Source organism: Lethenteron reissneri, chromosome 43 (assembly GCF_015708825.2).
Source record: "Lethenteron reissneri isolate LAM-NWPU_2019-01 chromosome 43, ASM1570882v1, whole genome shotgun sequence".
Classification (NCBI taxonomy): Eukaryota; Metazoa; Chordata; class Hyperoartia; order Petromyzontiformes; family Petromyzontidae; genus Lethenteron; species Lethenteron reissneri.
In genome coordinates, this window is record NC_083821.1 from 12,533,313 (window position 1) to 12,677,491 (window position 144,179).

The 144,179-nt window shown below is 50.7% G+C and overlaps 2 protein-coding genes across 5 annotated transcripts; one reads left to right on the forward strand and one right to left on the reverse strand.

Moving 5' to 3' along the window:
- Positions 1 to 14,263: 14,263 nt before the first annotated feature.
- On the reverse strand, positions 14,264 to 37,911 carry ADAT2 (adenosine deaminase tRNA specific 2). 4 transcript variants are annotated; one of them, XM_061569409.1, is made up of 8 exons: positions 36,717 to 37,655; positions 35,718 to 35,838; positions 34,508 to 34,618; positions 32,019 to 32,123; positions 30,750 to 30,900; positions 30,063 to 30,169; positions 28,076 to 28,148; positions 14,264 to 26,803 (listed from the first exon to the last, which is right to left on the reverse strand). In XM_061569409.1, exons 3-8 carry the CDS (start codon positions 34,565 to 34,567, stop codon positions 26,727 to 26,729), a joined length of 573 nt encoding a protein of 190 aa, XP_061425393.1. In that variant the 5' UTR covers positions 34,568 to 34,618; positions 35,718 to 35,838; positions 36,717 to 37,655; the 3' UTR covers positions 14,264 to 26,726. The 4 variants fall into 4 exon arrangements, with proteins under 4 accessions (XP_061425393.1, XP_061425392.1, XP_061425390.1 ...); XM_061569408.1 differs by lacking the exons at positions 35,718 to 35,838; positions 36,717 to 37,655 and adding an exon at positions 37,780 to 37,911; XM_061569406.1 differs by lacking the exons at positions 35,718 to 35,838; positions 36,717 to 37,655 and adding an exon at positions 37,702 to 37,874.
- A 12-nt stretch (positions 37,912 to 37,923) lies between these two features.
- On the forward strand, positions 37,924 to 107,346 carry PEX3 (peroxisomal biogenesis factor 3). The gene is made up of 12 exons (XM_061569411.1): positions 37,924 to 38,129; positions 61,016 to 61,147; positions 61,293 to 61,374; positions 62,141 to 62,184; positions 64,298 to 64,425; positions 67,357 to 67,423; positions 69,312 to 69,366; positions 76,976 to 77,123; positions 90,585 to 90,655; positions 91,013 to 91,129; positions 91,634 to 91,730; positions 106,107 to 107,346. The coding sequence occupies exons 1-12, from the start codon at positions 38,057 to 38,059 to the stop codon at positions 106,188 to 106,190; spliced, it is 1,098 nt and encodes a 365-aa protein (XP_061425395.1). The 5' UTR covers positions 37,924 to 38,056; the 3' UTR covers positions 106,191 to 107,346.
- The last annotated feature ends 36,833 nt before the right edge of the window (positions 107,347 to 144,179 follow it).

Consider the following 144,179-nt stretch of genomic DNA (forward strand, 5'->3'; position numbering starts at 1 on the left):
GAGCAAAAAAAGAAAGTGGTCGGACGAATATGTACAATATGGATTCACATGTATAACGGAACGTGATGGGAGTCAGCGTCCTAACTGCATGATTTGCAATGCCAAGTTGAGCAATTCTAGTCGAGCACCGGCAAAACTAAGGGAACACTTCTTTAAGCTGCATGGAGATGGGGAATACACAACGCTCGCTGAATTCAAGGTGAAGAGAGCCAGATTCGATGAAAAGGCTACTCTGCCTGTTCTCGGCTTTGTACCCATCAACAAACCGATCCTCACAGCATCGTACGAAGTTGCTTACCTGATCGCAAAGCAGGGCAAACCACACACCATTGGTGAAACTCATAAATTTCGATTTAAAGCTTTCGTGACTGCAGGGATTCATCTTCTTGGTTCTTTCGGTAAAGTCACGTAGAAGGGAAGTAATAAAATAATAAAAATAAAACATAATATTATTTTATTACTTCCCTTCTACGTGACTTTACCGAAAGAACCAAGAAGATGAAACTCATAAAACCAGCTGTGTTGAAGATGGCGAATATCATGCTGAAGTTAAGTTATCCCAAATTCATCTTTCAAATTACACCATCAGCGACAGAATAGAGGACATGAGCAAAGACATCTTGGCTCAAGTAGTTGCAGATCTGATTTCAAGCCCGGCAAAATTCAGCCTGCAACTCGACGAGACCACAGACGTTTCCAATCTAAGCCAGCTTGCTGTATTCGTGCGCTATGTGAAAGACGACGTGATAAAGGAAGATTTATTTTTATTTTATAAGCCTCTTACAACAACAACTAAGGCAGCCGATGTGAAGAAACTTGTGGATGACTTCTTCAAAGACAACAATCTTTCGTGGGATATGGTTTCTGCAGTTTGTTCGGACGGAGATCCAGTCATGCTGGGAAGAAAGTCTGGTTTTGGTGCGCTAGTGAAAGCCGATGCACCACACATTATTGTTACGCATTGTATTCTGCACAGGCATGCGTTGGCAACAAAAACCTTGCCTCCAAAACTGACAGAAGTATAAAAAATTGTAGTGGAATGCGTGAACTATGTGCGAAATAGTGCTCTGAGGCACCGCATCTTCAGTGAGCTGTGTAAAGAAATGGGCTCTGAATTCGAGGTACTTCTGTACCATTCCAACGTTCGGTGGTTATCCCGGGGACAGGTGCTGAATCGTGTTTTTGCCATGCGTGTGGAATTAGCCCTGTTTTTGCAAGAGCACCAACATTGCCATGCAGATTGCTTAAAAAATTCTGAGTTCATTCTCATTTTAGCGTACATGGCTGATATCTTCGCAGCTCTCAATCATCTCAATCAGCAGATGCAGGGCGGTGGAGTCAACATCATTGAAGCGGAATAAAACCTGAAGGCTTTTAAAAAAAGCTACCGTTATGGAAACGACGAACAGAGAACGATAACTTCGCAAACTTTCCCCTGCTGGACGACTATGTAAGTAAGATCGAAGATGTATCTGGAATCGGAGACATTTCTGTACCCGTGGAAGTGAAGCAAGCAATTGCCACGCACTTAGATGAGCTTGCAAAGTCTCTCGACGGATACTTCCCTACAAGAGAGTCATATCCAGCATGGGTGAGGCAGCCGTTCACGTTTAGTGTTGAGACAGCAGATGTCAATGATGAATACCTCGACGAAATCATTGAAATTCAGCAGAGCCAGGTTCAACAGCAACACTTGACACGTGTGGTCACTATTCCTCACACTACACACACTTCACTTGACACGTGTGGTTACTATGGCTCACGCTGCATGCTCACACTGCATGCTCACACTGCACTCCAGCCCCGTAACGTCCGTGGAGCCTCCAGGCCCACCCCAGCTTGGGCGTGGGTCACAACCTCTGGGTCCCGAGGGCCGGCCCTCACACGGACGTTTGGCCCCGGGTCCCAGGGTCCCGCCTCTGGGTCACACAAAGCCCCGGCCCTTACAAGGACAGCGGGACTAGGTGCCGCAGGGCCCTATCTCTTCCTCCTCCGTCTTCAGTCTTCGCTGGTCACCAACTCCCTGTGCGCCTGCGCGCACCACCTTATATAGCCCCCGCTCTCGGGAGACGGAGCGTATGCGGACCTCGACGTGAGCATCCCCCTTAGTTGACCAATCCCCGCGCGCTTGCCCCAGGATCCCATCGCTGTCAGCGCGCGTCACCAACACACACAGCCAATCACTACGCGCTGGCACACGATCCCCACTCCAGCGCGTATCACCACTACATCACCCCCTCCCACATAGCTCGCAGCCGGCCCGGCTGCTAAACAACACAACACAACAAAACCCCACCCCCCAGTGTGCCCCGTAACGCAACAACAACAATACAACGACACAACACCCGACAACAACCTATGTACAAACCGACAACCAACACAATAAAAGTCAACAACAACACACAACACCTAGACAACAAGCTATGTACAAACCGACGAACAACACAATAAAAGCAAGTCCAAGAAAAAGAACGTGTCCAGTGTCTCTGTGACTATCGATCCCCCCCCCCCTCCGCTCGCTCCTCCACCGGGATGATAGAGCGGTCGAGCGGATGAGGAATGCAGTGACGAGGCGCTCCGGCCGCATCGGTCCCTCATTCGGTTGGTCATGAAAAGTTGCGCGACTTAGCGCGAGTCCGCCTGGCTGGTCCATCGTATGGGACGGGACGCTGACGACCGTCTGGTGGCTCCGGCAGCCCTGGAAGGCGCGGATCGGGCCTGGAAGGACCGGCCGCGCCGCGGGGATCCGGCCGCCGGTGGTCGGCAGCTGTCAGTTCCGAGACACCTGGGAGCGGATCAGGCGGAGACATGTGAGGATCAGGCGGAGACATTTCCCCCCTTGGGTCGTCGGTCACGTCACATGCTCGGCCCTCACGACACAAAGGGAGGCCATATGGAGGCGAGAACGGTTTCAGTCGGGAGGGGTGGCCGTACCAACGGCGCTTTCCCCATTTTATCTGAACACACTGGGGGCGTGCAACCCGCACGACCTCCACGGGTCCCCGCCATGGCTTCAACAATTTAGGCGACGTAACCAAAGGTGCCTGAGGGCAGTGCAGCCAGGCCCTATCGCCTGGTTTCCAGTTGTGCACGGACACCTTCCGTGCATGCAAACGCTTGTTGGCAATTTGGCGAGCCCGCGAATTAAGCCGTGCGGCCTCCCGTGCCTCGGTCAGCTTATGAATGTTAAATTTAATATGTTCAGCCAATTTCGAATTCGTTCGTGGCGCGGACAGTCCCAGCTGCGTTTCCATGGGCGGGTCGGCTTCCCAACCATACATCAGATAGAATGGGGAAAATCCCGTTGCTGCATGGGGGGCCATTCTATACGCGGCGAGGACCCCCGGGACCTGCAGGTCCCAGTCAACATGTGCCTCACACACCTGCTGGCACAGCATAGAAGTCAAAGTCCTGTGGAGTCGCTCCACCATCCCGTCTGTCTGTGGGTGGTACGGGGAGGTACGCACCTTCTTAGTACCCAATAGGTCGCACACCTCTTGCAGCAATTTACTAGAATTTTTTTTCCCTTGGTCGGTCAGCAAGCGTTCGGGAGCCCCCTTGTCCAGAACGCAGCCCTGGACAAAGGCGTCCGTCACAGCCGCCGCCGACTGGTTGGCGAGTGGCCACGCCATAGGCCACCAGGTAAAGTATTCGACACCAACCAACAGGTACTTATTTCCCCTAGGTGTGACTGGAAAAGGCTCCAAAATATCGAGCGCAACGAGCTCGTTAGTGCGCGAGACCTGAATAGATTGCAGCGGTGGATTTGACGCCACGGGCGGCGGTTTTCGTCTGGCGCAATCAACACACCCCTTTAGAATATTCACCACATCACTCCCCATCCCCGGCCAATAATAGTCACGCTGAAGCAGAGCAAGCGTTTTGTTTACTCCCAAATGCAAGAGGCGTTCATGTGCGGCCAGGACAACTTTCCCCCGCACAGTGGAAGGCACCACGAGTGCGTACCGCCGGGACAAATTGTCCCATCTCATTAACAGGCCCTGCTTGAGTACCCAGGAGCCAGTTCGCTCCCGGCCCTCCTCGGGACCCCCCGCCCTGCGACGCAACGCTAGCAGGGAGCTGTCAGCCATTTGGAGACGGCCCCACTCAATCAACGACAGTGAGAGCAGCGAGTCCTCTCCCTCAGGGGTAGCGGGAACATCACCGATCGGTGCATCCGCGGTCGCGGCCAACGCCCCCATACTTTCCGCAGCTGGCGGTTTACAGCGCGCCGATCCCATTAAGCACGCACATTTGTGACAAGGCGACAATCGTGACAGGGCATCGGCGTTAGTGTGGCGCAACTCCTTACGGTATGTGGTCATGAACTGATAGTCCTGGAGGACTTCCAACCACCGTGACAATTGGCCCGAGGGTTGGGCGACCCTCAATGAATACTGAAGCGCCGCGTGGTCCGTCCGGACCGTAAAGTGACGGCCATAGAGATACGGTCTAAATTGCTTTACAAAAAAAACAATAGCCAGCAACTCGCGACGGGTGACGCAGTAGCGCTGCTCCGCCGGCGACAAAACCCTGCTACCATAGGCGACCACCCTTTCGACTCCCCCAACGACCTGTGAGAGCACCCCCCCAATGCCCGTGTTGCTAGCATCCGTGTCTAGCAAGAAGGGACTTGTAAAGTCAGGATAACGCAAGGGCGGGGCACCCACCAGGGCGTCCCGGAGGGAGCAGAACGCGGCCTCCTCCTCCGGTCCCCATCAGAACTTGACTCCTTTTGCCGTTAGAGCGTGCAAGGGTTTTGCAATGGTGGCGAAATGCTCAACGAATCGGCGGTAGTAAGAAGCAAAACCGATGAAACTGCGCACGTCCGAAACCGACGTGGGCGTTGGCCATGAACTGACACAGTTCGTCTTCGCGGGATCGGTGGAGATCCCCGAAGAATCGACAATGTGGCCCAAGTATCTCACGGACTTACGAAGAAGGTGGCATTTGGCCGGTTTAAACTTTAATTTAGCCGATCGCATCCGCAAGAACACCCATCTCAACCGCTGGAGGTGTTCCTCAAACGTTTTACTGAAAACAATGACATCGTCTAGGTAAATCAAGCAAGTATCCCATTGCAAGCCCGACAAAACCAACTCCATAAGGCGCTGAAACGTCGCGGGAGCGGAGTGAAGTCCCATGGGTAACCGGTTAAACTGGAACAGGCCCCCTGGAGTCCGAAATGCTGTCTTAGGTCTAGACTCGTCGTCGAGTGGCAGCTGCCAGAATCCCGATAATAAATCAAGAGTAGAAAAATATCGCGCACCAGACAATGCATTGAGGTACTCGTCCATTCTGGGGAGCGGATACGCGTCAGCCACGGATATTTTATTCAGGCGACGGAAATCTACGCAAAATCGCAAGGACCCGTCTTGCTTTTTAACCAGCACAATAGGTGCTCCCCAAGGACTGGAAGAAGGCGAAATAATGTCGGCCGCCAGCATATCGTTGACGGCCGACTGAACGTGTTCCTTCTCAGCCGGACTCAGCCGGAAGGGGTTTAGCCTGACCGGTGCCGCATCGCCTGTTTCAATATGGTGGCGCAACAGGTCCGTGCACCCAATGTCATATTTATGCTTACTGAACACATCAGAAAATTCTATCAGCAATGCACGCAGCGCACCCAACTGTACCGTTGACAAATCGTTCGAGTCCGCGCACAGCGAATCGACCCATTCAAGGTCCTCCCTCGATGGATTGTTCTGCGGCTTGGATCAACATGCGCAACCAGGCGCTCTTCCGCAGGGACCCATGCCGTGTGAGCTAGCACAGTGCCCTGCTGAATAACGGCTGGCCGCGAACCAGCGTTTAAAACCATCACGAACGGGTCCTTGTCAGCCCGAACCAAAGTGTGAGCCACCGACAAATCGAGACCCCCGACAGCCCTATTTGAAGGACCCAAAAGCATGCCCTGTTCCGAGGTCTCCCCAACCAATGGTTTCCTCAACCGGAGGGGAATTAACATCTGTGAACCCGGGGGCACGTGCTCGGTCTGTGTCGCCAGCGCTTGTATCGTAGCGCACGCCGTCCGAATTTCGGTAGGATTCGTCAAGAATGAAATACGGCGACCCGATGGTAGCTCAATGCAACGCTGATCGATGAGAATGGGCATTTTAGCCAAAAAATCTGTGCCCAACAGACAAGGAACCGCTAAGGAAGAAGAAACGAAAACGGGTCCCGACAATTTAATATCTCCAATGCAAATGGACGCCCTATTCTGGCCGACAATGCCCAACGAGCCCCCATTTGCCGCGTAAAATGGCACGTCCACCAGGAGCAGAGGTCGACATTGGACGGGGAGAATGTTGTAAATGAGGTCTGATATAATAGTCGCCGACGCCCCCGTGTCCACTAACACCCTGACCTCGACCCCGTCAATGAATCCCGTAACGACCGATGATCCCGCCGACGCAGCCACTATCCTGTGCCCCAACTCAGACCATTTAATGTCCCCTCGGTCCCGCACGAACCCCCCTCGCCGAACCGAATCCCCGATCCCTAACCGGCCTTCCTCCACCGCAACGCGACGGCCCATGTGTGTCGTGCATGTAGGCCGAGCATGTGAAGTGCCGCGACTTGCCGGGGGTAGTAGGGATAACTTGGGGCCTTGGTCGTCGTCCAGCTGAGGTCCCATGGCGCGCTGACGTGGAGCGCGGCAACCGGACGCCACGTGGCCCCGGAGGCCGCAGTTGTAACACGTGATGAGGGACGTCGGAGGTCTCGGTTGCTCCAGCTTGCGGGCCGATCGCAGAGGCGAACGACCCCCCGACCTCCAGTCCCCCGGTCGTTCCGCGGTAAACGCCTCCTCTCGTGGGCTGACGACTTGGGGCTCGGTGACCACCGGGCCCGGAGCTGAGGCCATGGCAGCAGTGCAGACGACCCCCTGTTTACGCTGGAGGACCTCGTGCGCCTGTATACTTGTTGCGACCCGCAAAGAAGAAATATCGACCTCGTCGGCCGTGTTGATGGGGACCCCCAGGTCCTGCGCCAACTTGAGCAGTTGCTCCAAGACCATCGCGTCCTGGCCCTCCTTGTCCATACGAGGGAACGCGGCGTCGGCAAGAGCCAACAACGCCGTGCGGTAGGCGAGCGCGGTCTCCGTGTCCGCCTTCCGTCGGGCGTAAAAGTGATGGCGACACGCCGAGGGAGGTCCGTAGACCTTGGCCATGAGACCCAGCACAGCCTTAAGCGTGGAGCAGTCCGACCTCTGTGCGGACCTGAAGGCCGCGAGCGCGTCGTCGTCCAACATGGCAGGCAGTGCCCGCAGCGCCGTAGCGTCGGATCAGGCCGACATTTCCTGATGCGCCAGAAACCTGCGCTAGAATGCGCCCCAGTCCCCGCCTTCCGCCTTGAAGGCTGACAATGTGGGAAGGCGCTGCTGGAAGATGAAGTCGTCCTCTGCCACGTGGTTCCTCTCCCCCGCACCGTCGGTCTGCAAGATGGCGGCCCCAATGGCGGGTGGCTGATGGCGGTCCGCAGCGCACGTTGATGACGTAAGCGGGCACGCTTGGAGAACCGCCGCCACGTGTTGCTTGCCGTTCCCGCCAAAAGATGTCCGCGCAGTTGAAATGGCGGGAATCGCCAAGTCATTTTGGCGGGAATCTGCGGGGCGACCCTGTTGAATGTCTGCCGACGTCCCCGCTCCTCCCGACGAGTTGATTTCTGCCAGGATGGACGCGGCGGCGAGCAGCAGCTCTGCCAGACGGGAGTGCGCCTCGCGGAGTACGGCATCGGTCCCCAGTCGCTCGTCCGGCGCCCTCGGCGGGTCCTGCGGCGTCGGCATTTCCTCGTCCTCTCCCCCCGATGCCAGCTGGCCCGAGTCGTCAAGGTTATCCTCGCGGTCAATCCCGTGAGTCCGACGGGTCTTCCTTGTATCCATGCCTGGAAGACTCTTTCACTTCTGACGCCAGTTGAAGTATTCGGAATGACGGCAGGAAACCACTTGACGGGTAGCACACTTTTTATTAAATCTTGACTTGTCACGATACAACGTGTGGTCACTATTCCTCACACTACACACACTTCACTTGACACGTGTGGTCACTATTCCTCACACTACACACACTTCACTTGACACGTGTGGTCACTATTCCTCACACTACACACACTTCACTTGACACGTGTGGTCACTACCTTTCCCACTACACACTCCACTTGACACGTGCAGTTACTATGGCTCACGCTGCATGCTCACACTGCATGCTCACACTGCACTCCAGCCCCGTAACGTCCGTGGAGCCTCCAGGCCCACCCCAGCTTGGGCGTGGGTCACAACCTCTGGGTCCCGAGGGCCGGCCCTCACACGGACGTTCGGCCCCGGGTCCCAGGGTCCCGCCTCTGGGTCACACAGAGCCCCGGCCCTTACAAGGACAGCGGGACTAGGTGCCGCAGGGCCCTATCTCTTCCTCCTCCGTCATTCAGTCTTCGCTGGTCACCAACTCCCTGTGCGCCTGTGCGCACCACCTTATATAGCCCCCGCTCTCGGGATACGGAGCGTATGCGGACCTCGACGTGAGCATCCCCCTTAGTTGACCAATCCCCGCGCGCTTGCCCCAGGATCCCATCGCTGTCAGCGCGTGTCACCGATACCCAGCCAATTACTGCCTCATAACCCCCGACCCCGCGCTGACCCCTGATCCTTCACCGTCAGCGCGCGTCACCAACACACACAGCCAATCACTACGCGCTGGCACACGATCCCCACCCCAGCGCGTATCACCACTACACCTCCAATAAGGTTAAGAACCACTGCTCTAAAGTGTAATGAAAGGCATTTTTTTGGTTCTCGTGAGATGCATGTCGTGGGCATGTATTGTTAAGTTTGAATCAAGGCAACATCATATGGGCATGATAGTTGTTACTACAGTACGTTGTATTATTAAAAAATGTAAAAAAAGGAAACCATACACAGCCATCAACGCTTATTTATTTAAGGCGATCGATCGGGTCAGGGAAAATGTGGAGTACGCGTGTAACATTGTCAACATTGGCATCATGAAACTAGAGGAGGCTGCGGCTGCACGATTACTCTGTCACCGAGGACGAACGAACGGGCTTCTACCGCATTGCAAGTCGCGATGCTATTGGACACGATGGACGTGGAGAATCATGGAGTGTACATTTGTGAAGGCAAATTGCGTAACATGGAGACTTTTCAGTTCTATTCCTCAACGATAATCGGGCCCAATGCCTCAATGAGCTCAACACGCGTTGTTGTGTTATCACTGCTACACCGAACTGTACACGTATTGTGATACGCTCACGATTTTCCTTCCAGGGACAATGTAATTTACAAACCGTATTGTTGATTAAATAAACACGCCAAATTCTAAATGCTAGGAACACATGGTATTTACGAAGCCACCTAATGAGCATCCTGCATAGGCAAGGAACCTCAGCGAGTGTCACTGCTGTATGGCAGGACGAGTGTCACCACTGTAGTGGAAGGGCGAGTGTCACCGCTGTAGATAGATAGATAGATCGTTTATTGTCATTGTCACCAGTACAACGAAATTTAAAATGCTCACCAGTCAGGGCATCATTCATAAATTTAAATTAAATAAAACAAGAAAATAAAAATAAAATTAAATGAAAGATAATCAATTTATACTATATATAAAAACAGCCCAAGTATATCCACATACCCACACAAGGTTACATTTTGTCATTGCACATCTCTATTTCACAATCAATTGTAAACACTATTACTTAATAATTAATTAGCATTATTGAGTGTGGTGATCGCTGTAGGATAAAAGCTCTGTTTGAATCTGTTTTTCCTTGTTTTGACTGATCTGAATCGTCTGCCTGATGGCAACAGCTCAAACAGTGAGTGTCCAGGGTGAGAAGAGTCCTTTATAATGCTCTGTGCTTTTTTGATGCAACGTGAACTGTGTAGTTCTTCCAGTGTGGGGAGATGGCAGCCGGCGATCTTTTGGGCTGTGTTGATGACCCTCTGGAACGCTTTCTTCTGAGCCACTGTACAGCTGGTGTACCATACACAGATGCAGTATGTAAGAATGTTCTCGATGGAAGCTCGGTAGAAGGACACCAGCAGTTTCTGTGTGATGTTATTATTCCTGAGAATTCTCAGGAAGTAAAGTCTCTGCTGGGCCTTTTTCAGAAGCTCAGTGCTGTTGGCGCTCCAGGTCAGGCCCTCCCCAATGTGGACTCCCAGGAAGCAGAAGTCTGCCACCCTCTCCACACAGTCCCCGCTGATGATTAGTGGTGGAGTGTTCGTTTTCTTTCTCCTGTAGTCTATTATGAGCTCCTTGGTCTTTGCGGTGTTAAGGAGCAGGTTGTTGCCCCTGCAGTATGCTGTCAGCCGCACCACCTCGTCCCTGTAGGCAGACTCATCCCCCCCAGAGATGAGCCCCACCACTGTGGTGTCATCAGCAAACTTCACAATGGTGTTGCTATGGTGGACGGCGGCACAGTCATGTGTGTAGAGGGAGTAGAGCAGGGGGCTCAGTACACAGCCCTGGGGGGAGCCGGTACTGAGGCTCAGGGCTGTGGATGTATGACGGCCCACTCTGTCTGCGGCCCGAGAGGAAACTATATATCCACATGCAGGTGGAATGTGGAATCCCCAGGTCGGCCAGTTTTTCCATCAGTTTGTGTGGGAGGATGGTGTTGAACGTGGAACTGTAATCCACGAAAAGCATCCGCACATATTTCCCCTGCTGCTCCAGGTGTGACAGTGCAGCATGTAGTGCTGTGGCCACGGCGTCCTCCGTGGATCGGTTCGCTCTGTAGGCAAACTGGTGGGGGTCAAGGTTTCGGAGCAAGCTTCCTATGATGTGACTCCGGACCAGTTTTTCAAAGCACTTCATCACCACTGGCGTGAGTGCTACTGGCCGGTAGTCGTTGTAGCTGGAAATATGGGTTTTTTTGGGCAGCGGGACTATGGTGGAGGACTTTAGGCAGGTTGGTACAGTGGACTGTTCCAGAGACAGGTTGAAAATCCTTGTGAAGACTCCAGCCAGCTCGTCAGCACAGTCCCTCAGCACACGTCCCGGGACGCCATCAGGTCCCGCAGCCTTCCTCGGGTTGACGGCCCGCAGCGTGCGCCTCACCTCATGCTCCTCTACTGTGAGGTTTAAGCTGCTGTGGACCGTGAGGTTTGGTGATGCTGTCCCTTGTGGTGTCACCTCAAAGCGGGCAAAGAAGAGGTTCAACTCCTCTGCCAGAGCGTTGTCACCATCAGCAGCTCCGCGGTTGGCCCTGTAGTTGGTGAGGTGCTGGACTCGCTGCCACACCTGCCTGCTGTCGTGACTGTCCAGGCGTTCCTCAATCCTCCTCCTGTAGTCTGCTTTGGCCTTGCGGATGCCTCTCTTCAGGTTAGCTCGGGCTGTACTGTAGAGAGCTTTGACTCCGGAGTTGAAGGCGATATTCCTCTCCTTCAGCAGTTGCTGGACCTCCCGGGTCATCCAGGGCTTCTGGTTGGGGTAAACCCGAATGCGTTTGTCCACAGTGACAGTGTCTATGCAGTTTTTAATGTAGCACAATACACTATATGTGAACACCTCCAGGTCCTGATGTTCGAAGACCCCCCAGTCGGTCCTATCAAAGCAGTCCTGCAGCTGCTGGGTGGCACCCTCAGGCCAGATGGCGACAGTTTTTGTGATGGTAGGAGCCGTTTTCTTGATGGGGGCGTATGCAGGGATCAAAAGCAGGGACAAATGGTCAGACTGGCCCAGGTGTGGTAGTGGTCTAGCCCTGTAGCCTAGTTTGATGTTGGTGTAGACCTTGTCCAGAATCTTAGTTACCCTAGTAGCACACTTAACATGCTGGTGGAATTTAGGGAGTGCTGCTTTTAAGTCTGCATGGTTGAAATCCCCTGCTATAATCAGCACAGCGTCAGGATACTTGCTCTGCTGAATGCTAATGCTGCCATGTAAAAGTCCAATAGCTGAGTTAGCATTAGCATCCGGTGGGATGTAAACAGCAGTTATCATGACCACAGTAAACTCTCTTGGGAGGTAAATCGGCCTACATTTAACAGTCACATACTCCAGATCTGGGGAGCAGTGGCTGTCTACAGTCACAGTGTTAGTACACCAGCTCTTATTCACGTACACACAGAGCCCCCCTCCTCTGCTCTTACCGGAGTCTACTGTTCTGTCCTGGCGCTGTGCTGTGTAGCCTGCAAGCTCAATAGCAGAGGATGGATGAATGAAGCTAGGTTTCTGTGAAAAGCAGAATGCAGCTGTCCTTCACTACGTTGCTCGCTGTAGTCTGTAGCCTCAATTCATCCATTTTGTTCGCGATGGATCTGGCGTTCGTGAGAAATAGGCTGGGTAGCGGTGGTTTGAGTGGCTGCCTCCGTAGCCTGGCTAGCGCACCGGCCCTGCAGCCTCGCCTCCGTCTTCTCTCTCCACGCCGCCTTCGCCTCCTCCCCACCGGGATGATAATCCACGGAGAGCCGGGCCTCCTCGCTAACTCCACTGGAATCTTGTGAAGGCGGAGAAACTCGCTTGTAACACTCCGATCGTAACATAGTCCGATCTTAAGGAGATCGTGCCGGCTAAAGGTGTTACTCGCCCGACAAAATGAACACAAAACAAGACATAACGCGAACATAAACAACCATACAAGGCACCGACCGGGTAGACACTGAGCTGCTGCAACTGTGTGCGCCGCCATGAGGAGTAGTAGGGCAGCACGAGTGTCACCGCTGTAGGGCAGCACGAGTGTCACCGCTGTAGGGCAGCACGAGTGTCACCGCTGTAGGGCAGCACGAGTGTCACCGCTGTAGGGCAGCACGAGTGTCACCGCTGTAGGGCAGCACGAGCGCTACCGCTGTAGGGCAGCACGAGTGTCACCGCTGTAGGGCAGCACGAGCGTTACCGCTGTAGGGCAGCACGAGCGCTACCGCTGTAGGGCAGCACGAGTGTCACCGCTGTAGGGCAGCACGAGCGTTACCGCTGTAGGGCAGCACGAGCGTCACCGCTGTAGGGCAGCACGAGCGTTACTGCTGTAGGGCAGCACGAGCGTTACCGCTGTAGGGCAGCACGAGTGTCACCGCTGTAGGGCAGCACGAGTGTCACCGCTGGCGGGCAGCACGAGTGTCACCGCTGTAGGGCAGCACGAGTGTCACCGCTGGCAGGCAGGACGAGTGTCGTGCAACCCTCGAGGGCTGTGGTGAGCACGCAGAGAGCCAGAGGGACCCTGCCGCCAACTACGAAGTGGCTCCCGTTTCATTCCTTGCACTGGGGCCTATGGCAACGATGTCACTGCTAGACAGCGCATAGCAGCATCCACTCCCTCGTGACAACCCCACAGGGGTCCCTCCTCGGCACCACCCCACAGCCGGACTTCTCATTGCTCGTTGTCGGCAGCAGCTGCTGCTTGTGGCCATGCCACTGGCCACATCCTCCTCCCTCCTCCGCCCAGCGGGTGTCCTGGCAGAGCACCCTGGTGGGCAGGGTCATCCAAGGAGAAGCGAGACGCGTTCGGACAACGAGGACCCAAATGCCATTATTGGTGCTTCAGAACTTGGCTGACGCCACGGTGGCGAGATGTTCACTACCTCCCCTGGTATACAGGACGTCGTGGGTTCGTGGGTTCGATTCCGACCCTGACGCCTGCTATATTTGGAGTTTGTATGTCTCTCTCCCCGTGGTCGCGTGAATTTTTCTTCGGGTCCTCCGGTTCTTACCCTCCACATTTAGAATCAACATGCGTTTAGAGTATTTGGCTACTGCTATAAATTTACACATAAGCCACTTTCGTTGGGACATGTGACCAGGTCGCTTCTGAAAAAGAGCTACATAGCTAAGTGGGCCTTACCTGTTAAAATAATAGAATAAATAAATTTAGGATAGGCTGACGTTACTTTCCCGATCTGTGCAGAATTTGACACTTTCACAACATTTTATTGGCTCGTCGGAAATTACGTGAAAGCATTTACTGCTAAAATCCTTGTACTGTCCTGTATCAGTGTTTGGCCCAATTAATTGTGTGAAACGGGTGGAACCAGATAGGACAGTGTGAGAGGATGCGGAGGAATCGGTTCCCCAGTGCCCCTTCCTGATTACACATTCGGGGTAATGAATGGGAAACACATTCCCGGCCCGTAAAGTGCATGGATTAGCTTGGTAAAGCATTGAAAAATGTGATATTTACTTTGCTATACATATGTAGTGACTGACTCGGAGACACTAAGAGTAGGAGGCACTCTGTTTATTAACAGACTTAACAGTTCACACTTTAGCAACTACGGTCCCCAGACAGGACAGCTGGCAGACTGCCTGACTGGCAACGTCGAGATGGTGAAGACGGTGATGGCGATGAAAACTCCAGCAGCACGACGGGATCCCACTCCAAATGACAGCCCCAAGGTCACCTCCCGGGGCCCCTCTTATACTGTACTGTCAGCGTGGCCTGGCTCCGCCCTGGCCACGCCCCCCTTTTGAAACCCACTAGCAGGTTCTTGATCTGCCCCTTCCGTACCCTTTCTCCGACATCGCTCTCTCTGGTCTATCATGCGACCGGCTGTCAATCAGGGTTGCTGTAACTGCAGATCCCCTTCCCTGCCAGCAACAAGCGCTATGCTGCCAAGTGACCGATTCTGTCACTACACATATGCTCCGTCCGCACCGCAGATTAGCACAATTGGCTACGTATGGTGCGAAAGAAGTTCAATATACATACATGCTGTAAACGAACATAAAAACACCTCGTCACAAAATTGGCTGAAAACATCATAAAATAAAAAACCCAACGCAGGACCATCCTGTAAATAAGTCCTACTACTCATCGTAGCTTTCCTGGATAAGTAAGCAAATTATTATTACTGTTATCTAACCTTGTTCGTGGACGCATTCATATTTGTTTATAGGTGGCTGGCCGCTGCTCCTACACCACCTTCATAACCTCAACACACGGCAGGATTAAAGTTAGACTTGGAAATGAGCACGAACCTGACCGTGGTTACAGCTTATTTTCGCCGCGAGAGCAGGGATGGGGGCAGTATGCGCCCGTGTGCTATGATGGGGGGGAAGGCTGACAGGAGGGGGGGGGGGTCATGCGGTCCTGCGTGTACGTTTGAATTATACATGACAGCAATAAAGCTCACCACACCACCCGCTCCTAAATCCCATTTTCACAACTCCATTCTTACGTGGCGTGTTCGCACGTAAGGCCATTGTATTTTGACGTTTGCGAAATGGAACCTAAAAATAGCAATGGGATGATGAAAAGTGCAAAAAGATGCGAGCGGCCAGTTGCGCCGCCGAAAATGAAGTCGGAAACGCGTTTAAATTCCTCCAACAGCGCGCGAACACAACTCCCTCTCTGAACGCCGTGATATGTCAGAGTATGTGCGGTTTCTTCCGTCATGTCATTATTACATCATGAGCGCGTTAGCACGAATTACAAAGGGGGAGTCGCATCACTGGAGAAACGGTTATGAACTACAAACATAACAAAGCCAAACAATTTGGAAACTTAATCAGCAACAGCAGACTATATTGAGTGATTAATATTGATGAAAATTTGCATGTGCTCCTTTTAAACATGAATGAGAGGTGTGTGCTGCAGTTATCCAGCGATTAGCACGGTTTGCTATGGACGGTGCGAAAGAAGTTCGATATACGGTCTCTGCTCAACGATTCATTGTCAGAGGTACAATTTCAATACCACCACCACCACCGTCAACACTGTCACTAATGAGGTTGCCTGAGATGGAGAGGCCCTGACTTCTGTCGTGATAGACCATCATCCTCATTCTCACCATCACTATCCATATCCTGAGTATCACTCCTACAAGCATCACTGTCATGAAAAACATGAGCAGCATCATCATCACCAATACTGAGTATAATATCATCGTCAATTCTAGGACGTTTATACAGCCACATCGTGAATCCATCTCTGGCACATCTCTTACATACACTGACAGATATAGGGAGGCACAGATGCGTGGGCCATACGGTAATGCAACTCTGACACAAAGACGCACGCAGACAGGAAGACATGGGGTACCAGGAGAACATTCCACAATCCACAACAACGCTATCCAATACCAAGCATCACCTCAAACAACTATAATATGAGAATATCCAGCTCACTGACGTATCACACCTTGTCATGGTGATTGGCTCTGCCGGTCCTGGGTTACAGCCAATTGGGGGAAGCCTGGGGGCATGGCCCTGACGTGATGGAAGGGTGACAGCTATGGAGATTGGTTCTGCTGGCTTTGACCTCAGCCAATGGGGAGATGAGTCAGGGGCGTGGTCCCGGGAGCTGATGAGGGAGCTTGGAAGATTCGACGCAGGCTAACGAGGATTGGCTGAAGCATACCACGTGACCCGGGGATTAAATAGGGGTAGAGAGGAATGACACGTGGTCAGAACGGGAACCAACGGAGGAAGGAGCCACGCGAGGGCGGGGCTCCGAGTTGCCACGTGGCAGTGCGTCTCTCTCGGTCTATCTGTCCCTTCACATTGTCTACCAGCAGCATGAAGTAGATGTAACCCAAAGTGAATAAAAGACGGATTCCAGAAGTCGTCTCAAAGATTCTTATTACATTGGTGTCAGAAGTTTCTTCTGGGACCGTTTGGACGATCTTCAAGATGTCCAAGCACCTCAGAAAGAAGAACCCACCGGACCCTCCATCGGAGGAAGAAGCTGAGATGGACGAGGACGAACTGCTGGGAGCTACGGATCCTCTGCCTCCGGCTGCTGCTCTCCTCGGCGCCGCTCATCGCCGACAGGCTGCAGAAGCGACGGCCTCAAATGCGGACAAAGGATGGCGGCTAATGGCAGAGCAGATCGAGTCACTCCGCACGATTTTGCTGAGTCTGGTGACGGCGGTCGCATCCTCAACGGCCCTGGGTCGGCCGCCGGGGTTTCAGCCGACTGCCGAGGACCAAGATTTGCAGCGGGTATCGACGTCCGCCATTGCTCCTGCCGCGCGGGGAGAGGCCTCCATCTTGGACGGGGCGGCCGTGATGGAGCTGCCGGACGCCATCTTGGGCGGGGCTGTCGCCATGCGGTCACCGGACGCCATTTTGACGGAGACGCGAGGAACGCGGGAAACGGGAATAGAGACGCTCGAGGCGTCGACCATTCACCGCGGACATCATCTTCCTCAAATTAAGGAATTTATCGCCGGGGGCGATTGGAGTGCCTTCACGTGGCGCTTCGAGTCGGCCTTTAGATCCGTTCGATGGACGGAGGCAGAGGCACTGGAGGCGCTGCCCATGCTGCTGGATGATGTCTCCCTGGCGGTCTTCCGATCCATCCCGGCGACCAAGAAGAATACGCTACGTGATGCTTTCACAGAGATGGCGGAGTTTTACGACCCGCCGACGGCGGCTACCAGAAAATTTATGTCACGTCGTCGAGGACCAGAGGAATCGCCCTTGGCCTACCGGGGGGCGCTGTTAGCGTTGGCCATGGCCGCCTACCCCGACTCGACGGCTGATCTCCTGAATCCTCTCATCCTTTCCCGAATGCTTGAGCTATCCCAGGAACTGAACATCTCGCTGCCGGTATGCGGCCACGAACCGCTCACGTCGCGATGGGTGGCGCGCTGCTTGGACGCTAAGTTCAATCTGAAGCGCTGGGATCAGATGGCGGCATGGACAGGGAACCCCAAAATAGACGGTCCACCGTTGGGATGGTCTCCACGGCGGGTCGTCCACTGCTCTGATGACTCCGGCGACGACGAGGTGATGGCTGCTGTTCCGCGCTGGGTCCCGAGACGCCGGCTGCGCGACCAGCGTGATGATACGGGTCAACCACGTGCAGGGGCCGGGACGAGCGACCGCCGGACGACGGCCACGTGCTTCAAGTGTGGCCGACGGGGCCATTTCGCTCGGGATTGCCGCTGCCGACCTCTGCCTTCTCCGCTTCCGTCGAGTCACCTTCCATCTCCTCCACCGGGCGCGGATCCACGACACCCTCGGGCGAGTCGGCACAAATCGGACACCCGGCAGGCCTTGTCACATCACCCATCCACTCGCACGCATATTTGCGCTCCGGACGGAAATTGTTGTACACCTGTGTCGATGCCACACTCTAATACGCAATGGAAAAAATTGGCCCGTAGAGTGGTAGCTGCCGCGTCAGGCTCATCGACGGTACGAGGTACCATCGATGAGATCGATGTCCGTATTTTGGTGGACACGAGCGCGTCTGCCACCATCATTTCCGATGTCATTTTTCATCTCCTGTCTATTCCCACGTCATGGATCCGACCGGTTAATGACGCGTGTGTTGCTGCTAATGGGGGTAGCATGGGTATTTTCGGGCAAGTTGATGTGCGCATTGCTATCGGTAATATTACCGCGGAGGGACCAGTGTTGATTTCTCGCTCATTGGCCGTCCCATGCCTATTAGGCACTGATTTCTTGCGCCGCATGCCAGTTAAGATACTTGTCGATCAAGGTTGCTTAGAAATGCCAGGGGGCCATAGGATGTCGTTCCTGCCTTCCCTGCTGGGCCGTTTGCCCCCGGGTAACGCAGTTAACGCCATTGTTGCTGCCACGGTAGAGGTGCTGTCGGGCTCGCAGATGCTTATTCCGCAGCGTTACCGGAAACCTTTGGATGCTGCGGATGGTGCGACGGGTGTGCTGTTATCCCCGTCGAATTCGGTGGCTAAATCTTTTTCCCTGGTAGCGGCTCAAACTATCGTTCGGCCGGGTCAGGCCCCGTTCATACAAGTGTTGAATGGGGGCCCGAACCGGGTCGTTCCGGCTGGATCGGTATTGGCTCACGCCACTACCGATTTCACCAGCTTTGAGGGTAAACCAACCACTAAAATAGCCGCTGATGATCCTCGTTATGGTCGTTCACAGGATCGATGGATCGCGGATTTGTGCGGGGAAAATACATCTTTGTTGACCACGCAAAGGAACGCTTTGCATTCATTGTTGTTACAGTATGCTGACGTTTTCAGTAAAAACGATTTGGATCTCGGCCATACCTCACTCTTGTCGCACCATATTGACACCGGTGCGGTGGGACCGATTTGTATGCACCCGCATCGCATGAGCCCTGCTGAAAGGGAACACGTGCACGGCGCGGTGGACGACATGTTGGCGGCCAAAATAATTTCGCCGTCCAACAGTCCTTGGGGCGCGCCGGTGGTGCTGGTTAAGAAAAAGGATGGTGGAACGAGGTTTTGTGTAGATTTCCGCAGATTGAATAAGATATCCATGGCAGACGCATACCCCTTGCCACGGATGGACGACTCGTTGGACGCTTTGTCAGGGGCAAATTTTTTCTCCACCCTCGACCTGTCGTCGAGGTTTTGGCAGCTTCCCCTCGATGACGCGTCCAAACCTAAAACGGCGTTCCGCACGCCACAAGGCCTCTTTGAATTTAACCGCTTACCTATGGGCTTGAATGCGGCACCGGCGACGTTCCAACGGTTGATGGAACTGGTGCTAGAGGGGCTGCAGTGGGAAACATGCATAATATATTTGGACGATATCATCGTATTTAGCCACACGTTCGAGGAACACCTCCAACGCGAGACTGTCTTTCAGAGGATGCGCTCGGCTGACCTAAAATTTAAACCGAAAAAGTGCCACCTTTTGCAACGGTCTGTCCGATACTTGGGTCACATCATCAGCTCGGACGGTGTGTCCACGGACCCACAGAAAACGGCGTGTGTCCGAGAGTGGCCCACGTCCACTTCGGTGGGTGACGTACGGCGGTTTATTGGGTTCGCATCCTACTATCGCCGTTTTGTTAAGAACTTCGCGACACTGGCTAAGCCACTGCATGTTCTGACGGGGAAAAATCAGAGATTTAAATGGGGCCCGGAAGAGGAGCGCTCTTTTCAATCTCTTCGGGATCACCTCGCCACCGCGCCAACGCTCGACTACCGGGACTTTTCTCAGCCATTCATCCTTGACACAGATGCTAGCGATATCGGCATAGGAGCCGTTTTGTCGCAATGGAAAGACGGGGTCGAGCGAGTGGTGGCATACGGCAGCAGGGTTCTGTCCCCTGCCGAAACGCGATAATGCGTGACGCGACGGGAACTGTTAGCAATAGTACATTTTGTTCGCCAGTACCAGCCGTACCTGTATGGAAGGAAATTCCTCGTGCGCACTGACCACGCGGCCTTGCAATATTCGTTGAAATTGGAACAACCATCGGGTCAATTGGCTCGGTGGTTGGAATCATTACAGGAATTTTCCTTCGAGATCACGTACCGCAAGGGTACTCGCCATGGCAACGTGGACGCTCTCTCCAGGTTGCCCTCAACTCCTCCCTGCGCCTGTCTGACGGGTACGCACCGCTGTGCAGCGCTACCTACCTCGCCCTGTCCGGTTATGGGGGCGATGTCGAACGATGAAGGCCAGGGTGTACCCGTTGACGCCGACAATACGCTGCATTTGCCGCACTCGGTGTGGCTACGCGAGCAGGAGGCCGATGCCTCTCTGGCTCCGCTGCGGAAACTGATCGGGAAACCGAGATCTCATTTTGCAGAATGGAAATGGCAGATGTTCCGGGGCCAGGCGGGACTATTGATGTGTACTGATGGATTGTATGACCGTTCACGCCTGGTCGTGCCGAAATCCCTTCGCCACGACCTGCTCCGCGCTCTGTACGCTGACAAATTGATGCACCTCGGCGTGCAGAAAATGTTGGCCGTGATGCAGCAGGATTTATTTTGGCCCGGCATGACGGCAGATGTCACTTTGTCCGGTCATGCCATGATTGTGCGAAGAGGAAACCGCCTCGGCAACATTATGTTCCACCATTGCGTTTGATTGAGGTGTCCCGTATCAATGAACTAGTTGCTCTGGACATCCTGGGCCCGTTCCCTCCATCGGCTAGGGGCAACAAATACCTTTTGGTCGACGTCGAATATTTTTCTCGATGGCCTATGGCCTGGCCTCTGCCTGACCAAACGGCCACGTCCATCACCGAGGCATTCTTTAATGGTTATGTCATGGATAAAGGAGCACCCGAAGGGCTGCTCACAGATCAGGGACGTAACTTCTCCTCAAAATTGCTCAAGGATGTTTTCACTGCGTTGGGCACAAAGAAAATCCGCACTTCCCCTTACCATCCGCAAACGGATGACATGGTGGAACGGTTTAACCTCACCCTTTCGGCCATGCTTTGTCACACGGAAAGTGAAAAACAAACCGATTGGGACTTGCGCATACCGGGCGTCCTGGCGGCATACCGCATGGTTTCGCATGCATCCACAGGATATTCACCATTTTTCCTGATGTATGGCCATGAGAATGTACCCCCGATTGATGTGCAACTGGGTACGGCGGGTAAAAAACCGTCCCCTTCCTTACCTGATCACGTACGGGACTCACTTAAATGGGTTACAGAGGCGCGAGAGGCCGCCAGATGTGCGACGGCCCGTACGCAGGCAAGGAACAAGAGGTATGCGCGTCGATCGCGAACTGACATGCCCTAGTCGGTGGGCGATCTGGCATGGCTCCATTGCCCTCAGGTGCCAATAGGCACGTCCCCTAAACTGCACAGGGTTTGGCGGGGGCCTGTGAGGCTGGTGGACATTCGTAACCCCCAGAGTGTTCGCGTCCAGTACAGAAAACGCCGTTGGTATGTCCATTCGTCGCGACTCAAACCCTACGTTGACCCGCGCGCTGGCCCCTCATCTCCACTTGTTGACCTGCCGGGGTCTGGCGTGCCGAATGTGCCACTTGCCTCGCCCGTTGATCCCCAGCGGGGCTGTGTTGTACCCCCCGCAGATGAACTGGTTTTGAGGGACGAGACCCCGGACGTCCAACGGGACCTATCCCGGATACAACCGAAACCGAACATTCTTCTTCTTCTTCTTCACGGCAAACACCTCCTGCAGATCGGACGGCGAGGCGACCATGCGCGAAAAACGAAGAGGGTCCTGCGTCACGTACGCGGTCGAAATCTCTTCCGTTTCGTTAGTTATGATTGCTTTGCGGTCTGTTACCCTGTTGTTACTGCGCTACAGGGGTGCCCTAATGTATGTTTGTTGTTAATAAGGTTGAATTCCTCGGCGCGTAGACGCCTACTCCTCCCCTTTACCTTGTTAATGTGTCTCAGACGCCCTAATAATTATTTAAATTGGATTCGGCTTGTCACCCTTTTCCCAGCCGAGACGGCTGACTTTTTACACCGGGGGGGGGGGGGGGGGTGATGTATATGAGAATATCCGGCTCACTGACGTATCACACCTTGTCATGGTGATTGGCTCTGCCGGTCCTGGTTTACAGCCAATGGGGGGAAGCCTGGGGGCATGGCCCTGACGTGATGGAAGGGTGACAGCTATGGAGATTGGTTCTGCTGGCTTTGGCCTCAGCCAATGGGGAGATGAGTCAGGGGTGTGGTCCCGGGAGCTGACGAGGGAGCCTGGAAGATTCGACGCAGGCTAACGAGGATTGGCTGAAGCGTACCACGTGACCCGGGGATTAAATAGGGGTAGAGAGGAATGACACGTGGTCAGAACGGAAACCAACGGAGGAAGGAGCCACGCGAGAGCGGGGCTCCGAGTTGCCACGTGGCAGTGCGTCTCTCTCGGTCTATCTGTCCCTTCACGTTGTCTACCAGCAGCGTGAAGTAGATGTAACCCAAAGTGAATAAAAGACGTATCCAGAAGTCGTCTCAAAGAGTCTTATTACACAACGAAGAAAGTCCACGCATATGCACGGATACTGTAACATTCCCTGTCGTGCTTTCCAACGCGAATTGTCCTCAGGAGGTATTCAATGAGCAGTGACGACGCTACCTCCAATACCTTTCCCAACCTTACGTTTAGGGCAACCCTTTGATTAGTCTTGGCCACCTTTATAGACTGCCTCGCTGGCCTCCCTGTGTGCTGTGAAAAAGGGTCATTGGCCCGAAACGTTGCCTATTATATCACTTTCTTTTTAAGGCCGCACTGTGATTGAAAAACATGTAAAGTTTTTTTTCAAGTCCCGAATCGTAACAAAATTATACGGTAAAATGTATTGCATATTGTGCATAGTATAAAAGTTATATCGCGTAAATGTGTCATTAAACCCCCACCACCAATTAGTAAGGTTTGTCATGTTAACAAAACATGCCAATTCATTACTAGTTCAGCACACCAGTGTGGAGAGTAAACCCACTACATTTACCATTCTGATATGACGTTTCACCGGTAATTACATCCAGCCTCATCAGGCGGCAGCCAGAGTTGTGGAGAAATCCTCCTGTTTCTGTCTTAAATAGAGGGATACATGTGATGTGGTCACTTGTAAGTCAATCAGGTGCGAAGAGAAAGGGTGGTGGTAAATGGATATTGTATTATCTGTACAAGTTCTGGTGACCCCATCTTATACACGTACAGCGGGAATTGACGAATAAACGCTTTACACCTTAAGCCTTGTAATGTAAATGGGGCCCTCTGCTCGAAATTGGACTTTTAACAAAAAGCCACGAAACTTCCACAACCTCTCCAACCTGGTATGAAAACCTCGCTATGCAATGATATCGCATGTTCATACACACATATATACGAGCGGAGATGGCTGGAGTTCGGTTCACTGCCTGACATTAACACGAATGTCACCACACCCACCCCCTGTGTCCCTAGCGTATGCGCCAGGCACCCCGTGGACGGCACGTCCCTCCAGGGTGCGGTGACCCGTCCACGGCGCAGGCCGCGCTCGGTGGGGCGATTGTTGCCGATGCCCAAACCAACCCTCCGTCCGAGTTTCCGTGCCATTGATGAAGAGGCGTACAATACAGGATGGAAAGAATAAAAAAATCCCCAGCCCTTACAACAATGAGTGGTGTGCATCCTCTCGTGGACAAGTGCGGAAACATACCTCCGTAATTGACGCTGTCAACAAGTACGACACAAAAACAGGGCTGTAAACACGCCAACGCCATTGTCAGCAACAATGCATTCAAGCTGAAAAATGCATAAGACACCAGTTTAAGAGAATGGCCATTTTCGGGGCAGATGTGGGTGGGGGGCTCCACCCACATCTGCGGTTGGCTGCATTAATGCTTCTGCAAAGCAGCACCAACAAAGCAGCCACCTGAATGCCATTTGTGCAGGAAAGCCTCACTAAGTCTCAAAACCATTTACTCTACTGCCATCTGTTGCCACCTTATGGCCATGTGAATTTTGTAATTTCACAAAATCTGAGATCATCCAACTCTTGCGCCTCCAAAATGTTGGCCTACAGGTGTGAGCCAACATGCCTGCCTGCCTACAGCTTTATAAAGATCTTATCACTGTATTAATCTCTCACTTTGGCTGCGATTAAGTGGACAACACCCACTCTTCAGTAACCTGCGTGTTTTGTAAAATACTTTTTGGGTCAGACAAAGTTATGGAATTCCGACATGCATTTCGCCTATATATCTCAAATGGCCTTTTCCATCCACAGATGTGTGGGTAACAGTTAAAGTCAGTCTGTTACCCTCTTCGCGGGAGTTTCGGGTGTGAGAACGCAGAGCATATATGGGGTCCTCCTGACCCTTACCCTCCGTTCACGTATCAAACATTTTAAAACCAGGACATCTTAGGGTATTGTACCATGGGTGGGATGCAATGGCGAGAACCGCGTTCTGAGATCACTTCTAATACCTGGCCACAGAAACGTGGAACTTCTACCACTGGATCTGGAAAAGCAAGAGGGATGTGCCATTACGAATAAAGGCTGTGATAACACGTATCACATAATACAAAATAATTATAAATATCCCATGCTAAGTGACCAGATCGAATTGGAAGATGACAATCTGCCACGTGTGTATAGGGATTATATGCCGAGCTTAGCAGTGTTCATTAAGACGCTGTCTTTCCGACAGCTCTATTTCTTCACCTGAGGACGGCTGCTTGCATTGTGGCCAAAACGTCGTGAAAATTAAATTTTGTTATATTTTTATTATTTTATTATTTCCCTTCTACGTGACTTTACCGAAAAAACCAAGAAAGCTTTAAATCGAAAGGTATTTTACTCTCGCATCTCCAATTAGCAGTTAGCTACGTTCGATGCGAAAGAAGTTCAACATACATAGTCTCTCATAGTTTGTGTGAAGTTAAGAGCAAGCATCATTATTAAAAGCAATGAACACAAATGGGCAACGTTGTTTTCAAGCTTAGCGTAGGGTCTAAAACTAACCAAAAACGTGTGATTTTAAGGAGGCAATTCACTTCAAAGCTGAATTTAAAAATTCATGTTAAACGTCAAGAGACTGTACAATAACCACCAGTTAGTTGTGCCGTGTACCATTGCCACACCTACTGGCAGATAGCGCGCGTCACAGGAGATGCCCAAACACGGCTTTGCCATGCGCCAGCCAAGCGACTCTCGAACCCGTGCTGTGGCTTGTCACGTGGGCTTTCATCAGAAAATAAACCACAATGAGTATACCCCTTATCTGCGTTTCTGAGAGTTTATTGTAAAAGGGTTGTATGTACAACTTAACAATTTTAACTTCTACAAATGTTATACAAGTTTACCAAATTGGCAGAGACATAAAGGTTTTTTGGTTTAGATCGTGTAAATGTGTTAAACCACCACTACGCGACACAGCCAACTCGTAAAGTTTGTCATGACAACAAAACGTGCTAATTAGTTACTTCTTCAAGACACCGGTGTGTTTAAGAGTAAACCCACAACCACTTACAATTTGAGTACGACGTTTCGCTGGTGATTATAACCAGCCTCATCAGGCGATTTACCAGAATTGTGAAGTCTTCCTGTTTCGGTCTTAAATAAAGGTGGTGTCATCATTGTGAGCCGATGAGGCGCGAAAACGAGAGGGGGGTTAATGTAGTCATATAACTTCGGTGCTGAAGTAACTAATTGGCATGTTTTAAGCTTGATTTGAAGCTTTCGTAACTGCAGGAATCCATACTCTTTGGTTATTTTGGTAAAGTCACGTAGGTAGAAAAATAACAGATCACGAAGTTTCGATCGCAACACAAGCAATCGTCATCAGGTGGGACAACCACAACAAGAAAAAAACTGGCATGTTTTGTCTACGGGACAAACCTTACTAAACCTTACTAAACCTTACTAGTTGGCTGTCAGGTGGTGGTGGTTTAACGACACATTTATATGAAAGCGATTTAACCCAAAAAACCTTTATTATGGATATTAGTCACGGAACCCGAAGTGTTAAATTTACATATGATAAATTAGGATTTTTTTCTGCACAAAAGTAGATGGAAGAGTATCAATTTCACAAACGGTCACATAATTGTGAATTACTGCAGTGGGATACTTGTGGTTGAGCATCACAGCTCAGATAATAATTTCAACGTATAATATGCCGCACAGTATTCACTCACTCTCGAAGGCAGAGATCTTTTTCAGAAGTGACCTGGTCACAGGTGATAGCTCAATGAAGTGGCTTATCATGTGGAAATGTATAGCAGCCATATGTTTCCAAACGTGGAGAGAAAAACAGGAGGACCTGGAGAAAAATCCACATGACCACAGGGAGAATGAGCAAAATCTAAATATAAAACAGGTGGGATCGAACCCACAACCTCCTTTATACCAGGCGAAGTAGTTACTATATCCTCAGCTTGGCACCCTAAACTCAGAATATTGCAGTTTGACACCCACGGGAAGGGAATTTCGCAATATTTGTGTGATCTACCAACCCTAGCCTCCACAGTGCTGGACTACAGGCATATGCTGTTGCCACCACCACTCGTTAAATGATGGCCATACCATAGATTGTTGTAAACCCTTTGGTCTTTAGCCGAATGAGCCATGAACATGAAATGACCACCATCTGTAGAACCATCACAGTGCCGAGAGCGAAGGAGAGGAGGCGATGTCACTGGGATGCTGGTTGCCCTTCTTGATCTTTGGATTTGGAGCTGCAACAACGACAGAGAGATCACGCCACGTTACATGGGGATGAACAGCGCAATCCTCACAGAAGCAACGCCGCCTGAGCAAGTGACACCGGGGCTTGTGGAAGTGAGCATCAACATCTCGATGACGTCACGCTACGGCGCAGCAGTATGTGGAACACATGGCGTGACACGTCATCACGGTTTCATGAGAAACCCACGAATCGCCGTACTCACAGATTGTAACTTACAACGGCCGACCAATGCTGCTGAACATGAAGCTGTGGTAATTATTTGTGAAAAATGGAAATGCAATGGGTCCCTCAGTTAATTATATTAATTGGTTCCACAAAAAACATCGCTAAGTGAAATGATCGCTAATCAAATATAGGAAATACATGTTAAAGTGCTTAATTTGTTCCAAGACAATTGTAAGTCGACCTTTTTGACCATATAAAACATAGTTTATAATATTTAAACACTCCAACACACCGGTGTGCTGTACTAGTGTAGTAGGTTCAACGAGACTTGGACGACGTAGTCGGAGGCACACTTATTTATTAAATGTTCCACTCTATACAGGCCAAGGTATACAACACTCGAAGGGGTATCGGCCCCTTCACCCGTCTAACAGGGAGATCCCACGATCTCTATCCCGGCTAGCCTACTCCCAGGTCCTCCACTACAGAGCTAGGGGAGGCTAGCTGATCCCGCTCTGGCCAAGCTGGTATCACGGCACCCTGAGTCCCCAGACCGGCTCTTACAAGAGCATCGGCTCTGGGCTCTCGGGGCCACACCACTGGCTTGCCCTGGTCGGTCCTTAGAAGGACAGCGATCCAGGGGAGTCCCAGGGCCTATCTAGCCGGTCTTCCTTCTTCACTGGTTTAAGCTAAACACTGAACCCCGAGCCCACCGGCTCACCGCCTTATATAGCAACTCCCCCCTCGAGGGGTGGGGCCGTGGGGGATCACAGCGCCGTTTCAGCCCCCCAGGCTAAACGATGCGGACGTGGATGTAAGCATCCTTCCGCGTGCGGGCATAACCACCCCTGGTGTGTTTGTTCGCCCTCCCGTAACACCTCTACACTAGTAACGAATTGGAATGTTCCGTTTACGTGAATAACCTTACTAATTGGCTGTCGGGTGGTGGCGGGTTTAACAACACATTTATATATTTACGCAATCTAACCAAAAAAAACCTGTATTATGGATAAAATTGGTCACAAAAACCTACGTGTTAAACTAGTAAGAGCAGCTTGAAATGCAGGTGTAAGGTTGGCGTAGTGGAAGCACTGACCATTGGGGTTTTGTCCTTTGTAGAAGGTTTTCAGCATGTCCACTGCCTCCTGGGAACGCACCCCTGACACACACTGCATCACACACACATTACACACCAACTCGCTTAGTTGCAAATTGCCTGTTGCTACAGTGCTTCATGTTATTATTAGTATTATTGTCCCCAATTATATTATAATCATGCTATTGAGTTATCATGAGACAAGATACATTTTTTCTTTTGAACTCTCACAGCGTGCAAGGCACCACCCCTATGTCAGGCCCCAGAAAACTGACACCCATCCCAAAAAGTGATGTCGAGGATATACTTTTGAAAAGTCACTTCACCTGGCCTCGTATCCACGAGGAGCACTGACACATGCTTGGTGAGAAGCCTGAAAATAAGTGATCGTGTCATGTGAATGAAACTGACTGCTTTGTTTTCAGAAATGGAAGAAAACCAAAAGTGAAAAAAACTATTTCAAATGAATGGGTTTTCTGTGCAGTCACTGGTGACCCTACTGTGACCAGCAACACACTGCACTTGATAGCCTGGTTTAACGGGAGGGCAGCTGCCTGGATTTGAACCCAGGATCTGAGTGGTGCTAGCTCAGCCCTCTGACACCACATGGGCCACTTAATATTTTCCTGCATTTTAAATATCAATATTTAAAATGTATTGCACATCACATATGGGACATGACAACATTTACAAAGCACACATCATAACTCTTCCTTAAAAATATATACTGAAGCAGATGATTAGTGCTGGATACAATTGCATTTGCAAATGTGATTTATAACTTTTATCCTTATCCATTTATCAAAAGTTAAATTTTTATGTGGAATTTTATTGAGGGACTGTGTTGCCTGGGACTGTTTTACTGTCGTTTTGCTGCCTTGCTCAAGCTTGGGAATTAGTGTACTTATGCAATTTGAACCATGCCCAGGAGGCGCTCATGACTCCACTCTGAGGAAACGACACCGTCCACCCTGGATTTTCCAATCTCAGGTAACACGTGGAGAGGAAAATGTATTGATGGCAGCGGCAACACCAGCTCCATTAGATCATACCATGCGCCTGTGCAGCCTCTTAGCAGAACAGGTCTGTTGGGTGTCCCAGCGTTGGCAAATTGTGTCGTGCTGCCCTTACATTCCATTCATCCATTAAGCCACAAACAGGCATCACCTAAAACAATTGAAAAGGCCAAGTGAAGCTTGTTGCAGTCTCAAACTTGGGCCACGAGTTGCCGTTGATCACACCACATGCATTTAATATGCTACTAAATACACCACAATGCATATCGAATTACTCCATAATAAAGAGACAAAAGATCTTATGTTATAGACATGTAACCACGCCAACGCGCACGGTGCTGCAAGCAACAGGCTTCAGAGGCCGTGGCAAAACAGCACATCAGCTGTTGAGATACACTGCATATTCATATACCGTGTACTCGACAGAGCTCACGCGAATATATATTGTTGTACATATAATTCATAGTTTATCTTTGTGTTCATTCATCCCAAGCATATATGCAGATTGTTATTTTGATTATTGTATAGTGTTATTTGGTTTGGAATTTGGATTTGTTTGATAATTTCGTGATGAAAAATAATAATCAAATTTTTGTTGTTTATTTGTTAGACATTCTATTGCAATGTTGTGAAGCTGACAACTTAAGTTTTTCACTGCACCCACTATAACATCAGCTTAACTGTTTATGCGACCAATACACTTTGATCGATTGAAAGCGATATCACAGAATGGCGCAAGAGGAGTAGACAGATCAGGGAAGAAGCACAGAATAGAACAGATCCTGGAGGCAGTGACACATTGAGGCAGCAAGGGCAGATGTTCCCCAATGGTCGCGAACACGGACACTGAAGAAGCATGCCTCTGTTATGTGACGACGAGGGCAACGTGATGGTATCATTCCACCTCCGCATTTCACCGTTCAAATGCCCTTTTCTCAGGGCTTCAGATGCACACCCTCCCTGGCTCACACCTGGAACGTTGAGCCTGTGTGGGGCAGCTCTGCTGAGTGAACGCTCATGACGGAGCCGCAGCCCCCAAAGCGCTCGTTCCGGCAGCCGCAGACCACGCGGGGCAATCCTGGGGTTTGCGGTCAAGGAGCCTGCGCAGCTGTGTTCCACTCCACGTGTTCACATTGTGCAAGGCGAGAGACCATGAGGCACCCTACGGTGCGCTTACTGCTGGAACAGCCTTACAGGAAGGAAGAAGTATAAAAAAATATCTGCATCGGCCTATTGAAAAGCCAATAGGCCGATGGGACTCAAAACATTTTTTTATATACGGAGGCATGGACAATACACAAAATACATAAATATATAATTGTTAATATAATATACGATTTTGAAATGGCCACCCTTGCGATCCTCATCTTCCCCAGACTGTCTTTAATCAGGCTTAATAGACTGATGAATTTGGCATGCTCATTTGACACCGTGTTGGTTTGCACACTGCCCCAACTACACGTGACTGGGGAGCTGCCCATAACATTGTGGAGGCCTCACCTCTTATAGCGGCGGCTGGGAGGTGGCGTGACCACGCCAACTAAACCCAATGGCGTGGCGATCGAGTGGTCGAGCATTTCGGACAGAGCTGTGATAGCCAAAGTCAGAGCGAGGCGACGGAAAGCAGAGGTGGCGCTCGGCCGGGCGACGGTGGATACGCAGGAGCCGCAGGGAGGCGGCGCACATCACGCAAGGCTCCACGGTCACGTAGAGGCTGCAGGCCTGCAGCACGCCAGCCGGGGCGAGGCCCTGGGCACGGCACCACTCCAGCGCCTCGTCCAGTGCCACCAGCTCGGCGTGACGCGTCGCCTGGCAGCAGGGTTGGGGGGGGGTAGAGTCACCACGGATCACGTAACCATCCACACCTCCACCCCACAATTTAAATTCAAGGATCCAATGTTTTTTTGTCTCGATTGTATCTGTATTGCTTTTGTGCAGTCTGTACACAGATAACAGAAAGAGGGACGTGTGGATTAGAGAACGTACGCAAGGTATGGACATCATATTGACTGCTAAGATCTAAGTGGGATTTTTCAGGACAAGTTGCGCGAAGAGATTCTGCTGGCCATTGGTCAAGTAAAATAATGGAGTGGCAGCCAAAGAAGAGATGGCAGTGATTTAATCATCTTGTGTGTGTGAGCTGGATGGAATGTTGGATTGAAAGACCATGACTGATGGCGATGGCTTGAGGAACCTTCATCCAGGAGTAGATCAATCATGGCTCATGACGAAAGTCTGCCTCATATACCGTCGTAGTTCATGGTTATTTTGATGAATGGTCTGCGAGTAAGGGGGGGGGGGGGGGGCGACAATTGCTGCGTAGAATTCCAATCGAGTAATTTGCGGCGTAATTTTCCAATTTGGAGAATGCGGATCCAGACGCCAGCACAGTGGCCAACTCTTGCGAATTACATCCAGAGGCTCATTAGCGACTACTGTGAAGCAGAGAGTGCACGGTATTATTTCCGCTATCACACACCACGATAATAATGAGGGTGGCTGCTGATTTTTAAACAAACGGCGAAGGCGCTACCGCTGGCCCACTGCGTAACTGCTCCAATTTGAAGCCTGAATCACTCCAAACGAACGTTTAAAGAAACAACTTGCATTGCACCTATAATCAGTTTTCATAGGTGAGAACACACCAGAACAGGAGAGTCTCATTTGCAAGAAACCGGGGGCACACATCTGCACTGATCATAATGGTAAAGTATGGTCGAATAACCCTCATGACCTGTGCAGACACGAGAAGGCCCTCTCATCCAGCAGTATACTGACCAAAGGAATGTGCACATGCACATATGGAAATGTGACCTGGGCGAGAGCATCATGGGTCACATTTCCATATGGTGCGAAATAAGTTCAACGTACATACGAAAGGGAATGCGTGCCAGCCGCGTGTCCGCACGTCGTCCCGCCAAGCTCACGTTTTTTGTTTCGTTGACTTGGTTGCGCCCGCGCCCTATGACACGTCCCGCGTACACCACGAGGCAGCCGACTGGCACCTCCCCCCGCGCCAGGGCCGTTTGTGCCTGCACACACACATAACCCCCACAATTACTCCAGACTGTTGGAGTAATTGCTGTTAGTGAGCCCTTATTAAAGCTGACAGGCATATGAGGGGGATAGTGGACAGCACCACACCCTAACCCTTTGTCTCCCCAGTGCTGATGTGTACATACCACACATGGTACCGATTTAAGGCCGAGCTGACCTCAGGAAGGTCCAGGAACCGTCTAGATAATCATCAGCGATGTTGGGTGTGAGCGGGAATCCAACTTAGGTAGCTGGGTTCATAGTGTCATGGATGGCCAACCAATATGGCCATCCATGGCACCGTACTTCATCTCCAGCTACGCTAATGGGTTTCCTTATAATCCTACACAGGACCAAGTCTCATGTAGCTTCTTAAGCAGACAGTTGTTCCCATAGTCCTACATGCTTGCTTAAAGATTGCAGCCTCCAGTACAGTTAGAGGACGAATGGTCTAAGGGCTGCTCCCCCCCCTCATCCCCGATCCTCCCCCTGTGAGTCACCCAACCTCCGCAACACACACCACACTCTCACACCCTCATTTGCCTCTCCCACAACACTCCTTAAAGCATCTCCCCCTCCACTAAGACTTGTCCACTTATAACGTTCACCCTCTGTGTGGGTCCCTAACTCCGTTATATGCTTTACGCCTCACATCCCCCCACATAACCCCCTCTGATTGCATGCTGTACCTTCCCGTTTTTGTTTCTGTTCAATAAAATACTTCTGGTAAAGATTACAGTACATCTCAAGCTCTTCCCTATTTTGCCAAATTTTCAATCTTAGCTGCCTGACAGTAAAACATTTGACCAAAATTGTGGGCTGCCTAGGGCAAGTGTGAGGCTTTTTAGTGAAAATACCACACTATGTGATGTCGGAACAGTTATGTTAGACAGTCTCGTCCAAAACAGCTTCACACATTCTAGCTCTGCATTATTGTTGTTGCGCGTTACAGCTAAATGGTAAGCCAGTGGTTCCCAATCTCTATAGGTCACGTGGGCCACTGTCAACCCTCAAACATCCCTCCCATGCCACCATGCACCAATACTATTTTTTTAAATGTAAAACGGCTCTAATTCATATAATCTGCAACAGTTCCGCAGACCACTTGCCACAGCGATGCTTACCACCAGAGGTTAAACAGACCACAGGTTGGGAAACACTGCAGTGTGGTATTCTGCAAGTTTCAAACCTATTTCACAAAAACCACTAACTCAACCGAGAAATCTATGTCTCTCTGTGCTACATCACACTGTGCATTGTTGGTGACCATTATAAATTAATGCATACACAAGTCATGTCAGTCTCCTGTTTCAGTCAGGCTCCACGATAAGAGATAATGACAATTTTATTTTTTACTGGTAGGAACGAAGTGAACCAGCCTACAATAGATTATATCGTCCGTCCGTCCGTCCGATTAGGTGTAGCAACATCGCCCCCTACTGCAAACACTTGGCAGGACCCTACAAAAACCTTTAGACTCAGTGACGCTTTCCTGGCTAAACAAGTGTAATATTCCCTTATAATTCCCTGAGATAGCTTTTAATTAAAACATTTTTTAATTCCCTGAGATAGCTTTTAATTAAAACATTTTTCCTGGCTAAACAAGTGTAACATTCCCTTATAATTCCCTGAGATAGCTTTTTATTAAAACATTTAAATTAAAAATTAACTCACAGCGGCCTAAAGCCTACAGCTAGGCCTAAAGCCTAGAACTAGGCCTCAAACTCTCCCTTCGTATCGTACCCCCGCGTGTGTGAAAATGAGTTAATGTTTAACAATGTTACATTCCCTGATGTTTTTAAATAGAAACATTTACATTTAAAGCTTTTACATTAATAATTAAAACATTTAAATAAAAAATTAACTCACAGCGGCCTAAAGCCTACAGCTAGGCCTAAAGCCTAGAACTAGGCCTCAAACTCTCCCTTCGTATCATCCGATTAGGTGTAGCAACATCGCCCCCTACTGCAAACACTTGGCAGGACCCTACAAAACCTTTAGACTCAGTGGGGCTTTCCTGGCTAACAAGTGTAATAATACATTATGTTTATATTCTTTGGTTATTCGTTCCTACCAGCCCACCCCGCAGGGTCCTGTTACTAAAACGTTTTAATTGTTGCATTGTTGATGGACTATACTCTGGACAGTATATTTTGTGGAAAAGATTAGCAAGGATGTTTGTATCACATTGTTTAAAAGTTATTAACATCCAATGTGTACTAAAAAGCAGGGATGACTGGCTCGGATTTGCTAACCAGCTTATCCCTCTATTCATGTTCTCAATGCAATTTGAGATGATGAACAGTGCTGAGGAATCGAGTGGACGTGTGCTGGTGGTGGTGGCTGCCGCATGCTAGTGGCCTGAACAGCAGAGGAGTACCATGTTAAACGCTTGCTGCATCCACTTGTCAGTCTCCGAGCCAGGCTCTGCAGGATTCATGGCTCAGCGATCTCTGGGTGGCTCAGTGCTGCCCTCGAATGCAGATGTTCCCTAAAGTCAAGGATAGCAACACACAATTCCCAAACTAGTGTGATTATATTATAAATACTCACATTATAAATACAGCGTGGCCCAAAAGTCAGGACACAAAGTTATTATATTTATTTGTAAATCGCATAGGGTAATTTTAGTTATTTTACCAAATCACAAGGTTATTTCATTTATTTAACAAATGTCCAAACCTCTTCCTCCTTCGTATGGCTAATATACGTTCAGAGCAAGAGCTGTAAGTTCACCACCTGACTGTGAAATGTTCAGACTGACTTTCATGAACATTAATATATGCATTTTCTTTTGAAATTAATTTAGCACTTATTTTTTTAGATTACACATGGCCTACCAGCGCTGGGCCAATTCTTCAACCACATCAATTCCATACACCCAGCCAATGAATTCACCATGGAGGTGGAAAGGGATGGCGAGTTACCATTCTTGGTTGTTTTAATAAAAAAGAGACTAGATGGCTCAATGGGACACTGTCTACAGGAAAGCCACCCATACGGATACCTACCTAAAACCTGACTCCCACCACCATCCATCCCAGAAGAATTCCCTCATCAAAACTCTACACCATAGAGCTCATTGTATTTCTGACCATCAACACCTAGTAGTGAACTGGAGCCATCTCTAGCCCCACCCACTTACCCTTGGGCTAAACCCATCTCAAAACTATATAGCATCCTGCTTCAGCAGCTCTCCCGCTATAATTTTTGTTTCACCTGATGACGATTGCTTGTGTTGCGATCGAAACGTCGTGATGATTTTTATTATTGTTCTATCTACGTGGCTTTACCGAAAGACCCAAAGAATATGAATTCCTGCAGTCACGAAAGCTTTAAGTCAAGAAATCGATATTATTATTTTATTTTCATTCACTTTCTTATTATTTTTCTTCTTCTATCTACGTTACTTTACAAAAAAAACTAAGATTATTAATAGATAAAAACAAAACAAACTTTAAGCATAAACAATAAAAAAATTCAATGACAGCGTTAAAATTAAGTCAATAATCTTGTCTTGACTTTTGGGACACCGTGCACATAATCGCACATAATCACACATCCTACACGTAGAGTGCACATCAACATACATCATCACATGGAGGTGCTCGTCTCTGATTCTGGTCCTGGCAGGAGGCCAGTACGGGGTGCCTCTCAAAGTTCAAGGTTATTGTTTTGAAGGTAACCCCTCCTGCTGCTTCATTAGCTTGCCTGTTACACCGACAAGTTGCGCCAACGAAGTTGAAAAACGCACGACAGTCAACACACACAGCCATGGCAAAGACGCATAGGAGGAATCCTGAGCAACTTGTAAATTATTGACACAGTGCAAGAACTTTCTCAGCTGTTGACTTTTTACACCAAGAATAACGAGTAGAGATCGCAGAAAACTGAAACTTCACTTTTCCATATGCATATAGTGGGCACCCTAAGGGGCCAGTCTATCCATAGAACAACCAATTCAGATTTTCTACCAGGTCGGTATTACCCCAGTAAGTGTGACGATAGTCATTATGGCAGCAAGTTAACCGGCCTCTGAATGTATCACATTAGGGTGGTTCATGGTCTACTACAGGGGATAGACAACTCATTATTTGAATAGCTGCAATGCATGTAGTGAATACGAAACGATGGGTACTTCATCAATAACATCACTAAGCGGTCCTTCAAGAGTTGCATGCGGCTTCAGAGCCGCAGGTTGCCGACTCCTGGTCTATGGTGTTCTAACATCGCAGCCACCACTCACAGTACATTTATGCTGCTGCTTCTCATCCGGCTGAATGAGGAAGAGAGGTCGATGCTAAGTGATAGCTAACAGCCGCCAGAGAATCATGAATAGCCACCTCTCTCAATGCTCGGTGCTAGCACCGTCACTACTTAACACATAACACAAGTGACTTACCATGTACGTAATCCTTTAGGTTCATATATATGCAAATTACACAGCCGTTACTGCCGAGGGCACGCACTTTGAGCACATTGCCAATGCGCTAACAACTGATCTGATGTTCCTTGAAGCAATGTCCTTTTGTGGTGGCCCAGTTCGCTATGACCCCACTCTAGGGAGTTATCATTGATAGCGGACTCACCTCTGCTACAGAAACGTGCGGTAATCAACCACCTGGGGCGCCTTCGGTGATGTGCTGCGGTGACGTCACCACGGCGCTTGTGCCAGGCTAAGTGCGCGTTAAGGCCACAGGAGGTTACGGGATAGACCCAAGTGCCATGGGTCGAGTGAGATGAACGGCAGATGCACCAACTTGCTGTGCTTTCGCCTTCCGGCGCTCCACTCGTTGTCGATGTGCTGTGATCTACTGCTCAGTGGCAGTCGCTATGCTCCAGCCTGGTCCGCAGGCTGCTCGTACATTAAACTGACAGATGCAAACTTTGAACCATCTACGGGACTTTACCGAAAGACTCAAAGAATCTGAATATTAAATAACACAACGCGCATTGTAGGCGGAACACTTGAGACCGCAGACATGCAAACTGCAACGCAGTTTACACGAGTTTACACCCACTGGTCAAATAATACCTCGACAATGACACCATTTGCGCACAACCAAGTCCCAATCTCATCCCTATCTGTAACATCCAAAATAAGCACCTCAATGGTGAGTCCCAAACATCGCACCTCCTGACTTTGACTACTCCTACACTGGCGCAACCATCAACGCAAATCAGAACACCGAGAAGCGGATGCGCAACATCTCATTCACAGTGAGATTGTCGCCATGCAAGCCAAACTATAGTAAACCCAGAGACTCAAGACTCGTAGAGCTATAGACTGTAGTGAAACCACTGTTTTCTACGCTCTTTCAACAGAGGAATAGCAAAACGACAACTGTCTTCTGAAGCCCAATCTCAGTGGCTAGCAGACCTCCACACTGGCATTGAGCAGCTCTGGAAGAACATTTTGCTGCTGTTGCTGCCATCACACGCAGGAGTGTAACAGAACGATCCACAAAGTCTCCTCGCCGCCGCACAGCAGCTCGGGATTCTTCCTCCTGAAAGGACCCGCCCCCCCCCCCGTCTACGGGGGTAGCGCTGCGGTGCCCCAGGGCCCCCACAAACCGCCGTGACAGTCGTGGGATCTCATGGAACCGGCTGCTTGTCCTGGCAACGCAGAGTAGTCGCAGCTGCGACGCTTACGACGGTGCCCTGGGACTGATGAAGCTGCACGCGGGACGCGGCGCTCGCACGGGGAGCTGGCAGGCAGCAGCGGCCGGAACTCGCGCGCGGGGCGCGATGGTCGCCATGTTGGGTAGGGGTGGTTGGCGCATGCGCAGAGCCGCTCTCCCTGAGCAACATGTCTGCCGGCACGGCGCCTTGAGCGAGTGGCGTGATCGTGAGCGCTGCGCTGCCGATCCCGTGTGGACTGCCGAGTGAGCCGGTGGGGCAGCGGAGGAGGTCCCGGGACTCGTGAGCTATGTTGGCCGCACTCGGTGGATTCTTCAAGCGGCACCGCAGGAAGCTGATTTTCACGGGCGCCGTGATCGGAGGTGAAGAGAGGGGGGAGGGGGTGAGCATGGCGGGGTGCGTGTGAGTGAGTAGAGCGGGGGCAGTAGAGCGGTCTGAGTGTGCACAGCAGTGTGAGTGAGCAGAGCGGGGTGAGTGAGTTGAGCGGGGTGAGTGAGTAGAGCGGTGTGGGTGAGTAGAGCGGTGTGAGTGAGCAGAGCGGGGTGAGTGAGCAGAGCGGGGTGAGTGAGCAGAGCGGGGTGAGTGTGCACAGCGGGGTGAGTGTGCACAGCGGGGTGAGTGTGCACAGCGGGGTGAGTTCGTAGAGCGGGGTGAGTGTGCACAGCGGGGTGAGTGAGCAGAGCGGGGTGAGTGAGTAGAGCAGTGTGAGTGAGTAGAGCGGAGTGAGTAGAGCGGGGTAAATGAGTTGAGCAGTGTGAGTGAGCAGAGCGGGGTGAGTGTGCACTGCGGGTTGAGTGTGCACAGCGGGGTGAGTGAGTAGAGCGGGGTGAGTGAGTAGAGTGGGGTGAGTGAGTAGAGCGGTGTGGGTGAGTAGAGCGGGGTGAGTGAGTAGAGCGGGGTGAGTGAGTAGAGCGGGGTGAGTGAGTAGAGCGGGGTGAGTGAGTAGAGCGGGGTGAGTTAGTAGAGCGGGGTGAGTTAGTACAGCGGGGTGAGTAGAGCGGGGTGAGTGAGTAGAGCGGTGTGAGTGAGCAGAGCGGTGTGAGTGAGCAGAGCGGGGTGAGTGAGTAGAGTTGGATGAGTGAGTTGAGTGGTGTGAGTGAGTAGAGCGGGGTGAGTGAGTAGAGCGGAGTGAGTGAGCAGAGCGGGGTGAGTGAGCAGAGCGGGGTGAGTGTGCACAGCGGGGTGAGTTAGTAGAGCGGGGTGAGTGTGCACAGCAGGGTGAGTGAGCAGAGCGGGGTGAGTGAGTAGAGCGGGGTGAGTGAGTAGAGCGGGGTGAGTGAGTAGAGCGGTGTGAGTAGAGCAGAGTGAGTGAGCAGAGCGGAGTGAGTAGAGCGGGGTGAGTGAGTAGAGCGGGGTGAGTGAGTAGAGCGGGGTGAGTGAGTAGAGCGGGGTGAGTGAGTAGAGCGGGGTGAGTTGAGCGGTGTGAGTGAGCAGAGCGGGGTGAGTGTGCAGAGTGGGATGAGTGAGTTGAGCGGGGTGAGTGAGCAAAGCGGGGTGAGTGAGCAGAGCGGGGTGAGTGAGCAGAGCGGGGTGAGTGAGCAGAGCGGGGTGAGTGAGCAGAGCGGGGTGAGTGAGCAGAGCGGGGTGAGTGAGCAGAGCGGGGTGAGTGAGCAGAGCTGGGTGAGTGAGCAGAGCGGGGTGAGTGAGCAGAGCGGGGTGAGTGTGTAGAGCGGGGTGAGTGAGCAGAGCGGGGTGAGTGTGTAGAGCGGGGTGAGTGAGTTGAGCGGGGTGAGTGAGCTGAGCGGTGTGAGTGAGCAGAGCGGTGTGAGTGAGCAGAGCGGGGTGAGTGAGCAGAGCGGGGTGAGTGAGCAGAGCGGGGTGAGTGAGCAGAGCGGGGTGAGTGAGCAGAGCGGGGTGAGTGAGCAGAGGGGGTGAGTGAGCAGAGCGGGGTGAGTGAGCAGAGCGGGGTGAGTGAGCAGAGCGGGGTGAGTGAGCAGAGCGGGGTGAGTGAGCAGAGCGGGGTGAGTGAGCAGAGCGGGGTGAGTGAGCAGAGCGGGGTGAGTGAGTAGAGCGGGGTGAGTGAGTAGAGCGGGGTGAATGAGTAGAGCGGGGTGAGTGAGCAGAGCGGGGTGAGTGTGCACAGCGGGGTGAGTTAGTAGAGCGGGGTGAGTGTGCACAGCGGGGTGAGTGAGCAGAGCAGGGTGAGTGAGTAGAGCGGGGTGAGTGAGTAGAGCGGGGTGAGTGAGTAGAGCGGGGTGAGTGAGTAGAGCGGGGTGAGTTGAGCGGTGTGAGTGAGCAGAGCGGGGTGAGTGTGCAGAGTGGGATGAGTGAGTTGAGCGGGGTGAGTTGAGCGGTGTGAGTGAGCAGAGCGGGGTGAGTGTGCAGAGTGGGATGAGTGAGTTGAGCGGGGTGAGTTGAGCGGTGTGAGTGAGCAGAGCGGGGTGAGTGAGCAGAGCGGGGTGAGTGAGCAGAGTGGGGTGAGTGAGCAGAGCGGGGTGAGTGAGCAGAGCGGGGTGAGTGAGCAGAGCGGGGTGAGTGAGCAGAGCGGGGTGAGTGAGCAGAGCGGGGTGAGTGAGCAGAGCGGGGTGAGTGAGCAGAGCGGGGTGAGTGAGCAGAGCGGGGTGAGTGAGCAGAGCGGGGTGAGTGAGCTGAGCGGTGTGAGTGAGCAGAGTGGGGTGAGTGAGCAGAGAGCGGGGTGAGTGAGCAGAGCGGGGTGAGTGAGCAGAGCGGGGTGAGTGAGCAGAGCGGGGTGAGTGAGTAGAGCGGGGTGAGTGAGTAGAGCGGGGTGAGTGAGTAGAGCGGGGTGAGTGAGTAGAGCGGGGTGAATGAGTAGAGCGGGGTGAGTGAGCAGAGCGGGGTGAGTGAGCTGAGCGGGGTGAGTGAGCTGAGCGGGGTGAGTGAGCTGAGCGGGGTGAGTGAGCTGAGCGGTGTGAGTGAGCAGAGCGGGGTGAGTGTACACAGCGGGGTGAGTGTACACAGCGGGGTGAGCGAGTCGAGGGGGGTGAGTGAGCAGAGCGGTGTGAGTGTGCACAGCAGTTTGAGCGAGCAGAGCGGGGTGAGTGAGTAGAGCGGGGTGAGTGAGTAGAGCGGGGTGAGTAGAGCAGAGTGAGTGAGCAGAGCGGGGTGAGTGAGTAGAGCGGGGTGAGTAGAGCAGAGTGAGTGAGCAGAGCGGGGTGAGTGAGCTGAGCGGTGTGAGTGAGCAGAGCGGGGTGAGTGAGTAGAGCGAGGTGAGTGAGTAGAGCGGGGTGAGTGAGCAGAGCGGGGTGAGTGTGCACAGTGGGGTGAGTGTGCACAGCGGGGTGAGTGAGTAGAGGGGGGTGAGTTAGTAGAGCAGTGTGAGTGAGTAGAGGGGGGTGAGTGAGTAGAGCAGTGTGAGTGAGTAGAGGGGGGTGAGTGAGTAGAGGGGGGTGAGTGAGTAGATCGGGTTGAGTGAGTAGAGGGGGGTGAGTGTGCACAGCGGGGTGAGTGTGCACAGCGGGGTGAGTGAGTAGAGGGGGGTGAGTGAGTAGAGCAGTGTGAGTGAGTAGAGGGGGTGAGTGAGTAGAGGGGGGTGAGTGTTTACAGCGGGGTGAGTGAGTAGAGCGGGGTGAGTGAGTAGAGCGGGGTGAGTGAGTAGAGCGGGGTGAGTGTGCACAGTGGGGTGAGTGAGCAGAGCGGGGTGAGTTAGTAGACGGGGGTGAGTGTGCACAGCGGGGTGAGTAAGCAGAGCGGGGTTGGTGTGCACAGTGGTGTGAGTGAGCTTCATAGTGATTTGAAGCTTTCGTGACTGCTGGAATCTATACTCTTTGGTTCTTTTGGTAAAGTCACGTAGGTATAAAATATATCACGACGTTTCGGGCGCAACACAAGCATCCATCATCAGGTGGGAAAGCATGGTCTGCTGCTAAGGCAGACTGTTTTAAAAGGTTTGAAATGGGTGTAGCTGAAGAGTCATAAAGAAGTGGCCGGGGCTAGTGATGTTAATGTGAGAAATTATCATGTAACTGTAAGATCGGAGAGCGCCCTCCTCGACGAAGGTACGGAAGTGGCTATGTTAATGTGAGAGATTAGCATGTTAATGTAAAATCGAAGAGTGGTGCAATCCAAAGGCATGAGTGCAACCCAAAGGGTCCAATGCAAAGGACATGTGAGCATGAGAGATTTAAGAGAGAGGCATTGAGAGAGACACACAGAGAGTCGGAAATAGCAGCTGACATAGGCAGGTAGGATGGAAACATCAGTCAGTTAAGACTTTACCTGGTTAATAACGTCCTTCCAATTGTAATAAAGGTCGTGGAAGCGACTTCTGGAATCCGGTCTTTATTTGTCTTTCTTTTACTCCTTCACGCTGATGACAGACAGCGTGAGAGGGATAGAGAGAGAGAGAGACACGCGCGGCCACGTGGCAGCCTGGACCCCGCTCCCGCTTGGCCTCACCCTCCGTTCGTTCCAGATCTGACCACGTGTTGTTCGTCTTCACCCCTATTTAATACCCGGGTCATGTGGTACCTTTCCACCAATCCTGGTTAACCTCTATGGAATCTTCTAGACTCCATCGTATGCTCCCGGGACCAGGCCCCAGAACCAATCCTCTACTTACAGATGTCACCTTCCCATTATGTCAGGGCCACGCCCCTAGACTTCCCCCCATTGGCTATGGGCCAGGACCGGCAGAGCCAATCATCGTAACGAGTTGTGATCCGTCAGCAACCCGGATATATCCTCACATTACATCACCCCCCCCCCCCACCGGTGTAAAAAGTCAGCCGTCTCGGCTGGAAAAAGAGTGACAGCCCAAATCCCTTTGAATAACATCTTAGGGCGTCCATGATGCATTAACAAAGTAAGGGAGAGTACGCGTTAACGCGCAGAGAAATTAAAACATTAAAACAACAGACATACATTAGGGCGCCCCTGTAGCGCAGTAACACCAGGGTGACAGACCGCAAGGAAAACAGTATTAGCGAAATGGGAGAGACTTCGACCGCGTACGCGACGCCGGACCCTCTCCTTTCTTCGCGCGTGGTTGCCTCGCCGACTGTTCAGCAGGAGGTGGTTGCTGTGGAGAAGAAGAAGAATTTTCGGTTTCCGTTGTGTCTGGGACAGGCCCCGTTGGAGGTGGAACGTCCGGGGTCTCGTCGTCCTTCAAAACCTGTTCGTCTGCGGGGGGTAGAACACAGCCCCACTGGGGATCAATCGGCGAGGCAAGTGGCACATTTGGCACGCCAGACCCCGGCAGTTCAACAAGTGGGGATGAAGGGCCAGCATGCGGGTCAACATAGGGCTTGAGCCGCGACGAATGGACATACCAACGACGTTGGCCGTACTGGATGCGAACACTCTGGGGATTCAGAATGTCCACCAGCCTCACAGGCCCCCGCCAAGGCTTGTGCAGTTTAGGGGACGTACCCACTGGCACCTGAGGGCAATGGAGCCATGCCATATCGCCCACCGACCAAGGCATGTCAGTTCGCGATCGACGCGCATACCTCTCGTTCCTTGCCTGCGTACGGGCCGTCGCACATCTGGCGGTCTCTCACGCCTCCGTAACCCATTTAAGCGAGTCCCGCACGTGTCAGGCAAGGAAGGGGACGGTTGTTTCCCCACTGCACCAAGTTACACATCAATCGGGGTTACATTCTCACGGCCATACATCAGGAAAAAATTAACCCGTAAAAACAAAGTTTTTCACTATAAATCCTTTATATGCGTGGCGGCTAGAGTCCTCTCGTCCTCTGGCTTGAGATGGCTGCCACCTATGGGTCAGATGAATGGCTGGCACCATTAAGCAATTGGTAATTAAATATTTTAAAACATTTCCCTAAACATTTTGGAAAAAATATTTTCACGAAAATTAATTGTCACGCACAACGAGTCTGTGTGCAAAATGTCAGCTCGATTGGATCACGGGAAGTGGGTTAAAAAACGACCGAAATATTTGCACGGTCGTAAGCAAGCAAGCACGCAAGCAAGCAAGCGAACTTAATATAAAGGATTTAAAAATGGCGAATATCCTGTGGACGCGTGCGGAACCATGCGGTATGCCGCCAGGACGCCCGGTATGTGCAAGTCCCAATCGGTTTGTTTTTCACTCACCGTGTGGCAAAGCATGGCCGAAAGGGTGCGGTTAAATCGTTCCACCATGCCATCCGTTTGCGGATGGTAAGGGGAAGTGCGGATTTTCTTTGTACCCAAGACAGAGCACACGTCTTTGAGCAATTTAGAGGAGAAGTTACGTCCTTGATCCGTGAGCAGCCCTTCAGGTGCTCCCTTATCCATGACGTACCCATTCAAGAAAGCCTCGGTGATGGATGAGGCCGTTTGGTCAGGCAGAGGCCAGCGAGAAAAGTATTTGACCCCGACCAAAAGGTATTTAATTCCCCTAGCCGATGGAGGGAACGGGCCCAGGATATCCAGAGCAACCAGCTCATTAATACGGGATACCTCGATCGATCGTAGGGGTGGGACATAATTTTGACGTGGCTGTTTCCGCTTCGCACAATCATGGCAATGACCGGATAAAGTTAGTGACATCCGCTGTTATGCCAGGCCAAAAGAAATCCTGCTGCATCGCGTCTAATGTTTTCTGCACGCCGAGGTGCATCAGCTTGTCGGCGTGCAGCGCGCGGATCAGATTGTGGCGAAGGGGCGTCGGCACAACCAGGCGTGAACGGTCCAACAACCCATCCGTACACATCAGTAATCCTGCCTGGCCCCGAAACAACTGCCATTTACATCCTGCCAAATGAGATCTCGGTTTCCCGATCAGTTCCCGCAGTGGAGCCAAAGAGGCCTCTTGCTCGCGTAGCCACACCGAGTGCGGCAAATGCAGTGTATTGTCGGCGCCAACGGGCACATCCTGGCCTTCATCGTTCGACATCGCCCCCATGACCGGACAGGGCGGGGTAGGCAGCGCCGCACAGCAGTGCGTACCCGTCAGACAGGTGCAGGGAGGAGTCGGGGACAACCTAGAGATCAACCTAGCATCCGCGTTGCCATGGCGAGTACTCTTGCGGTACGTGATATTGAAGGAAAACTCATGCAGCAATTCTAACCACCGAGCCAATTGACCGGACGGTTGTTCCAATTTCAAAGAATATTGCAAGGCAGCATGGTCAGTGCGCACGAAGAATTTCCTTCTATACAGGTACGGCCGGTACTGGCGAACAAAATGTTTGATTGCCAGCAGTTCCCGTCACATCACGCAATATCGCGTCTCGGCAGGAGACAGAACCCTGCTGCCATATGCCACCACTCGCTCGACTCTGTCTTTCCGTTGCGACAAAACGGCCCCTATGCCGATGTCGCTAGCATCCGTGTCAAGGATGAAAGGCTGGGAAAAGTCTGGGTAGTCGAGTGTCGGAGCGGTGGCCAGGCGATCCCGGAGAGATTGAAAAGAGCGCTCCTCTTCCGGGCCCCATTTAAATCTCTGATTTTTCCCCACAAGTACATGCAGCGGCTTAGCCAGCGTCGCGAAATTCTTAACAAATCGGCGATAGTAGGATGCGAACCCTATAAACCGCCGTACGTCGCCCACTGAAGTGGGCATGGGCCACTCTTGGACACACGACGTTTTCTGAAGGCCGCTGATGATGTGTCCCAAGTAGCGGACGGATCATTGCAAAAGGTGGCACTTCTTTGGTTTAAACTTTAGGTCAGCCGACCGCATCCTCTGGAAGACAGTTTCCAGTCGTTGGAGGTGTTCCTTGAAGGTGCGACTGAATACGATGATATCGTCCAAATATATGAGGCATGTTTTCCCACTGCAGGCCTGCTAGCACCAGTTCCATCAGGCGTTGGAACGTCGCCGGTGCTGCATTCAAGCCCATAGTTAGGCGGTTAAACTCAAAGAGGCCCTGTGGCGTGCGGAACGCCGATTTCGGTCTGGGGTCTGGACGCGTCATTGAGGGGAAGCTGCCAAAACCCAGACGACAGATCAAGGGTAGAGAAAAAATTTTCCCCCGACAGAGCGTCCAACGAGTCGTCCATCCGTGGCATGGGGTATGCGTCCGCCACGGATATCCTATTCAATTGGCGGAAGTCTACACAAAACCTCGTCCCGCCATCCTTTTTTTAACCAGCACCACCGGCGCGCCCCAAGGACTGTCGGACGGCGAAATTATATCGGTCGCCAACATGTCGTCCACCGCGCCACGCACGTGTTCCCTTTCTGCAGGGCTCGTGCGATGCGGGTGCATACAAATCGGTCTCACCGGTGTCGATATGGTGCGACAAGAGCGAAGTATGGCCCAGATCCAAATAATTTTTACTGAAAACGCCAGCGTACTCCGACAATAGTGAACGCAAGGTGCTCTGCTGCATGGCCGACAAGGACGTATTTTCCCCGCACAATTCTGTGATCCATCGATCGTCCGAACGATCGGATCATGGCATGCCAGCATCCATTTTGGTAGGTTGGTTGCTCTCAAAGCTGGTGAAATCGGTAGTGGCGTGAGCCAACACCGAGCCAGCCGGGACGACGACCCGGTCCGAGCCCCCATTTAACACTTGTATAAACGAGGCCTGACCAGGCCAAACGATAGTTTGAGCCGCCACTAGGGAAAAGGATTTTGCCACCGAGTTCGACGGGGACAGCAACACACCCGTCGCATCGTCCGCGGCTTCCAAGCGCTTTCGGTAACGCAGCGGAATAAGCATTTGTGAGCCTGATTGTACTTCCACCGTAACAGGAACAATCGCACTAACAGCGTTTCCTGGGGGCAAACGGCCCAGCAGGGACGGCAGGAAGGACATTCTACGGCCCCCTGGCATTTCCAAGCAACCCTGATTGACGAGTATTTTAACGGGCATCCGGTGAAGGAAATCGGTGCCCAATAAGCATGGGACGGCCAATGAGCGCGAGATCAAAACTCCGCGGTGATATTCCCTATAGCAATGCGCACATCTACTCGCCCCAAAATACCCATGCTACCCCCATTCGCAGCAACGCATGCGTCGTTAGCCGGTCGGATCCGCGATGTAGGAATGGACAGGAGATGAAAAATAACATCGGAAATGATGGTTGCAGACACGCCGGTGTCCACCAAAATACGGACATCGATCCCATCGATAGTATCCCGTACCATGATAATTACTCCATGGGAACCTCATTTGCCAGTAAAAATATGATAATTGGTTTTTTACCCTTCTATCTGGCAACAAAACTGACACCTTTTTACAAGGAGTCATGTTTGCATAGACCGCAATACCTGCAGTCATAATACAAACAAAAGACATAACTCTGATAATGTGCACTGTCCTTGAAGTTGATTGGTCCACACCCGAGACAGCTTTCCTTAGAGCCTAGTCTCACATGGGCCGTGCGCCTTTTGACAGCTTTCCTTAGACTAAGCTCTAAGGAAAGCTGTCTCGGGTGTGGACCAATCAACTTCAAGGACAGTACACATCAGAGTTATGTTTTTGTTTGCATTATGACTGCAGGTATTGTGGTCTATGTAAACATGACTCCTTGTAAAAAAGGTGTCAGTTTTGTTGCCAGATAGAAGGGTAAAAAACCAATTATCATATTTTTACTGGCAAATGAGGTTCCCATGGAGTATCCCGTACCGTCGAGGACCCCGACGCGGCCGCCACCACCCTTCGAGCCAATTTTTTACATTGTGTAACCGAGTGTGGCATCGACCCAGGTGACCCACAATTCCCTTCAGGAGTGCAAACATGGGTGCGAGTGGATGCGTGATGTGTCAAGACCTGCCGGATATCCGATATGTGCCGACTTGCCCGAGGGTGCCATGGATCCGCGTCCGGTGGAGGAGATGGAAGTCGGCCCGACGGGAGCTGAGGAGGTTGAAGTCGGCAGCAGCAATCCCGGGTGAAATGGCCTCGTCAGCCACACTTGAAACACGTGGCCGCCGCCGCCCGGCGGTCGGTCGCCCCGGGCACCAGCGAGGAACAGCTGCCATCACCTCGTCGTCGCTGGAGTCGTTGGGGCCGTGGACAACCCGACGTGGAGCCCATCCCAACAGTGGCCCGTCTATCTCACAATCCCCCGTCCATGCAGCCATGTGATCCCAGCGTTTGAGGTTGAATTTGGCGTCCAAACAGCGCGCCGCCCATCAAGACGTTAGCGGTTCGTGGCCGCACACCGGTAATGAGATATTAAGTTCCTGGGCCAACTCAATCATTTTGGAAAGGATGAGAGGATCCAGGAGATCGGCTGACGAATCGGGGTAATCGGCCATGGCAAGCGCCAACAGCGCCCCTCGGTAGGCCAAGGGCGATTTTTCCGCTCCTCGACGGCGCTGCATGAATTTCCTGGTAGCAGCCATCGGCGGCTCGTAGAACTCCGCCATTTCCGTGAAAGCGTCACGCAGCGTCTATTTCTTACTCGCTGGGATGGATCGGAAGACTGCCAAGGAGACGTCGTCCAACAGCGTGGGCAGAGCCTCCAGCGCCTCTGCCTCCGTCCATCGCACCAACCGAAAGGCTGACTCGAACCGCCATGTGAACGCGCTCTAGTCGCCCCCGGCGACAAATTCTTTAATTTGAGGAAGGCGATGGCCGTGGTGAATATCTGAGGCCTCGGGCGTCTCAGATCCCGCTCCCTGCGCAGCACGCTGCTCCGTCAAGATGGCATCCGACGGCTGCGTGACAGCAGCCCCGCCCAAGATGGCGTCCGGCGGCCGCATGGCAGCAGCCCCGCCCAAGATGGCGTCCGGCGGCACCCCGTGGCAGCAGCCCCGCCCAAGATGGAAGCCTCCCCCTCTGCGGCAGGAGTAATGGCGGACGGCGTTTCCCACTGAAGATCTTGGTCATTGGCCCTTGGGTGAGTTTTACGCGGCCGACCGAGGGCCACAACTCAGTTTGTAGACATCAGGGTATTACATGTCAGGAATCACATCCTTTACAGATGGGATTAAATCACGGATTTTGTGTACTGTGTTGAAATGAACCTGGATCTTGTGTTTAAGATTTTGGAAATATTTTTGGTAACCCCTGCTATGTACAGTAAAATTATGGTTTTGGTTGGATCCTCTGAAGGTTGTCTCCGCATGGCTGGGGAGACAGCTTTGCGGATTGTACAGTCCAAGTATCCGTTTATTCTGAGGGCTTGGTGTACGTGCTCCAACTTACTGGCTAGGTGGTGCTGGTCGGAGATGCAACGGGCCCTATGGTGTAGTGTTTTGATGAGGGAATTCTTCTGGGCTGGATTGTGGTGAGAGTCAGGCTTTAGATAAACTGGCCCGATTTCTTTCTGAGACCCTGCTTCCTTTCACGGGAAATTCCACCTCAGCTGTACTTAACTCAACTCACTTGGTTTCTCTAATCAAGGACATCTCGCTGTCTCTAGATGATTTGCTTGTCAGTTTTGATGTAGTCTCTCTTTTCAGCAATGTACCTGTATCTGCGTTTGGCTGTTTGTCGGGGCCAGAGTAGTGGCATCCAAGAGACCCTTGAATATCGCGGTGATTACGTTCTTGGAAAGGGCCGCGAATGCCAAAAAGGCAATATTCAATGTTGTTAAGCCTTACCTAAGTAATGGGATTACTTACACACACAACAAGCAAAGATTATACAAATAAGCAAAAACCTAAATAATTAAAATATAAACCACCTGTATTTTCTTGGTTCTTTCGGTAAAGTCACGTAGAAGGGAAGTAATAAAAGAATAAAAATAAAACATAATAAAATTATTCTCACGACGTTTCGGCCACAACGCAAGCCGTCCTCAGGTGAAAACCAGGTCCGTCGAGGCGACAGAGTCTGAATGAAACAGCACACGAGCTTGGAGCATATATATATAAGCTGGGTGCCTAGACAAAGGAATTTGCATATCAAGAGTAATTTAGCATATTTATGGGAAATGCAGGAATGTGATTAGTACTACATATGCATGTGCATTATGCAGGATTAACAGCATCAAAGGGAGCTGCAGTTGCTGCTGCTGCAGTTGCTGCTGCAGTTGCTGCTGCTGCAGTTGCTGCTGCAGTTGCTGCTGCTGCTGCAGTTGCTACTGCTGCTGCAGTTTCTGCTGCTGCAGTATTACATACTTCACCTGGAATGGAACTTTTTACAAGCAAACTGAGGGCACCCCAATGGGCTCCCCCCTATCTCCGGTTGTAGCCAACATCTTTATGGAGAAATTTGAGACTGACGCCATCAAGACTGCCACTCTACGCCCGACCTTATGGAAAAGGTACGTAGATGACACTTTTGTCATCTGGCCACATGGCCGGCCTGCTCTAGACCAATTTCTCGACCACATCAATTCCATACACCCAGCCATCAGATTCACCATGGAAGTCGAAAAAGATGGCAAGCTACCCTTTTTGGATGTCCTAATTAAAAGGAGACCTGATGGTTCAATGAGCCACTCTGTCTACAGGAAAGCCACCCATACGGATGCTTACCTAAAACCGGATTCCCACCACCATCCATCCCAGAAGAATTCCCTCATCAAGACTCTATACCAGGGGTCCTCAAACTACGGCCCGCGGGCCACATGCGGCCCGCCGAGGACATTTATCCGGCCCGCCGGGTGTTTTTTCCGCCGCTGCCTGTCTGTTACTTTTTTTCTGCATGAGAAGGACGGTCATTGGTGGAAGAGTAAGAGGGGGCGGAGTTCCCCCCAATCAGACTGCATTGATGGGCAGTGCAGTCTGTATGTCTCTGTGTGGGCAAAGTTATTGCTGGTATATTGTTTTTGTAGCGCTATATATATATTGGTATTTTACTAATAGCAATTTTGACTCCCTAGGAAACAATGATGTCAAGAAAGAGAAAAATTTACTCGGAGTGTAGGATATTCAAAGAACAGTGGACATATGATTACTTTTTCATGCAGTACAAGGAAAGAGCTGTGTGTCTGATATGCCAGAATATAGTGTCTGTGTTCAAAGAATAGAATTTACGGCGACACTATAAAACTCAACATAAAGATAAATATGATTGTTTGGTCGGAGAAGTGAGAAAAGATAAAATATTAAAACTGAAAAATACATTAACAACTCAGCAAAATACTTTTGTGAAGCAGAAGCAGCTAAATATTTCATCACTGCGAGCAAATTTTCAAGTTGCCAAGCTAATAGCGTGCACTGGCAGACCATTCGTGGAGCGAGAATTTGTTAAAGAATGCCTTCTTTCTGTTGCCAAAGAGATGTGTCCAGAGAAGGCCGATTTATTTAGTACAGTGAGTCTTTCAGGACCTACAATTACACGGAGGATTGAAGAAATGGGAGACAATTTGCATCAGCATTTGCAAAACTCCACAAAAAAACTTTCCTATTTTTCGTTGGCACTCGACGAAAGCAATGATGTTCGTGATTCTGCACAACTTCTAATTTTTATTCGTGGGACGAATTACTATTTCGAAGTCACAGAAGAGCTTGCTGCACTGCAAAGCATCAAAGGAACAACTACAGGAGAGGATATCTATGAAAAGGTTTGCCAAACTGTGAATGGTTTGGAGCGGAACTGGGCTAAACTAGCCAGTGTGACAACTGATGGTGCTCCTAGCATGGTGGGGTCTAAGAAAGGAGTAATTGCTAGCATTAACCAAGAGATGGACAAACATAACCATTCTCATCCAATAGCCATACACTGCATCATCTACCAACAAGCGCTGTGTAATAAATCACTGAAGTGGGACTCTGTTATGAAAATTGTGGTATCTTGTGTTAACTTCATTAGAGCTCATGCACTAAACCACAGACAATTTCAGGAATTTCTGTCTGAGCTAAATGTTGACTATGAATATGTTCTGTACCACACAGAAGTCCATTGGCTGAGTCGAGGGAGAGTTTTGAAACGTTTCTATGACTTACTTCCACAGATTACAGCTTTTCTGCTTTCAAAAACAAAGAAGTACTAGAGCTCAATGATGCAGAATGGAAATGGCACCTTGCCTTTCTGACAGATGTAACAGAGCTACTCAACAGTTTCAATGTGCAACTTCAAGGAAAGGGGAAGCTCATCTGTGATATGCAATCACACATGTCAAAGCATTTGAAGTAAAATTAGGCCTCCTCATCAAACAAGTGAAGGAGGAAAACTTCTGCCATCTCCCCACAACTCAAAATCTGTTAGCAGAAAAACCATTGGTTGCATTCCCAAATAAAACATGTGTGGATTCATTGGAAAAATTGCAAAAGGAGTTCCAATTTAGATTTAAAGAGCTTCATCTCCATGAACAGGACATACAGCTTTTCCGTAACCCATTTTCTATTGACATTGAAAATGTGGATACAATTTACTAAATGGAACTGGCTGAACTGCAGAATTGTGACTCTCTGAAAGACGCATTCAAGTCAAGCAGCCTTCATAATTTTTATGCATCTCTCCCCTCTGAGACATATCCTCATCTCAGGAACCATACACTCAAAATGGCAACCATCTTTGGCAGCACTTATGTCTGTGAACAGACTTGTACCAGAATGAAACATTTGAAATCTCCAACCAGATCTAGACTAACGGATACACACTTGCATCACTTGTTACGACTAGCAGTGACAAATATGGAACCGGACATTGACCATCTCATTAGCCAAAAGCAGGCCCATAGTTCCCATTGAAATACTGGAAAGTTTGTTGATTAAACTTTACTTGTTCTTCATTTTAAATATTATATTTGTTCCCGTTTAGTTTATTCACTTCAAAATAAGATATATGCAGTGTGCATAGGAATTTGTTCATAGTTTTTTTTAACTATAGTCCGGCCCTCCAACGGTCTGAGGGACAGTGAACTGAACCCCTGTTTAAAAAGTTTGAGGACCCCTGCTCTATACCATAGAGCCCAATGCATTTCCGACCAGGAACACATTGGCAGTGAACTCAAACACGTACGCCAAGCTCTTAACGCTAATGGTTACTCCGACTACACAATCCGCAAAGCCATCACTCCAACCATCAAGAAGGACCCTGTTGAGGAGCCTCTCAAGACCATCACCTTACCCTACATTGCTGGGGTCACAAAAAAGATCTCCAAAATCCTGATTAAACACAAGATCCAGGTCCGATTCAACACAGTACATAAAATCCGTGATCTGGTCCCATCTGTAAAAGATGTTGTTCCAGACATACAGTACCCTGGCGTCTACAAACTAAGTTGCCTCTGTGGTAGCAGTTACATTGGAGAAACTAAACGACATGTCTCGGACCGCATCCGTGAACATAAAGCAGACCTGAAACACGGTAGGACAAACACCTCAGCCGTGGCAGATCACTGTTACAATTCAGTGGGCTCACATGACATTGACTTCTCCAAGACAGAGGTTCTCTGCAAGCCATCTGGCTATCATGAGAGATTCGTTCATGAGGCGATCCACATATACAAACACAGAGACAATTTCAACCGAGAAGATGGATTCTGGCTTAGCAATCATTGGAAGGACGTAATAAACCATTTCGGATCTTAACTGATTGTGTTCACGTTTACGGTGACTTTCAGACCGCGTTCCACTCACTGGCATGGTGCAGTGTGCAGAGTAATGTATGGTGTCGTAATTGTATAGTAAATATATAGCAGTGTGATACACATTAGGGTGGGTAGAATAATACATAGTGTTATATTAAAATGGATAAGGCAGAAACTGCAGCAGCAGCAGCAACTGCAGCAGCAGCAACTGCAGCAGCAGCAGCAGCAACTGCAGCAGCAGAAACTGCAGCAGCAGCAACTGCAGCAGCAGCAACTGCAGCAGCAGCAGCAACTGCAGCTCCCTTTGATGCTGTTAATCCTGCATAATGCACATGCATATGTAGTACTAATCACATTCCTGCATTTTCCATAAATATGCTAAATTCCTCTTGATATGCAAATTCCTTTGTCTAGGCGCCCAGCTTATATATATGCTCCAAGCTCGTGTGCTGTTTCATTCAGACTTTGTCGCCTCGACGGACCTGGTTTTCACCTGCTTGCGTTGTGGCCGAAACGTCGTGAGAATAATTTTATTATGTTTTATTTTTATTATTTTATTACTTCCCTTCTACGTGACTTTACCGAAAGAACCAAGAAGATGAATCCCTGCAGTCACGAAAGCTTTAAATCGAAATTTAAACCACCTGTACTTACCGATGATGATGATGATGACGCAAAGCGGTTGTTTTACAACATGGTAGTTGGGTCCTCCTCAAGAACATCCTGGAAGGAAGGGGACCCCACGGCTTGTGGATTGTCAGGTGATGAGGACTGGTTGTGGTGGTGGGAGTAATCGTAACAGTGATGTTGTCGACACTTAAAGAAGCTAGTAATGGTAGAATGTTTTTTGCAGGTCCCTGTAGGTCTTTTTATAAGGCACCATAGCAGCCTCTTATGCCCTTTTAAACTTAATGAATCTTTCCATGAATGTGTAGTGGGTTCAAGGAGAGTAGAGACAGCTTGTAGAGACTGCACGTTTATTCCAATAACAACAGTAATGATCCCTAACACAAAGGGGTAGCGGCCCGTCCACCCGATACCTGGGGATGTATAGCCTCCGGGCTAGCGTGCCCTATCAACTGGGGCTACGGACTCTCAGCCATCCGGCTAAGGGGTCCTAGGGGAGGCTACCTGACCCGACCCAGCCAAGGTCCTCGGTTCCCGACCACTGGCCCACTCGGTCCCGGCCCTTAGAAGGACGTCGGGTCCCGGGGGTTCCCAGGGTCCGACCACTGGCCCACTCAGTCCCGGCCCTTAGAAGGACGTCGGGTCCGGGGGTTCCCAGGGTCTTAGTCTAAGCGAGTCTTCAGTCTTCAGCTTGACGATGCCTGCCGGACCCGTCCAGAGGTCTGGCTTTTATACCCGTTTCAGGGTCTCTCCGCCCCTAGCCACGCCTTCCTTCTGGAACTCTCTAGGGGGCTCTGGAATATCCCTCCAGCCCCTCTCTTGGGGTCTGGGGAGCCTTATTTGCCTAACGGGCTGACTCATCTTACCCATTCAGTATACCACCCGCTATTGACACGTGCCTGCTACTAGAGGTAAGGATGAAATATGGAAATGTACACAGTGCCCAACCATGCTACTACAAATGCATCAATAAAAAAATGTCAGCCATGGCCTGACTCATCTGCAGCACCTATGCCGGCATCTTCGCGGTTGGTGGTTTCGGCACCGTCACATCTTCCTCGTCATCCTCATTACCACTCTCACATATGAGCATATCCAACTCGTCCTTTGTTAATTCGTATTGGTGGGATTGAAGGAGTTCCTCATTTGCCTGGATGTCAACCAAGCCTTCATCCCCAACGGCATGTGCTAGCTTCACGGAAGTCAATACACAGCTTCATTCCATTACCTCCAACACACCTTCCAAGTCGTAGACTTAACCTCTTTTCTATGCAGTCAGTTTTTTCAGTTTTCAGTTGCATTTATTTGGTATAGTCCTGTGAGCCATTCGGCTCTTGAATCGGGTGCAACCGCAACAAACAAAAACATGAACAAGAAAACATATTAAAGTGACTATGCGCAAACAGAAAAATCCAGGAAAAAACTGCAAAGTCTTCCAGAAAAAAAGCACCGTACACCAACGCTGTGCAAAAATCCCAGTGGGATGCAAGTCAAACAACAACAACCACAAGACATTTTTCGATTTAAAGCTTTCGTGACTCCAGTGTTTCATCTTCTTGGTTCTTTCGGTAAAGTCACGTAGAAGGGAAGTAATAAAATAATAAAAATAAAACATAATAAAACAATTCTCACGACGTTTTGGCCATAACGCAAGCAGCCATCCTCAGGTGAAAACCAGGTCTGTTGAGGCGACAGCGTCTGAATGAAACAGCACACGTGCTTGGAGCATATATATATTCTTAGGTTTTTTCGGTAAAGTCATGTAGGTAAAACATTCAAATTAATAAAAGTAAAATAAAATAAAAATCACAACGTTTCGGAGGCAACACAAGCTTCCGTTTTCAGGAGGAACCATCACAGCCACGACAGCTGTATCAAGTAAAGAAAAAAATGTTTTACCTACGTGACTTTACCGTAAAAACCTAAGAATATGAATCCTTGCAGTCACGAAAGCTTCAAATCTAGAAGCATATATACAAGCTGGGTTGGAAGGGGGGAAAAAGAGCGCCTTGACAAAGGAATATGTATATCAAGAGGCATTTAGCATATTTATGGGAAATGCAGGTATGTGATTAGTACTACTCATGCCCGGGCATTATGCAAGATTAGCAGCATCAAAGGGAAGGTATATGGGAAATGCAGGTATGTGATTAGTACTTCTTATGCCCGTGTATTATGCAGGATTACCAACATCAAAGGGAGGGGATATGGGAAATGCAGGTATGTGAATAGTACTACTTATGCCCGTGCATTATGCAGGATTAGCAGCATCAAAGGGAGGGGATAGGGGTAGCATTAATAAAGGGAAGGAGTGTTAATAGTATGTAGCTGCAGTAACTAAAACCACGTAAACAACTAAAGTATAAACTACATAGTATCATCAGTATGCTAAATATACTCTACAATAAGCTGAGTTACTAACAGTAAGTAATACATTACAATTCTACGTCGTAAAAAATATATAATATGCTTCCATCTAAACTTTATTCTCTTACATCACACGAGTCTACACCGTACTATATACTGCCATAGACAAACCCAACATTAAATTATATACTGTATTGCTATAAACCACCCGGCCGGGTACGGGTACCCGTTTGCGACCCTGGTGCGGCCGGGTACGGGTAGGCCGTGAGTCACTGGGAGTAACCGTTTGTCACTCATTTCCCAACGTCTTGTCTCTTCTCACAATTCAAGTTCCTAGAATCAACCCACCCGCGCCTGCAACATGGCTTCATCCTAGATGTCGCAATCGGGTACCCGATACCCTACCTGATACCCGGTTACCCGTACCCGGCCGGGTATCGGGTAGGGTACGGGTAGGGTAGGGTACCCGTACCCGGCTGGGTACGGGTACCCGTTTGCAACCCTGGTGCGGCCGGGTACGGGTAAGGAATCAAAACCCGTTTGCGACCTCTGCCTACTATGCACACCATGCTATACACACAATATCATACACACCATACTATAGACACCATACTATAGACAAAATACCATACACACTACCATACACACCATGCTATACACACACTACCATACACAATACCATATACAATAGCATACACACAATAGCATACACAATACCATCCACACCATGCTATACACGCACTACCATACACAATGCCATACACACCATGCTAACCACATTAACGTACACACAATACCCGAAACACACTACAATACACATGGTATACACACAATACCATACACATTATGGTATACACACAATACCATAGACACCATGCTATACACACCGTGCTATACACACAATACCATACACACTACCATACACACCGTACTTTACACACAATACCATACACACAATACTATACACACCGTACTTTACACACAATACCATACACACAATACCATACACACCGTACTTTACACACAATACCATACACACCATGCTATACACACGATACCATACACACAATACCATACACACAGTGTTGTGTGTTTGGTATTGTTTGTGTACCATGCTATGTAGGCTATTGTGTGTGTACCATGGTGTGTATAGTCTGGTGTTTACAGTATTGTGTGTATGGCATTGGGTGTTTGCTGTTGTGTGCATAGCATGGTGTATATGCTATTGTGTCTATAGCATGGTGTGTATGGTATTGTGTGCGTGGTTATGTGTGTATAGCATGGTGTGTATCGTATTGTGCAGTTTTAATGCGGTTTTAGGAAAGGGCGGTCCTGGACAGATGCCATATTTTCTGTCCGTCTGCTACAGCTGAGGTGTAGGAAATTCCAACAAGACCTACATATCTGCTTTATTGACCTGGTCAAGGCCTATGATACCATCAGAATGCCTGCCCTCTGAGTTGTTCTGCGTGCTTTCAGAGTCCCTCACCCTCTGCTCATGATCATTAAGGACCTTCATGATGGTGAGCAGGCCCGGGTAAAACTACGTGGCTGGGAGTCGGAGCCATTCCCTGTACACCTTGGGGTGCGACAGGGATGTCCTCTGGCTCCCACATTATTTTACATCTATTTTTACCACGTAGTTCGTGAAGCCTTCAATAGCTGTACTGGAGGAATTTCTATCTGGTACAGATACAATGGGAGGCTGATCGATGCCCGGGTGCGGTCAAGGGATGGCTCCCTATTGCTCAACCATGTTACGTATGTCGATGATCTGGTAATTGCTGCTCACTCAGACGAGGAGTTGGAGGCGCTGCTGCTGAACCTGGAGCTTGCCACTAAGCGGTGGGATCTTGCCATCCGCCCCACCAAAACTTAGCACCTGCCTGGGTATTTTGTACCATCGGACACTCCATCCCCACAACTCCCAATTGCTGATGGGGCAGTTGTGGAGAGAGTGGAGAGTTGCCCATACCTGGGCAGTGTGCTCATGACCGGCTCCGGTTTAACAGCAGAGGTCTCACTCCGAATCAGTAAAGCGGCATTGTCTTTTCGTCGGTTGCGTAATGCTGTGTGGAAGCTGCCTAGTATGTCGCTCCGCACGAAGCTTCAGGTCTTCTTGGCCACAGTCATTCCCTCCTTTCTCTACTCTCTACGCTTGCGAAACGTGGACCCCCCCTAATGGAACATCTTCACCAGTTAGAAACATTTCGGCTGGCCTGCCTACGATCCATCCTGGGTCTAACCAGGCTGGATTGTGTGAAGAGATCACAAATCCTTTAAAGATGTGGACAAAGTCTCATCGGTGAGCTCATCCGGCAGGCAAGGCTGCGTTGGCTGGGCCATGTAGCCCGCATGCCCAGCCACCGCATGCCTAAACAGCTTTTATTCGGCCGGATAGTGGGGGCTAAACGGACGCGGAACGGTCTAGAGAAGAGATGGAGTGATGTGGTACAGGAGGATGTGGAGCTGAGTGGACTTGCCGATGACTGCTACCAGTGCTGTCAAGATTGTCCTCTGTGGAGGAGGCTCGTGATGGACACTACTGGCCAGTTGGATGCAGTCGTCCTCCAACAGCGGAGGGCGGAGGAGCGACTCTCACAACAATGAGCGGAGCGCCGGGTAGCTAAAGCACAGCAAGTTGGCACAGTAGGGGGCACAGGTGGTGCATCAGCCAGTCGTCTCAGTCAGTCGACCTGTCGCATCTGGGTCTGCCCTGTCACATCCTGCCAGCAGGCGTTCGACACTTCACGTGGCCTCAAGGTGCACATAGCCTGCCACAAGCGTCGTGGTGACGTCACCGCCACTTAGTGCCGAATGGCGGTTGTTGTTCTTGTATGGTATTGTGTGACATTTTTTACACTTTTCATTATTTTTCTCTCTACGTGACTTTACCGAAAGGAACAATGAATGTACATTAATAATGTTTGTGTGCAGACAAATATTTTTTCTATTCCTTGCTTTTTTCGCTCAACTCATGTACACAAACCTGGTATTTTAATAATCACCTTGCAAATATTCACATATTTTCGTTTGTGTGCTCACAACTAATAATTTATTAATAACTTGCTCTGCGTTGATATATTTGTAATTGCGTCAAATCACATTGATAGAAACCTATTTTCAAAATAATCACCTGGCAAATATTACAATCATAATGTTTGTGTGCGGACAAATAATATTCTGTTCTTTGCTTCTTCTGCTAAACTCATGTACATTGTAAGTCGATGTGTGTGTCTTTTTCGCCCGGGCAACGCTGGGTACTTACCGCTAGTTTAAAATAAGTAGGAATTTTAAATACAAGGTTTTTCGATGCCAATATATCTTTTGACTTGATGAATGAAGCAATTGGTTATACATTCAGTAAATATTGCTGCAGTCACCTACGCTTCCCAATTGGATCGCTAGAATACCGGGAGCTAATTGTAGTTCTTTCCTTTGAGGGCACAAGGGTTACGCAATCTGTAAATCATCATGGACTTTGTGAAGCAGTCTCCTGCGGGGTTGCCACATGGCAGGAGCGTGATGTGGTCCTTGGCCACCTTATAACCCAGAGCAGGTTTTCTTGTTTGGATAGGAAGGTAGGGATCACATCCTCTTTCCAAAGTAATCCCGTTTCATCTGCATTAAAGACCTGCTCAGGTCGATATCCTTTCTCGATTTACTTTTTCAATTCCACCGGGTGATGATTTGCCGATGCTGCTTTGCCTGCGAACTCGACGTTATGATGGCCGTTACGCCGTTTGAAAAATTTAAACCAGCCTTTGCTGGCTCAACTGGGGGGCAGGCTTGGCTGAACTGCCGGATTAATTGTGCGTGTTTCTTGAAGAGCTGCATTGCTTTTGCACGTGTCACAGGGGCCACTCAATGATACTTGTTTTTTTGCCTTTCAATCCAAATAGTTAATGCCTTTTCCATGCATTCTATAGTCACAAGATTGCAATGCCACTTTAACACTTTGAGGAGCACTTGCCTTGACACTTATGAATATTCTTTTCACAGTTTTCAATATACTGCACAGTTGATTCGTTTTCTTCTGTAATGGCGGCCCACAGATGCCGCACTTTCTCCTCTAGCTAACCTATCTAACCACTCTATTTGTTCACTTAAGGTCATGACTGCCTTTTAGCAACACTATTACTCTTATCCGCTGGTTTATGCTTAGGACCCATAGTTACTGGTACAAAAAACTGCCTCGCATTCCTCTCCCGCCCCGCACCATGGTGTCAGCCACGCCATCACCAGCTCCTTGAGTGATATTTTACTAAAGTGTACAGCGTACCCGCGAAACGCTAAAACTAACCTCCGCAATAATAAAATTGGTGTACAAAGAGGTTCCCCACGATAAGTCCAAACCACGAACGATAAACCCACGATATTCAAGGGTCTCCTGTATATATTTTTTCTCTTGCAGTTGCCCAACTCAACACAGGCCTGAGTAAAGTTCTTAATTTGTTTTTACCATCATTCAGTCTGACTGGAGGGTTGGGAGGGGGGTGGGGCAGGGGTTTGCAGCAGCAGGAGCTGAGCCCACAGTGTCGCAAGCTGCTCATGGAGTGGTGGGGCCAGACCCAAGCTGGGCTGGAATGGCCCAGGGCCATTGCAGGGCTACTCAGCCAGTTTTCCACTCGTTATGGGAATACATAAACAGGCGTGATATTGTCCATGCCATCTCGTATATGGCAATAGGTGCCTGTTTGTTATTATATATTATATTTAACCAGGAGGTGAAACAAACCGATTGAGGCACATGAAACAGCTTTGCTTCTTTTTCAAGGTGACCTCTGTTTAACAACACCTGCTGACACCACTTGCTCTGAAAGCCTGTAAATGCAAACACTTGTCTGTCCGCATGTAACTCTTGTGTGGCTAGGCATAGGTCGGTGAGTTTCGGCCGAGCTGTGCTGTGTGTGTGTGTGCGTCGGTGTGCGCGCATGGGGTCCGCACGTTCCACGTGTCTAGGTGTTCTGGTGCTGGCACGGGTGGCTCGCCGCAAGCTCTTGGAGCTGCAGGAGCGCGAGGCAGATGCGTACATCACTCACGCTCGCCGCGTGCACCACTTCGAGAGCAACCAGCGCACGTGCAACATGACAGGTGAGCAGAGCTTACAGAGCCACACCACATCTCGTGTGTTGGAGAGACTGGGATGTGCAACCTAGGAACGGACCTTCGAGACCAGAGCTCCTTGCCTTTTGGGCCACATCTTCGTGTAATGGCAGTGGACGTGTGATCTGTGCAGTGCTGTCTATGCTGCCCACGCTGCGAGACAACATCACGAAGCAGCTGGACTGTGAGAGCCTGACGGCTGCCCTGCGCGCCAGGCAAGCTGCCCCCACCACAGTCACTAATGTGCATGAGATTCTCTCTGCCCGGCTGAGAGCCGGGCGTAGCGGTGTTGTGAGCTTGTCGTCCACCTCTTGAGAAGAAAGGATTGTTGGGTCATGTAAATGTGTGATGCCCACACACCCATTGTGTTTAGAGGTAACCAGGTGATGACAGTGCAGGATGGGAGTTCATGAAGATGTCTGTATACAGACTGTTTGTTATCCATTGGCATGGGTTTTCTCCGGGTACTTTAGTTTCCTTCCATACGCAGACACTCCCAAATACAGAAGTGGCTCAAATATGCCAGTGCTAGACCCTCATGTGGAAATGTCTTGAGACTCGGTGAGACTTTCCCAAGTAAATTAAGCACAAGCACAAATTATTATTATTGCCATACTTTAAAAGAGGGCAGCAAATCATTTTCTTGAAAGTCTTACAAATATGCAACACTTTTTTGAACATAGCAATCTTCATAAGAGTGAGAATTCGCTTAGCCTGAGCCCTGTAGCGTGCATGAGAGCGGCATGCAAGTGACAGTGAGTGCAGTGTGGTGAGCGTGATGTGGACTGCGCAGAACAGTGAGTGTGTGGGGCTTTGAATGGTCGACTTTGTAGGATTGTGTATAGCGGTGTCGTGCAAGTGGCGTAAACTTTGTGATTGGTGGTCGTGTATGGTGAATGATGGTGCGGTTTTGTGAAGTATGTTGTTCAGGTGATGATGATGAGTGTGTAACATGGAGTGCTACTGTTGCTGTGCCCCAAGACCTGCAAACAAGCTGGAAATATGGGAAGATCTTAAAATTCTGAGTGAGTATTTCAATATAATACTTAGCTCTTCTGATGTAATATTCACTGCATTGTGCTGTTCACTCCTATCAGTAAATGCAAGGGGTTGATAAATTTAAAACAGAGGGTGATTATTATCCTGCGCATATGACTGAATTACCTATTCTTATCGGATCTCAGAAGCTCAGCAGATTTGAGCCTGGAAAGTGCTTTGTTGGGTGACCACTATGTACAAACAGATTGCCACAGGGCTTGCAAGGCTGTATAGTGGGGAGTAGATGGCAGTGCAGCAAAATTAATTGTACTGTATATGCTCCCATGTCTATGCTTCCCTCCTGCAACCTACACTCCGCAGTGAGGTGAAGTATGGTCTAACAACACTGAAAGCCCCCACAGGCTTTGGGGAGTCCCTCATCAGGAGTGAATTAGCATTTACAGTATAATGTAGAGTAAGCCCTCTGTATCCTGTGAGGGTTACGAATGTAGAATTCTCAAAATGCAGACACCTTGTTTCAATGGGAAAAAATGGGGTTAAGTTGCTGGTATGAGTGAAAATAGGGAGGACATGTTTAATAACAATAACTACAATAAATAAATAATACATTATAAATAACTGTATTTGTTTTACCTTTGATGATGATAATTTGCTGACTATGAAGGTAGTGGTAATGGTGAGGAAAACAGGAGGATTGACTCATCGGGATATGCAGGTGCTTGATAACAACGCTGCACAGTTATCATTTTAGCACTCTGAGCACTAGCTACAACTTTCCCTGATTGCATTTACATTATTTTTAATGGACCTCACAGTGGACTCGTTTATACCAAAATGTATAAATGAGTCGACTGTAAGTACGTATAAAGTAAAAATGCACAATAGCTAGTTTAGAGTGAGATTACTGTGAGACTGAGGACTAAGCGGGCAGCCGAGGGGGCATGCCTAATCTTCCCAGACAATTTCCAATGTAGTAACATTCTGTGTACAACTTCCCGGTGTCGGTGGTCTTTAGGCACTCCATACACTCACGAATACGGGAGTCTGGCGTATCGTGAATAAGAAATTAGTATACACCTCATAACTCGCGATTAGGCACAACTCGCTAATCAAGAACTCGCGCATAGCGAGGGTTTGCTGGATTTTCAATTAGCAGTGGACCAAGCCACAAGGCCGCATTACAACCAAGAGCTCCTCCAGTCATTACTGGAGAGGTTCAACGCTCTGCAAATATGTTAATGACGAAAGAAATCCGGTCGCAACAGAAAAGTTTAGTGCAAGCTGGAAACACGTATATTTAACAACACACTGGGTGCAGCATCGCATGTATACGAGCTCTCAGCCTTATCCAGACCACCAGCTCAAATGAACTGAATCTGTGGTAATTTTGTGGTTTATACCACAAATTCAAATAGATGATAAAATATGACTATGCAAACTTCTTTGTTTTATATATATATAAAAAACTCCTTGAGTTGGTGGTGTATACGACCAAAGAACCACGCATTCAGTTCCTATGAGCTGATGCTCTTTCTAAGGCTGAGAGCTTCTGTATGTGCGATGCTGTACACTTCTGTGTGTAATTAAAACCACCTTTTCCTTCCAGCAATGCGGTAATGGTATAAACAGCAGTGAGTATTCATTCGTCCAAAAGTTTTGGGTAGCCTATTGAGACTCTGTATTTGAAATCAGTTATAGGGCTTTATTGTCTGCCTTCCTGACATGCATTGCCGAATAGTCACACAAATTAATAAGGGGGGTCCATGTGTTCAGGTAATACTCGGCATACTGCTTGGAATAACAGATGTAGCCACTGGAGAGATTGACAATGCATATCAGATATTTCAAAAGGTAAAAAATATATATTATATTTGGCTCAAACACAAGAAGAGCCACAAATAGCAACTATAAATGCATCTCCTATGATTTCAATCATGGCAGCTTTGGCTTGGCTTCATGCACATGTGAAGAGGTTAAACTAACCTATACAAATTATTTTATTTACCAGATGAAGCCCACTGAGTTATTAACTCTTTTTCACAAGCAGACCTGGCCATAAATGATAGCTCAACGAAGTGGCTTACGTGGAAATTTCTAGCAGCCAAATAATTGTGCATTCACGCGGCATGGGATGTGCAGGCTTCGCACGGAGCGTGGTGGCCGTGTACGGAGCGTGCATGCTGGTGGTGATGCTCAGAGTGCAACTCAACGTAGTGGGAGGCTACATCTACTTGGACAACGCCATCTCCAGCACGCGGGGTCCAGAGGTGGGGCACACACACACCTCACTGACTTCCTACAGCCTTAGCTCTGAATGGAAGTTCTCACAATATAATCGTTAGTGTGCGTACGTCCCACGGACCGCCCACGCATGTGACGCACTGTGGTTCTCGCACCTGAACGTGCCGGGACTTCACAACATTGCAGACGTGAGGAGGCGTGCAGCTCCCGCTCAGTGTTCACCTGGAATCCACACGAGTGTGGGGGTAGACTGCTGTGTGTGCTCCCAGCGAGAGGATGTCCGCTCGTTCCCGTGATGCAAGAGGGAACCTGGTGCCAAATGTAATTGTTACCTGCGCGTTGCCTGGCACGCCACTAGGGAAGACATTTGTTTTATAAATCTCTTTCAAGTATGGCTCCCTCTTTCTATACGATTGCAGATATAAGAACGCAGGCTTGTTAAGGTGTGCCCTATGAGCATTAGACCCAGCTTTAACATTTCAAATGCCAGTGCACCTGCCTTGCCCTTTGACCATTTAAGAGACGTTACAGTGTCATTTGTACCACTGTGAGGGAGGCACTGCAGAGACACTCCCTTAACACTGCTGCGACTCTCCAGCACTGCACACATGCACCAACTGGATTCGTCATTATTTTTCACTCATCAGAATGCTCCTTAAATCATATAAACAGCTGTGCTACCATGAATGCCTTAAAATGATAATTGTGATACTACGTTTCTTACATCCTCGTACAAGCCCTTTAATACCTTTACCTAATGATGTACAGAATGTGTGGTTAAGGCAGACATGATTCCTTGTAAAAGGTTTCAGTTTGGTGTTTTAACATCTTAACACCTGTTTTGTTGCCAGAAAAAAAGGGGAAAAACCTATTATCAGAATGTGACAGCTTAACCATAGGAACAGATTTGCACAGCAATCGATTACCTGTGTGAACATCTACTTCTTGTATGAGATAAGTTTGTTTTGTTTTTTATTTAGCATCGCTTACGGAAATTGCATCTCAAATTCGCTGAGGAGCTGCGGACACGAGCTGGAAGGCAGCAGCCAGGCAGTGATCTGACACCAACAATTGGCCAAGTTCTGCAGTTCTCTATATATTGAAATGTTTTCAGTCACCGCGGCACACGTAGTACTGTGTACATGCTGTGGTTTAAAAGCTGATGATATGGACTTTGGAGCTTCTGGCTTTTGGTCCCGAAGTGATTAAAACATTAGCCAAGTGTCTTCTATAGCCATTGCCTTTGACCTAAATATTTCACTTTTGATTGTGCAACATGTGTATTGCACCATTGGAACCTCATTTGCCAGTAGAAAAATATGATAATTGGTTTTTTACCCTTTTATCTGGCAACAAAACTGACACCTTTTTTGCGCCTTTTTGGCATCATCTGGTCCAACACCATGTGAGACTAGGCTCTAACGAAACATGTCTCGGGTGTGGACCAATCAACTTCAAAGACAGTGCATACATTATCAGAGTTATGTTTTTTGTTTGCATTATGACTGCAGGTATTGTGGTCTATGCAAACATGACTCCTCGTAAAAAAGGTGTCAGTTTTGTTGCCAGATAAAATGGTAAAAAAACAATTATCATGTGTATTGCATTTAGTTTTTACCTCTGTCGATACCTACGCTGACGCTATGTTTGCACAGCCATGAGAAATCGGACTTGAGCTGTGCCTTGCGATTCCTGTCGTGACCCAGCACTGCTCCTTTCCTGGGTGTAGGACAATGATCATAAATATAAGAAAAAGCCATTTTATTTGTATTATGTTTCAGTTATCGTTTGCTGTCTCTAAGCCATTTCCATTCGTGTTTAAAATAAAAACTAGGCTCTGCCCTCTCTCTCCCCCTAGTGGGGCGATGGGGGGGGGGCCTCCCCGCCTAACCCCCCCTTGGCCCTCCTGTGCCCGTGTGCGACGAGCCCCTCACGATCTGCCCCCTCTGCCGCCAGCTTCGCCCAGGCTGGGTGGGAGAACCCGTATGACCTACGTTCTCCAATTCTATCCCTCTCCCCTTACCCGCCGCGCTCGCCAGCGGGCGGTTGTGCTCATGCGGGAGACCCCCCGCCCCAGGGGTGGATCTGGATCATGACCGTCCACCGTGCCATTAATCGGTCCACTGGGTGCTGGCCTCACGCCCCCCCACCCTGCCCTCAACTACACCGCCCCCCCTCGCGCTGCGGGGAGGAGAACAACTTCTGCCCCCATTACCTTCGAGCCTCTTAAGGGGCAGAATGGGGCGCAAAGGTTTCTGCTGCTACCATTGACGGATTCAGACTCGGATCCAGTTTTATTGTGTTTCTATGCCTTCCTCGCTTGTTTGATTCCCTCCCTCTGTGCCTCTTTCCCTTTTCCCCCACCCCCTCTTTTCTTCTCCCTCTCCCTCCTCCCTGTCAGCTGGAAGGAGAAGCAAGTGATATTTCATGATATTTATGTTTCTTGTGTTGACCTGTTTCATGTTAAAGATTATAGTTTGTTTTGTTCTTGTTGTGGGTCTAAAAAATAAATCAGATCCGGTGTCGAGAGCTGCAAAAAAAGCCGGTGGATCTCAAGTTGCCCTTGCTAGTTTGTCTCTTCTGCGTTATCTCTGTGATACTGACCAGTCCTGAGGGCAGCACAGATGAAAGCGTGTAGCCACCTTAGCAAAGTGAGGCTCGCGGCATCGGTAAGCGTGGGCCACGCAGCCCGGGTTGGTACTCGCACAGTCCGCAAAGGCTGCTTGTGGCACTCCAACCCAAGCCTGCGTTAATCACTCGTAAACGGGGGTGGTGGGCTTCCTTTGCAGTGGTCGTGGAAACATGGCGTTTACATCTCTCGCGGGAAAAGGCCGTTGCCTTGCGGTGGCGCGCACACGCCACACAGACTTGTTGCTTAGATGTGGGTTTTCTTCAGTTGCGTGTAGAGCGAGTCAAGAGCAGTGCGTGGTGTGATGCCACTGTTTGTCTTGCGCCAGGCCATTCGTGTCCCGATGGAGGTACAGCAGCGATACCTCTCCTCCATCCAGTACCTGCTGGGGGATGGTATGAGCACCGCTTGCATTGTGATGCCACATCACATGCACACAACATCCAGCAGTCTCGCTACATTATTTTATTAACAGTACATAATATATATCTATTAAAAATAAATGAATACACATTTGTAAAATCACTTGCATAGTTTCCAGGAAGATGTTGCTGTTCATCTCTTCATGTTAATCAGCCAACTGTGATGCGGATTATGCACACGATGACAAGGAAGCACTTGTGACACTGTCCCTGTGTTTTGTGCATCGAGAAATGTATTTTGCAGTGCCTGCATCGGCTCGCCCTTTAACACGAACCTAATGCCCAAGTTTGAACTTTGAACCGTATGTGAACAGTGCTGTGTCTGCAAGTTTTTCCACTGCACTTGGCCTCCTTGCGATCTTGTCTTTCGCGCTAAATCCGTCAAAGATGACGTGTTACTCTTTATTTGCATTAAAGCACAGGTAAGGAGATGGCTGCAGGGCACCACTTCTATCCCACACAAATAGAATGATACTAACTTGGCAATTAAAATATCATTGTGTTTGCATGTGTCCACTGAACTCCAGCAGTTTGTTAGGGGCGCAGTGCTTACAATAGCAACAATGCACTCAACGCATTACATCACTGGGGTGTACACACAAAGATCCGCTGTATAGTCTTAACAGACTCTTGGGGCAAGTGCTGTTAGCGAGCACCTATGAAGAAAAGCACGGCATACGAGAGGTTGGGTGGCCAGCACCATGCCCGGCCGCCTTTGTCTCCCGAGCAGTGATGTTTACACACCTCACCAAGTACTTATTTAAGGCTGAGTCGACCTAGGAGAAACCCAGGACGGGTTCAGATCATCATCACTGGTGTTGGCTGTGAGCATGAATCGAACTCAGGTCGCTAAGTTCGCAGGGCAGCGCACTAACCGCTGGGGAATGCACACAAAGATCCCCCGTATAACCTGCAGAGACTGTCGGAGCAAGTGCTGTTAGCGAACGCACACACACATGCACTAGGGTGTGCACACACACGTGCACTGAGGTGTGCACGCACACATGTGTTCACACATAGGTGCACACCTCATGGAGTAACTTTTTCCACGCTTAAACAAACCAAGCCTCCGTTTCTGCTGTTTGCTGAATGTGTAAGATAACAAAATTAAGTGTACAACTTTTCCATCCTTTTTCATCATGGGACCTCCTTTGCCAGTACCAAAATATGAGAAGAGGTTTTTCCCTTTTTTCTTGTAACAAAACAGGTGTTTAGATGTTAGAACACCAAACCGAAACCTTTTACAAGGAACCATGTCTGCATTAACCACAAAACTTGTGGTCAGAATGCAAATAACAAACCTACTCTGATAATATATGCATTGTCTTTGAAACTGATTAGTCCACACCAGAGACAGCTTTCTTTTGAGCCCAGTCTCAAAACGGTGTTAGACCAGAGGACGCCTTTTGGCAATTAAAATATAATTGCCTTTTGGCAGCCTCTGGTCTCTAAACGGTGATAGACCAGAGGACGCCTTTTGGTGAGCCTTTTGGCGTCCTCTGGTCTAATACTGGTCTAACACCGTTTTGAGACTAGGCTCCAAAGAAAACTGTCTCTGGTGTGGACCAATCAGTTTCAAAGACAATGCATATATTAGTATGTTTTTTGTTTTCATTCTGACCACAAGTATTGTGGTTAATGCACACATGATTCCTTGTAAAAGGTTTCAGTTTGGTGTTCTTCCATCCTTGTTAAGTTTAAGAGGGCAAATTCCTGGAGAATGACATGAAGTGCAGAATGGCTCAACGCCAAGCGGGTGTTTATAGATTATACAATCGTACAGAATGAGATGTTGCTGCGTGGGGGAGCTTGTCATGTGTTACTAGATTACCAATGGGATGAGAGGCCTTTGTGTCCCCAGGGCTGAGCGAGCTAACCACGGAGGTGAAGCACGCCGTGCAGTCTGTTGTTGGCAGGTACGGGTTCCCCATGTACACCAACTCACACACGTACCTCCATTCCACCACTTTTAAATTAATCTGCATTTGTTGTATCCATGATGAATATATTTTTTGTCTTCTTGTACATGTACACAGCCCTTTGTCAATCCATTGCCAGATGAGTGCCTTTCCACACCGTGCAGGTCCCGGGGGTTTATTTATCATACTTAACCGTGCTGGTCCATGCGAGTTGGATGGATTCGACAGTAAAGTAATGCACCTCAAAACATTTACTGAAATGTTTTCTTTTAAAAAACTCTTACATTAGGATTATTACGATTGTATCGACATGGCTGCACGTCGCCCTGTGTGGCCAGCCTGGGAAAGGCACGCCATGCAATATTGCCACCACGGACACCACTGAGGGGGGATGCAGTACTGGCCCGAGCAGGGCTCGGGCAGCACTGTCCGACAGTCAAGGAATGGCATCACGCTCTACATGCAGTGCCAGCCCCTACAGGATAGGGGGCGAGAGTGCCGGCCTTAGAACGGGTTTGCAAGGGGCCATGGCACTCTGGTTGACCCCGGAGGACACGTGACCCAAGGTGTCTACCCGGGGACCCCCAAAGGGGGGGCTGGGGGGACCACGTGTCCAGTGGAGAACTTCCTCGAGAGTTCGAGAAGGGGGTCGTGGCTAGGGGCGGAGCATACCCCGCCACACAGGATAAAAAGCCGGGTCCCCAGTGGAAATGGCTGCTGTTGTCTTCATGAAGAAATCTACGTTCTATGCCAGAAGAGGAGTCTCCAACACACGGACCAGGACCCGAGTTGGGGTCCAATCCGATCCGTTGTTGCTAACTCAGAGTGTTAGAGTAGTTAGCCTGGTGGTCCACCACCATAGGTTATCTGGTAAAGGGGCAGGAGGGAGGCGATGCGCCGCCGGTGGAGCAGCACGCCGTCCAGCTGTACGACGGCTCACCACCATCGGGGAGGGTTCTCCGGGCGGCACACTCCCGCCTCGCCGAGCTTCTCCACGTCGCGGCGTCCATTCTGGACGAGATCCAGCGCGTTGAGTCGGCGGAGGAGGAGAGGGAGACGGAGCCGCTCGTGGCCGCAGTTCCCGCCGATGTTTCCGGGTTTCCCGCAGAAAATGTTCAAGTTCCCGCCAAATCTTTCCACCAACCAGGAGCCTCCGCGGTTCCCGCCCAGGATTCCCGCCAATCGGGAGCCTCCGCGGCACAGCCCACGAATAGGCCGCCATCTTGTTGGCGGAGCGGAGTGGAGTTCCCGCCAAGTTCGAAGCTGCACCGCGATCGCTGGTGCACATCCCATCTCTCCAACATCGTCTACCCGTCCTCAAAGAGTTTTCAGCCGCTGGAGGCGACTCGGCGGCCTCCCAGCGGCGCTTCCTCTCCAACTGCCATGATGGCAGGATGGACGGAGGCAGAGGCGTTGAAGGCGCTTCCCACCGCCCTGGACGACGATGTCCTGGCGGCGTTGGTCACCATCCCGCCGGGGGACAGGTCTACGCTGCAGCAGGCGCTGAAACAGATGGTGGCGATCTACGGGTCGCCGTCCAACACGCGCCATCGGTTTACTGCGCGGAGGCAGGATCGACCAGGAGGTCCTCGAGAAGCTGCTGGCGTTGGCGCGGGACCTTCAAGTCGTCATCCACGCCATCGACGACGACTACCTGTGCTCCCTCAAAGTTGAAAGGTGCATCCAGGGACACTTGCTCTTGCAGCGGAAGAAGGGACAGGTGGCGTGTGCCATGCCTTGTGAGGCACGGGGTATGCCAGAGGAATCGGAGCCTACCCCAAGCCTGCGCATCGACCCAGGGCGGGGGTTTGAGGAGGGACGGTATGGCGCGATGGGACGGCTTCCAACATCAGGGGAGGACATCACCTCGTCCGGAGCACGGCCTCACCGTCTGTTTCAACTGTGGCCTGCCCGGCCACGTCTCGTCGGGTTGCCGAGCGCCACGACAACGCCACAGCCGTCGTCCGCCCGACCATCCTCTCCGCTGCAACCTAAGGCGAGTCACGACACCTCACTCACTCAGCCCCTGAATCCACCTCACTCACCTCGTTGCGCCGGTTCTCATTTTCGTTGTGCATCAATAAGGGGGGGTTGGGATTGCGATCAGGGCGACTGGCCGCTCCGACCTGGTCAGTGGTCGGAGCTGGCCTATAGGTTTGTTGCCGCGACCACGGGTTCGTCCTTCAATATTGGTTCCATCGAGGGGGTCGATTTTAGGATGTTCGTCGATACTGGGGCGTTGGCGACCATAATTTCAGAGCTAATTTATTATATTTTGCCCGCTAAATGACGTAGCCTATGCCCCGTTGAAGTGTCGTGCTTTGCCGCAAACGGTGGCTCATTGGGCATCAATGGCAATATAATAGCACAGGTCTGTATTGGCGACGTTAAATTGACCGGTCAGATTCTCGTCTCCTCGTCCCTTGCTGTTCCATACTTGCTCGGGACTGATTTCTTGGGTAAAATGCCTGTAAAGATTTTAATTGACCAAGGGTGCATTGAATTGCCATCGGGTCGTCGTTTGGCATTTCTACCCTCTCTCACTCGGATGTGCACGGCCAACGCCACCGTGCAAGCGCTAGCGTCTAAAGCGGTGCGGATTCCCCCGGGCGCGCAAATGTTGGTCCCCTTACGCTTGCGCATGCCCCTCGATCGGGCGGCGACTGCGGGGGGGATCTTCTTGGGACCTTCCAATAAGGCTGTTCGGGGATTGACGTTGGTAGGAGCCCAAACCCGTGTCCAACGACCGGGAACCTTTCATCCAGGTCCTCAATGCTGGGTTAGACATGTCCATTATTCAGCAAGGCACCGTGCTTGCCCATGCATCACCCGCACTTCAGGGGGATTGTGTTGTCAGGAATGTTGGTCGAGTCACACATGCCGCCGCGTAAGAGTTGGGATGAGAAGTGGCTGGATTCACTTTGTACGGAAAAACGACTCCACGCTTTGACGGCTAAATGCCAGAAGTTTCATTGGGGGGAGGAGGCTGCATTTGTTGCGCTCCGCGATGCCTTGGTGAACGCCCCTCCCCTCTGCTACCCCGACTTTGCTGCGCCATTCGTCCTTGATACGGACACGAACAACACCGGCATTGACGCGGTTCTGTCCCAGGTTGTCAACGGGGTGGGGTGCGTTGTTGCCTACGGCAGCAGAGTGTTGTCACCGGCTGAACAACCCTACTGTGTCACATGCCGGGAACTCCTGCCGATCGTTTTTTTTGTACACCAGTATCACCCCTCTTCTTGGTTTTTTTGGTAAAGTCATGTAGAAGGGAAGTAATAAAATAATAAAAATTAAACATAATAAAATAATTCTCACGACGTTTCGGCCACAACGCAAGCAGCCGTCCTCAGGTGAAGACCATGTCTGTCGGGGAGACAGCATCTGAATGAAACACCACCACGCTTGGAGCCTATATTTAAGCTGGCTTGGAAGGGGGGAAGTGCGCCTTGACAAAATAATTTGCATATCAAGAGGAATTTAGCATATTTATGGGAAATGCAGGTATGTGATTAGTACTACTTGTGAAATGCGTAGGAGGTGGGCGGGAGGTTTTCAAAGTCATATTATGCCCGTGCATTATGCAGGATTAGCAGCATCAAAGGGAGGGGATAGGGGTAGCATTAATAAAGGGAAGGGATGTTAATAGTATGTAGCTGCAGTAACTAAACAACCACGTAAAAAACTAAAGTATAAACTACATAGTATCATCAGTATACTAAATATACTCTCCAATAAGCTGAGCTACTAACAGTAAGTAATACATTACAATTCTATGTCGTAAAAAATATAATATGCTTCCAGCTAAACTTTTTTCCTTTACATCGCACGGGTCTACCCCGTACTATATGCTGCCATAGACAAACCCAACATTAAATTATATACTGTATTACTATACACCACCCTATACCTTAAAATAATGCATAGTGTAATATTACACTATGTATTATTCTATCCACCCTACTGTATATCATACTGCTGTATATTCACTATACAATTACGATACTATATATAGCCTTATACATTGTATTAAACATTACAATTTTATACTATTTATTATTATACAATCTGCTATACACTATACCATTGACCGTCGAGTGAAAGATGCTAAGAGAAAGCAACGAAATAATTCAATGGAAGAGTGGTAGTAGGGGACTTGCAGCGGAGCAAAGAATCCATTCCCTGCGGAGAATACAAGATATATAGTCATGCCAGTGAGTGAACTGCGGTCTGAAAGTCACCGTAAACGTGTACACAATCAGTTAAGATCCGAAATGGTTTATTACTGCTACCACAGAGGCAACTTAGTTTGTAGACACCAGGGTACTGTATGTCTGGAACCACATCTTTTACAGACGGGACCAGATCACGGATTTTATGTACTGTGTTGAATCGGACCTGGATCTTGTGTTTAATCAGGATTTTGGAGATCTTTTTTGTGACCCCAGCAATGTAGGGTAAGGTGATGGTTTTGAAAGGCTCCTCAACAGGATCCTTCTTGATGGTTGGAGCGATGGCTTTGCGGATTGTGTAGTCGGAGTAACCATTAGCCTTAAGAGTATGGCGTACGTGTTGAGTTCACTGGCTTTAAATCGAAAAGTATCACCCCTATTTGTATGGCAGACACTTTGTAGTGCGCTCTGACCAAGCAGCGCTACAGTATGCGTTGCGGATTGAACAGCCGTCCCGCCAACTTTCGCGTTGGCTGGAGGTCCTCCAGGTCTACTCCTTCACTGTGTCCTACCGGAAAGGCACACAGCATATGAACGCAGATGCCCTGTCGCGATTAGCACCAAGCGACAGGTGCATGTGTTTTTTGGGCGCGGAGTGCTGTAAGGCACCGAACGACGACTCACCCCCGCCCCTTGCACCGTTGGCTGAGGTTGCCTCCTCCGAGGTGGCTGACGGTCCTGTGGCGCGTGACGCCATCCTTGGCCTTGACCTCGCGGAATGGGGATGCCTGCAGGTGGAGGACGCCTCCCTGGTTAAAATGCGCCGTTGTGTCAAGGTAACGTATGGGGGGTAGGGAACGTAGGGGCGTGTCCTCGGTCTTCCTGAGGGACGGTCTGCTGATTTGCTGGGATGGTGGCTTGCGCCGCTACAATATTATATTTTGGTTCCACTGCCCTGCGGGAGAAGTTTGTATAGGCAGTGCACGACTGTTGCACTTGGGTGTGCACAAAACTCTTGCCACGCTCCAGCTTGACTTCTTCTGGCTGGGCATGGCAGAGGATGCAGTTGATTTGTTGACGGGGTGTGTATATTGTGCAATTAATTGTGGTCTCCCACATTAACGAGTTGGTCGCTCGAGGCATCTTTGCTCAGTTTCCCGCCACCCCTTGTGGAAATAAATATTTGTTGGTTGGCGTCGAATATTTCTCGCACTGGCCAATAGCTTGGCCGCTCCCCAACCAGTCCGCGGCTGCCATCACCGAGGCTTTCCTCGATGGCTATGTCATGGACAAGGGTGCTCCTGAGCATCTCTTGACTGATCAGGGCAAGAATTTCTCCTCCAAATTACTGCAGGAGGTGTGCGACTTATTGGGTACTAAGAAAATACGTACATCACCATACCACCCCCAGACGGATGGAATGGTGGAGCGCCTGCATAGGACTCTTCGATGCTGAGGCATCAGGTCAGCGAGTCCCTGCCTGACTGGGACTTGCAGGTTCCCGGAGTTCTGGCTACCTACCGAATGGTTCCTCATGCGTCCACCAGCTATTCGCCCTTCTTTTTAATGTACGGCAGAGATCATGACCCCCCAATTGATGTACAACTACGTGTCGCTCCAAACAAGGCCAAATCAAATCTTTCGGAATCCATGCGCTTTAACCTTCAGAAGCTATCGGAAGTGCATGAGGCTTCTATGGTAAATTTTTATTCACGCCAATTGGCTAATGAGCGACTACGGGGTGACAGAGCCTGGCTCCACTGCCCACAGGTACCAGTGGGTACGTCACCAAAATTTTTAAACCCTGGTGAAGACCTGTTGATGTAATTCGGGCCAGCGGAGCTGATTTGTTTACCCGTCGCGCCTTAAGCCCTTCATCGCTCCGCGCAAATTCATCCCATCTCCACAATGCAGGGGTCAAGTGTGTGACATGTCGGACGAGCTGAGGTGTGTGCCCGCTGAGATTGGCTCTCAGGGGAGTCGTGTGATCCCGTCTTCAGGTGCCGGGAAACTGACGCCCCCCAAGTCACCACCTGCTCCGGCTCCACTGGCTCCGGACGACGGGAACCCGTCTGCCCGGCCGACTGCTCCCCGTGAGGAGCCAGGTTCGTCGGGACATTTTTCTCCCCGGGACCTGCAGGGAGACTGAGCCCACCTCCTCTGGGAGTCCGGCCATGAGGACTCAGTCAAAAACTCTACAGTTTTCGTGATCCCCATACACACACACTCCCACGCTGTCACTTGGTTGTCGCACTTGGCAGGCCGCATCGGCTATTGGCTGAATCTAGCCCTCGTTGTGCTTGTGGGTGTTGGTACACGGTGTGGTTGGGAGATGTTGGTGCTGGAGGGGGTTCCGAGCGTTCGCGTTTTAATGCATTTTATTTGTTTTCTCTCTCGCCTTGCTTGTTGTTCTGTACTTCCACCTTTTCCCCGTCCGTTACTGTACATTTGTAGATAGTGTATATATTGTATAGGTGGGCTGGGGTATTAATTGTTTATTGTTATTGTTGAGGCACATGGGGGGGGGGGGTCTCCTCACTTCATTCACTAAATTATCTATTGTTAATTGGGGGGGGGGGGGGGGTGATGTAGTGACATTGCTGCACGTCGCTATGTGTGGCCAGCCTGGGAAAGGCACGCCATGCAAATATATTGCCACCACGAACACCACTGAAGGGGGATGGAGTACCGCCCCTAGAGGGGCTCGGGCAGCACTGTCCAACAGTCAAGGAATGGCACCACGCTCTACGTGCAGTGCCAGCCCCGATAGGATAGGGGGCAAGAGTGCCGGCTTCGGAACGGGGTTGCAGGGGGCCAGGACACTCTGGTTGACCCCAGAGGACACGTGATTGGAGGTGTCTATCAGGGGACCCCCAAAGGGGGGGGGGCTGGGGGGACCACGTGTCCAGTGGAGAACCTCCTCGAGAGTTCTAAAAGGGAGTCGTGGCTAGGGGCGGAGCGAGGCCTGCCACACTGGATAAAATGCCGGGTCCCCAGTGGAACTGGCTGCTGTTGTCTTCATGAAGAAATCTACGTTCTATGCCGGAAGAAGAGTCTCCAACACACGGACCCTGACCCGAGTTGGGGTTCCAGTCCGTTGTAGCTCACTCAGAGTGTTAGAGTAGCTACCTGGTGGTCCACCACCATAGGTTATCTGTTGGTGTTAAGTTAATAAATGTGTTGCCTCCCATAGTAAGCCTGAGTCTCCGTCTGTACCCACTACACAATGACATATCGGAAAGCCTCCGCACAACAGCTGCGCTACATGTGCAGCGTGGCCGCTCGCAGCAGCACCATGGCACACGGAGCCACTTTCTGGATTCATGGCTCGAGTGCTGCCCTGAGAAAAGCTGGACCAGGTAACCCCGTGTGATGTAGGTGCTCGTTGCTTTCCCTGGCTGCATTCAGCAATGGCTCCATGCCGCGCATCCCAGCGTGTCTCTGAGGCAGAGTGTGACGCTGCGCGAGCTGGATGGAATGATCTCGTGCGTGAGGACTCTGGTGGAGGGCGACGGGCGACAGGAGCTCAGCAGCTTTGGGAAGTTCATGCTGGCTCCGGAAGACGACGTACTAGACGGACAGGTTTGCCCCAAAACCCCTTGCTTTCCACAAGGAAACTATTCTCAGTTACTTCTGTAGGGCCTGCTTGTCTCAGTGTGATATAGAAAGTCAAACCAATTACGGACAATTAGTTCCTGAGACCCGTTCTTAAGTCGAATTGTTCCTAAGTCGGAACACAGTAATCTACCGTATTTAAATGCCCACACACACAAACGCTCACTCCCAGCATGAGGCAGACTCAATACATCTCACGGAGGATCGCTCAGCTTAACAAAATAGTGCTGTGGTTCAATTTGCAAGTGAGAGTGCACGTTTTAAGTTAATGTTAAAACAACTAATTTCATGGAAGCTGGTTCATAAGTGTGTGTGTTCATAAGTTGAGCATTCTTAAGTCGAGGACTGCCTGTACAGTGGTCCGGTGTGGTTGGCTTGGAACCTGGTGCAAGGAAATAAATGGGGGCATTGTCCCCTCCCGTCCTAGCCTCAGCACCTGGGCCCTGCGGCCTGTGGGTGGTGCAGTAGCGGTGCCTGCACACTCGGTAGCTATGCCACTGAGAGTTACAGAGCTTCGGGGGGTGCGCTTAAATATTTTGCATGGCAAAATACGTTTCTGGATCTTGGCATCTTCTAGTTGTTATCTCACCATTAGCACGGCTGTGGTAGTGCTTGACAATTTTAGGGTAACTCCACTTTTACCTCTGTGCCACTGTCCCCAAGCCATGTTCCTACCACTCTCTTCCAGATTAAGTAGAAAAATAATACTCTTTGGTTCTTTCAGGTAAAGTCACGTAGGTATAAAATAAAATAGATCTTTTTTGTTTTATTTTATACCTACGTGACTTTACCGAAAGAACCAAAGAGTATGGATCCCTGCAGTCACGAAAGCTTCAAACCAAGATAGAAAAATAATAATCCCTAAATGTCTTATGTAGAAAATAAAACGTGCTACATTTGTGACATGGTGATGTAATGGCTATCCTTCTGAAAAGGGATTATGAATATCATAGATTTGTGAAACTCCAAATATCAATAATCTGCTGCATATCCAAGAGATTTCAGTACAGCAAGTAGTTTTTCTTCAGGGTATGCTGGTTTCCTGACACAAAAGGCGGGAGAAAGGTTCCAACCCCACCAGTTTCCAGGAGGCAACAAGAAATCAAGCGCCTCGTTCAAGAAAGGAGACAGCTTAAGAAACAGTGGAATAAAGCCTCGGAAGTGGAAAAGGAGGGCATAGAGGCACTTCAGGCTGACATCAAAACCCGGTTGGCATCCCTCCGTAGAGCAGAGAACCTACAGAAGCGCAGAAGGAAGAAAGAACAAACTAGAACTCGATTCTATAAAGATCCCTTCAAGTTCCTTAAAAGTCTCTTCACGAAGGAAAAAAGTGGAGTTCTAAAAACAACAAAGAAAGACCTAGAAGAGCACCTGAGAACAACAAACTTTGACTCAAAGCGACATGAACATCTGGCCATCCCATCAGATATCCCACCCATTGAACCCCCGGAACATCATATTGAGACCAGCCCTCCGACATGGAAAGAGGTGGAAAACACAGTTCGAAGGGCAAGAACAGCATCAGCCCCGGGGCCAAATGGAGTCCCGTACAAAGTGTATAAGAACGCACCAGACGTCCTGAGGTTCCTCTGGACGCTTATGAGAACAGCTTGGCAAAAGAAGATAATGCCCAAAGTGTGGCGTAGGGCAGGCGGGGTCCTGATCCCTAAGGAGAAGGATGCAGTGAACATCAGCCAATTCCGCCCAATCTCCTTACTGAATGTCGAGGGTAAAATCTTCTTTAGGATCATTGCCCAGAGGATGGCCGAGTACCTGCAAAGGAATGCGTACGTCGATACATCTGTACAGAAGGCAGGAATATCAGGGTTCTCTGGCTGCTTGGAACATTCCAGCATGATCTGGCACCAGATCCAAATGGCCAAGGTGGAGAAAAGGGACCTCCATGTAGTCTTCCTCGACCTCGCCAATGCATTTGGCTCTGTGCCCCATGAACTCCTGTGGTCTGCCTTCAGATTTTTCCACATACCGGACACCATCACAACCCTGGTGAAGTCGTACTTTCAGGATCTGCAGTTCTGCTTCACCACCTCAGAGTTCACCACCTCATGGCAATGCCTGAATGTAGGTATAATGGCGGGATGTACCATTTCTCCATTGGCATTCATAATGGCAATGGAGGTTATCATCAGATCCTCAAAATGGGTTGCTGGTGGACAGCGAGTCGACTCTGGTTTTCGCCTCCCTCCACTCAGAGCCTACATGGACGACATTACAACATTGACCACCACTGTCCCATGCACCAGGAGACTGCTCAGAAAACTCGAGGAGAACATCAGCTGGGCCCGTATGAAGATTAAACCATCCAAGTCACGCAGCATCTCGATTGTGAAGGGAGTACTCTGTGACCTGAAATTCTTCATCGGAGATGACCAAATCCCAACAGTGTCTGAGCAGCCGGTAAAAAGCCTTGGAAGGTGGTATGATGCAAGCCTGAAGGACAAAGACCAGGTGCAACAGCTGCACAAAGACATCAGTAGTAGCCTACAGTCCATCGACAACACCCAGCTACCTGGAAAGTTAAAGGCCTGGTGTCTGCAGTTTGGTCTTGTTGTATGTGTTGTGATTATGAAATTTTGATGAAAATAATAAAAATTAATAATTTTCCGAAAAATGCGCAAATCGCATTAATTATGATAGTGTGTGTATTAATATGCATGAATTATGATAATGCATGTGATTATATGCATAAATTATGATAATCACGGAGATAATCGTAGTAATTTATGCGGAGGCTTGCGATTATGTTAATGTGTGCAGTTATGATAATTTGCTTTCGTTTATCCAGAGTTATCAATCAGGATAACACGATTATCATAGATTCATTTACCGATTATCCTAGTGTGTGTTATAATATTTTAGGTCTCCATTTTCATATCTCATCGCAGGATACAGCTCTTATGAATAAGATGGTTTTGCATGGACTTGGAAAGAACACTCGATATGCTTCTGTGATAACAATTTTATTCTAACAAGCACGTGACATTCTATCATGCAGGTCAAACATGCGTCAATAATTCATGGGCAAGATTATGCAATTAACTAATATGAACGACAAAAACTTATGCAGTTGCGAAATTATGCAATTATGCAATATGAATAACGAAAACTCTTATGCATTTATGTAACTCGACGGCAGCAACTGCTTTGCACGATCAGTTGATATTGAACGCACCACCTCGAAATGGCAACCCTTTTTTAAACGAAAAGACAGTTTTCTTTTAAAGTCTTATTCGTGTGCGTGCTGTGTGTGCGTTGTCCCCTCGTAATATTAATTGTGTCGTTAGCTTGTGTGGTGTGGGAGGATACGAACAGCTCCTGCTGCTCCCTCGCTCGGCGTGTCGCTCGGCTTTGCTCTCCCTCTCTCTCTCCACTGCTGGATTGAGCGGCGTTGGCACGATGTTCCTTGAAGAAACTTGCTTGCTTGGCGCTTGATGGTTCCGGGGGCTTGGTGCTGCTCGTGCGCTCTCTCTTTCTACTGCTAGATGACGAGTTGGCACGATGCTGTCCTTGAAGATGCTCGGTCGCTCGTGTCGCTCGGTGTCGCTCGGTGGCGCAAGGTGTCGCTCGTTGTCGCTCGATGGCGCGCGGAGGCGCACGGCGGCGCAAGGTGGCGCAAGGTGGCGCACGGTGGCGCAAGGTTGTTGCTCGTTGGCGCTCTTTCAGCGATCTCCGCCTTTCCTGCGGGTTGTTCGCTGGTCGTCACTCTGACGAGGAGCGATGCTTCGTTCGTGGCAGGGTGGACATTGGCGTCTTTGTTGGCTTCACTCGCAACTCTGCGACTCAGGGTAGCGATTCTTCTCAGGTGGTGCAGACCTCGGCTTGTAGCTACGCGTCGCTACTCCGCAAACCTCGTCATTCTGAATGACAGGAGCTTCTTCGTTGGCGGCGACAAGGAGAGATGGAGCCACAGCCCTGGAGATCTGTGATGGGGGCCAGAGCCCCTGTCGATCTGTGGTGGAGCCGAAGATGGGCTCGTAGCCCGGATGATATGTGTGTTGGAGCCGAAGCCCGGACGATATCTCTGTGATGGGGGCCAGAGCCCCTGACGAACTCTGTGATGGGGGCCAGAGCCCCTGACGAACCCTGTGATGGGGGCCAGAGCCCCTGACGATCTGTGATGGAGCCGAAGATGGGCTCGTAGCCCGGATGATATGTGTGTTGGAGCCGAAGCCCGGACGATATGCTTTGTATGGATTTTCCTTCGGTTTATATCGGAAAATTCCACTCGGCTTCCCGAGTTGTTCAAAGGCTGTGTCATAAAACCTTCCTGTGGGGGTGGACCATCTGCGTCCGTGTGTGTGTCCGTCCGTGTGTTTCGCGTGCGTGTTTGTCCGTGTGTTTATTAGCTTTGAAGACACAGCTGTGTGTGTCGTTCTGGAAGAAAGGGGTGGGGGTCTCGTGACGGTGCCACCAAAGTTATCCATTAGCCAGACCGATGATTCGCGTCGAGTTATAAAAAAAACATTCGAATCCATGTTTTGTTACTGAATAATATTTGTCGCGAAAACTTACGCGTTAAGCGAGCTTAATTATTACCTCCCTTGCTCTGGGATCACATCCTTTGTCTCACACAGCTTAAGTTGGTTTGGTTTGGAAGTTGAAATGCAACTTATTTGCTGCTTGGTTCCATCTGCACAGTTATGCCGAAACCGTGTTCACGATGTTTCATCGTGACCCAACCTTTATGGGTGTCATTTCCTGGCTTGGTGCCTGTGTGTGGAGATCCTCTCGGAAAGACAAAGGCGGTCGTGTTGCTCGCTTCCCATGGGTGTTGTGTTTGGTTAATTTTGAGAGCCTTCTCCGCCCTTGATTCCTCTTCTATTTTAATTCCGTACTTATTATTCGACTTCTTGTGATTATTTGATCTGATATCCCGGCTAGGAATTTGTTTTGGAGCGAAATAGATGCCCTAATTATTCTTTGATGCTTCGGCCCGGCCGTGTAGATATTCTTTAAAGGTAAATAATGTCAGTACTTAATTAACAATGATGGGTCGCGATTCTGGTGCAGATTGTCTTTTGGTTTTCAATTGGAGTGAGGATGGATACTGTTTGCTTAATCTTTATGGTTGAGTTGGTAACTTGTGTATTTAACATGGTTCAAAGACCCATCTGTGCTTTTTGTCGTCGATGCTGTTTCTTTGTTAAGAATATAATTATCTCTTCCTCCGTGTCTCCTGGTTCTGCAACCCCCCGCCTGCAATTCCCCCCTCCCTTGTTCCTCTTGTGTGAAATTCGGGGAGTTTATGACCTTGATTACCCTCTTTCATGCCGTCTTTCCTTTGAAATGAGGTATGCGCGCATCTGTGGAAGTGTGGGGGCCTCTGTGGAAGTGTGGGGGCGTGTTCGTTCCCACGTGGCCCCGTGTCTATTAAAAAAACAATATTATATATGATGGCAGAATAAGCCTTAAAAAAAATAATATTAAAAAAAAATAAAAAGGGGGTACATACACAACAGTCCGCCCGTTTGAAAATTATCAGGGGTCGATTTGGCCACTGGCGAATTTTCAAACAAAGTAATGCCCCCTTTTTATGTCATGAATCCCATCAGCCGCCCTTACTCTCGGCGGTTATTTCTTACGACGCGCGTGCACGTATTACCATCTTAACCTGGTTACATCCGAAATAAGCAAAGAAAATAAACAACACGTTAACATCGATATTGCGTTACATCGGTTCTCATACATCATAACTCCGGCGAATATTCATTTTTGTTTTTGTTAAATCCTGGTTACATTTGAATTAAGCAAAGAAAATAACAACCCGTTAACATCGATATTGCGTTACATCGGTTCTCATACATCATAACTCTGACGAACATTCATTTTTGTTTTGTTAAATCCTGGGAAACGCTAGGTAGCGGTTTCGAACGCATTTATGCGTTACCTTCCTCATGTTGCCTGGTTTACCACTTATCACTTTGATAATTTGATCACGGTTTTCGGGTTCGTTTTTGTAGTTTCCTCTTTCACTCTCTCGCGTCGTGGGAGTGTGTGGTGAAAAATTGTGCTGCACGTAACCAGAATTCGCGCACACGACCCATTTTGACACTTGGTTCGTGGCATTCGCTCTCTCTGCGATTACATGCACATTTGCCGAGTCAGTGTGTCGACTTAATTCTGTGCCTCGTAATGTTGCCCTCTTTGTTTTTACGAGTGTGTTAGATTCCAACACCATTCCTGATATGTCATGAACATTCGTCTCCATTTTAGCACTCCGATCCACATACATTTTGGTTTCCCTTGGATATTTTCCATTCAAAGGCTCACGCCTGCGCTCCTCAGGGCGTGTCTCTGTGTTCTCTCTTTGTCTCTGCTGTCTGCTATCCACCGTCCGGTCACACTTCAATTCAGCCCTGTCACTTGCAGCCTGCTCAGGGTTTAACACCTCGGCGGGTGGGGCGCGTGTTGGCCGCTCGCTCGCACTCACTGTGGATGGTTCATCACGTATTTGGACCGCATTCTGTGTTATTCCTCTATTCCCTCCTGGTATAGCCGGTGGAGGAATTGGTCGGAATTGGATCGATTGTGTTTGACCTCCCATCCTGCGATTCTCCTGAATGTTCGCATCCATACCTCCGCGGTCTGTGTAACACCTTCCCGCTAGGTGGTTATCTTCCCATCTCTGTGCGTAATTTGAACCTTGCGTGTGTCGTGGGATGGGGTGTTGATATGGTTCTGCTCTGAACCTCTCCCTCCTGCGATTCTCGTACATTTTTAGCCCAGTATTTCTCCCATTTGGGTGCCAAATTTTTCCTGGATTGTTACCTCGCCATATTTGTGGGTAATTTTGATCTTGTGTGTGTCGTGGCATGGGGTGTTGGTATGGTTCTATTCTGAACCTCCCCCTCCTGCGATTCTCCTGAATGTTCGGCTTTGTGCCGCTCTCATTCTCGTGCCAACCTCTCTCTGGGTTATTTTGCCATGGGTGCGTGCGTTTCTGCTCCGTCTTGCATTGTGGGACTGCTCGGTGATTTTTATTCCTCTCTGAGAGGCTGGGTTCCTCATCCCTCTCCCTGTGTTCTGGATCCGAATTATGATTCTTAGCTCTGTATAACCATGCCATGTACGCCTTGCTCTCTATGCGGCGTAAGGATGCGATTTCTGGATTCAAAACCATTCTCACCCTTCCTGTAATCTCTGGGCTCAAGGATTCAAAAAACATAATTTTGAACATTTTATCTCCTTCGTGGTATTGATTCACATCGCCTGCGTAATACGCTCTTTTAAATTGGACGAGGTAGTCACGTGGATCTTGGTCCATGCCCTGGGTCATCGATTTTACAGCATAAAACCCCTCAGTGAGTGTCGAATATTCTCCAAACTTCCGAATCACTGCCAGGCTCAATTGTTTAAAATCATTTCTAACCTTGTGTGGTAGTGACTTTACCCATGGAATAGATTCTTTATGTAAGGTCCGTTTCAACAAACTCGCTTTTTCATCCCGTCTCCTCAGCCCTCTAATCATTGCCTCCTCTTCTACGGTTGCGATATGTGTGTGGATATCCATAGTCTTATTGTGGGGGTCAAAATCGGGAATTCTGACTAGAGCCTTGTCCATCAATTTAAGGGTTTTACTGGTGAATAGGTATTCCGAAAGTTGATTGCCGACAGCGTCATCATCAAACAAGTTATCATCAGGCAATCTGTCACTTTGGTCTGTGCTGTGTCGCTTGTGTTTAAGTGGTGTGCATTTTCTGTGTGCGCGCCCAGTGCCGTGTCGCTCGTGTTGCCATTTCCCTTCAGTTTTTGCCTCTGCCCTTAGTGTACCATGTCCTGGCGATTTTACTTTAACATTTTTCCTCCCTCTATCTGTGAAGTTGTCAGTCTCACATGTTTTTGTTTGCATATGTATCTCTCCATCCCTTCTCTCGAATTGTGAGGGTTTCCCTTTGTCAAGGATTTTTTGTTCGATATCCATAATTTTTGTGCGATCAATCCTTGGACTCTGTCCACGTACCCAAGAGTGTGATTTAATGTCACTTCCATATTTATTCTGTGGATCCACGTCTGTGAGTTTCGCTGGTGTCGCGAGCACTGATTTCTCTCCCGTTTCCTTTCCAAATTTTCCCTCATTCCACAATCCCTGTCTGTATGCCTGTGTGAGAAGGAATGAGTCCTGTCCTGCCTTCTCTGCAGTTTTTGCATCGTGTTCGCCTTCGTTACCTTTTATCCAGTCAATTAGTTTCCCCCGAGGTGTGTTCGTGTTATCGATACAGCTCCCTTCCCATATGTCTCTCTGACTGTACTGCTTTGTAACAGATTGGTCGGTACGTTTAAATACGAGCTCCCCGCATCCCGTAACCCATTCAAAAATTATTCTCAATCCTAGCATCTTAGGTATGGCGGAAGTTACTTTGACATTTCTTTTCAGAGTGCATATAAAACAATTATCTCACAGAGTGTAGTCAATTTGACTCGAGCTATCTGTTATTTTCCGATTCAGAGTGCGTACCTCTAACACCATTTATCAGAGGATGCAATTGGTTTGATACGATATTATCTTAATTCCACTGTCTCTGTTTTAACCTGCTATTCTGGGTTTTAACCTTAGAGGGCGTTTTTTAGTTTTCCGCCCGTTCACAATCACCATGCAATGTTCGATCCTGATATTCTGGTTAACACGAAGTGATTCATTCCATCATCCATGCAAAACACTGTCTGCGAGAGATCCCGGACGAGCCCCCATTATGTTGTATGTGTTGTGATTATGAAATTTTGATGAAAATAATAAAAATTAATAATTTTCCGAAAAATGCGCAAATCGCATTAATTATGATAGTGTGTGTATTAATATGCATGAATTATGATAATGCGTGTGATTATATGCATAAATTATGATAATCACGGAGATAATCGTAGTAATTTATGCGGAGGCTTGCGATTATGTTAATGTGTGCAGTTATGATAATTTGCTTTCGTTTATCCAGAGTTATCAATCAGGATAACACGATTATCATAGATTCATTTACCGATTATCCTAGTGTGTGTTATAATATTTTAGGTCTCCATTTTCATATCTCATCGCAGGATACAGCTCTTATGAATAAGATGGTTTTGCATGGACTTGGAAAGAACACTCGATATGCTTCTGTGATAACAATTTTATTCTAACAAGCACGTGACATTCTATCATGCAGGTCAAACATGCGTCAATAATTCATGGGCAAGATTATGCAATTAACTAATATGAACGACAAAAACTTATGCAGTTGCGAAATTATGCAATTATGCAATATGAATAACGAAAACTCTTATGCATTTATGTAACTCGACGGCAGCAACTGCTTTGCACGATCAGTTGATATTGAACGCACCACCTCGAAATGGCAACCCTTTTTTAAACGAAAAGACAGTTTTCTTTTAAAGTCTTATTCGTGTGCGTGCTGTGTGTGCGTTGTCCCCTCGTAATATTAATTGTGTCGTTAGCTTGTGTGGTGTGGGAGGATACGAACAGCTCCTGCTGCTCCCTCGCTCGGCGTGTCGCTCGGCTTTGCTCTCCCTCTCTCTCTCCACTGCTGGATTGAGCGGCGTTGGCACGATGTTCCTTGAAGAAACTTGCTTGCTTGGCGCTTGATGGTTCCGGGGGCTTGGTGCTGCTCGTGCGCTCTCTCTTTCTACTGCTAGATGACGAGTTGGCACGATGCTGTCCTTGAAGATGCTCGGTCGCTCGTGTCGCTCGGTGTCGCTCGGTGGCGCAAGGTGTCGCTCGTTGTCGCTCGATGGCGCGCGGAGGCGCACGGCGGCGCAAGGTGGCGCAAGGTGGCGCACGGTGGCGCAAGGTTGTTGCTCGTTGGCGCTCTTTCAGCGATCTCCGCCTTTCCTGCGGGTTGTTCGCTGGTCGTCACTCTGACGAGGAGCGATGCTTCGTTCGTGGCAGGGTGGACGTTGGCGTCTTTGTTGGCTTCACTCGCAACTCTGCGACTCAGGGTAGCGATTCTTCTCAGGTGGTGCAGACCTCGGCTTGTAGCTACGCGTCGCTACTCCGCAAACCTCGTCATTCTGAATGACAGGAGCTTCTTCGTTGGCGGCGACAAGGAGAGATGGAGCCACAGCCCTGGAGATCTGTGATGGGGGCCAGAGCCCCTGTCGATCTGTGGTGGAGCCGAAGATGGGCTCGTAGCCCGGATGATATGTGTGTTGGAGCCGAAGCCCGGACGATATCTCTGTGATGGGGGCCAGAGCCCCTGACGAACTCTGTGATGGGGGCCAGAGCCCCTGACGAACCCTGTGATGGGGGCCAGAGCCCCTGACGATCTGTGATGGAGCCGAAGATGGGCTCGTAGCCCGGATGATATGTGTGTTGGAGCCGAAGCCCGGACGATATGCTTTGTATGGATTTTCCTTCGGTTTATATCGGAAAATTCCACTCGGCTTCCCGAGTTGTTCAAAGGCTGTGTCATAAAACCTTCCTGTGGGGGTGGACCATCTGCGTCCGTGTGTGTGTCCGTCCGTGTGTTTCGCGTGCGTGTTTGTCCGTGTGTTTATTAGCTTTGAAGACACAGCTGTGTGTGTCGTTCTGGAAGAAAGGGGTGGGGGTCTCGTGACGGTGCCACCAAAGTTATCCATTAGCCAGACCGATGATTCGCGTCGAGTTATAAAAAAAACATTCGAATCCATGTTTTGTTACTGAATAATATTTGTCGCGAAAACTTACGCGTTAAGCGAGCTTAATTATTACCTCCCTTGCTCTGGGATCACATCCTTTGTCTCACACAGCTTAAGTTGGTTTGGTTTGGAAGTTGAAATGCAACTTATTTGCTGCTTGGTTCCATCTGCACAGTTATGCCGAAACCGTGTTCACGATGTTTCATCGTGACCCAACCTTTATGGGTGTCATTTCCTGGCTTGGTGCCTGTGTGTGGAGATCCTCTCGGAAAGACAAAGGCGGTCGTGTTGCTCGCTTCCCATGGGTGTTGTGTTTGGTTAATTTTGAGAGCCTTCTCCGCCCTTGATTCCTCTTCTATTTTAATTCCGTACTTATTATTCGACTTCTTGTGATTATTTGATCTGATATCCCGGCTAGGAATTTGTTTTGGAGCGAAATAGATGCCCTAATTATTCTTTGATGCTTCGGCCCGGCCGTGTAGATATTCTTTAAAGGTAAATAATGTCAGTACTTAATTAACAATGATGGGTCGCGATTCTGGTGCAGATTGTCTTTTGGTTTTCAATTGGAGTGAGGATGGATACTGTTTGCTTAATCTTTATGGTTGAGTTGGTAACTTGTGTATTTAACATGGTTCAAAGACCCATCTGTGCTTTTTGTCGTCGATGCTGTTTCTTTGTTAAGAATATAATTATCTCTTCCTCCGTGTCTCCTGGTTCTGCAACCCCCCGCCTGCAATTCCCCCCTCCCTTGTTCCTCTTGTGTGAAATTCGGGGAGTTTATGACCTTGATTACCCTCTTTCATGCCGTCTTTCCTTTGAAATGAGGTATGCGCGCATCTGTGGAAGTGTGGGGGCCTCTGTGGAAGTGTGGGGGCGTGTTCGTTCCCACGTGGCCCCGTGTCTATTAAAAAAAACAATATTATATATGATGGCAGAATAAGCCTTAAAAAAAATAATATTAAAAAAAAATAAAAAGGGGGTACATACACAACAGTCTCCTACCCCGGGTGTTGTGGCCCCTAGCAGTGTATGAGGTTCCAATCTCAACAGTGGAGAAGATGGAAAGAGGAGCCACGAACTACTTAAAGAAGTGGCTCGGAGTTCCACGATGCCTTACCACCATAGGCCTCTATGGAGATGATGTCCTCAAGCTGCCCCTCACCAGTCTAACCGAGGAATTCAAGTGTGCAAAAACCAGGCTCCAGATGACACTGAATGAATCTCGAGACCCAGTGGTGAGCAACAACGCGCCGACCTTGGCAACTGGGCGCAAATGGAGGCCAGGAAAAGCAGTCCAGAAGGCAACAACAGCCCACAGACATGCTGACATTGTGGGTCATGTTCAGCAAGGGAGAGGAGGCCTTGGGCTAACTAGCCGTGCTGCTTGGAGTAAGGCCACTGCACCAGAGCGGCGGAAGATGGTAGTGCAGGAAGTACGCCATCAGGAGGAGGCTGCAAGGTGGGCCAAGGCAGTCTCTCTTGCCAAACAAGGACAGTGGACTCGATGGGACAGTGTGGAGAAGAGGAAGATCAGCTGGAAGGATCTGTGGGCCACGGAAGCGAGGCGGTTGAGCTTCTCCATCAGAGCAACATATGACATCCTTCCAACACCAGTTAATCTTCACCAATGGTATGGTGAAGATCCGGACTGTGCCCTCTGTTCCATGCCAGCCAACCTCAGGCACATTCTCACAGGGTGTAAAACAAGCCTCACCCAAGGACGCTACACTTGGCGTCACAACCAAGTCCTTAAAAACCTTGCGTCCGCCCTGGAGGACAAGCGAGCTGCCACCAACTCCCTACCACCCCCAGCAGCATCACACCCCTTACGGACGACCTTTGTCCGCGAAGGGGCTAAACCACCGAAGAGCGGCTCTACACCAATAGAGCGAGACCAGCTGCGCTTGGCCCGCGACTGGAAAATGCTAGCTGACATTGGCCGGCAACTTGTGTTTCCTCCGGAGATCGCAACCACCACCCTAAGACCTGACGTGGTGCTCTGGTCCCGTTCGCTCAAGAAGGTCTTCATCATTGAGCTCACAGTACCCTGGGAGGACTCAGTAGATGAGGCTTATGAGCGAAAACATCTGCGCTATGCTGATCTAGCTGCCGAAGCACGGCATCATGGCTGGAACACAGAAGTCCGACCAGTGGAGGTGGGCTGCAGAGGTTTTGTGGCAACATCTACAACCAGACTGCTTAGAGACCTGGGAATTAAGGGCCAGAGCCAGCGTTCGGCAATCAAAGCTGTATCGGAGGCGGCAGAAGGCAGCAGTCAGTGGCTCTGGATGAAGAGGAAAGACCCCAGCTGGGCCCCAAAGTGAGAGGGCCAGGAGGTATGCAGTCAACAATGCTTGACTCAGGGAGGAGGACGCCCCTGCCATGCATAGTCCCATGGGATGTTGGCTACCAACAACAAGGCAACTCCTATGACTAATTGGGAATGGGACGCAAGCGTAGGATTGATCACCCTGTCGCTGGCCGCCTTTGGGGAGGGTGTATAGTATGAAAGGCCGAAACACCCTAGGAACCAAAGGGTCGCTACTGACGATGCGCTCCCCAAATTTCACCAGGCTCACTGTTCATGAACTCTTGGAAGTGCTTGCACAAAGGATAGTAACATCTCATCCTGTGTTCTTTGGAATCTTAGCCTTTCCTTGGCAAATGTTATTATATACGTACATTACAAAAAACACGGTGACGATTGTTTTTGAATATAACATGACATTGATCACGTGTGGAGATGACGATAATGATGCTGACAAAGATTATATCTAGGCATTCGTTACTGTGCAGGTGTGTGGCTCCAGGGAGGAAGAGCTGACTGCCCAGAAGATGCTGAGTGAGACGAGGGACATGATGGACAGGTAATAGTGTGGGGACCTGAGGGAGATGAGGGACATGATGTACGTATGTATATTGAACTTTCGCACCGTACGTAGCCAACCGTGCTCATCGGAGGTGTGAGGGAATGACAACAACCTAAACACAAAAATAAGTTCTAAAGAAATTCGTTTTCAATCTATATTTAAAAGTGCATAGCTCCAATGGCTTTCTAATATCGGAAAGAAGAACTTTCCTTCAGCAAGGTATTGTGGTTAATTTGTGGCAAGAACTTTGTGTATTGGACCTGAGTGAGACGAGGGATGTGATGGACAGGTAACGGCTATTGAGCGACCATGCAAACTTAGCCGTGCTTCCCCACTTCCCCTCTGCGTACACAGCATGGATTTCTGGACCGTGCTACGTGCATGTCTGGACCGAGGCTTTTTGCGTCTCATTGATGGAGCAGCGGAGTCTTTTCGGCAGGATCAGATTACCGGAGGGCGGAACATGATGGGGTACGTTCCACCACCTCCATAATCTTTCCGAATTCAGGTGTGGGAATCGAACCATTGATGCTGATCAAGCTGATTCAGTGGCAAGTAGGCAGAACAGAAACAGCCATCTTCACTCTCTCTACATGTCATTCACAGTGTGCTGCTTGGTGGCTGTGGCACTTAGAGCATTGGGTTGTTCCTAAGTCTGTGGATGCCATTGGTATGAGTGATGCTGTAATGAAAAAATCACTGTTACCATTCTGTGTGGGTACCATTTGCCATTAGGAGGCTCTTCTTACTTTTACTAGTTGCACACAACTACGGAAGGATCTGATGACATGCGGTTACATTAACGTGGTGGCCACAGTGAATATTTACTTGAGCGTTGTTATGTTTGCAAAAAAAGTCACAGATAATTACTTTGTGAAAATAGTGTGTAAAGTAAAACCGTATACAAATAGTAATGGCAATGCCTTGTACTCGGATTATCTTTATCGCTCGTCATATTTGTACTTTTGTGCGAAGCATCTCGGCAGAGTGGCTCCCTCTCGCAAAGGTCATCCCCATCCTTGATGGCCAGAGTCACGTTGTCTGCAGCGACGCGCCCAACCACTTCGTGCAGGTCAGTGGACGTACGATTCAGTCGGGGGCTGATTGCAGGTAGGGCCCATTGAACTAAGATGCTCTTTTTCAGTGGCAACCGGGTCAAAGCGGCAATCAAGTTACATGGCTTGGGAATATTTACAGGGACTACACATAATGGCTGGTACGGCGGTAGCTGTAACGTTATGCCTTGTATAACGTAAAAACACATTTAATTAATCTGGTAACTTTACAGACTTTAAGGAGTTCTCAGTATGCCCTAGTGCTTGTTCTTATATGCTATCCATATGAATATTCAGTTTTATTTATTTGGTATAGCCCTGTGAGCCATTCGGCTCTTGAATCGGGTGCAACCGCAACAAACAAAAACATGAACAGAAAAATCCAGGAAAAAACAGCAAAGTCTTCCAGAAAAAGCACCATATATCAATGCTGTGTGCAAAAATCCCAGTGGGATGCAAGTCAAACAATAACAACCATAAGACAATTTGGATTAAAGTTATCAGTCTAACTCTGTACTACAACAAACAAATATGGCTAAACCAAAACGTTTTAGAAATCACCAAAATAAAGCTATAAAAGCAATGTAACAGTGATCATAGGAACTGTGATTGAAATTTTACAATAAACGATATATATAACATGTACTACCAAACTTTTCAGCCATAGCTGGCTGCATGAGTCACTCCATAACAGCAGGAGTATCAGTAGGAGTATCACCTTTAAGATCAGCACACTATAATCAAAACACAAGATCATACTTTGCAGCGGTCATCCGGAGCGAAACATTTGATTTCAGGCAACTGAATAGCAGTGGCAGCTAGGGGTGTACAACTCCTCTAGAGCAGTTTTGAGTGAAGATCTCACAGGTAGTGATCCAAGTTGCAGTTTATTGGCTATAGCATTCCAGACCCTGGGGGCATCAATAGCAAAGGTCCTTCCTCCAGTATTTATACGGCAATAAGGAATGTGAAGCTGGTAAATGAGCGAAGACCTTAGGTCACATTTGTTCTTCGAAACAGAGAGGAGATCCAGCAGGTAGTCTGCAGATTTTTTTGTAAGTACATCGTGAATAAATAAGATCTGATGCACAAGCTGTCGAACATTAAGAGATGTTAAGTTTGACCCAATGTAGAGATCACAGTGGTGGGTCCTATATGGACAGTTCAATGCAAATCTTAAGGCCGAGTGATAAATTGAGTCAAGCTTCTTCAGTACAGTACTAGGGGCTGATTTATATACGATGTCACAGTAATCAAGTAGAGGCAGTATGGTAGCTTTTATCAATTCCAAACGGAACATAGGGGGGAAACAGCGCTTGTCTTTTTACCAATATAATCAATATGATCTTCACAATTCAGTTTTGAATCAAGGATGACCCCAAGATACTTATAGATCTTGACTTGCTCTATTTGAGCACACCTGACATACATATGCATAACATGTCGCATCAGACCTCTATGTATATGTAATGCGAGCATAAATGGGGTGGTTGCTGGCCTCCGCGCCAATCACAAGGCCCGGAGCATTGGGGGGCGGAGCCTGGTCGGCGGAGCGTGTGGGAGGAGCCACTGCTCACCTCGGCTCCAATGGGAGACGAGGTGAACGGGGGGCGGAGATGGGGGCAGTACGGGAAGGAGGAGTCAGGGTCACGTGATGGGAAGGATATAGGGAGAGAGCCGGAAGAGATCGAGGAGTTGGAACGGAGCGAGAATAGGGGAAGCCACGCTTGGCAGTGCGGAAGGAGCGGCGCCATCTGCCACGTGGTCGAAGACCTACGCACACCGTCGGCCAGCGGTGTGCGTGGGGTAGACGGGGCTAGCGGTGTGTGAGGGGCTAGCAGAGTGTGCGGGGCACACGTGGCTAGTGAGTGACTAGCGGAGTGTGCGGGGCACACGGAGCGAGCAGTGTGGCTGGCGGCGTGTGCGGGGCACACGGAGAGAGGAGCGGCCACCAGCGAGTGCGGGCCACACGGAGCGTGCGCGGGGCGCGCGGCGGAGGCGGCGCGGGTCCGGCCGAGGACCAGCGGAGTGCGATACGAAGAACCTAAATAAACGACAACGGAGACCAAGATAGCCTGACAGAGTCGTTTATTACATTTGAAGTATTTGAATTGACGGCAGGAACTTCTTGACGGGTAACACACTTGTATTAAATCTTGACGTGTCACAATACAACGGGTGGTCTCTATCCTTTGGACTATACACTCCACTTAACTCGTGTAGACTCTATGCTTCTGGCTACACACAATACACTTGACTCGTGTAGACTCTATGCCTCTGGCTACACACAACACACTTGACTCGTGTAGACCCTATGCCTCTGGCTACACACAATGCATTCGGCTCGTGTAGACTCTATGCCTATGGCTACACACAATACACTCGCCTCTGGGTTACACAGAGTCCCGGTCCCGTTAGGACAGCGGGACTAGGTACCGCAGGGCCCTATGTCTTCATCCCCGTCTTCATTCTTCGCTGGTTACATACTGCCCTTACGCCTGTGTGTATCCCCTTTTATAGCCCCTGCTCACGAGAGACGGAGCTGATGCGGACGTCGACGTGAGCATCGCTCCTTAGTGAACCAATCACGACGCACTCTCTCTACGATCCGTTTTCCCCAGCGCGTGTTAACACTACTCCACCAATCACACCGCGCTGCCACCCGGTCACTCCCTCTCAGCGCGTCACCGGCCCACAGCCAATCAGTACCCCGTAACCCACGACCCCGCGCTGACCCCTGAACCTCCACCGTCAGCGCGTGTCACCACATACACAGCCAATCATTACGCGCTGGCATACGATCCCTAATCCCAGCGCGTATCACCACTACACATATATACATGAGCGTGTTCCATCTCATTAGCCAGCACATTACATAGGAAGGGAGAGTTTACAGGGGCTGTTTAGCTCAACAGCAGGGAATGTTATAAACATGACTTTAAATAATAAGAACCAGAACTATGTACAATGGAAAAACAGTGAGCAATCCAAAATAACCACGTTACGCATAACACTCATAATAGGAGCTCTCACATGGCATTTATATTTTTCTTTTTTATTAATAGTCTTTCTGTAAATGGCATTCCCAAGTTCTGGTCACATATGGCTTTAACTAATGGCTTTGACAAGTGTAGCAGAAGTAATCATCAAGCAATGCCGTCAATACATATAAAGTAGACAGGGTCGGACTACTGAGATTAGTGATCAATTCATTCCAGAATTAGGTGCCGCAATTAAGAAAGCCCATGACTCATTGCATTCCAAAAATGTTTAATGATGGACAGAAAACTATCTGAGCTTTGTCTTGAATGTAAAAGGTTGACTTTAGAAGCCACCAGCAAGTTTGAGAGATACTGAGCAGACTGAGATTTGATTACGGGCAGTCCTCGACTTCTGTTCCTGAGGCCCATTTGTAAAGTGAACAGTCCGTAAGTCGGAACACAACAATGTACTGTATTTAAATGCATATAGGTCAGTGTTATGGTTAAAAAAGGGAAGCATTGTTAAACTCTTAAATAAGAATAAATATTGCACATTTTCATGTAATGCTGTAATAAATAGGGTATAGTAAGTTTGACACGTAGGTTTTCACGACCAAAATTATCCAGAGATTTTTTTGGGGGTAGATCAGGTAAATATAAATGTATAAAACTAAAATTGGAGCATTTCTCCACAATTATGGCCTTCATCACTGGAGTTGGTCGTGAGCAGGAATCCAACTGGGGTTGCCGGGCTGGTAGTGTAGTGCGTTAACCGCTACTGCTACCTACACACATGTTGCACGCACAAAACAACAAATGCCATTCGCTACTAAGTAGTGGTGACATCACCACGGCACTTGTGCCAGGCTATGTGTGCTTTAAGGCCGCGTGAAGTATCAAATGCCCGCTGGCAGGAGGTCACGGGACAGATCCAGGTACCATTGGTTGGCTGACTGAGATGACTGGCAGATGCACCACCTCTGTCCCCTACTGTGCCACCTTGCTGTATTTTAGCTGCCTGGAATTTTACTCGTTGTGAGCGTCCGCTCCTCTGCCCTCCATTGTATTAGAAGGAAACTGCCTCCAACTGCCCAATAGCATCTTTCACAAGCCTCCTCCACAGAGGCTAATCTTCACACCGCTGGTACCAGTCATTGTTAAGTCCACTCAGCTCCATGTCCTCCCTTACCACATTCCATTAGTTTTCCAGCCCGTGTTGCATCTGTGTTGTGCCCGTTTAGCCCCCTCTATCCGGCCAAACAGAAGCTGCTTGGGCATGCTGTGGCTAGGTATGTGGGCTACATGACCCAGCCAGCGCAGCCATGCCTGCACACACGCACACAAAGATAAAGACCCCCATATATATTCTTAACAGACTGTTATGGCAAGTGCTTTTAGCGAGAACCTACACACCCACCACACACACTCTTTCATTACATCTCGCGGAGGATTGCTCCGCTGATGTTTAATGAAAAATAATCTGATGGAATCTGGTTTGTAAGTGCGGATGTCCATAAGTCAGGTGTTCGCAAGTCGTGGACTGTCTGTACTTTTCAAATGAATATAGCCCAATGAATATTTCAGCGCACCTCCAAATAGTTCAAGTTAGCCGCGAGATATATATATCATAGTGGTGTGTTCTGTAGAAGAGGTGACTAGGGAAAATCTCAGAGCAGAGTGGTATAAAGAATGTAGCTTCAATCTTGATTTGAAGCTTTCGTGACTGCAGGAATTCATACTCTTTGGTTCTTTCGGTAAAGTCACGTAGGTATAAAATCAAACAAAATAGATCTATTTTATTTTATACCTACGTGACTTTACCGAAAGAACCAAAGAGTATTAGTTTCGGGCGCAACACAAGTGTCCATCATTAGGTGGGAAAGCATGGTCTGCTGCTGAGGCAGACTGTTTTAAAAGGTTTGAAATGGGTGTAGCTCAAGGGTCATGAGCTACACCCATTTCAAACCTTTTATGCTTTCCCACCTGATGATGGACGCTTGTGTTGCGCCCGCAACGTCGTGATTAATTTCATACCTACGTGACTTTACCAAAATAACCAAAGAGGATGTAGCTTATTGATGACAGTTGTAGATTCCAACCTGTTAGCTACGTCACAATCATCAAGGAGTGGAAGGACGGTAGTGACTTTAATCATATCCAAACGAATTTGTATTGGGCAACAATATTTGTGTCTGTGAGATAACCAATTTCCATTTTCTTGGTTCTTTCGGTAAAGTCACGTAGAAGGGAAATAATAAAATAATACAAATATAAAACAATAAAAATTCTCACGACGTTTCGACTACAACACAACTCTGAATCCTTGCAGTCACGAAAGTTTTAAATCAACAATTTACATTTGTTCAACATGGAATCTGAATGAGAGTGCTGAATTGATTACAAACTTTCTGTCTGCATTGTAATGGGATTTGGTGTAGACAAAGCATGGGGAGAGAGGCCCGGGGGACATCGGGGTTCATGTGGTCAGGCAGTGGAGCCTTCTCGAGGGTTCGAGAAGGGGGGCGTGGCCAGGGCGTGGTTGGCCACGCCGCAGTGGCTTATAAGTGGGCTCAGCGCGCAGAGCGGGGCTGTTGGTGCCTGGGATGAAGCCGTTGTATGAAGACTCTGAAGACACAAGCCTCCAGTCATTATGGCCAAGCAGTAGTCTCCTGACTTTTCCACGCCAAGTAGTACCGAGTGTTAGTGAGAGTAGGATGGTGGTCACCACCTTACGTATAGAGTGTGTTGTTGCAGTTGTGTTGCAGTTGTGTTAAATAAATAGTGTTGCCTCCACACGAGTGTGTGCGCCTCTGTCGAACCATAACATTTGGTGACAGAAGTGGCAAATTGTCAGTTAGACTTAGCTACAGCGAGGCGAAATGCTCACGTCGTAGGCAACCTGCCAAGAATTTCTCGGGAGAAGAGGACAACGGAGACTTCATCCCTCCAACTGCCCCAGGGATGGCGACCCCGGAGAGTCCTGCCGAGGCTTCGCTGCCGGCGGAACAGCGTTGTGCGGCTGAGGCAGCAGATTCGATTCATCGCCGGCCGACGCCTGTCGGACGGCCAGCGCCTGCCTCGCTGAGTTGCTGGGCGCTGCGGCGAGTTGGTCGCCAAACTCGACAGCGGGGAGCTGTCGCCGGAGAAGATTGCCCCGGCGCCACATGGTGTTAACATCGTTGCTACTGCCGTCCAAGCGCGTGACTCTCTCGCCACGCCGCCTGAACTTGCGCCACCCGTTTTGGCGGGAACGCACGGCGAGGGAGCCGCCATTTTGGCAGGGACGCGCGGCGGGGAGGCCGCCATTTTCTCCCATCCGCCGAGCACGCCGCAGGACGTTCCAGCGCTGCATCGCCAGCTCCCATTTGTCCACGAATTCACAGCTGCCGGCAGGGATTGGGAGATGTTCAAACGTCGTTTCACCACAAGCTGCATGTTGGCGGGGTGTACGGAGGAAAAAGCTTTGAAAGCGCTCCCCACCTCTCTTGACGACGATGCCTTGGCGGCATTCTATGCCATCCTGCCCGCGCAGCGGTCCACGCTATTGCAAGCGTTCAAGGCAATGGCTGCAGTCTACGATCCGCCGTCCTGTGTACGCAACAGATTTGTGGAACGACGGCGTGGGGATACCGAGACACCCCTCACCTTTCGAAGTGCTTTGCTGTCCCTGGCGCAGGCGGCGTATCCAAAAATGGAAGCGGCAGGAATTGACTGTTGGGGTTGGAAAAGGAGCTTAACATCACCTTACCTGCCATCGTTCCTCGTCATCGCTCGATGTATACAGACTCACCTGAGGTTGAAGAAACGGTCGGGGCTGGTGGCATGCGCCGCATCTGCGGGCTTGTGCGAGGAGTCAGAAGAGGATGAACACGTCCCAGTTTGCGTGGCTGTCGATGGCGGTGGAGGCCGGAGACGTGATACGGAGCGGCAAGGGAGACAACACCATCCACAAGGGACCCTCCCTCGGCCGAGCTCCAGCCGCGCCGATTACTACAACTGTGGGCTGCCGGGACTCGTCGCCTCGGGGTGCCGTGCTGCACGTCGAAGACGCTTCGCCCCACCGTCATCGTCATCCCGGCTGCCACCGACTGCAAAAGGGCCCCAGGCGAGTCGCGGTGCACCACACACTCGGCCCTCGGTTCCACCTCACCCATCTCATGCTCTGATAGATCCGTTCACGTTGGGTCGCGGCGCGTGAGGCGTCGTTTGCATTGGGTGAGGGTTCGCTGCTCGGGCCAGATCAGTGGTCCCAATTAGCCCAGCAGGTTGTTGCCGCGACCGCCGGCTCGTCCGCGGTCGTGGGTACTATGCAAGATGTTGAGGGTGCGGGTCTTCATCGACGCGGGTGCTTCCGTCACCATAATTTCCTAATTGATTTTCAACATTTTTCTGCAGGAGTGTCGTTCTTTGTGCCCTGTTTCCGTTCCGTACTTCGCCTCTCACGGGGGATCGTTGGGAATTTTGGGACATAGATGCTGAGGTGTGCATTGGGGACATTGCTTTGGAAGGGCCCGTATTGGTTTCTGATTCATTGGCGGCGCCGTGTTTGTTTAGGCACAGACTTCCTTGGGAAGATACCCCTTAAAATTCTTACGGATCAGAGGTGTTTGGAACTAGCCTCTGGGAGGCAAATCGCATTTTTATCATCTCCCACCAAAATGCGCAAGGTGGACGCGTCTGTTCAGGCACTTGTTACCCACACGGTCACGATTCCCCCCGGGGAAAATATGCTCGGTTCCCTGCGGCTGTGTAAGCTGCTTGATTGGGAGGCCACCGCAGAGGGGATTGTATTGGGACCATCTAACAAGGCAGCTCGGGGAATGGCGCTTGTGGGTGCCCAAATGTTGATTTCCGGGGACTGTCAGCCCTTTATTCAAATGCTTAATGTGGGGCCGGATGGGTCGGTCATTCAGGCGGGAACGGTGCTCGCTCACGCGTCGGCCGCGTCGGTCCACAGTGACATGATTGGGACGTTGATGCTTCGCGGCCCACAGGCCCACACGCGTGTTGAGGATGCCGCATGGGCAGATGCTCTGTGTTCCGTGAATCGGAACCTGCCTTAATGCACAGAGATCCGCATTGCGTGCGCTGTTGCTCGAATTTGGAGACGTTTTCAGCCGGGGTAAATTTGATCTCGGTCACACGACCCTCCTGAGCCACCATATTGATACGGGTGACTCTCCGCCCATCCGCCAAAACCCTACCGGTTAAGACTGGCTGAAAAGGAACACATGCCAAGCGGTCTGAAATGTTGGCCGCCGATGTTATTTCCACATCCACAAGCCCCTTTGGGTGCTCCCATCGTGCTGGTTAAAAAGCACGACAGAAGTCTGCGTTTCTGCATAGACTTCAGGAAGCTCAACAAGGTGTCGGTCGCGGACGCCTACCCCCTGCCCCGGACGCGTACTCCCTGCCCCGGATGGACGATTCGCTTGATGCGTTGTCTGGGGTGCGTTTCTTCTCCACTCTTGACCTGCTTTCGGGGTTCTGGCAATTGCCTCTCGATGACTGCTCAACAGTCTTCCGATGAGCTAGTTCTTGCAGGACTCCAATGGGACTCCTGCCTGATATATTTGGACGATGTTATCATGTTTAGTCGCACGTTTGGTGAGCACCTTACCCGGCTACGCGCTGTTTTCCCTAAGATGAGAGAGGCTAATCTTAAGTTTAAACCACAGAAGTGCCATCTGTTGCAAACGTCTGTACGGTATCTGGGCCACATTGTCAGTGAATCGGGTATTGTGACCGATCCCGAAAAAACTGCGTGCGTGCGCCCTTGGCCTACCCCGAAGTCTGTGGGTGAGGTCCGCAGTTTTATCGGTTTTGCCTCCTACTATCGTCGCGTTGTGCCCGGGTTCACCACCATTGCTAAACCCCGACATGCCCTGACAGCGAAGGAAAATACATTTCGGTGGGGGGCTGAGGAGGAGGCCGCCTTCGTTGCCCTACGCGATGGATTGGTGGGCGCCCCTCCCCTCCGATATCCTGACTTCTCCTTGCCGTTCATTTTGTACACCGATAATAGCAACATGGGAATCGGCGCTGTACTGTCCCAGGTGGTGAACGGTGTGGAAAGGGTGGTGGCGTATGGCAGTAGAGTGTTCTCGTCGGCTGAACAGCGTTATTGCATAACGCGCCGGGAGCTGCTCGCCATAGTTTTCTTCGTGCAACAGTACCGGCCCTATTTACATGGCAGGCGGTTTGAGGTGCGTTCCGATCACGCCGCCCTTCAGTATGCCCTGCGCGTTGAGCAACCATCGGGCCAGTTTTCACGCTGGTTAGAAATCCTGCAGGATTACTCGTTCCGGGTGTCTTATCGTAAGGCTACGCGGCACGCTAATGCTGACGCGCTGTCGCGGCTTCCCCCGGACGGCGAATGCGCGTGTCTCACGGGCTCGTCCTGTTGTTAATCGTCGGGCGTGGTTGCTGCTCCCCCCATTGTCGTGTCGGCATCAACGATTCACCCCCAGGAGGCCAGTGGTTCCGTGGCGCAGGACCCTGTCCTCGGTCTGAGTCATTCCGAATGTGTCCGCTTCCAGGTCGGTTGACGGCTCTGGGCGATGCTCCCGTCGTTTTAAAGGGGGGTCTGTTAATGTGTTGGGATGGCGGCGTGCAACGATATGATATCGTACCCACGTGCCTGAGAGGCAGGCTGATTGTGGAAACCCATGAACGCCTGATGCATTTGGGGGTCCATAAGACCCTGGCCACCCTCAGGCTTGATTATTTTTAGCCCGCCATGGCGGCAGACATGAGAAACGTCCTGAAGGGCTGTGTGCCGTGCACCCGCCGTAAGCCACCGCCTGTCAAGTGCTGCCCACCCTTGCAGCCGATTAAGGTGTCCCGCATCAATGAGCTGGTGGCCCTGGATATCTTGGGACCCTTCCCCACTACGGCCTGGGATAACAAATACTTGCTTGTGGGCATTGAATACTTTTCCCGCTGGCCTGTGGCTTGGCCGCTCCCAAATCAGTCGGCTGCCAGTATTACTGAGGCGTTCCTCCACTGGTACGTGCTGGATAAGGGGGCCCCGGAACGCCTCCTCACCGATCAAGGGAAAACATTTTTGGCTAAACTGCTGAAGGAGGTGTGCGACCTTTTGGGGACTTCGCCCTACCATCCTCAAATGGATGGGATGGTGGAATGGCTCGATAGAACGCTGACGTCAATGCTGAGTCAGCAGGTCGATAAGTCTCAGAAAGACTGGGATTTGCGCATCCCTGGTGTGCTTGCAGCCTACAGAATGCCTCCGCACGTTTCGACTGGCTACTCGCCTTTCTTTCTGATGTATGGGCGGGAACCGACCCCCCCCCCCCCCCATTGATGTACAACTTAAGACGGCTACTTTGAAGCCTACTGGTTCTATCTCAGAACCTATGCGTTTTACCCTCCAAAGGGTTTCGGAGGCGCGCGAGGCCTCTAGGGAATATTCCGCTGCCCGCCAGTTGGCCAACGAGCGGTTGAGGGGTCGTCGCAAGTCGGGCAAACGGTGGGCTCCAGGTGACAAGCCTTGGTTGCACTGTCCGCAAGTGCCTGTCGGCACATCCCCCAAGCTGTATAAGCCTTGGCGGGGCCCGGTCGAAGTGGTGCTGGCCGACTGGCCGCAGTGTGTTAAAATCCGGTTCGGCCGCCAGAATAGGTTTGTTCATCCCTCGTGCCTTAAGCCGTTTATTCATTCCCGTCAAGTCCCCTCATCTCCAAATCCCACAGGCCGAGTGTCAGGTGTACCGAATGAGCTGGGGGGCGCACCCGTGGAGGTAGTTGCTTAGGGTGATTCTGTGGTAAAGTCCGCAGGATCGGAGCTCGTGAAGAACCCGGCGCTACCGGCTTCTGCTTCTGCGGATGCCCCGCGGTGCGCAGAGCAGCTTGCGACCGACCACCTCCCGTCGACGACCCCGTGTCGGAGGGGCCACACTCGCCCTCCAGCGCTGACGATTCTCCCGGACCTTCCAGGGAGCTTCGGCCCACCTCGCCTGGGGCTCCAGCCACACGGACCCGTTCAAAAACCGCGCGCTTTAAATGACACTCTCACACGTGTATGTTGTCACTCGGGTTGTTTATTGTTCGGTGTGTGCATGATTTTACAGGGGTGCACCGGGGATGGAGGGGCTCCTGTGAACTGACTGCTTCATGCATGGTTGTTGTGTTTTTTTTCCCTTTCTCTCTCTCTCTATTGTGTACATATGTTAGTCGTGTAATTTATTGTCGTTTGCCGGTTATTTATTGACGTTCTGTTGTGGGGCAAAGCCGGGATGGCTGTATGTTACACGGGGGGGTGGGGGTGATGTAGCGACATATGACTTCACTGCTATGTCGGGCCTGTATACACATGACGTCACTGCCATGTTGGGTCTGCAGGCGTGACGTCACTGCCTGTTCGGTATGGAGGCTGGAATCCAAGAGGGGGGCCTGGGGGACCCCGGGGGTCACGTGGTCAGGCAGTGGAGCCTTCTCGAGGGTTCGAGAAGGGTGTGGCCAGGGCGTGGCCGGCCACGCCGGAGTGGCTTATAAGCGGGCTTAGCGCGCAGAGTGGGGCTGTTGGTGTCTGGGATAAAGCCGTTGTATGAAGACTCTGAAGACACACGCCTCCAGTCATCGTGGCCAAGCAGTAGCCTCCTGGCTTGGCCACGCCAAGTAGTACTGAGTGTTAGTGAGAGTAGGATGGTGGTCACCACCTTATGTATAGGGTGTGTTGTTGCAGTTGTGTTAAATAAATAGTGTTGCCTCCACACGAGTGCGCCTCTGTCGAACCGTTACACATGTAAACATTCCGGTGATGGTCTGAGAGGTAGCTACTTAACCCGTATATGGCACTTCCAGATAAGTCTAGTTCTGCAAGGGAATTTAACCCAATTTTCTGATCAACAGATTAAAAAACTTCAGAGTTCAAAGAATAAAGCCCTTGAGAATTGATTCGTGACCTGATTTCTGACAATGTTAACGGCCGTAATTACTGCTGTGGTTGTATTATATTTAAAGCCTGGCTGTGATTGAATACATTGTATTTTGAGATAAAACTAACTATGCGAGTCTTAAAATGTGTCTAAAAAACTCGAATAAGTGTTGAGAGAATCGGTATAGGCCTACAATTGTTAGGATATTCTGTCGCATCGACGGTATTCAACAGATGAACAATTACAGTCTTTCTCATAATTGGGACGTTCCATTGCAAAAGAGTAAGCTGCAACAACTGAGTGAGAGATCTGCAGGTCGTGTCGCCCACTGCCGCTCACGGCGAACGCGGGAATGCCGTCCACTCTGGGGTGAAGACATTTTCAACTTCATAACATTGCGCAGGGTGTTGATTTTAGATACCCTGTCAAAAAAAACTCATAATCCCCATGGGATGGCGGACAGTCGTTTATTTTGAACATCAAATATTCGGGTCTTATCCTGATGAGTGCAACCACTGATCTTTGGGTCATTGACTTGTGCAATCAGAAATGTGACCTGGTAGACCAGAATTTTAATTTAGGATATTTATAATTTCCTGTTCATCAACCAAGGTTTTACCCCTACATTCTGAATATTTATACTGGAGGAATCTGATGGGCTGTGAAGCTCTTATTCACAGATGTCCAGTAGGAATCCCATGATGGTTACCTTTATTTAAAATCTTTTTAGAATTTTCCAGAAGACCTTTGGGTCATTTTGAGAGCAGAGAAGAGCATCTTGGTGATATTTGTATTTCGTGTTTATTATTTATCTTGTACAACGATTTCTTAGGGTTCTGTCATTGGACGAATCAAAAGAGCGATTGTTTGTTTTGGCAATAGTCAACACATGGTCTCTAGACTTCATCAGTTTGGTAACTAATGCATGAAACCAAGGCGGCCTAGTGCCCCTAAGCCTAATCTCTTTCATGGGGGCATGTTTATCAAATAACTTTAGAAACTGGGTTTTCAATAATAGAGGGTTTTTTTGGGTTAGATTGCATAAATATAAATGTGTCGTTAAACCCACCACCACCCAACACAGCCAATTAGTACAGTTTGTTACGTAAACAAAACGTGGCAATTAGTGACTAGTTCAGCACACCGGTGTGTTCGAGAGTAAACCCACAACATTTACAATTCAAGTACCATGACGTTTCCCCGGTAAATAGAGGGATAAATGTCATGTCACTTGTGAGCCAATCAGGTGCAAAGACCAAAGGAATAGGGGAGGGGGATTAATGTAATATAAATTACAATGGATGTATATTATTGTTTGGGTAATTAACAGTTATTGGGTCCCAAAATATTGGTCACGAACACCTACGTGTTAAACAAAACTGGGTATTAAAATGATCCCAGGTATTATTCAAATATTATCAGGCTTCAAAATAATACCAGGCATTATTTTAAAAATAATACAATGCATTATTAAAATAAGACCAGGCATTATTAAAATAATAACAGGCATTATTTCAATAATACCAGACATTGTTAAAATAATAGCAGGCATTTTAAAATAATACCGGGAATTTATTTGTTAAATTAATACCAGGCATTATCGAGCACTGCCATTTTACGAGCAGTGTCACAAATCGCATTGGAAAATTTAATGTGGGCGTCAGTTTTGGAGAAAAAATGTTGTGATTGGGGAAAATAATAGCTTTTAGCCTTTCTGGAAATAGAACAGGTGTAAAGATGTTCAAACACCAAATAGTCCCCCAATCTATGTCTAGTTATAATGTCTGCAGATTAGGTCGATAGTATTGGGTGGCATTTAAATGTTTGGATCCTCGGTTATAATAAATTCTAATCTAGAAAAAAAGCATCAAAGTAAGACCCTTATGCCACTCTTTACAATAACAGATGCGGTTTATAGTGACCTGACAAGGTGAAGGGATTTTTCGATTTAAAGCTTTCGTGACTGCAGGGATTCATCTTCTTGGTTTTTTCGGTAAAGTCACGTAGAAGGGAAGTAATAAAATAATAAAAATAAGACAATAAAAAAATTACATTATTATTATTTCATTTTATTATGTTTTATTTGCTTTATTTTTATATTTCCATTCTACGTGACTTTACCGAAAGAACCAAGAAGAAGGTGAAGGGAGTCCGAAGCATGCGAGGCTTGGGAGAGAAAAGGAGATTATTAAACTCATGTGGGAATGAGGTAGAGGTACTGTTGGTGACTTTAGTGTGAGCAGCTGAAAAAGTGTGACCCAGTAGGGATGTGACAGTGAATGTGGTGGTTGGTGGTGGTTGTGGATTGAAGGTGAGAATTCTATGCAGGCGTAGAACTATCTGCTCATCGCCACTTACCCTTCATCGTCTTCATCAGTGTCAGCCCTTGGCCGGGCATGGTGCGTGCACCTCGAGTGTGGAAGTACCACAAATGGGTGCCGAACCAACCCATATTTGCAGAGTTTGAGTTTGCCTAGTTTTTTGAAGGCCTGCTCCTGTACCCCGTTTATGTTTCTAGGAACTGCTGACGATGGAGACCGTGCGCAACTTTGCGGCGAACGTGTACGAGGCGTTCAGCATGCCGGAGCAGCTGGGGAAGTGATGCACTGTGCGCACACTCGCCCCGTCATTCGGTGTGTTGTGCCTGAAGGGAGCAGAGGGAATTCCCATGTCTCCTATACCTGCATGCACCCACACGGTCATATGTTTTTTTTAAATCTGCATTCTCTCCTTGTGCTCGTGTGATATTCGTGCTCAACGACTTGATCGTGCTTGCCAAATGCAGTCTGCATTGTGTGTGGGATTCGCATTCGGTGCAGGCAACAGACAGAACCCACCGTGACGGGGCACCCATGGGAAGCATCACCTAGCATTAACCTGGAGGGGCCTATGTCAGAGATTTCATGCGTGAAGAGGAGCTCATCGTGCTGGTTGCAGGGAATGATCTGTGAAACGCGTTTTGAAGCCTGTGTTTGGGTAATATTTCTACGCATGGTTGTGTAAAGATGAATGTGCATTTGTTCACTCATACGCATTCACGTGGTCTTCACACGTAAATTTTTGCCCTTTCACTTTAAAATTCATACTCATACATTTAAATAAATATTTAATGGCTATGCAAACATACACTTAAATGGTCAATTCAAATCATTAGCGTATTGGGTATTTGTGCCAATCTCATAGTGCAAGAATATCGCTACGTTTCACAGTCTGCAGTAGTTTTGCAGTAAGGGGCAATGTTGCTACCTGTAATCCCAATTGAGTAAGTTTCAGTGCCATTTTTTTACTTGTGGCAAATTTGGAACACGCAGCCAGCCCTCGAGCCCGACTGTCTTTTATTTAACATCGCGGGAGATTAAACATCCACTGTGTGAAGCAAGTGTTGTTTGTAGGCCCTGATATTCCCCTTGTATGGTAATTGCTGTTTGACCAATATTCTTCCCTTGTTCTCGAGGCCCCGTTTTGAGCGCCTGCCTGTGGCTTTGTGCCCTTTGAAATAACAGTCATTTACCAGAGATGTGAGTGGCCCGAACTACCGACCCGACTTCAACACACACAACGAGACCGCCCCATTGTTAACACATAATTTAAAATTTGATTGTGTTGTGTTAAGCCTTGCTTATACCCTTGTCTTTTTTAGACATGGAGGTCCAGGCTCACCATGAATAAAGGTTACGTTGTGAGAATTTTACATTGTGTAGAATGCAAACAAATTGATCATTATTTGACCATTGCATTAAACCAAAAATACACCTAAACATTTGTGAAGTGTTTTTTGCTGTTAAAAGCAATGCAGCAGTAACAAAAACGGGTGACACGTCTAGTTGTCTTGCTGGTTGACTCGGGATGCACAACACCTGCGTTTGTCGGCTGATTGGTAAAGTTACGCAGCATGAACATCGATGGCCATCTATAAGAATAAAGTGCTGGACTGGATTTCTTGTTGCCACTGAGCAAGCATTGTGGATGAGCCTTCCACCATCATTGGCATCCCACATGGTTGTCCTGCGACACTACAGCTTGTATTGCACCTGTCCATGAGCTGATGTCGCTCCATCTCCATGGTGGGGTGCCACAGTGGCAAGCTGTTAACTACTTCGCCTGGTCTCCAGGAGGTCGTGGGTTCTATCCCGACCCTGATGCCTGTATATTTGGTGTTTGCATGTTCTCCCCGTGGTCAGTGCGATTAACCTAGTGGGAAAAGTAGCATATTGCTACGGGCCCCGCACTTTCAAGCTATAAATTCCGTTTCAGTGATTCTGTACTTGCTCATACTATAGTACTATACTGCCTTCAACTTATATGAACGACTGGGTGTTTATGCTTGATTTGAAGCTTTCGTGACTGCAGGAATCCATACTCTGGTTCTTTTGGTAAAGTCGCGTAGGTAGAAAAATAATAGATCACAACGTTTTGATCGCAACACAAGCAATCGTCATCTACCTACCTGACTTTGAAGGTTATCGATTTTAGCTCTATATTATCGCCTTCAATTGGGGTTACTATTTTAACACAGTAGTTAATGGGAGTGTGGTTTCTATGTATATATAATCTTAGGACATATACAACGCATGAATACGAAGGTATTTTAAACTGAAATCAGCCGCTGCACAAAGGCGAAAACTGAACGCACATTAGCTGAACAGTGAAAACACACCTCAGGCCCTCGGTCAGCTGGCTAGTCTGTTTACATGTCGGGGGAGCTGCAAGGAACGTAATCGTTACAAGCGTCAATAGCATACTAATAAATAATTTCGTTCAAATTATACTTCTGTAGTGGTGATAACTACTCACTTGTTCGCAAGTTGTGAGAGAGCGGATCGTAAACAAGGTTTTTCCCGCTCAAACGGTCAGGGTCAAATGGGGTGAGGTAGGATCCAAACACCAGATTGGGAAGGACCAATCGGAGGGTTCCACAAGGTGGCTGGGGATTGGACAACCCGGCCACGAACAGGTATAAAAGCCAGAGCGCTGAGAGCTCTTGGCCAGTTCTGCTACACGAAGACCCAAGTCGGCCGAAGACATCTAGGACCCTGGACCAAGCCCTCCAGCCCTTATCAGGGCTAGGGCTCAGTGTAACCAGTGGTTGGGGAGAGATCCCCTAGGTCCAGCCAGAGGATGCTGGGATAGCAGGGAGATTAGATAGCCTGCAAAGTCCGGAGGCTGTACCTCAGAATAGGAGCTAAGCGTGAGTGTGGAGCTGTACAAGGTCCAGAGGCTGTACCTCCTCAGGGTAACGGGTGAGGGGACCATATACCCCTTTGTGTGATAGGGTCTGTATTAAGACAATAAACTGTGTGCCATAAAGAAGTTTAGAAGTCAGTCCTTTACAACACTACACTTAAGTATATGTCTAGACTGATGAGTGTTGAAAGTGTGGTGTGATATTAGAGAGTGGTGTGAATGTGGTTAGTGATGAGAAGATGTGGATGTTTCGTCAGTTTTATGTGGTACAACCCAGTTCATGATACCCTTTGGTTCTTTCGGTAAAGTCATGTAGATATGAAATAAATTAAATCGCGACGTTTCGGGCGCAACACAAGCGTCCGTCATCAGGTGGGACTACCACAGCAAGAAATAATTGCTGAAGTGGGCAAAAGGGCTGTCGTGACAAGAGGCTATATAGGTAAGAGAGGGGGGAGGAGCCAGGGAGGAGATATATAGCGGGGGGATGTGGGGTAGGGGAAAGTGGAGCGCTGCTAGAGGGATTAGGAGCAAGGCAAAATGCCGAATGCGAGCGTAAATGGGGTTGTTGCTGGGATCGGGTCCAATCACACGGCCCTGGGTATTGGGGGGCGGAGCCTGGTCTGCGGGGCGTGTGGGAGGGGCCACCGTTCACCTCGGCTCCAATGGGAGGCGAAGTGAATGGGGGCGGAGCCAGCGGGGTAGTATGGGAAGGCCGGATCTGAGGATCCGGAAGGGGAGGAGTCAGGGTCACGTGGGGGGAATGTATATAAGTGGGAGCCCGGAAGAGATCGGAGCAGTCGGGGAAGTTAAGAGGCTGAGCCACGTTGGGTGGTGAGGAAAGATCCGCGCCATCGGCCACGTGGCCGAAGGACCTCTGCACGCCATCGGCCAGCGGTGTGCGGAGTGCGGGAATAGAGGAGCTAACAGAGGAGCGTGCGGGGCACGCGAGAGAGAGAGCGTGCGTGGCACGCGAGAGGGAGTGTGCGCGGGGCGTGTGCGAGATGACACTGGTCCGAGAGGAGGCCAGTGGGGGGTGCAGAGAAGAACCTAAATAAAAGACAAACGGAGAGATGTCAAAACATCTCAAGAAAAAGAATATACCTGCACCATCTTCCGAAGACAAAGAGGACCTTCCTCCGGCGGTGGTGGTCCCGACAATGGAAGGCGTGGGCGAAGTGGCGGCGAGCGACACGACAGGAGTACAAGATCGTCGGGGCGGCCGGGCCGTCTGTGTCGACGGGCGCCGAGGACGGCTGGCGACACGTGGCAGTCCAGCTTGATTCGCTGCGGGCCGTTCTGCTGGATTTAGTCACCCTGGTCGCGCCAGCGACGATGCCGGATCGGCCACGCGGCAGGCCTTCAGGCGGGGAGCCTTCGGGTGGGGCCGAGCCGTCCGTCATTGGGGCCTCTGCGACGCTTCCCGCCCTCCGACACGTTGCAGGACGCCACCATCTTGGGTGTGGTCACGGATGAACGGCGGGAAGCCACCATCTTGTCGCCGCCGGGGCGGGAAGCCGCCATCTTGTCGCTGCCACGGCAGGAAGATGCCATCTTGTCGCCGCAGCAGAAGACGCCTGCATCGGAAGACAGCAGCTCGGGGACTCGCAGCCATCGCCTGACAACGATTAAAGCATTCTCAATTGGAGGAGATTAGAGCGCATTTGCGTGGCGCCAAGTGGACGGATGCGGAGGCCTTGGAAGTTCTGCCAACGCTCCTGGACGACAAGTCTTTGAAATTCTTCCGCTCCATCAAGGCCGCGAAGAAAGCGACGCTGAAAGGGGCGTTCGAAGAGATGGCAGAAGCGTACGAGCCTCCGGACGATGCACACCGCAGATTCGTCCAGTGGCAATGGGCACCCGAGGAATCGCCTGTGGCTTTCCGGGGCGCTGTGCTTGAGCTGGCCATGGCCGCGTATCCAGAGACGGAGCCCGACTTGTTGGAGCCCTTGATACTGGGTAAGATGTTGGAGCTGTCCAAGGACTTGGGCATTTCGATGCCGATATGTGGCCATGAGCAGCTGACCTCCCGGATGGCAGCCAAGTGCCTTGATGCGCAGTTCAACTTGCGCCATTGGGCACAGGTGACCGCCTGTACGGGGAGCCCGACCGTGGAGGGAGGCGCCGCTGGGTAGACTCTGTCAAAGGCCGTCTTTGTGCCGGACGAGAGGGGGCCTGGCGATCTCTCTGCTGCAGCGGCCCAGTGGGTTCCTCGAGGGGGAGCGGAGTCGCGCTCCGGCCCGCCGCTGAGGGATCGTCGAGACGGGGGGGGAGTCGGGCGGCGGGCCGACTCGTCGTGTTACCACTGCGGGCGTCTTGGACACTTCGCGCGGGACTGTCGGAGTCGCCCTCGCCCGCCTCTTCAGCCGGAGTCCCCGGCCAAGGACGCGACGTCAACGCCAGAGAGTCAACCGTGTCAGGCAAGTCGGAATGCATCAGACACCTGGCAAGGCCTGTCATCTCATGCATCACCGTCGGTATGCGTTCCGGGGGCCTGTTCTAACGGGGGAACTCTAAGGGATCCGCGTCGCTCGCTGACAGTGGCAGAAATTGGTACGGAGGGTGGTCGCAGCCACTACTGGGTCGTCGACCGTGCCAGGTTCGATACAGGGGGTCGACGTGCGGATTTTGATAGATTCGGGCACGTCCGCAACTATCATCTCGGACGTGATATTCCATCTCCTGTCCATTCCGCCGTCGCGGGTACGACCGGTTTACGATTCATGTGTTGCGGTGAACGGAGGGAGTATGGGCATCATTGGTCAGGTGGAGGCGCGTATTTCGGTTGGGGGTGTGTCAGTTTCGGGGACGGTGTTAATCTCCAAGGTCCCTCGCTGTGCCGTGTTTGTTGGGGACCGATTTCCTGGCAAAGATGCCCATTCAGATAAGGGTTGATCAGAATTGTATTGAGTTACCGGCGGGCCAGAAGATTATTTTTGCCGTCGCCGTGGGGACAGTCCGCTCCGGACCGTCAGGTGCAGGCGCTATCCGATGTTTCGGTTGACATTCCACCTGGCTCGCAGATGCTTATCCCACTGCATTATCGGAGGCCCGTGCCTGGGGTCGAGGGGGCGGTGGGGGTGTTGTTGTCGCCGTCCAATGCGGTTTCGGATGGCCTGGCGCTGGTCATGGCACGAACGATTGTTCGGCCGGGTCAGCCTCCGTTTTTGCAAGTGTTGAATGTAGGCGCGGACAATGTCGTCGTGCCGGCTGGAACGGTTTTGGCACATGCTACGACCGCCTTCACGGCCCATGACGATCCGGCACACCGGGGCCTCGTAGGGGGGGTTTCGGCCTCGATGGCGCAGGACGATCGATGGATCGCCGGGTTGTGCCAAGAAAACGTGTCCTTGACTATGGACCAGCGGTCCGCGCTTTGCGCACTGTTGGATAAATATTCTGATGTCTTTAGTAAAGACGATTTCGATCTGGGAAGCACCTCGTTGCTCTCCCACCATACTGATACCAGGGATGCTGCTCCCATTCGGATGAATCCACATCGGTTGAGCCCGGCGGAGAGGGATCATATACGCGGCGCGATGGATGATATGCTAGCCGCTGACATTATCTCTCCGTCCAACAGCCCGTGGAGCACTCCGGTGGTTCTGGTAAAGAAAAAGGATGGTAAATTACGGTTTAGTGTCGATTTTTGGAAGTTAAACAAGGTGTCGGTTGCGGACGTTTACCCCCTGCCGCGTATGGATGATTCCCTCAATGCCTTGTCTGGGGCGAAATTCTTTTCCACTCTTGACCCCTCTTCGGGGTTCTGGCAGCTCCCCCTGGACGAGTCCTCGAAGGAAAAGACGGCTTTCCGTACGCCGCAGGGCCTGTTTCAGTTTAATTGTCTTCCTATGGGGTTGAACGCTGCCCGTGCTACGTTCCAGAGGTTGATGGAACTCGTGTTGACCAGTCTGCAGTGGGACACGTGCTTGATATATTTGGATGATGTTATTGTGTTCAGCCGTACATTTGAGGAGCATTTTCAGAGATTGGATGCTGTTTTGGCTAAGGTGCATTCCGCCAATTTGAAATTTAAGCCCAAAATTGTCACCTTTTGCAATGATCCGTGCGCTATTTGGGCCACATAGTCAGCTTTGACGGTGTGGCCACAGACCCGGAGAAAACGGCGTGCGTCCGGGACTGGCCGATTCCGACTACGGTGGGTGACGTGCGTCGTTTTGTCGGGTTCGCTTCCTATTATCGCAGGTTCGTTCCAAAATTTGCCACGATCGCTAGGCCGTTGCACCTCTCTACGGCAAAGAACTAGAGGTGCAGCTGGGGGCCGGCGGAGGAGGCGGCGTTTCATGGCCTACGCAATCGCTTGGCGTCAGCACCGACGCTGGACTACCCTGATTTCACTCTGCCTTTTATTCTGGATACTGACGCTAGTGACACGGGGATTGGGGCCGTCCTATCGCAGTTTAAGGGTGGCGTTGAGCGCGTGGTGGCTTACGGGAGCCGCGTTTTATCTCCGGCAGAGACTCGCTACTGCGTTACCCGCCGGGAACTGTTGGCTATAGTGCATTTTGTCCGTCAATACCGGCCGTATTTGTATGGCTCTACAATATTCCCTGAAAGTTGACCAACCGTCTGGCCAATTGGCGCGATGGTTGGAAACTTTGCAGAAATTTTCGTTTGAGATTCAATATCGTAAGGGGTCGCGTCACGCAAACGCGGACACGCTCTCCCTATTGCCGCAGGGATCCCCCTGCGCCTGTGCCTCTGGTACGAATAGGTGCACGCGGGTTCCACAGCCCCTGCGTTCTGTCGTGTCCGCTGTGGAGATGCCTGGGGCTTCCACGTGTCCGGAACCGGCCGACGGGGTTTTGAATTTTCCGCATTCCGTGTGGATTCAAGAGCAATTGCTCGATGATTCACTGGGGGCCTTACGGAGTCGGGCTGCAAAGGAGAGGGGATATCCATCGTCCGATGGGACGCCAGGAGCGACTCTCCATGATGGCTTGTTAATGTGGAGGGAAGGCTTGCACGATCGCTGGTGTCTTGTTGTGCCGTCGTCGTTGTGATGTGAGTTGATTCGGATTCTGCACGCTGAGAAGTTGTTACATCTCGGGGTGCAGAAAACCTTGTTGACGTTACAGCGGGATTATTTTTGGCACGGCATGACGACTGATGTCGTCGGGCATGTTCGGGCGTGCTCCGACTGTGCCCGGCGGAAGCCGCCTAAGCAACCGTATGTTCCCCCAGTGCAGTCGATACAAGTGTCGTGGGTTAACGAGTTGGTGGCATTGGATATTATGGGGCCCTTTCCCCCGTCCACTTGGGGGAACACATTTTTGTTGGTCGGGGTTGAATGTCTTTCCCGTTGGCCGATGACCTGGCCCTTGCCCGACCAGTCGGCGGCGTCTATCACGGAGGCATTTCTGTTCAGATATGTGATGGACAAGGGGGTGCCGGAAAGGTTGCTTACAGACCAAGGGCGAAATTTTTCTTCCAACCTATTGCAGGATGTGTGCGACGGACTGGGGACTAAGAAGGTTCGGACGTCTCCCTACCATTCACAAACTGATGGGATGGTTGAACGGTTGAACCGGACCCTGTCGGCCATGCTCTGTCATACGGTTTGCGGGAAGCAGGCCGATTGGGATTTGCATATCCCTGGGGTGCTCTCCGCTTACCGGATGGCGCCGCATGTGTCAATGTACGGCCTCGAGAATGTGCTGCCGGCGGAAGTGCAACTTGGCACGCGGACGAGGGGTCCTGTTAAGCCCCTCCCCGAGTATATTCGTGACGCCGCTCGACGCATGGCGGAGGCGCGGGAGGTGGCCCGATTGGCTACGGCCAGGACCCAGGCCCAGATCGAACGTTGCTCCCGGCGCTCTCATTGTGGGTCCCCCTGGCGAGTGGGGGACATGGCCTGGCTCCACTGCCCACAGGTACCGGTGGGGACCTCCCCTAAGTTGCACAAACCCTGGCAGGGGCCGGTTGTGCTTATTGAGGTCCCTAGCCCGCAGTCCGCACGCGTTCGGGTCGGATCGCGGCGTTGGTACGTTCACACGTCCCGATTGAAACCCTACGTGGCCCCGCGAGTGGATGCATCATCTCCTAACGTTGCCTTGCCGGTGTCTGTCGCGTCCGACGTGCCACTGACTTTGCCTGTTCAACCTGCAAGCGCGCCTGTCGTGCCTCCTGTAGACGGGCCGGCTGTGATCCTGCCGGACACAGGGATTCCTGCACCGGGCGGGCCTACCACGGCGATGGGGACACTTGGCCCCACTGCCCCTCCAACCCCGCCGTGGTTGTAGTTGCAGGGGGCCCCGACTACAGACCTCTCTGGGGAACGGGGTGCTGGGACGGACAGGCCTCCACCAGCGGCAGATGGTTCTGGTTCCGCCGCTCCTAAAACCCTGTCGGGACTGCGACCTTTGAGGGCGCCGCCTCTCGTGAAGGACGACCCGCACTCGTTCCAAATCCCTTCCCTTTCATTAATTGTGTTGTTGTTATACTCTCTGTTGTGTCTGGTGATTCCTGATTGTGATGCTGTCGCTCGCATTATTTTGTCCTATTGCAGCCGGGACGGCTGGCTTTTTCATCAGGGAGGGGGGTCATGTAATGCGAGCGTAAATGGGGTTGTTGCTGGGCTCGGGTCCAATCACACGGCCCGGGGTATTGGGGGGCGGAGCCTGGTCTGCGGGGCGTGTGGGAGGGGCCGCCATTCACCTCAGCTCCAATGGGAGGCGAGGTGAATGGGGGCGGAGCCAGCGGGGTAGTATGGGAAGGCTGGATCTGAGGATCCGGAAGGGGAGGAGTCAGGGTCACGTGGGTGGAATTTATATAAGTGGGAGCCCGGAAGAGATCGGGGCAGTCGGGGAAGTTAGGCTGAGCCACATTGGGTGGTGAGGAAAGATCCGCGCCATCGGCCACGTGGCCGAAGGACCTCTGCACGCCATCGGCCAGCGGTGTGCAGAGTGCGGGAATAGAGGAGCTAACAGAGGAGCGTGCGGGGCACGCGAGAGAGAGAGAGCGTGCGTGGCACGCGAGAGGGAGTGTGCGCGGGGCGTGTGCGAGATGACACTGGTCCGAGAGGAGGCCAGTGGGGGGTGCAGAGAAGAACCTAAATAAAAGACAAATGGAGAGATGTCAAAACATCTCAAGAAAAAGAATATACCTGCACCATCTTCCAAAGACGAAGAGGACCTTCCTCCGGCGGTGGTGGTCCCGACAATGGAAGGCGTGGGCGAAGTGGCGGCGAGCGACACGACAGGAGTACAAGATCGTCGGGGCGGCCGGGCCGTCTGTGTCGACGGGCGCCCAGGACGGCTGGCGACACGTGGCAGTCCAGCTTGATTCGCTGCGGGCCGTTCTGCTGGATTTAGTCACCCTGGTCGCGCCAGCGACGATGCCGGATCGGCCACGCGGCGGGCCTTCAGGCGGGGAGCCTTTGGGTGGGGCCGAGCCGTCCGTCATTGGGGCCTCTGCGACGCTTCCCGCCCTCCGACACGTGGCAGGACGCCACCATCTTGGGTGTGGTCGCGGACGAACGGCGGGAAGCCACCATCTTGTCGCCGCCGGGGCGGGAAGCCGCCATCTTGTCGCTGCCACGGCAGGAAGATGCCATCTTGTCGCCGCAGCAGAAGACGCCTGCATCGGAAGACAGCAGCTCGGGGACTCGCAGCCATCGCCTGACAACGATTAAAGCATTCTCAATTGGAGGAGATTAGAGCGCATTTGCGTGGCGCCAAGTGGACGGATGCGGAGGCCTTGGAAGTTCTGCCAACGCTCCTGGACGACAAGTCTTTGAAATTCTTCCGCTCCATCAAGGCCGCGAAGTAAGCGACGCTGAAAGGGGCGTTCGAAGAGATGGCAGAAGCATACGAGCCTCCGGACGATGCACACCGCAGATTCGTCCAGTGGCAATGGGCACCCGAGGAATCGCCTGTGGCTTTCCGGGGCGCTGTGCTTGAGCTGGCCATGGCCGCGTATCCAGAGACGGAGCCCGACTTGTTGGAGCCCTTGATACTGGGTAAGATGTTGGAGCTGTCCAAGGACTTGGGCATTTCGATGCCGATATGTGGCCATGAGCAGCTGACCTCCCGGATGGCAGCCAAGTGCCTTGATGCGCAGTTCAACTTGCGCCATTGGGCACAGGTGACCGCCTGTACGGGGAGCCCGACCGTGGAGGGAGGCGCCGCCGGGTAGACTCTGTCAAAGGCCGTCTTTGTGCCGGACGAGAGGGGGCCTGGCGATCTCTCTGCTGCAGCGGCCCAGTGGGTTCCTCGAGGGGGAGCGGAGTCGCGCTCCGGCCCGCCGCTGAGGGATCGTCGAGACGGGGGGGGAGTCGGGCGGCGGGCCGACTCGTCGTGTTACCACTGCGGGCGTCTTGGACACTTCGCGCGGGACTGTCGGAGTCGCCCTCGCCCGCCTCTTCAGCCGGAGTCCCCGGCCAAGGACGCGACGTCAACGCCAGAGAGTCAACCGTGTCAGGCAAGTCGGAATGCATCAGACACCTGGCAAGGCCTGTCATCTCATGCATCACCGTCGGTATGCCTTCCGGGGGCCTGTTCTAACGGGGGAACTCTAAGGGATCCGCGTCGCTCGCTGACAGTGGCAGAAATTGGCACGGAGGGTGGTCGCAGCCGCTACTGGGTCGTCGACCGTGCCAGGTTCGATACAGGGGGTCGACGTGCGGATTTTGATAGATTCGGGCGCGTCCGCAACTATCATCTCGGACGTGATATTCCATCTCTTGTCCATTCCGCCGTCGCGGGTACGACCGGTTTACGATTCATGTGTTGCGGTGAACGGAGGGAGTATGGGCATCATTGGTCAGGTGGAGGCGCGTATTTCGGTTGGGGGTGTGTCAGTTTCGGGGACGGTGTTAATCTCCAAGGTCCCTCGCTGTGCCGTGTTTGTTGGGGACCGATTTCCTGGCAAAGATGCCCATTCAGATAAGGGTTGATCAGAATTGTATTGAGTTACCGGCGGGCCAGAAGATTATTTTTGCCGTCGCCGTGGGGACAGTCCGCTCCGGACCGTCAGGTGCAGGCGCTATCCGATGTTTCGGTTGACATTCCACCTGGCTCGCAGATGCTTATCCCACTGCATTATCGGAGGCCCGTGCCTGGGGTCGAGGGGGCGGTGGGGGTGTTGTTGTCGCCGTCCAATGCGGTTTCGGATGGCCTGGCGTTGGTCATGGCACGAACGATTGTTCGGCCGGGTCAGCCTCCGTTTTTGCAAGTGTTGAATGTAGGCGCGGACAATGTCGTCGTGCCGGCTGGAACGGTTTTGGCACATGCTACGACCGCCTTCACGGCCCATGACGATCCGGCCCACCGGGGCCTCGTAGGGGGGGTTTCGGCCTCGATGGCGCAGGACGATCGATGGATCGCCGGGTTGTGCCAAGAAAACGTGTCCTTGACTATGGACCAGCGGTCCGCGCTTTGCGCACTGTTGGATAAATATTCTGATATATTTAGTAAAGACGATTTCGATCTGGGAAGCACCTCGTTGCTCTCCCACCATACTGATACCAGGGATGCTGCTCCCATTCGGATGAATCCACATCGGTTGAGCCCGGCGGAGAGGGATCATATACGCGGCGCGGTGGATGATATGCTAGCCGCTGACATTATCTCTCCGTCCAACAGCCCGTGGAGCGCTCCGGTGGTTCTGGTAAAGAAAAAGGATGGTACATTACGGTTTAGTGTCGATTTTTGGAAGTTAAACAAGGTGTCGGTTGCGGACGTTTACCCCCTGCCGCGTATGGATGATTCCCTCAATGCCTTGTCTGGGGCGAAATTCTTTTCCACTCTTGACCCCTCTTCGGGGTTCTGGCAGCTCCCCCTGGATGAGTCCTCGAAGGAAAAGACGGCTTTCCGTACGCCGCAGGGCCTGTTTCAGTTTAATTGTCTTCCTATGGGGTTGAACGCTGCCCGTGCTACGTTCCAGAGGTTGATGGAACTCGTGTTGACCAGTCTGCAGTGGGACACGTGCTTGATATATTTGGATGATGTTATTTGTTCAGCCGTACATTTGAGGAGCATCTTCAGAGATTGGATGCTGTTTTGGCTAAGGTGCATTCCGCCAATTTGAAATTTAAGCCCAAAATTGTTACCTTTTGCAATGATCCGTGCGCTATTTGGGCCACATAGTCAGCTTTGACGGTGTGGCCACAGACCCGGAGAAAACGGCGTGCGTCCGGGACTGGCCGATTCCGGCTACGGTGGGTGACGTGCGTCATTTTGTCGGGTTCGCTTCCTATTATCGCAGGTTCGTTCCAAATTTTGCCACGATCGCTAGGCCGTTGCACCTCTCTACGGCAAAGAACTAGAGGTGCAGCTGGGGGCCGGCGGAGGAGGCGGCGTTTCATGGCCTACGCAATCGCTTGGCGTCAGCACCGACGCTGGACTACCCTGATTTCACTCTGCCTTTTATTCTGGATACTGACGCTAGTGACACGGGGATTGGGGCCGTCCTATCACAGTTTAAGGGTGGCGTTGAGCGCGTGGTGGCTTACGGGAGCCGCGTTTTATCTCCGGCAGAGACTCGCTACTGCGTTACCCGCCGGGAACTGTTGGCTATAGTGCATTTTGTCCGTCAATACCGGCCGTATTTGTATGGCTCTACAATATTCCCTGAAAGTTGACCAACCGTCTGGCCAATTGGCGCGATGGTTGGAAACTTTGCAGAAATTTTCGTTTGAGATTCAATATTGTAAGGGGTCGCGTCACGCAAACGCGGACACGCTCTCCCTATTGCCGCAGGGATCCCCCTGCGCCTGTGCCTCTGGCACGAATAGGTGCACGCGGGTTCCACAGCCCCCGCGTCCTGTCGTGTCCGCTGTGGAGATGCCTGGGGCTTCCACGTGTCCGGAACCGGCCGACGGGGTTTTGAATTTTCCGCGTTCCGTGTGGATTCAAGAGCAATTGCTCGATGATTCACTGGGGGCCTTACGGAGTCGGGCTGCAAAGGAGAGGGGATATCTGTCGTCCGATGGGACGCCAGGAGCGACTCTCCATGATGGCTTGTTAATGTGGAGGGAAGGCTTGCAAGATCGCTGGTGTCTTGTTGTGCCGTCGTCGTTGTGATATGAGTTGATTCGGATTCTGCACGCTGAGAAGTTGTTACATCTCGGGGTGCAGAAAACCTTGTTGACGTTACAGCGGGATTTTTTTTTGGCACGGCATGACGACTAATGTCGTCGGGCATGTTCGGGCGTGCTCCGACTGTGCCTGGCGGAAGCCGCCTAAGCAACCGTATGTTCCCCCAGTGCAGTCGATACAAGTGTCGTGGGTTAACGAGTTGGTGGCATTGGATATTATGGGGCCCTTTCCCCCGTCCATATGTGGGAACACATTTTTGTTGGTCGGGGTTGAATGTCTTTCCCGTTGGCCGATGACCTGGCCCTTGCCCGACCAGTCGGCGGCGTCTATCACGGAGGCATTTCTGTTCAGATATGTGATGGACAAGGGGGTGTCGGAAAGGTTGCTTACAGACCAAGGGCGAAATTTTTCTTCCAACCTATTGCGGGATGTGTGCGACGGACTGGGGACTAAGAAGGTTCGGACGTCTCCCTACCATTCACAAACTGATGGGATGGTTGAACGGTTGAACCGGACCCTGTCGGCCATGCTCTGTCATACGGTTAGCGGGAAGCAGGCCGATTGGGATTTGCATATCCCTGGGGTGCTCTCCGCTTACCGGATGGCGCCGCATGTGTCAATGTACGGCCTCGAGAATGTGCCGCCGGCGGAAGTGCAACTTGGCACGCGGACGAGGGGTCCTGTTAAGCCCCTCCCCGAGTATATTCGTGACGCTGCTCGACGCATGGCGGAGGCGCGGGAGGTGGCCCGATTGGCTACGGCCAGGACCCAGGCCCAGAACGAACGTTGCTCCCGGCGCTCTCATTGTGGGTCCCCCTGGCGAGTGGGGGACATGGCCTGGCTCCACTGCCCACAGGTACCGGTGGGGACCTCCCCTAAGTCGCACAAACCCTGGCAGGGGCCGGTTGTGCTTATTGAGGTCCCTAGCCCGCTGTCCGTGCGCGTTCGGGTCGGATCGCGGCGTTGGTACGTTCACACGTCCCGATTGAAACCCTACGTGGCCCCTCGAGTGGATGCATCATCTCCTAACGTTGCCTTGCCGGTGTCTGTCGCGTCCGACGTGCCACTGGCTTTGCCTGTTCAACCTGCAAGCGTGCCTGTCGTGCCTCCTGTAGACGGGCCGGCTGTGATCCTGCCGGACACAGGGATTCCTGCACCGGGTGGGCCTACCACGGCGATGGGGACACTTGGCCCCACTGCCCCTCCAACCCCGCCGTGGTTGTAGTTGCAGGGGGCCCCGACTACAGACCTCTCTGGGGAACGGGGTGCTGGGACGGACAGGCCTCCACCAGCGGCAGATGGTTCTGGTTCCGCCGCTCCTAAAACCCTGTCGGGATTGCGACCTTTGAGGGCGCCGCCTCTCGTGAAGGACGACCCGCACTCGTTCCAAATCCCTTCCCTTTCATTAATTGTGTTGTTGTTATACTCTCCGTTGTGTCTGGTGATTCCTGATTGTGATGCTGTCGCTCGCATTATTTTGTCCTATTGCAGCCGGGACGGCTGGCTTTTTCATCAGGGAGGGGGGTCATGTAATGCGAGCGTAAATGGGGTTGTTGCTGGGCTCGGGTCCAATCACACGGCCCGGGGTATTGGGGGGCGGAGCCTGGTCTGCGGGGCGTGTGGGAGGGGCCGCCATTCACCTCGGCTCCAATGGGAGGCGAGGTGAATGGGGGCGGTGCCAGCGGGGTAGTATGGGAAGGCTGGATCTGAGGATCCGGAAGGGGAGGAGTCAGGGTCACGTGGGGGGAATTTATATAAGTGGGAGCCCGGAAGAGATTGGGGCAGTCGGGGAAGTTAAGAGGCTGAGCCACGTTGGGTGGTAAGGAAAGATCCGCGCCATCGGCCACGTGGCCGAAGGACCTCTGCACGCCGTCGGCCAGCGGTGTGCAGAGTGCGGAAATAGAGGAGCTAACGGAGGAGCGTGCGGAGCACGCGAGAGAGAGCATGTGTGGCACGCGAGAGAGAGAGAGCGTGCGTGGCACACGAGAGGGAGCGTGCGCGGGGCGCGCGCGAGACGACAGTTGTCCGAGAGTAGGCCAGTGGGGGGTGCGGAAAAGAACCTAAATAAAAGCCAAACGGAGACCAGCATCGCCTGACAGAGTCTTTTATTACACCTGGTTAATAACATCCTTCCAATGATTGCTCAATTTGCATCCATCTTCTCGGTTGAAGTTATGTTTATATATTTTGATGGCTTCATGAACAAACCTTTAATAGTAGCCCGAAGGTTTGCAGAGTATCTTGGTCTCGGAAAAAACAATATCATGAGAGCCCCACAGCGTTATAGCAATGGTCAGCCATGGCGGAGGTATTGGTTCTGCCGTGTTTAAGATCTGCCTTGTGGTCGCAAACACGGTCCGAGATATGTTGTTTTGTTTCCCCAATGTAACAGCCAACACAGGTGCAACTTAGTTTGTAGACTCTAGGATATTGCATTTCAGTAATGACATCCTTCACAGATGGGATTAGATCACAAATTGTATGTACTGTATTGAATCGGACCTGGATCTTGTGTTTGTTTAAGATTTTCGAAATCTTTTTGGTAACACTTGCTATGTATGGTAACGTGATGGTTTTGATCGGCATCTCAGTGGGTTGTTTCTCCATGGTTGGAGCAACAGCTTTGCGAATAATGTGGTCCAAGTAGCCATTTATCTTGACGGCCTGGTGTACATGTTCCAGTTCACTGGCTAGGTGGTGTTCGTCGGAAATGCAGTGGGCCCTATGGTGTAGTGTTTTGATGAGGGAATTCTTTTGTGCCGGGTGGTGGTGGGAATCAGGTTTCAGATAGGAATCTGTGTGGGTGGCTTTCCTGTAGACAGAGTGTCCCAACGAGGCTTCAGGCCTCTTCTCAAACAAAACCTCCAGGAATGGTAGCTTACCATCCTTCTCCACTTCCATGGTGAATTTGATAGATGGGTGTATGGAATTAATGTGGTTGAGAAATTGGTTCAATGCTGGCAGGCCATGTGGCCAATTGACGAAAGTGTCATCTACATATCTCTTCTACAAGGAAGGACGAAGGGTGGATGTCTGGATGGCATCGGTTTCAAATTTCTCCATGTAAACATTCACTATCACTGGTGATAATGGGGAACCCATGGGGGTACCTTTATTTTGTTTGTAGAAAGTACCATTCCAGGTGAAGTAAGTGTTGGTAAGGTAGTGCCTAACCAGAGTAGGAATATCAGGATTCAGTCCATGTTGGACTAAATCTTCAATTATTGCTAAGGTGTCAGGCACAGGAACCTTGGTGAACAGAAACTACATCAAAACTGACAAGAAAATAATCTGGGGACAGCGAAATGCACTTGATTAGAGAGACCAAGTGAGTTGAGTTATGTACTGCTGAGGTAGTCTTTCCAGTGAATGGAAGCAAGGTATCAGACAGAAAACGGTCCAGTTTGTAGGTAGGTGAGTTGATAGTGTAAACGATAGGCCGGAGTGGAGTACCTTTATGGATTTTAGGAAGACCATAGAATCTGGGTGGTCTCGTAGCAGAAGTTTTTAGGGAGAGCCGTTTGAATGGTTCGATTAGAGAAGTCGAACTGGTAATGATATTGTTGGTGTATGTCACCAGGCTCGTCGGATCTTTGTTGATTTTGGTATAACTTCCATCATTAAGAAGGTCCTGAATTTTTCTGCTGTACGTGGTTTTATCCATGATGACAGTAGCATTACCCTTGTTGGCCGAGAGGATGACTAAGTCATCTCTCTTTTTAAATTTTGCGAGTTCAGAGTGCTCTGCTGTAGCTTTCGTATAATTTCCAGTTGTGATTGAGTTTGCAGCGGCCTATTGACGTTCGAAGATGGTGTACGGTACCCTCTTTTTCCAGTATCAAGATGATGACAGAGAATAGTCTTTGGTTTAACATGTAAGCTTTCACGACCAATATCCTTAATATAGTTTTTTTGGGGTTAATATTTACACGATTTAACCCAAAACATCCTTTACCGAACAGCATCTGAAACCCGAGCCCTATTCTTGCCGGCAAGGCTATGGCCTGGCCATCATTCTGACAGGATGGTGAATGGCAGCACCAGAGTGCGTGCGGGGGAAGCAAAGTCGCCAGCAGTGACCCCAAACGTGAGTCACCGACTCCAGCCGCTGGCTTGTGGGCACCGTAGGGTGCCCACGTCTACAGCAAAGTTGCACTTTCTCTTTCTGGAGCCAAGGGCAGTGGTGAGTGTCTCCCCCCCCCCCCCCCCCCCCTGTGGCGTGTAACTTGCTGTGAGTCAACGAGACCTCTTTCTAGACGAAGTTTATTTTTGTCGGCCTGTTTTTTCAAACAAATTTTTTTTGCTTCCTGAGTGCGGCCGAGCGGGTTTCTCGGTGTACGAGCAGAGCATCGGCCTTGCCTAGTCTCGTCCCCGGCTTAGCGCGGGGTAACCAGCGCGGTCGGGAACAAGCTGCTCGAATATTAAAGCGGTAAACGAACAGTGGCGGCTCCTGCAAAATCTCTCAGGGGGGGCAAATGTCTGGATGATTGATAAGGATAAGGTCCACCCATGCAATGGATAAATTAACAGCTTAAGCATGTAAAGGCAACTTCACTTCTTTAATATTAATGAAAAATAAAGTGACTCTTACAATACATCTTGTTTGTTTCTATACTCACTATTAAAACAAACCACTCAAGTTTATTTTATCAAAGATTTCACTAGATTTTGATTTAAAACTTTCGTGACTGCAGGGATTCATCTTCTTGGTTCTTTCGGTAAAGTCACGTAGAAGGGAAGTAATAAAATAATAAAAATAAAACATAATAAAATTATTCTCACGACGTTTCGGCCACAACGCAAGCAGCCGTCCTCAGGTGAAAACCAGGTCCGTCGAGGCGACAGAGTCTGAATGAAACAGCACACGAGCTTGGAGCATATATATAAGCTGGGCGCCTTGACAAAGGAATTTGCATATCAAGAGGAATTTAGCATATTTATGGGAAATGCAGGAATGTGATTAGTACTGCATATGCATGTGCATTATGCAGGATTAACAGCATCAAAGGGAGCTGCAGTTGCTGCTGCTGCTGCAGTTGCTGCTGCTGCAGTTGCTGCCTTATCCATTTTAATATAACACTATGTATTATTCTACCCACCCTAATGTGTATCACACTGCTATATATTTACTATACAATTACAACACCATACATTACTCTGCACACTGCACCATGCCAGTGAGTGGAACGTTGTGGCTGAAACGTCGTGAGAATAACTTGCGTTGTGGCCGAAACGTCGTGAGAATAATTTTATTATGTTTTATTTTTATTATTTTATTACTTCCCTTCTACGTGACTTTACCGAAAGAACCAAGAAGAAGATTCCACTAGGTGGCGATACATTATATTGTTGGATGAAACGTGCTTACGTATGATGACGTTAGCACGTATGATGACGTAAGCACGTTAGGGCTTGCCCTCCCGGAAGCCATAGAGAATGCATTGGAGCGCCCCCGTTCGAAAAAAAACATCTTTCAATGTAAGTCTATGGGGCCACTCGGGGCGATTCTCAGCCGGAGTGAAATCGCCCAAAAAGAGGCGGTACTCCACAGAACGTGACATGACGCTGATTGGACTATATCCAGAGGCTGCAGTGACGGCTAGCGTGACTCTGTGGTTCAATGACATTGGTGGTGCGTCGCCCAATCGCCCTAATGAAGAAACCGCCCCTGTAAACGAATACTCTTTGGTTTTTTCTGTAAACTCACGTAGGTAAAAAATATAATAAATGAAAACAACTAAAATAAATCACGACGTTTCTGGCGCAACACAAGCGTCCTTCAGGTGGGGACAACGTAGCGAAAGCACAACCGCTTAAGTGTGTCCAAGAGATGACTGACGAGGAATTATATAGTCGCGGGGGATGGAGGGAGGAGGGGGGGCATGGTGAATGTGTGGGCGGGCTGTGAACTGGGAGCCAACGATGTGAGGAACGGGGAGGGCGCTGGGTGGCAAACGCATGGAGCTCAAACTGAAGCCTTGTGACGCAGGGGACAGAAGTAGACAAGAAAGCTAAGATTAAGCAGCCTTTGTTATGCGCAAGATGAAAAAGATGAAAAAACAACGTGGTAATGGTGATGGTAGTGTGTGAAGCTGGGGGTAACAGACTGGGAATATGGATATGATTATGAAAATACATCTAAACTGCCTGTTTAGCAGTAAACTGAATGGCAGCTAAAGTTTAACTTGGTTAATTACATCCTTCCAATGATTGCTCAATTTGAATCCATCATCTCGGTTGAAGTTATGTCTATGTCTGGAAAGTTAGAAAGGAAAGTATATTTGTCATATGTGTGTATATATGTGTAATGCGAGCGTAAACGGCCTCGCGGATATGACGTAACAGGTGGGAGGAGTTGGGTCACGTGGGGAGAGGGAGTGCTTTTAAGGGCAGGAACCGGAAGGGCTGGAAGAGAGTGTGGGAATAAAGACAGGAGGAGGCCACGCAGGGCAGGAGGTGGAAAGTGGCGTGATCGCCACAGGTCGGGACTCGGCACCGTTGGCCAGCGGTGTCCGGGCACGGAGGAGACGGAGAGCAGCAGCGGGGCTGCATAGAGAGCAGCCGTGGGGCTGCAGGTCGGAGGCAGAGAGGCTGAGTGAAAAGCCAGCAGCGGGGCTGCATTGTGAGCCAGCAGCAAGTCTGCGGGAGCGATGGCAGCAGTGGGGCTGCCGAGCGGGAGACGGAGGAGACTCTGAGCGAGGCGCCGTGCGGGCAAAGTTGTGTTGTATCGTAGACGGAGGTACTCGGAGACGGAGGTTGAGTTAGGGGCTTCCGCCAGGGTTTATTAACACTTATCACTATCCCTGGTTCCCTCTTTACCCCTTCCACTATCCCCGTTCCTCCAGTGACCCCGCTTACGTTACGGGGTCTCCCTTATATACCCTCGGAGGGGTGATGTCACGTGCACTGCCCAGCGCGTGCGACCCCACGTCCCGTGAGGTCACCACACCGGACAGCGCACACGACGCCACCACTCTCCTCTACTCCTCTACATCATCCCCCCCCCCCGTGAAAAAAAAACAGCCGACCCGGCTGCAATCAACCCGCAAGCGGGGCCCCACACCGGACCGAAGACCGAATAATCACGAGTTCGTGTGCCTGAAGGTAAACCCGGCTGCTAGAAAACTCAACCTTAGGGCAGCACGGCCCTTCAAGCAGAACAGTAACAACAAAAAACAAAACAAATAGAGCCCGAAGGCCTCATCCGCCGGATAGCGCCGAACGGGCGCCAGGGGCTAGGCCCGCTGAACGGCCATCAGGGCCGTCACCGGAGCCGCATCCCCCTCGAGCGGGTATGCGCTGCTGGCCCGCTCCCTCGTGCGGTGTCCGCCACCCGTGCAGGTGGGCCGTCAGCGGGCAACAGGCCCACCGCCGTGGCCTCCGGTGCCTGGGGGGTCTCTGTCGGCCTCACTCGGGAGGGGCCTGGGGGCACACACACAGGTCGGACGTCACCTCCGTCAACGAGACCCGGCCGGTCAGGCACGCCGGATACATCATCAGCCGGCCGCTCCGGAATTGGGGGTGGATCCCCCAGGGTAGATGGAACATAACGTTTGAGCCGGGACGGGTGCACTATCCACTGCCTGCGACCGAATCGAATCCGGACGCATTGCGGCCGGCGGACCTCCACAACCTCCACGGGTCCCTGCCAAGGGCGATGCAATTTGGCCGATGTGCCAACGGGGACCTGGGGACAATGCAGCCACGCTTTTTGACCCGCTACCCACGGGAGGCCAGCTGCCTGGTGTTTTGGCAGCCGCTCATTAGCCGCCTGCCGGCTTGCGGAATTCTCGGCAGCGGCCTGTCGCGCCTCGCGCAGCCGGTCAAGTGCGACCTTCAAAGGGGTCGGCACCGCCGACCCCTTCTTGGAGGAGCCAACGTCCATCTGGACGTGCACCGGGGGCTCCGGTTCCCTACCGTACATCAAATAAAAAGGCGAAAATCCCGTGGAGGCATGAGGGGCCAACCGATACGCCGCCAAGACCCCCGGGACGAACAGGTCCCAGTCTGACTGGGACGTGTTCACCTGGTGGCACAGCATGGACGTAAGGGTGCGGTTCAAGCGCTCTACCATCCCGTCTGACTGGGGGTGGTAGGGCGAGGTGCGGATTTTTTTGGTGCCAAGGAGGTCACACACCTCCTTGAGCAACCTAGACGAGAAATTCCGCCCCTGGTCAGTCAACAATTGTTCCGGCGCGCCCTTGTCAAACATGTATCCCTGGACGAAGGCCTCGGTGATAGAAGAGGCCAACTGATCGACCAAAGGCCATGCCATGGGCCAACGTGTGAGGTACTCAACGCCCACCAAGAGGTATTTGTGGCCCCGTTGGGATGCAGGGAATGGCCCCAAAATGTTGAGCGCCACGAGCTCATTAACGCGAGAAACCCAGATGGACTGCAGCGGGGCCCGGTCCTGGACAACTGGGGCCTTTCTCCGCGCGCAGTCGTGGCAACCCTTCAAAATCAGTGCTACGTCACCCTCAACACCCGGCCAGTAATAGTCCCGCTTAAGGGTCAATAAGGTCTTGTGGTAGCCAAGGTGCATAAGCTTCTCGTGAATGGCTCGGGTTAATTTACCACGCAGGCTAGTGGGCACAACCACACAATAGCGTTCCAATTGGGCATCCCAACGCATGAGTAGTCCGTCATGCACGGCGATCGCCGGGGCAGCCGACGAAGCTAAGCTCCGGGCGTTATGTCCGACACGGCGCCGTAGCTTCAGCAGAGAGGAATCCTCCATCTGCAAGCCGGACCATACCTCCCGGGGAAGTCCAAGGCCGAAATCTGCGGTCGACGCCGCACCTGGAGGGGTGTCCGCCTCGGCCGACGCGACCAACTGGGCCGCGGCATCCCCTGGGGCCTTGCAACGGCTAGAGCCCAGGGCGCAAGCACACCCGCCGCCTGCCGGCAATCGGGATAAACCGTCCGCATTTCCATGCTGTGTCCCCTTCCTATGGATTACATCAAAAGGGTAATCCTGGAGCACTTCGAGCCAGCGAGACAGCTGACCCGAGGGCTGACTAATCTTCAGCGAATATTGCAGGGCCGCGTGGTCGGTTCGGACCGTAAACAGCCTACCGTACAAATATGGTCTATACAACTGAACAAAATAAACTATGGCCAAAAGCTCCCTCCGGGTCACACAATATCGCTGTTCCGTCGAGGACAGAACGCGACTGCCATAGGCTACCACCCTCTCAACCCCGTCGACCACCTGGGCCAGGACAGCCCCAATTCCCGTGTCGCTGGCATCGGTATCGAGCAGGAAGGGTTTCGTAAAATCCGGGTACCCCAAGGGCGGCGCATCCGCCAAGGCCGTGCGAAGCGCCGCAAAAGCCGCCTCCTCCTCCGCGCCCCAGTGAAACCTTTGTCCTTTGGCGGAAAGGGCGTGCAGTGGCTTCGCAATTGTCGCAAAATCGCGGACAAACTGGCGATAGTACGATGCGAATCCAACGAAGCTACGCACCTCCGCGACAGATGTGGGAGTCGGCCACGTCCGGACACAAGCCGTTTTATCCGGGTCCGTGGCGACACCTGACATGCTAACAATGTGTCCCAAATACCTCACCGATGGTTGTAGCAAGTGGCATTTCTGGGGTTTGAATTTCAAGCCAGCAGCACGCACTTTGACGAACACCGCCTCAAGGCGTTGCAAGTGCTCGCCAAACGTACGGCCAAAAACAATAACGTCATCCAAGTAGATTAGACAAGACTCCCACTGCAGCCCCGCCAAGACCATCTCCATGAGACGCTGGAAGGTGGCCGGGGCCGAATGGAGACCCATAGGAAGCCGATTGAACTCGAACAACCCCTGGGGCGTGCGGAACGCTGTTTTGGGTCTAGAGGCCTCATCCAGTGGCAATTGCCAGAAGCCGGAGAGCAAATCTAAAGTCGAAAAGAACCGCGCGCCCGAGAGGGCGTCCAAGGAATCATCCATGCGAGGCAATGGATATGCATCAGCCACCGAGATCTTGTTCAATCTACGAAAATCGACGCAGAACCGGAGACTCCCGTCCCGTTTCTTGACTAGCACAATGGGGGCACCCCAAGGGCTAGTAGATGGGGAGATGATGTCCGCCGCCAACATTTCCTCGACAGCCGAGCGGACATGATCTTTTTCCGCTGGGCTAAAGCGGTGGGAATTAAGTCGAATAGGGGCCGCGTCGCCCGTGTCTATGTGGTGGTCCAAAACAGTAGTGCGACCCAGATCAAACTTACTTTGGCTGAACACATCGGTGAACCGCTCGATGAGGTCGCGGAGTTGCCTACGTTCCCCGAAGGACAACGAGGCATTCTCGTCGCACAACGTGGCGATCCATGATGCGTCGGGGTCCCCCGTGCGCATCACGCCCACCACGACCCCTCCATCCGGGTGTTGTATGTGTTGGGATTATGAAATTTTGATAAAAATAATAAAAATTAATAATTTTCCGAAAAATGCGCAAATCGCATTATTTATGTTAATGTGTGTATTAATATGCATAAATTATGATAATGCGTGTAATTATATGCATAAATTATGATAATCACGGAGATAATCGTTGTAATTATGCGGAGGCTTGCGATTATGTTAATGTGTGCAGTTATGATAATTTGCTTAGTTTCGTTTATCCAGAGTTATCAATCAGGATAACACGATTATCATAGATTCATTTACCGATTATCCTAGTGTGTGGATATAGTATTTTAGGTCTCTATTTTCATATTTCATCGCAGGTAACAGCTCTTATGAATAAGACAGTTTTGCATGGACTTGGAAGGAACACTCGATATGCTTCTGTGATAACAATTTTATTCTAACAAACACGTGACATTCTATCATGCAGGTCAAACATGCGTCAATAATTCATGGGCAAGATTATGCAATTAACTAATATGAACGACAAAAACTTATGCAGTTGCGAAATTATGCAATTATGCAATATGAATAACGAAAACTCTTATGCATTTGACTAAAATGAATGAATAAACACTTATGCATTTAACGAATTGAATGACTAGAAACACTTCTATCAATTGTAACCTCTACTTTTCCTACCAGGCATCTCATTAGTTCGCCCATGTATCGATCACAATCGGCGACTGGTCGAGTTTGAAAACAAGCATGACACACTTCCTATGGCGGTAATATAGCACTTATTGTACCCAAGAGGCGAAAGTATATGTCAATAGATTCATCGGCAAGTATAAAAATCCTCTTAACGGAATGTTTGATACAATGGTGGGTGAGGGCGTGTGGGCGCGAGAGCGAATCTGGCTCTGTTTTAATTAATTCTTCGGCGAGACTCTGGGACAAAGGAAACTGGTTTGACAAGATATTCTCTCTCTGTGTTCGGTCGATTCGTAATGAGGATTCCGAGAGGTTGAGTTTGCCTCGACGAGTCTATTGATCGCCTATGTGATGAGCGGAACAAGGGAAAGGCACGGTAAACAACCTCACTCTTATCACCGACGGACTCTTAATCACTCGATGGGCCACGATTCCTCGTGGCCAGCTGATGGTTCATGTAGTTGATAATCAGTCTTTCGATAATTGTGTAGGGTTGATATGATGGTAGGGACGAAATGGATAGTCTCAAAAGGGGGTTGGGCGTCGACGCGAGCGCGTGTGTTCCTACGTGAGGGAAGTTGTGGGTACGAACGACTTTCGGAGAAGGGTCCCCTGGCTGTCGCGCTGCGGTGATCTGCGGTGATCGGCTGCTTCAGACTCCTCCCTCGCTGAGCCCGTACGAAGATTGACGGCGCGGCTGCGCTCGTTTGCGTGGTCGGGCGAGCACGTGCGTGGTGGCGGCAAGGGAGCAGGCTCGTTCACTCGTGTGCGGCAGGCGAACACCTCGGCGATGCACGTCAAGGCAATGCACGTCAAGGCAACGCACGTCGCCACTCCACGAGCCTCGTCCTTCTGGATGACAGGAGCTTCTTCGTTGGCGGCGACGAGGAGAGATGGCAGTCGCCCTGGAGAACTCTGGTGGGGCCTTAGCCCGGAGACGAGATGAGATGTAGGCCGGAGCTCGTGAAGATCTGTGGTGGAGCCGAAGCCCAGGCGACGAGATGGGCTCGTAGCCCGGACGAACTCTGGTGGGCCTTAGCCCGGAGACGAGATGGGCTCAGAGCCCTGGCGATCTGTGGTGGAGCCAAAGCCCTGGCGACGAGGTGGCCCTCGTGGCCCGGATGATCTCTGGTGGGCCTTAGCCCGGAGACGAGATGGGCTCAGAGCCCTGGCGATCTGCTTTGTATGGATTTTCCTTCGGTTTATATCTGGAAAATTCCACTCGGCTTCCCGAGTTGTTCAAAGGCTGTGTCATAAAACCTTCCTGTGGGCTGAACCATCTGCGTCCGTGTGTGTGTCCGTCCGTGTGTTTCGCGTGCGTGTTTGTCCGTGTGTTTATTAGCTTTGAAGACACAGATGTGTGTCGTTCTGGAAGAAAGGGGTGGGGGTGGGGGCCTCGTGACGGCGCCATCGAAGTTATCCATTAGCCAGACCGATGATTCGCGTCGAGTTATATAAAAAAAAACATTCAAATCCATGTTTTGTTACTGAATAATATTTGTCGCGAAAACCTACGCGTTAAGCGAGCTTAATTATTCCCTCTCTTGCTCTGGGATCACATCCTTTGTCTCACACAGCTTAAGTTGGTTTGGTTTGGAAGTTGAAATGCGACTTATTTGCTGCTTGGTTATGCCGAAACCGTGTTCACGATGTTTCATCGTGACCCGATCTCTCATGGAAATGTTATTTCCTCGCGTGTGCAATTTTTGCTGTCCGTGTTGTGGGGAGACAAAGGCGGTTGTTTCCACGGTGGGAGCACCCGGCGCATGCGCTTATTTATTCGAAGGCGTGTGTTAATTTCCTTTGAGTCCTTGCCCCAACCTTTATGGGTGTCATTTCCTGGCTTGGTGCCTGTGTGTGGAGATCCTCTCGGAAAGACAAAGGCGGCCGTGTTGCTCGCTTCCCATGGGTGTTGTTTGGTTAATTTTGAGAGCCTTCTCCGCCCTTGATTTCTCTTCTACTTTAATTCCGTACTTATTATTTGACTTCTTGTGATTATTTGATCTGATATCCCGGCTAGGAATTTTGTTTTGGAGCGAAATAGATGCCATAATTATTCTTTGATGCTTTGGCCCGGCCGTGTAGATATTCTTTAAAGGTAAATAATGTCAGTACTTAATTAACAATGATGGGTCGCGATTCTGGTGCAGACTGTCGTCTGGTTTTCAATTGGAGTGAGGATGGATACTGTTTGCTTAATCTTCATGGTTAAGTTGGTAACTTGTGTATTTAACATGGTTCAAAGACCCATCTGTGCTTTTTGTCATCAATGCTGTTTCTTTGTTAAGAATATAATTATCTCTTCCTCCGTGTCTGGTTCTGTGGTTTTTTAACAAAAGGATGTCCTGCTGACCCCCCCCCCCCCCCGCCTGCAATTCCCCCCTCCCTTGTTCCTCTTGTGTGAATTTAGGGGAGTTTTTATTACCTTATTGCCCCCCTTTCATGTCCTCTTTCCTTTGAAATGAGGTGTGCGCACATCTGTGGTAGTGTGGGGGCCTCTGTGGAAGTGTGGGGGCGTGTTCGTTCCCACGTGGCCGCGTCTATTAAAAAAAACGATATTATCTATGTTGGCAGAATAATTCTTAAAAAAAAATAATATAAAAAAAAATAAAAAGGGGGTACATACACAACAGTCCGCCCGTTTGAAAATTATCAGGGGTCGATTTGGCCACTGGCGAATTTTCAAATAAAGTAATGCCCCCTTTTTATGTCATGAATCCCATCAGCCGCCCTTACTCTCGGCGGTTATTTCTTACGACGCGCGTGCACGTATTACAATCTTAACCTGGTTACATCTGAAATAAGCAAAGAAAATAAACAACACGTTAAACATCGATATTGCGTTACATCGGTTCTCATACATCATAACTCCGACGAATATTCAATTTTGTTTTTGTTAAATCCTGGTTACATTTGAATTAAGCAAAGAAAATAACAACACGTTAACATCGATATTGCGTTACATCGGTTCTCATACATCATAACTCTGACGAACATTCATTTTTGTTTTTGTTAAATCCTGGGAAACGCTAGGTAGCGGTTTCGAACGCATTTATGCGTTACCTTCCTCATGTTGCCTGGTTTACCACTTATCACTTTGATAATTTGATCACGGTTTTCGGGTTCGTTTTTGTAGTTTCCTCTCTCACTCTCTCGCGTCGTGGGAGTGTGTGGTGAAAAATTGTGCTGCACGTAACCAGAATTCGCGCACACGACCCACTTTGACACTTGGTTCGTGGCATTCGCTCTCTCTGCGATTACATGCACATTTGCCGAGTCAGTGTGTCGATTTAATTCTGTCCCTCGTAATGTTGCCCTCTTTGTTTTTACGAGTGTGTTGGATTTCAACACCATTCCCGATACGTCATGGACATTCGTCTCCATTTTAGCACTCCGATCCACGTAATTTTTGGTTTCCCTTGGATATTTTCCATTAAAAGGCTCATGCCTGCGCTCCTCAGGGCGTGTCCCTGCTGTCTGTTTTTGTACTGTCCGATCACGCTTCAATGCAACCCTGTCCTTGTATTCGATCCGCGCGTCATTTACGGGAGCACTGTCCACGTTTTTGCCCGCCCTGTCACTTGCAGCCTGCCTGTATTTCCCAATGAGCTCAGGGTTTAACAAAACTTCAGCGTGCGTGGCGCGTATGGGCTGCCCGCTCTCAATCACTGTGGATGGTTCATCACGTATTTGGACCGCATTCTGTGTTATTCCTCTATTCCCTCCTGGTATAGCCGGTGGAGGAATTGGTCGGAATTGGATCGATTGTGTTTGACCTCCCATCCTGCGATTCTCCTGAATGTTCGCATCCATACCTCCGCGGTCTGTGTAACACCTTCCCGCTAGGTGGTTATCTTCCCATCTCTGTGCGTAATTTGAACCTTGCGTGTGTCGTGGGATGGGGTGTTGATATGGTTCTGCTCTGAACCTCTCCCTCCTGCGATTCTCGTACATTTTTGGCCCAGTGTTTCTCCCATTTGGGTGCCAAATTTTTCCTGGATTGTTACCTCGCCATCTTTGTGGGTAATTTTGATCTTGTGTGTGTCGTGGCATGGGGTGTTGGTATGGTTCTGTTCTGAACCTCCTCCTGCGATTCCTCTGAAGGTTCGGCTTTGTGCCGCTCTCATTCTCGTGCCAACCTCTCTCTGGGTTATTTTGCCATGTGTGCGTGCGTTTTTGCTGCTCCCTGCATGGTGGGACTGCTCGGTGATTTTTATTCCTCTCTGAGAGGCTGGGTTCCTTATCCCTCTCCCTGTGTTCTGGATCCGAATTATGATTCTTAGCTCTGTATAACCATGCCATGTACGCCTTGCTCTCTATGCGGCGTAAGGATGCGGTTTCTGGATTCAAAACCATCCTCACCCTTTCTGTAATCTCTGGGCTCAAGGATTCAAAAAACATAATTTTGAACATTTTATCTCCTTCGTGGTATTGATTCACATCGCCTGCGTAATACGCTCTTTTAAATTGTACGAGGTAGTCACGTGGATCTTGGTCCATGCCCTGGGTCATCGATTTTACAGCATAAAACCCCTCAGTGAGTGTCGAATATTCTCCAAACTTCCGAATCACTGCCAGGCTCAGTTGTTTAAAATCATTTCTAACCTTGTGTGGTAGTGACTTTACCCATGGGATAGATTCTCTATGTAAGGTCCGTTTCAACAAACTCGCTTTTTCATCCCGTCTCCTCAGCCCTCTAATCATTGCCTCCTCTTCTACTGTTGCGATATGTGTGTGGATATCCATAGTCTTATTGTGGGGGTCAAAATCGGGAATTCTGACTAGAGCCTTGTCCATCAATTTAAGGGTTTTACTGGTGAATAGGTATTCCGAAAGTTGATCGCCGACAGCGTCATCATCAAACAAGTTATCATCAGGCAATCTGTCACTTTGGTCTGTGCTGTGTCGGGCGTGTTGCCATTTCCCTTCAGTTTTTGCCTCTGCCCTTAGTGAAGCGTGTCCTGTTGACTTTACTTTAACATTTTTCCTCCCTCCATCTGTGAAGTTGTCAGTCTCACATGTTTTTGTTTGCATATGTATCTCTCCATCCCTTCTCTCGAATTGTGAGGGTTTCCCTTTGTCAAGAATTTTTTGTTCGATATCCATAATTTTTGTGCGATCAATCCCTGGACTCTGTCCACGTACCCAAGAGTGTGATTTAATGTTACTTCCATATTTATTCTGTGGATCAACGTCAGTGAGTTTCGCTGGTGTCGCGAGTACTGATTTCTCTCCCGTTTCCTTTCCAAATTTTTCCTCATTCCACAATCCCTGTCTGTATGCCTGTGTGAAAAGGAATGAGTCCTGTCCTGCCTTTCCTGCAGTTTTTACATCGTGTTCGCCTTCGTTACATTTTATCCAGTCAATTAGTTTCCCCCGAGGTGTGTTCGTGTTATCGATACAGCTCCCTTCTCTGACTGTACTGCTTTGTAACAGATTGGTCGGTACGTTTAAATACGAGCTCCCCGTATCCCGTAACCCATTCAAAAATTATTCTTAATCCCAGCATCTCAAAGGTGTGGCGGGAGTTACTTTGACATTCCCTTTCAGAGTGCATATAAAACAATTATCTCACAGAGTGTAGTCAATTTGACTCGAGCTATCTGTTATTTTCCGATTCAGAGTGCGTACCTCTAACACCATTTATCACAGGATGCAATTGGTTTGATACGATATTATCTTAATTCCACTGTCTCTGTTTTAACCTGCTATTCTGGGTTTTAACCTTAGAGGGCGTTTTTTTGTTTTCCGCCCGTTCACAATTACCAGGCAATGTTCGATCCCGATATTCTGGTTAACACGAAGTGATTCATTCCATCATCCATGCAAAACACTGTCTGCGAGAGATCCCGGACGACGCCACCCATTATGTTGTATGTGTTGGGATTATGAAATTTTGATAAAAATAATAAAAATTAATAATTTTCCGAAAAATGTGCAAATCGCATTATTTATGTTAATGTGTGTATTAATATGCATAAATTATGATAATGCGTGTAATTATATGCATAAATTATGATAATCACGGAGATAATCGTAGTAATTATGCGGAGGCTTGCGATTATGTTAATGTGTGCAGTTATGATAATTTGCTTAGTTTCATTTATCCAGAGTTATCAATCAGGATAACACGATTATCATAGATTCATTTACCGATTATCCTAGTGTGTGGATATAGTATTTTAGGTCTCTATTTTCATATTTCATCGCAGGTAACAGCTCTTATGAATAAGACAGTTTTGCATGGACTTGGAAGGAACACTCGATATGCTTCTGTGATAACAATTTTATTCTAACAAACACGTGACATTCTATCATGCAGGTCAAACATGCGTCAATAATTCATGGGCAAGATTATGCAATTAACTAATATGAACGACAAAAACTTATGCAGTTGCGAAATTATGCAATTATGCAATATGAATAACGAAAACTCTTATGCATTTGACTAAAATGAATGAATAAACACTTATGCATTTAACGAATTGAATGACTAGAAACACTTCTATCAATTGTAACCTCTACTTTTCCTACCAGGCATCTCATTAGTTCGCCCATGTATCGATCACAATCGGCGACTGGTCGAGTTTGAAAACAAGCATGACACACTTCCTATGGCGGTAATATAGCACTTATTGTACCCAAGAGGCGAAAGTATATGTCAATAGATTCATCGGCAAGTATAAAAATCCTCTTAACGGAATGTTTGATACAATGGTGGGTGAGGGCGTGTGGGCGCGAGAGCGAATCTGGCTCTGTTTTAATTAATTCTTCGGCGAGACTCTGGGACAAAGGAAACTGGTTTGACAAGATATTCTCTCTCTGTGTTCGGTCGATTCGTAATGAGGATTCCGAGAGGTTGAGTTTGCCTCGACGAGTCTATTGATCGCCTATGTGATGAGCGGAACAAGGGAAAGGCACGGTAAACAACCTCACTCTTATCACCGACGGACTCTTAATCACTCGATGGGCCACGATTCCTCGTGGCCAGCTGATGGTTCATGTAGTTGATAATCAGTCTTTCGATAATTGTGTAGGGTTGATATGATGGTAGGGACGAAATGGATAGTCTCAAAAGGGGGTTGGGCGTCGACGCGAGCGCGTGTGTTCCTACGTGAGGGAAGTTGTGGGTACGAACGACTTTCGGAGAAGGGTCCCCTGGCTGTCGCGCTGCGGTGATCTGCGGTGATCGGCTGCTTCAGACTCCTCCCTCGCTGAGCCCGTACGAAGATTGACGGCGCGGCTGCGCTCGTTTGCGTGGTCGGGCGAGCACGTGCGTGGTGGCGGCAAGGGAGCAGGCTCGTTCACTCGTGTGCGGCAGGCGAACACCTCGGCGATGCACGTCAAGGCAATGCACGTCAAGGCAACGCACGTCGCCACTCCACGAGCCTCGTCCTTCTGGATGACAGGAGCTTCTTCGTTGGCGGCGACGAGGAGAGATGGCAGTCGCCCTGGAGAACTCTGGTGGGGCCTTAGCCCGGAGACGAGATGAGATGTAGGCCGGAGCTCGTGAAGATCTGTGGTGGAGCCGAAGCCCAGGCGACGAGGTGGCCCTTGTGGCCCGGATGATCTCTGGTGGGCCTTAGCCCGGAGACGAGATGGGCTCAGAGCCCTGGCGATCTGTGGTGGAGCCAAAGCCCTGGCGACGAGGTGGCCCTCGTGGCCCGGATGATCTCTGGTGGGCCTTAGCCCGGAGACGAGATGGGCTCAGAGCCCTGGCGATCTGCTTTGTATGGATTTTCCTTCGGTTTATATCTGGAAAATTCCACTCGGCTTCCCGAGTTGTTCAAAGGCTGTGTCATAAAACCTTCCTGTGGGCTGAACCATCTGCGTCCGTGTGTGTGTCCGTCCGTGTGTTTCGCGTGCGTGTTTGTCCGTGTGTTTATTAGCTTTGAAGACACAGATGTGTGTCGTTCTGGAAGAAAGGGGTGGGGGTGGGGGCCTCGTGACGGCGCCACCGAAGTTATCCATTAGCCAGACCGATGATTCGCGTCGAGTTATATAAAAAAAAACATTCGAATCCATGTTTTGTTACTGAATAATATTTGTCGCGAAAACCTACGCGTTAAGCGAGCTTAATTATTCCCTCCCTTGCTCTGGGATCACATCCTTTGTCTCACACAGCTTAAGTTGGTTTGGTTTGGAAGTTGAAATGCGACTTATTTGCTGCTTGGTTATGCCGAAACCGTGTTCACGATGTTTCATCGTGACCCGATCTCTCATGGAAATGTTATTTCCTCGCGTGTGCAATTTTTGCTGTCCGTGTTGTGGGGAGACAAAGGCGGTTGTTTCCACGGTGGGAGCACCCGGCGCATGCGCTTATTTATTCGAAGGCGTGTGTTAATTTCCTTTGAGCCCTTGCCCCTACCTTTATGGGTGTCATTTCCTGGCTTGGTGCCTGTGTGTGGAGATCCTCTCGGAAAGACAAAGGCGGCCGTGTTGCTCGCTTCCCATGGGTGTTGTTTGGTTAATTTTGAGAGCCTTCTCCGCCCTTGATTTCTCTTCTACTTTAATTCCGTACTTATTATTTGACTTCTTGTGATTATTTGATCTGATATCCCGGCTAGGAATTTTGTTTTGGAGCGAAATAGATGCCATAATTATTCTTTGATGCTTCGGCCCGGCCGTGTAGATATTCTTTAAAGGTAAATAATGTCAGTACTTAATTAACAATGATGGGTCGCGATTCTTGTGCAGACTGTCGTCTGGTTTTCAATTGGAGTGAGGATGGATACTGTTTGCTTAATCTTCATGGTTAAGTTGGTAACTTGTGTATTTAACATGGTTCAAAGACCCATCTGTGCTTTTTGTCATCAATGCTGTTTCTTTGTTAAGAATATAATTATCTCTTCCTCCGTGTCTGGTTCTGTGGTTTTTTTAACAAAAGGATGTCCTGCTGACCCCCCCCCCCCCCCCCGCCTGCAATTCCCCCCCTCCCTTGTTCCTCTTGTGTGAATTTAGGGGAGTTTTTATTACCTTATTGCCCCCCTTTCATGTCCTCTTTCCTTTGAAATGAGGTGTGCGCACATCTGTGGTAGTGTGGGGGCCTCTGTGGAAGTGTGGGGGCGTGTTCGTTCCCACGTGGCCGCGTCTATTAAAAAAAACGATATTATCTATTTTGGCAGAATAATTCTTAAAAAAAAATAATATAAAAAAAAATAAAAAGGGGGTACATACACAACACGGGGCAGCGCTCTCGGGTGGAGGAGCCGGGGTTGCGTGTGCCAGGACGGCGCCGGCCGGGACTACGACCGGCAAGGGTCCCGAATTGAGGACCTGCAAAAAAAGGTCCTGGCCCCCCGACATGGCTGTCAAGGCGCCCACCAACCCCTTCGTCCTTGAAAAGTAGCTTGACGGGGACAGGAGGATACCCGTCTCCGTGGAGCCCATTTCGAGCGGTTTGCGCAACCTAAGGGGTATCAGGATTTGTGACGCCGGTGGTACGGTCACCGGCACTTTATTCAAGGCCCGTACACCGGCGACCAAGGGAGACAGGACGGTAGGTGATTGTAGGAATTGCAGCCGCCTCCCTGACGGCATTTCCACACAGCCCTGGTCAACGAGAATTCGGATGGGCATCCTAGACAAAAAGTCGGTCCCCAAGAGGCATGGCACTGCCAAGGTCCTGGAGACCAAAATCGGCCCGGCCAACTCAATCTCGTCAACCTGAACCGACGCTACAACGTGGCCCAAGATGCCCAAACTGCCGCCGTTCGCGGCGACACAAGCCCCGCGAACCGGCCTTAATGGACCCACGCTGCGGGGTAGCAGCCCAAAAATGGCCTCAGAAATAATGGTGGCCGACGCCCCCGTATCCACCAGGAGGCGAACGTGCACCCCTTGCACATATCCTGCCACCGCTGAGGAGCCGGCAGCTGCCGCCACCATCCTATGCGCAAGCGCATCCCAGTGGCGGGTCTGTCTGGGCCATTGAGGGGGTGATGACGATGGTGCACCCGACCCTTCGAGGACAACCCCATGACGATGGGCCCTAGCCCCGCTAGATGCATGAGGTGAAGGGAGCGGCCGCGCAGATGATGCGTCGCGACTCGCCTGGGGCCCCGAACCCGATGCCAAGGAGGGTCTGGGAGAAGGTGGAGTCCCTTTTCCAAAGGCCCCCGGGGCATTCCGGCAGCCCCGCTCAATGTGGCCCCGCTGACCACAGCGGAAGCAGGCCACCGTGTCCGCCTCCTGTGGACGGGAAGGTCCCGGCCGCCCCCGCTGCTCCGGACGGCGACCACCCATCCCCCTTCCTCGACGATCGGGCATCGCCAGGGCCGCGAGGGTGTCCACCCCCTGAGAGGTGGCCCCCCCGTCCGGCGCCAGGACCCCCGCACACGCCGCCATCTGAGGCCGTTGGCGGAGGGAGAGGTGCGCCTGAATGTTTTCTGCGACCGCCAAGGATGTGATCTGCCGATCATTGTTGATCGACAGAGCAATTCCTAGCTCCCTTGCCAGGTCAAGCAGCTTCCCCAAGGCCATAGAATCAAGTGCCCTGCCGTACAGGTCAGGGTATGCAGCCTGCGCCAGGGCCAGGAGCGAGCAGTGGAAGGCCAGCGGCAGTTCCCCCTCCTCCCGCCGCCGCAATGAAAACTTTAGCTGCGCGGTGGACGGCGGCTCAAAAACGTTGGCCATTTGGATATAGGCCGCCGGGAGTGTAGCCCGATTGGCCGGATGGATGGACTTGAAGGCCTGCAGAGCCCTTTCGTCCAAGCAGGTCGGAAGCGCCGGCAAGGCCTCCTCCATGGACCAGCCGACCGACATGTATGCCGCGTCGAACCGGTCCTGGAAGGTCGACCAGTCGCCCCCTTGCGCGACAAATGGCGCAACGTCGGGTAACCTGCGCTACCATTGGCCGCGCGGCGCCGCGAGGTGTGGAAGCCAAGCGGCACCTGCGGGCCACCCAGCGGACGCGACGTGTTGCGGCGGTGGCAGCATTGCGGCTCCCGCGGGCCACGCCGAAGACGCGGAAAGGTGCGGTGGTGCTGCGGCCCCCATGGGCCACGCCGTAGGCGCAGCGAATTGTGGCTGAGTTGCGGCCCCCATGGGCCACGCCGTAGGCGCAGCGAATTGTGGCTGAGTTGCGGCCCCCATGGGCCACGCCGTAGGCGCAGCGAAGTGTGGCTGAGTTGCGGCCCCCATGGGCCACGCCGTAGGTGCAGCGAAGTGTGGCTGAGTTGCGGCCCCCATGGGCCACGCCGTAGACGCAGCGAAGTGTGGCTGAGTTGCGGCCCCCATGGGCCACGCCGTAGATGCAGCGAGGTGTGAAGGCGCCTGCGCTTTCGCGACCCACCTGTCAGCGGCGGCGTACGAAGCCACGGCGTCGTCCCGCGACGCGGCGAGGGACCACGGCGTTGCAGCCTCAACGGGCCACGCCGAAGACGCGGCGGTATAATTCGGGCCTGCAGCGGCCCCCGCGGCCCACCCCGCCGGTGCAGCGAGGTGCGGGACAGCGGCCGCAGCCGCGGCAACCTCTCGCGATGCGGCGAGGCACCACGGCGTTGCGGCCTCCCCGGGCCACGCCGAAGACGCGGCGGTAAAACACGGAGCCGCGGTGGCCCCCGCGGCCCTCCCCGCCGGCGCAGCGAGGTGCGGGACAGCGGCCGCAGCCGCGGCAACCTCTCGCGACGCGGCGAGGCACCACGGCGTTGCAGCCTCCATGGGCCATGCCGAAGACGCGGCAGAATAACACGCAGCCGCGGCGTCATCCATGAGAAGGGACGCAGGCACGGCGAGGTGCAGAGCCGCGGCATCGCCGGTGTCCGGCCCCGTGAGCGCAGCGACAGGTTGAGCCGCGGCAGCACCCGCGGCCCATTCCGGCGGCACAGCGATGTACGGGGCAGCAGCAGCCGCCGCTGCCCACCCCGGCGGCCCGGCGAGGACGGCACGCGCGTACTTACCCTGGGCCCCCCCGGCGGGCGCAGCTTGATGTAGAGCCGCGTCGTCGCCGGCGGCTGGTCTCGCAGGAGCGGCGTGCCGAGAAATCCCGGCCGCGCCGGTGGAGAGACGCGGCGTCGCGGTCGCCATGGCAGCCGTAGCAGCGGCCGCATATGGCTCCCGAGCCAACATGGCCGCCGCGGATTGCGTCGCAGCCAACATGGCGGCCATTTCCAGTGGAGCGGTCGCTGGGGCCCCCCCGGCGGGCGCAGCTTGATGTAGAGCCGCGTCGTCGCCAGCGGCTGGTCTCGCAGGAGCGGCGTGCCGAGAAATCCCGGCCGCGTCGGTGGAGAGACGCGGCGTCGCGGTCGCCATGGCAGCCGTAGCAGCGGCCGCATATGGCTCCCGAGCCAACATGGCCGCCGCGGATTGCGTCGCAGCCAACATGGCGGCCATTTCCGGTGGAGCGGTCGCTGGGAAAACTGCGGCGCTTTCAACGTTGGCAGTTGACAGTTGCTCCCGTCCCGCGTGCGGGGCGGTTGGCTGCGTCCGCGCCTCCACCTCGGCCAACCTGGCGGTCAGCTGCCCCACCGCCTGCAGGAGCTGCTGCAGCAGAGCTGCGGGGACGCTCTCCGTCTCTGGCGGCGGCGGTGAGCTGGCACTCCCCGCAGCCGACTCCTCCCGCTCCGAAACTGCCGCCGTCTCCACGGGGACCGTCACCGGGGTCCCGGGCTCCGGGGTCACTGCTGGAGCCTCCTCTCCGCCTTCGGCACCCTCCAAGTCATGTGCCGGTGGGTTCCTACGCCGTGCGCCCGCTTTATACATGTTGGCGACGGTGTAAACTTCTGACACCAGTTGTTGTATCGTAGACGGAGGTACTCGGAGACGGAGGTTGAGTTAGGGGCTTCCGCCAGGGTTTATTAACACTTATCACTATCCCTGGTTCCCTCTTTACCCCTTCCACTATCCCCGTTCCTCCAGTGACCCCGCTTACGTTACGGGGTCTCCCTTATATACCCTCGGAGGGGTGATGTCACGTGCACTGCCCAGCGCGTGCGACCCCACGTCCCGTGAGGTCACCGCACCGGACAGCGCACACGACGCCACCACTCTCCTCTACTCCTCTACACACAATAAAGAACCACAATAAAGGACAACGGAGACAGACCCAGTGCAAGAGTCCTTTATTACATATGTATATGTAGCATATGAGCACCTATTTCATAGACTGTAGTAGACTGCATCTTCAATACTGGCGTGTGACATCAATTGCTCTGGTCTACCGGGTAAAAGGGTAAAGGTAAAGGGTAAAGATGTCGACATGCCAAGGGGTAAGGTAAAGGGTAGGGTAAAGGTAGCTCGGAAGAATTACCCGGTAGGGTAAAGATAGCGCAAAGTATTACCCGGTAAATACGGTACC

Coding starts and splice junctions, on each gene's coding strand:
- PEX3 (XM_061569411.1), top strand. CDS start 38,057: ATGTTGGCCGCACTCGGTGGATTCTTCAAGCGGCACCGCAGGAAGCTG. Junction 61,375..62,140: donor ACGGCTGCCCTGCGCGCCAG/GCAAGCTGCCCC, acceptor CTGTGCCCCAAG/ACCTGCAAACAAGCTGGAAA. Junction 77,124..90,584: donor ACGACGTACTAGACGGACAG/GTTTGCCCCAAA, acceptor GTTACTGTGCAG/GTGTGTGGCTCCAGGGAGGA.
- ADAT2 (XM_061569408.1), bottom strand. CDS start 34,567: ATGAATCCTGCAGAGCCTGGCTCGGAGACTGACAAGTGGATGCAGCAA. Junction 32,124..34,507: donor TGCAGCAAGCGTTTAACATG/GTACTCCTCTGC, acceptor GTGTGTGTGCAG/GCACAAACGGCCCTGGCGCG. Junction 30,170..30,749: donor CGCCTCCCTGCGGCTCCTGC/GTATCCACCGTC, acceptor CGCAAACCCCAG/GATTGCCCCGCGTGGTCTGC.